General features: G+C 31.2%; 10 protein-coding genes across 14 annotated transcripts; 7 read left to right on the plus strand and 3 right to left on the minus strand.

Annotated features, from left to right (window-relative positions):
- Positions 1-4,962: 4,962 nt before the first annotated feature.
- Positions 4,963-5,914, minus strand: LOC108335068 (chlorophyll a-b binding protein of LHCII type 1). The gene has a single exon (XM_017571001.2). It carries the CDS (start codon positions 5,839-5,841, stop codon positions 5,047-5,049), a length of 795 nt encoding a protein of 264 aa, XP_017426490.1. The 5' UTR covers positions 5,842-5,914; the 3' UTR covers positions 4,963-5,046.
- A 2,842-nt stretch (positions 5,915-8,756) lies between these two features.
- Positions 8,757-18,488, plus strand: LOC108334727 (protein HAPLESS 2). Of its 4 annotated transcripts, none has more exons than XM_052869233.1 (19): positions 8,757-9,134; positions 9,205-9,348; positions 9,633-9,721; positions 9,816-9,855; positions 10,260-10,317; positions 10,399-10,459; positions 11,078-11,156; positions 11,471-11,605; positions 12,627-12,821; positions 13,286-13,366; positions 13,449-13,549; positions 14,121-14,238; positions 15,521-15,553; positions 15,639-15,732; positions 15,834-15,922; positions 16,730-16,789; positions 16,878-16,993; positions 17,619-17,719; positions 17,810-18,488. In XM_052869233.1, the coding sequence occupies exons 1-19, from the start codon at positions 8,946-8,948 to the stop codon at positions 18,346-18,348; spliced, it is 2,322 nt and encodes a 773-aa protein (XP_052725193.1). In that variant the 5' UTR covers positions 8,757-8,945; the 3' UTR covers positions 18,349-18,488. The 4 variants fall into 4 exon arrangements, with proteins under 4 accessions (XP_052725193.1, XP_052725194.1, XP_017426143.1 ...); XM_052869234.1 differs by having other exon boundaries at positions 16,878-16,989; positions 17,810-17,944; XM_017570654.2 differs by lacking the exon at positions 16,730-16,789 and having other exon boundaries at positions 17,810-18,487.
- A 247-nt stretch (positions 18,489-18,735) lies between these two features.
- LOC108335585 (cytochrome P450 87A3) lies at positions 18,736-21,992 on the minus strand. The gene is made up of 9 exons (XM_017571616.2): positions 21,660-21,992; positions 21,240-21,561; positions 20,993-21,142; positions 20,450-20,701; positions 20,242-20,331; positions 20,082-20,160; positions 19,723-19,829; positions 19,294-19,421; positions 18,736-19,206 (listed from the first exon to the last, which is right to left on the minus strand). Exons 1-9 carry the CDS (start codon positions 21,851-21,853, stop codon positions 19,080-19,082), a joined length of 1,449 nt encoding a protein of 482 aa, XP_017427105.1. The 5' UTR covers positions 21,854-21,992; the 3' UTR covers positions 18,736-19,079.
- A 16,339-nt stretch (positions 21,993-38,331) lies between these two features.
- LOC108335422 (protein DETOXIFICATION 49) lies at positions 38,332-40,734 on the minus strand. Its single transcript, XM_017571439.2, has one exon. It carries the CDS (start codon positions 40,654-40,656, stop codon positions 39,070-39,072), a length of 1,587 nt encoding a protein of 528 aa, XP_017426928.1. The 5' UTR covers positions 40,657-40,734; the 3' UTR covers positions 38,332-39,069.
- A 4,275-nt stretch (positions 40,735-45,009) lies between these two features.
- Positions 45,010-52,094, plus strand: LOC108336111 (anaphase-promoting complex subunit 8). The gene is made up of 4 exons (XM_017572449.2): positions 45,010-45,224; positions 45,355-45,661; positions 50,560-51,810; positions 51,895-52,094. The coding sequence occupies exons 1-4, from the start codon at positions 45,139-45,141 to the stop codon at positions 51,991-51,993; spliced, it is 1,743 nt and encodes a 580-aa protein (XP_017427938.1). The 5' UTR covers positions 45,010-45,138; the 3' UTR covers positions 51,994-52,094.
- Positions 52,095-53,404: 1,310 nt separating this feature from the next.
- On the plus strand, positions 53,405-55,721 carry LOC108335221 (uncharacterized). Its single transcript, XM_017571187.2, has 2 exons — positions 53,405-53,660; positions 55,303-55,721. The coding sequence occupies exons 1-2, from the start codon at positions 53,484-53,486 to the stop codon at positions 55,486-55,488; spliced, it is 363 nt and encodes a 120-aa protein (XP_017426676.1). The 5' UTR covers positions 53,405-53,483; the 3' UTR covers positions 55,489-55,721.
- Positions 55,722-57,669: 1,948 nt separating this feature from the next.
- LOC108335575 (ethylene-responsive transcription factor ERF027) lies at positions 57,670-58,723 on the plus strand. The gene has a single exon (XM_017571608.2). It carries the CDS (start codon positions 58,000-58,002, stop codon positions 58,522-58,524), a length of 525 nt encoding a protein of 174 aa, XP_017427097.1. The 5' UTR covers positions 57,670-57,999; the 3' UTR covers positions 58,525-58,723.
- Positions 58,724-69,839: 11,116 nt separating this feature from the next.
- On the plus strand, positions 69,840-70,779 carry LOC108335507 (dehydration-responsive element-binding protein 1E). The gene has a single exon (XM_017571531.2). The coding sequence runs from the start codon at positions 69,885-69,887 to the stop codon at positions 70,509-70,511; it is 627 nt and encodes a 208-aa protein (XP_017427020.1). The 5' UTR covers positions 69,840-69,884; the 3' UTR covers positions 70,512-70,779.
- Positions 70,780-74,429: 3,650 nt separating this feature from the next.
- On the plus strand, positions 74,430-85,412 carry LOC108336063 (uncharacterized). The gene is made up of 9 exons (XM_017572370.2): positions 74,430-74,612; positions 75,314-75,471; positions 75,721-75,808; positions 76,389-76,623; positions 77,552-77,605; positions 84,122-84,219; positions 84,364-84,489; positions 84,614-84,703; positions 85,065-85,412. Exons 1-9 carry the CDS (start codon positions 74,547-74,549, stop codon positions 85,188-85,190), a joined length of 1,041 nt encoding a protein of 346 aa, XP_017427859.1. The 5' UTR covers positions 74,430-74,546; the 3' UTR covers positions 85,191-85,412.
- Positions 85,413-95,294: 9,882 nt separating this feature from the next.
- LOC108335880 (DNA-directed RNA polymerase IV subunit 1) lies at positions 95,295-108,929 on the plus strand. 2 transcript variants are annotated; one of them, XM_017572070.2, is made up of 16 exons: positions 95,295-95,518; positions 97,586-97,714; positions 97,950-98,070; positions 98,172-98,290; positions 98,590-98,643; positions 98,742-98,951; positions 99,450-99,605; positions 99,709-99,804; positions 99,898-102,176; positions 103,113-103,288; positions 103,741-104,000; positions 104,094-104,267; positions 104,373-104,510; positions 105,667-105,908; positions 106,583-106,694; positions 108,050-108,929. In XM_017572070.2, exons 2-16 carry the CDS (start codon positions 97,628-97,630, stop codon positions 108,239-108,241), a joined length of 4,416 nt encoding a protein of 1,471 aa, XP_017427559.1. In that variant the 5' UTR covers positions 95,295-95,518; positions 97,586-97,627; the 3' UTR covers positions 108,242-108,929. The 2 variants fall into 2 exon arrangements, with proteins under 2 accessions (XP_017427559.1, XP_017427560.1); XM_017572071.2 differs by having other exon boundaries at positions 103,116-103,288.
- Positions 108,930-122,781: the final 13,852 nt, after the last annotated feature.

Below are 122,781 nucleotides of genomic sequence, written 5' to 3' on the forward strand. Positions count from 1 at the left end.
ATAATAAAAAATTATAGAAATTATTTATTTTTATAATTAAAAGTCATTTTATAGTTTAATAACTTTTTTGTATAACAAATCTTTTCAATGAAAAAGTGTGTTAGTCTTAGTAATAACTTTTAAAGATGGTAAAAATATGTAAATATTCAGGAATGAAATTTGTAATAAATAATTAATATTATAAATATTTATTATTCTAGAAATAATTAATATTTTAATACTTATTTATGAAGGAGCCAAGTATAAATTAAATGAATACTTATTAAATAAAAAATTAATTTATATTTTATTAAATTAAAATTAAAATTAATTTATACTGTTATTAAATTTAGTTAAAATTAAATTTTAATTTATATTTAATTTTATTTATACTATATTTTATATTTTTAATAATTTTGTTTAAATTTTATTTTAAAAATTTATAAAATATTTTCTTAAAATATATATATAAATATCTATACATATATAATTTTAAAATATTCACAATTATTTTTTAAAAGAATGTTTAACGTGTAATAAAATGAAAAACTGGTGGATTTTTTCCCATATATAACCTCAACACATACTTTTTTCATTTCTAACTATGGTGTACATCCTATATTTTCCCATACCCGTGACAAATGGTGTCCATCCTCAACCAGAAACATTAGCGCATTTCCCTTCTCTTTTTATTTTTGCATTGATTATTATGTTAAATGCAATTTTTGGGCAACCTCAGTTTTCAATGAAGTGTCCTAAGATACTTTAATCTGCCTTTTACTTTTGTGTGGGTAATAAAAGTTAATTTTGTAATTTGATTAAATCTATTTTTCTGTAGTTTCAAATGCAATTTCATAATACCAATATGAATAAGACTTCCAAAACTTTTAAGTCCACATTTATAAAGTAGGATGGTGGGCGGATCTAAACAGCTCAACCTCAACTCTATTTAAAATATAATACTATTTATATATGTGTAGCATCAATTAAATCTATCAATATTATGAAGCGGTTAGCTAATTAAGATAGTAATATCTCATTTTATTATATACATGGATTCACATTTCAAAGTGAAAAAAAATATATATAAAGTGATTAGAGAATTGAACAATTTTGATTAAAGACACCATAATTATTATTTTAGAAAACACTGCCCAAAAAAAACATATAATTACTACTAATCTTGACAAAATAGAGGAAATATCAAATAATTTTAAGTTTGACTTGTAAATATTTTAGTATATGAGGTTATTTTTATCATATATTTACCTAATTAATAAATACTTTATTCAATCTTACCATGATTAATGTATTTCATCACGAAATATATCAAATATATCAAATTTTGACTTCTCAAACCAGATCCATAAAAAAGATTTTTTTTTCTCAACTAACATACATTTTAACATTTTAAAAGATTATGTCATAAAATGACTATTAAAATATGTCATATTGGTTTTGACTAACATTTTATACAAATAATCCAAATAATTACAAAAAATACAATAATGATAATAAAGCATATAAGTAACTTTCTTTTATTCAACTTTATTGCAAAAATATATTTTATTTTATTTTTATTATTATTTTATACATATTTATTAAAATTCTGAAAGAAACATGTTCAAAATAATATAAATAAAAGTATAAATTTAAATAACTTATTATATGCGAGTTTGTATATCACATACAAATGAATAAAAAATATAAAGAACGAATGTAACCACTAAAAAATATAACTAATAATCAATAGTAATGCTTAACTAAAAATAAACTAACTGATATAATTAAAATTTTCCTTTTATATATATATATATATATATATATATATATATATATATATATATATATATATATATATATATATATATATAAAGTTTAGCTTCTATTTCTGTTTTAGATATATACATATGTTATAAATTTTTTAATAAATTCGTAATTAAAAATTAAAAACTATAAAATTATAGATATTATTTATCTTAAAAAATAAATTTAAAGAATTTATTATTTCTACTCGTTTAATTAAATAAATTGTTACTAAAACTCAATCAATTGATCAGTATATGACATTTGGATATTTGTGTATCATTAAAAAAAATCTGCAATTTTATCAATAATGTAAAAAATTTGCTTTTGAATAAAACAATTACATACAATGGTTTGCAGCTTTGTTCACGAAAACACATGGATATTTCCTTTTATCTCCTGAAATAAATATTAATTGATGAGACAAGATTTACATTATAAAAGCCAAAGAAAATATAAACGAAAATCACGCACCACTGGTATTGTGCAATTTTTTTTAGCTTCTTTCCTTACTTAAAAATAATTGTAAGATTTACTAAGGTTAATTAACTACAAGGTTATAAAAAAAAGTAATATAATAAAGTATATTATTTTAAATTGAATAAAAATGTAACTTAAGAAAATAATCTAAATTTGTATAAAGAATATTAGATTATAAGTAGAATTATAACAAAACAGTTTTTTTTAATAAGAAAACATTTAATTAAATAGTAGTGGTTCTCTAACAAGTTACGTATACTGTTACTTTTCTCTCACTTAGTTCGACTAGGTTGTTGTTATGTTGCTTTCTCCTTTATTTATGGTTCATGTCATTAGTTTGTGTCCATGGATTGAAGTAAATTCAATTTGACAGGGAGAAAAAATAAATGTGGTGGTGCAACAAATAAATGTTAAAGCATATGTTAGGATGTGAGGTTTTTGTCCTTTTCAATGAAACTTTCATATGTTTCTCGATTCACAAATATTAAAATTAAATTCTCTTAAGGTTTTATATTTAAATTATATTAAAGTACCATGGAATATTTTTTTATTATAAAAAATTATTCAACATGGTATCGAAATATAATAAAAGAAAATTTTATTTATGACAACTTTCATTTCCTCCACGTAATAAATTACTCTTGTTATTCTTTTTTTTAATGTATTTTCTCACTTGCCACAAAATTATTGGTTCTCCCATCTTTCTTCATTTCGTTTTTTCTTGTTTTTTCTTGATATTATTGCGATGATATGTTTGGTATCTTGAGCGATCTTGTTTTGGTAAATAGGTTATGATATACTCTCATATTCACAAATAATTAACACTAGTTTTTCTTTCACTCTATGTTTTCTTTTGAGTAATTTGATATTTTAATTAGATGTTGGAGATTTATTAAATGGAACAGTTACACAATAAATAACTTCAGCTTAATGTATTTTTAGATTTTAACATGTAGTTATGTTGAGAATGTTTTTATTTATTTTTTCTTAATTACTTCATTTTATTAATAAAAGTTAAATTTTTGTTTGACAAAGTATATTCACGTTTTTTCTACTAAAATCATAAATAAAAAGAAATATTTTTTTTGTTGAATAATGTAGATTAATTGGATCACATGCATCGATGTATACACCTTGAAGAGACTCGGTTATTATTGAGACAATTAGTTTTGTAAAACTTTTTCTCGCTTTATTTCTAAGAAGTCATACTTCATACTATTGATTAAGACTGTTGATTGAAGACATCTCTTTCACTTCTATTTTTCTTTCAACACCATGTTTTATCTTGCACATTTATCTTTTAATATCTTTTGACTCTTCAGTCACACATACCACATAATCAAACTTTGGATTCAAAAGAACATTCTTTATCGCATAAACATTTTCTATTTCATCTTCATATTTTTTTCAATTGATTAACAATCACATTTTTCCTGAGTAATAATTAAAAATTGATCTGGACTCTTTCATCTTTAAATTTTCAAATTCATTCCTTAATGATTGAAATCTCTTTTACTTCCCTTTGCTAAAAAATCTCTGAGTAATTTTCCCACTATCTCCTAAGCTTCCTTTGAAGTAGTAACATAGACAATATTCTTGAACATGTTATTCAAACATCGATGGATAAAAGTAAGAACTTGTTGATAATTTTTTCTTATTTTGTACAAAGTTTCCATCTCATGTGAAGATAATTTATCTTCATCTTAAGACTTCTTATAGTCTTTTTTGTACAATCTCTCAAACATCTTGAAAGTTAACCAACAATTTTATATGAAGACATTATTTTCTTATAAATTTTTTTTGTAAGACCAAAATATAGGAAGATAATAGCCATCTCTCAATTTTATTTTATTTTTCTCTCAACTTTCTAAATCACATCTAACTCTTAATATAACTTTGTTAGACGAAGAGATGAAAAATAAAAAAGAAAACTCGATCTTTTTTACTTGAAACAACCAACTACAATAAGGTATTTAAAGTGTTAATGGAGAGATATAAACTCTTTTTTAGGAGTTTCTTCTTTACTAATAAAAACTTTCTAGATATTGTTAATAAAATCATAAGTATTTTAGATATTTCTTTATTTTAAATGATTAGTAGTTTTGATTTTAAATTATTAGCAGTTTTGATTTGTGTGCATTGCATTGTATTCTTCTCTCCTTATGTTCTTAGCTATATAAAAAATATATTCTTTTTGTTAATTTTAATTGTTCTTCTTTGCCGATGGGGGCGTTTTTCAATTTTGACTTTTAATTATAGAAAATTTAATAAATACATAATATGTTTTTTAGTTTTGTAAAACTTGAAATTAAGAAGCACTTAAATGAGAAGTGGATGAAATTCAAACGAGGATTTTTATAATTTTGCAATTGAAAATAAAATTAAGAAACAATTAAAGATAGCTTGTCTTGGTAGTCCTAAAGCTGGAAGCACAAAACAAGAAGTTTGGAGTCGTTCGCAAGGTTTTTTCTCAATTGAAGTTAAACTTTGTACTATTTCCCTTTTGCTACCAAATTATATAAATAACAAGATGCTAGGCCTGCGAAGTACTTGAATGCTTTTTAATATATTGGTGTCCTATGTTGTTAATTTGGTAAATGCATTTTGGTGATTATTAATTAGCTTGGTGAATAATGTGCAAAATGGATACAATACAAAATTCAGAAAAGATGGAAAGATAGGAAAAAGACATGATGATTATCGGATATATATTTCATTGCATTAAAAAAGTTGAAAGTCACACTCCAGTGGTAGTTTCCCACTGTTTTAATTTAATTTTTCTCACTTTCCGGGGACAAAGTTTGTGGCATATGCCCAAGCATTGTTGTTGACTGGGTCAGCAAGGTGGTCTGCAAGGTTTTCCAGGGGTCCCTTTCCGGTCACAATCGCCTGAACAAAGAAACCGAACATGGAGAACATGGCTAATCTACCGTTCTTCAGCTCTTTCACCTTCAATTCAGCAAAAGCATCTGGGTCATCAGCAAGGCCCAATGGGTCGAAGCTTCCACCTGGGTAAATTGGGTCGGTCACCTCACCAAGAGGCCCACCGGCAATACGGTAACCCTCAACGGCACCCATCAAAATAACCTGAGAGGCCCAAATAGCAAGGATGCTCTGTGCATGAATCAGGCTCGGGTTGCCCAAGTAGTCAAGTCCACCCTCACTGAATATCTGAGACCCAGCCTTAAACCACACGGCCTCGCCGAACTTCACACCGTTACGGGACAAGAGTTCGGGGAAAACACAGCCCAAGGCTCCCAACATGGCCCATCTGGAGTGGATGACTTCAAGTTCACGGTTTCTAGCAAAGGTCTCCGGGTCAGCAGAAAGCCCAGCAGTGTCCCAACCATAGTCACCTGGGAATTCACCAGTGAGGTAAGATGGGGCCTCACCGGAGAATGGGCCCAAATACTTGACACGGTCTGGGCCGTACCATGGGCTTCCAGAGGAAACAGACTTAGAGGCTGTTTTCCTCATGGAAATCCTTCCACCGGAAAGGTCAGGGGTGGAGGGGGAGAGCTTGATTGCTTGGCCAGCCAATGACGGTGAAGAGAGAGCCATTGTTGAAGCAGCCATTGTTAAACAGTGAAAAGCTTTGTAAGTGAAAGTGGAGAGAATGGTTAAGAATGGTGCTTACTGTGGTGGTAGACTAGAGGAGCATTATATATATAGGTTAATTGAGAAAAGGATTCTTATCTAAATATCATATGATATCTATATTTCAATTTCTATTGGTTTGAATTTGGAATATGATTTGTGTCCACTATTCGGTTCCTAATTGTTTGTCTTGCTACCCTCACCAGCACAGATCAGATATCTACAAACATATCATGGAATACCTCTCCTACCAAATCAGAATTTGCCACGTAAGATTTATTTGGATAGCCTGTGTAGATTGATCATAAGTAAATAGATGAACAATGTGTGGTAAAATTTTATACTTTTACAGAAGAGGGACCATAGTGCATTCATTCCGTTGCTAGTTTATTTCAACCCATAAAGCTTAAATTTTTTTTAACACTTTCATATCCATATTATATGTGTACATACTAACTTACATATATAAAATTCAAGAAAAAAAAGAACAGTAAACATAGAAATTACTTGTTCACTAAAAATAAATGTGTACCCTTATACTAATTTCACAATAGAATTACAACTTTTTTATATCTAACATTTGAAATCAGTAAAAGAGTTGAACTTCCAACTCATTTAAGGGTATGTTATTTTGGTGGACATATTTGAGAGAGAGGAAGTAGATGAATTTGAAAAGATTAGGAAGTGATTTAGAAATAAAATTTGTGAAAGTTTATGTATGATTTGATGAATGTGATAGATAAAAAATTATTTTAATTGATAGAAAATAAAGATTAGTAAAATGTTTTTAGTGATAAAAGTAATATAAAATAATATTTATTAATAATCTAAACATTTGTTAGAAAATTTAGGGTTAAATATGTTTTTAGTCCCTCAACTATCAAACGATTTTGTTTTTCGTCTCTCTTTCAAACTTTGTACACTTTGATTCCTCTCCTTAAGGAAACCATAATTTTTGGTCATCCAAAACAAACGGTGTTAAAAATCAGGTGAGGTGGCTAACGGTGAAGTGTCACGTCATTTTTTTTTTCTGATACTGAGTTAATCTCTCTCGTGCCGTTCGGTCACCATCATCATTCAGTCACCATCACCGTTCGGTCACCATCACCATTCAGTCGTTATAATCGTTCGGCCATTACCAATACCGTTCGGTCACCATCACCATTCAGTCATCATAATCGTTCGACCATTAACAATACCGTTTAGTCATTACCATATGGTGAGGGACAGATTGACTTAGTGTCAGAAAAAAATAATGATGTGGCAATCCGTTAGCCAACTCAGCCTAATTCTACCGGCGTTAGTTTTGGAGGACGAAAAATTATAGTTTTCTTAAGGACAAAGATCAAAGTGTACCAAAATTTAAAAGAGAGACGAAAAATAAAATCGTTTGATAGTTGAGGGACTAAAAACATATTTAACCCAAAATTTTATAAGAGTAAAAAGAAAATCAATCAAATATAGTTAAGAAAATAAAATAAATTTTTGTATTTAAATAAAGTGAAATAATTATGGATAAAATTTTAATTTTTAAAAATATAATATTTATAAAAATTATTATAAGAGGAAATAAAATAAAAATTAATTATAAAAATAAAATAAATTTGTATTTAAATAAGTTGGAGGAAGATCCGATACGCTATCCTTGATTCGGATACGTGCTCCTAGATTCGAATAGAGATTATAGCCTTTGTCTTGAAACTTTGATTACCCAAAATCAATTATCCCACTAGTAATTATCAAAAGGAAATATCAATTAATCAGAAATCACCCCACAACGATGATTAGAAAAGAATACATCTCACAAATTCGCACTTTTTCCTTTTTGTAAATCTTTACAAGTAAAAGTAACTTTGTTTCATAATCCGTATGCACAAATCATGCTTAATAGTATATTCTTCGCAAAGCAACATAACCTAATTCTTTCTTCAAACATTAGATTAGATGAATGTTACAGTTCCTTTCATACAAATATAAAACATATACTATTTTTTTATTTTATTCTCATTTAAATTAAAGTTATAAATTAAATATTAAAAATAGTATATATATATATATTATTTAAATAAATGTATAAAATTAAAGTTTGTATAAATATTAAATTTAATTTATTGACACGAGATGACGTAATAAAAAATGTTGAAATATATATGTAGTAGAATAATCAAAATAACTTCATTAATATATATTTTTTCTTTTAGAATTGTTTTCATCTTTGCTTATTTTTTGATTTTATGTTAAATTTAATAGAAAAACTTACAAGGACATAATAGAAAATATCCATAATGGTATGTCATACAAATTAAGAGATCAAAACTAAAATAAAAAGAAACGTTTATAATATACAGCTACACAAAGAATATTTGGGGGTAAATTTTGCTCTATTATTTATTAAATAGTCACTGCAACTAAACATACAAATTAGATATGATTTATTTTTAAATTCAAAATCTAAAGTAAATGGTTAAGTTAAGAAGAAGAAAAAAATCTGAAGGGTTCAATGTGAACTTTGTTTTTTTTTTTTTTAATTATTCATTTAGTTTTGTTTGTGCATAAATTGAAAATAATATAATCGAAATTTATAAAAATGAAACCTTCAAACATTATAAATCCAAACAGCAACAAAATGTTTTGCAAGCAATATTTGTATTTTTAAAGGTAAAATTGTCACTTTATTTTCCATTTTCAAAGATTTGTACATTACACGATAAAATAATTTCTCTTTTTGTTTACACGTTTTCTTATTCAACGTATTTAAAAAATAAGAAATAAATCAAAAGCAACGCGACACTTTGTGATTAAAAGTAAAAAAAAAAGAAGTAAATAAATTCTTAGCTTTTTATAAGTTTATATAAAAAAGAAGTGAATCCTATTGGCAGTTGTGGATCAAAAGTTTGAGTTTCTCTCCATGGTATTCTTAGAATGCAAGAAAAGTTGGGAGAATGTGATCAATTAAACTTTCTTTCAAAAAAGAAAATCAAAAGAAAAAGAAAAACCGCCAAACTTCCTTCATTCTGTTTTCACCATCCCTCCCTCGGCAATTAGAAAAGTAGTCCATAGTTGAAATCCGTAACCGCCCAAAAATGGCATTGCATTCCCGTATCAGTGTCATCCTAATCATCTTCATACTGTTTTGCTTCCTCGTGTTCCTGGTCAGCGGAATTCAAATAATCTCCAAATCGAAACTCGAGAAGTGCGAGAAGAACTCAGACTCCAAAAATCTCAATTGTACCACCAAAATCGTAGTGAACATGGCTGTTCCCAGTGGCTCGGTAAACTATAAAGTACGCCACGCAGTGTTTATGCATTTCCGTTTGTTGATGTTGTTTTGTGATTGCGCAGAGTGGAGGAGAGGCGTCGATTGTTGCGGAATTGGTGGAAGTGGAGGAAAATTCAACCAGGAAAATGCAGACATTGCGGATTCCACCCGTGATAACGATCAATAAAACTTCTGCGTATGCGTTGTATGAGTTAACATATATACGAGTATGGTACACTTCTGTAGTTATTGGACTACACATGTGATAATTAGTGTTACAGAAATGTTATTTGGTTGATGTAATAGGGAGAGAGGAAGAGACAAAGAAAATGTTGTTGCAAGTTAAAATATAAATAACACAACTATTTCATATTGTTGAGAACTAATCTATCATCATTTCATTATAGTTTTGGATAATTAGTATTATTTTAATAATTTTTATTTATATAGCTAATGACTTTGGATGTCGTTTGATCTTTTGTATGATTAAGTGAGACTTGCTTGTTAACAGGATGTTCCTTATAAACCTGAAGAGTATTATGTTCAGACACGAAAATGTGAGCCAGATGCTGGGGCAAATGTAGTGAAGATATGCGAGAGGCAAGCCATGTTTTATTTATTTTATTATGACCAGAGACTGACAAGTTTAGACTATGTTGATTTCACTGCATGGTTTCTGGTACTTATGTTGCAGACTGCGAGATGAAGAGGGTCATATTATTGAGAACACTCAGGTGGCCTTCTAACACCAATATCATAGTCATTGATAATCATCATAGTTCCACTATTTTCTTCTTAAGTTATTTATTTTAATTTTATTTAAGCATTTGGCTGGTTATCATCCCTGCCCTCCATGCTTATATACATACATCAAAATTATACTGTTTTCTTTTTTCCTTCCATCGTGAAGTTTTCTAATATTGAACTTCTTGAAATATACTTTGAAGTCAATCTTAGTTGATTTACGATTACAATATTTGTGCTTAAGGTCATGATGATAATTTTAAAGGAAATTATTCAAAACGAAGAATTAGAATAAGAATCCTGTGTTTGATCCATCCTCCCCCAAATACTCTTTGGCATTTCATCTCACTTCTGACTCAGGATTAACATTTCTCTCCTTCCGTATTTAATGTAGCCAATTTGTTGTCCATGTGGGCCTCAAAGGCGGATGCCTTCATCATGTGGAAACTTCTGTAAGTGATTTGGTGTTGCAGAAATTTGTAGATTGTTAGCAAACACCAAACTAACAATTTTGGGTTAAATTGTTTAACTAGTTGACAAATTAACAAAAGGAAAGGCCAATACTGCACATTGCGTGCGTTTCCCTGGTGATTGGTAAGCCTCCACCCTCGCCGTCATTTTTGTTTCCAATTGTGATTGGTTTGGGTGGGCTATTCTGGCTATTGTCTTGGTGAGTTCTTTGCTCGATTTAGGGGAGCATATGACCATGTTTAAATTGAACCGTTTGTATATGCAGATCAATATTTTATATAATCTTTCGGTTTTCACCTTGAACGAAAAATTTCAGATGTTTTCTTCATGTTAGTTCTAGATTTTTTTTCGAAACAGTGAGTTAATCAAATAACTTTATTAAGTTCGTTGAAATTTTAGAGACTACACAGGACAGGGGAGTGATCACAATTGAGTATAATACAGACATATTGTACCCCCAGCTATATTCTACTAATCATCTAGTTTATTTATGAAATAAATTAGTTCAAGTTCAACTCTTAATGTACAAATATTCAACTCCAAACACTAAAAATGTACAAATATAATGGTAATTTAACTCAGCTATATGATATTCTAACAGTTCACCTTTGTTATTTAAGATTACAGTGTAGTTTTGTCTTGTTTTAATTGTAATCCTCTCTGAAATTCGACGAAGTGAAAGCCGCCTCGTTGTTTTAGTCATGAGTTACAACTCAGATTTCCTTTTCTCAATCATTTCAGGTTTCATGTTTTTGGCATTGGGCGGAGAACTTTGGGGTTTAGTGTTCGAATACAGGTGAAGAGTGGAACTAAAATTTCGGTATGTAATTTTTTCTTTCCGTATGCATCTTTTATTGTTTGTTTGAATTATTCTGAATCTCTGGTGTCCTTATTCTTGTTACTTCGTTCACCTTGTACACTTAAGTACCATTTTTCGTCCCAAATTTTTTGAAAAGGAATAATTTTACATTTTATTTTCATTTTCTTTTACTTTTTTAAGTTTGTTTGATAACATGTTACAAGTGAGCAAATTGAGTAAAACAATCGTGCTTTCTTTAGAACAGAGTCGTGTTTTTAATCATCCTTTATGTGTATCTAACTTGTAATTTTGTCCATCCATAATTTGGCTGGCAGGAAGTGGTTGTGGCGCCTGAAAACAGAACAGTGATCTCTGATGATAAATTTTTGAGGGTTAATCTTATTGGAGATTTTGTTGGGTACACAAATATACCATCTTTTGAGGATTTCTATCTAGTTGTACCAAGGCAGGTATGCTTGTTTCACTGGTTTCACTGTAATTAGCCTCTATTGACTTTAGCTTTAACAAAATTGAGGTTAAATTAAGATCACATAAAGAATTGTCTGTAAGGCTGATTTCTTGACTACTCTGTTGTTTCTAACTCTCGTTTAGACATTTTGCGGATATTTCTCTTTCGCCAAGAGATTGTCTAACATGATTTTATTAATTGGTAATAATAAAATTTTACCATGAAAAATAAATTGCACTATCTATCTATCACAGAAATAAATAAAAAAAACTGTAAAATGCATTGATAGAATAAATTATTATCATGTTTGTTAACCATACAGTTCTTAATCTATTTTGACAGGTCACAAAAATAAGGATAGACTTGAAACCTGTCATTGTGGTTTGTTTTTTAAGTTTGAAGGCATACAGGCTTCCCCATGCACAGCGTATTTGTGGCACAAAAACATCATTGGGTACATATTCCCATTGATGGTGCAAGCATGATGTAGTATTAATTGACTGATATTTAATCTAGGACACCTCCTTACCGTTGTAGATTCCTTATCATTGTAGATTATGCCAAAAAGATTTTTCCCCTTCAATCTTCAGTTTTTATGTTGGCAAGCTTAGAGGTATCATTATGTGTTCTAGCTAAGAATGTTAACACTGTAGGATTAAGAACACTTTTTTTTCCTTTCTAGAGGTTTCTCAATGAAGAATGCTTGCAACACCAAAAATATACCTGACAAATATAATTGGAAATTGTCAAAATAATATAATTATAGGGAGGCTAAGGTATTTGCAACTGCAAGTCCGTAGTTCCATGTTCTCTGATGTTTTGTTGTCTCCTCGCTGCCCTAGTTTGGGCACTTCTTTTAGTGACAGACCTTATTCCAATTTTGAATACCAATCATTCATTTATCTTGGCATTACTGGTGTAGTTTAAGGAAGATAGCCGCGTTGAACTACATTATATACTTTTGGCATGGTTCACAGCTTCCACAAGCATACATAAAAATTGCTTTTCTTTTCTTGTGACAGGGCAGCCCTGGTCAACCGCAGGATTTGGGTAGAAACATTTCTATGTGGATGCTGCTCGAGAGAGTGAGATTTACCTTAGATTCTGTTGAATGCAACAAAATTGGTGTGAGCTATGAAGCTTTCAATCGACAACCAAACTTTTGCTCTTCGCCCTTTTGGACCTGCTTGCATAATCAATTGTGGAATTTTCGGGAGGTTGGTAATGTTACTAGGATTTTTTTTTTCTTCAACTTTTATTCTTATCTTGCTTTTTGGTTTCGTTTTTGTCATTTTCTTGTCACTTCTATTTTGTAACTGTATTAATTCCATTTATTGGTGAAGCTTGCCTTTCCTTCCTCTATGGGGACCATTTACCCAAATTCTTAATTTGTTAAAGACTCATGGATGACTTTTAATAACTCTAACACCAAACCTGATCATATATTCACAAACACGTGTCTACAAGTTTAAGACGAGATTGCTTAAATCAATAAAGACAAGAGTTGTTTTTATTTGGGATTTCCGGTTCGCTTGAGTTAGCTTCTTGAATTGAGATAGTTTCAGTTCATTTCTAATAATTTCAAATCACATTGTTTATCATCCAATATTTTTATTGAAACTTTGTATGTATTTTTCTTATAATTGTTGAAAATTTGAAGAATCTTTTTTCTTCGTAACAGGCTGACCTGAATCGAATAAGTAGGAATCAAGTGCCACTCTATGGTTTGGAAGGAAGGTTTGAAAGGATAAACCAACATCCAGTTACGTTGCAATAATTTTGTTTTTATTTAGTATGGTGTCATCTGTTAGAAAATTATTTTTTTATATTTTATTTATCTGCAGAGTGCTGGGAGTTATTCATTCTCCATAGGAATTACAGAGGTTCTTAATACAAACCTTGTGCTAGAATTAAGTGCGAATGATGTAGAGTATGTTTATCAAAGGTATTATAATTTACTTGGTCTATATATGATTTCGAAACAGTAACGTTCTTCATAATTATAAGTCATGGATATGGATCTGTCTTTTTTTCACAATTGTCACCGAATCACAGATTCAGATGTGACTGAACTTACGTTCCCTTTTTAATTTGATTATTTGTTAGCTTGAATGAGTCTGTAAAATGACAAAAATAGTTCAGAAGTTGGACATTATAGTCATTCAGTGACAAAATTGTTTTACGATGTGATATTGAACTCTATTTTTCCTTTTGGGTGGGGGGGGGGGGGGGGGGGGGGGGACTTTGGATGCTGTTTCCTTTCACTTTTTCGTATGTTCAATCCGTATAGCCAATAAGCAGACAAAATGGAGATCATAAATTAATATATAAAGCCGTGGTATGAGACGTGCAGAAAATATTTGAAAAACGATGGTGGGAAGTTTCTATAGTCAGCCATTTTTTTATGCACACTACTGAATGACTTTTGGTCGTTAAATACTTCGAATGTCAACCAGAATTATTGTTTTATGGTAAAAAGCGTTTCAAAAGTTGCTTGACATGGTTTTTTTCCCCAGGAGCCCAGGAAAGATTATAAGTGTTAGCGTCCCTACATTTGAAGCCCTAACCCAATTTGGAGTTGCTATAATCACAACTAAGAACACGGGTGAGGTGGAAGCGTCATATAGTTTGACGGTAGTATGCTTCTCTATATTGTGCTTCAGCTGGTATTTTTTATTAATGACAGACATGCATTATTTAAATTTCTATACTCGTGGCACAGTTCTTTAAGTCTTGAAAGCGTTAGTGGAGTTCTGTTCTATTTCTTTGTTTATAATAATATGTAATCGGAAACTGGGTTGTGATAATTTTTTTACAAACTCTTCTGACCTGTGCTCATTGTTTATGACATATCATTATATGAGGACACAATATTTTAAATAAGTACCTAGAAATCTCACACTTCGCATTAATCATTCCTTGTTTACTCATAAGAGTCGTGGGGCAAAATTATTGTTTGTCTAAATGTGTTGTAAAATCAGAAAAACCATAAAGGTTGTAGAACTAGACAAAAATAGAGCTTTTCTTGTGAAGATACACTATGGAAAAAGGGCTAGACAAAGAGTTTACTGCAATATATGAGTGCAATGGCTTGTTATTCTACAAAGGATTTCTCTCTTATTTATAAGAGAGATATTAAGTCCTCGTTATCTTTTGCTTGAGGCTTGTACTTTGCAGTTCTCCCAATTCCATCCAGAGAACTCATCAAATTTCACATTTCTAGAAATAAGAAATTTTTCTGTCAAAGGATTGTATATCCTGTAACATCTGGAGATGACAATCTCCAAGATCAATATCAAAACTTCAAGAAAAAGATTTAGATGATGATGATAATGATTTTCCGCTGAAATTTGAGATTTTTCTTGAGATACTTCTTGAGATTTTTCTAACACTTCTTGAGATTTTTCTTGGATACTCCAAGTTTTGATAGCATGTTGTAAGATCAGAAAATACATAAAGGTTGTAGAACTAGAGAAAAAACAAAGACGAGAGATTTTCTTGTGAAGATACACTATGAAAGAATAGATAGACAAAGACTCTACTGCAATGCATGAGTGCAGTGACTTATTATTCTACAAAGGATTTCTCTCTTATTTATAAGAGACATATGTCTACTTTTCCACAAAACCAAAACTTAATAAACAAGTTTTACAAAAAACAACTAAGTTTTCCAAATTTTCCACAAAGTTTGACTTTAGAAAAATCTCATTTCTTAACAAAATAATCTCTAATTAGTTGAATGGACTGCATGACATAAATATGAATTTAAGAGGTGCATGCTGCTCCGGATGCTTTTGTTCTATTAGGGTTACAAAAATTTTGGTTAAAATATTTGAGTCTTGCATTGCAGTAATTTTTTGGAGGGTCCAACAAGCTGTAGTTTTAGCCTTTCTACATTGATTGTTTTGTCTTGCAGTTTAATTGCTCCAAGGATATCACCCTGATGGAGGTATTATGCTAAAACATATGTCAGCAATCTGTTTTTTGCCCCTTCCGTAGGTTCTCTGTTATACGTTTTTTTAAACATGCTTCAGGAGCAATTTTTAATAATGAAGCCAAATGAGATTACAACCAGATCGTTCAAACTCTACCCCAGCAATGATCAAGCTTCAAAATATTTTTGTGCGGGTAAAGTTGAAACTTAGGATGGATACCTTGCTATTTGTTCTGAGGATAAAAAACTCATTGATATTCACTTTGTTTCTTTTTCTGGGACGTTTTTAACAAAGCCATATTAAAGGACTCTGATTATAATGAAGTTGATAGAGCCGAATGTCAATTTGCTACGACGGCAACTGTTCTTGACAATGGCACACAGGTTTGTTCTTTCCTGGTACCTCAATTTAGCACGCATTATTCTCAATGACTATGAACACAATGAATTTGTTTAACCCATATAGCTGATTCTGTCTAGCTAAGAAAAGACCTATATTCTCAAGTAATATGAAACTTGTTCAAATCTGGATACTACGTTGCCATTATGTCCTTGAAAGCTGCAACTGATCATATTATGAGAAAAAGATCCCCCCACCTTCCAGCCCCCGTAAAACATGAAAGGGACCCTGCTGTATAGCTTAATTAATGGTTAATGCCTTGTTTAATCTTGGAGATGGAGATGATGGATGAAGAGCGAAGTAAAATAGGATGTTTGATGGATGAAAGATGTGAAAAATAAGTTTAAAAAATGGGACAAAAAATTGTGGGAAGTCTCCTTATCTTCTATCAAGTTAATTAAATTATACAACTTTTAGAAAACATTTTATTATTTCTCACTTATATTTACTTTATCAAAAAACTAAATACCTTCTGACTTTATTTATTTGATGTTATCCGTCAACTTCAATTTATTTTCATGGTGAATGTAATAGAAGTGTTGCCGAGTGGCGTGGAAATTCTAAAAATGCTACCAGTGCTAAGTGGTTGTTTAGACAGCATTTTTTAATTCTAAATACTTTTATGGAAAATATGTTGGGGATGAGGATGGTGCAATTAATTGCACATGCTCTAATGGATCGTGAATTTGAGCATGAAAAACTATCGCAACTACCGTATTTTGAAAATGTGTTGCGTAAATGACAATTAATTGTCTGTTGTTCTTATTTGAACTTCGCGTGAAATCCTATAGCAGGCAATTAATGGACAATGCAATACCGTTTCCCGTAGATATATTAACTTAATCAGAAAGGTAGTCTTCTGGTTGCTTCACAGTATATGCTAGTTATTGGGGTGTTATCGCAACAAATTTTGAATCTCTAAATCTCCTATTTCTGCAGGGGATGCCTTTTCAACCACCGGAGACAAGTTTAAATGGTTTCTTTGATTCTATTGAAAACTTATGGAATAAACTTTGGACCAGCTTAACAGAATTTATGACTGGAAGAACTTGTAGGTATTATTATTTCTACTATGCTTTGTATTTGCGAACTATACAATTTAAATTCTAACATAAAATACAAAATATGAATTTCCTAAATTTTGTATCATTTTTATTCTTTGGCAATATCTAGAGTTGCTTTGATAGTTATATATATTTCTTCATTGACACCACCCACTTTGATTAGAAATTCTACACACCAAACACGGATTAGTAGCACTGACTGTCGTGAACACGTGAAAGCCTTGAAGACAGTCTTTGGAATATTCCGTCATTAAAGCATAAAGGATTAAAACTGGGATTATTTTATGAAAAAACTGTTCTGAAATTTAGTCAGTATCAAAATTACACAAAAAGTTGGTGCACGTATTCAACTTTACTCTAGTTCCATTTGCATAAAATCCTTCCTATTTCCTTCATGACGTTTGTAATAGACTGATAATGAGTTTTGCCATCTATCTGTTCTTAGTAATTTAATTTTCGTTATAAACTATTACCTGAACATTGAAGCAGGGTATTGGAATATCAATAACTACATTTTGCTTTCATAACCATAAACCTTTTGTTTAATATTTGATTCATATGTCTTGACTACTTGATAAAATTTCTTCCACGCGTCTCGGTCTGGGTGGGAGAAAAGACAAAAATGCTCTGGGTTTTTTGACTTCAAGTGCCACATACAATATGTATGCTTGAGTTGGGTAATGATGTTTGGTCTGTTTTTGGCAATTTTTCCGACAGGTATGATTTCTATTCAATGTCTATTAGTTACTATATAATTTGTACATTCAGCAGAGCAACTTAAAATAAATACTATTCTTTGAATTGCAGTGCTTGTACTATTATGGCTTTTACACCAAAAGGGTCTATTTGATCCTCTTTATGACTGGTGGGACGATCTCTTAGACGCTGATGAACAAATCGTCATGGATAAACGCAAAACCACAACTGACAAGGGACATCACCATATTCATGACAGCAACCATCACAAGCAAGAGTTTAGGCGCCCTAACTATAATGCTCGATATAGGCGAAGGACCGCTTATGAGCATAAACTCAAGCATTCGGGAAGGAGCTCTGATTATTTTGATGATTTACATGTTCATAAAGAAATGCACAAGCATTCTGAAAGGAATTCCGATTATTTTGATCATTCACACCATGTTCATAAAGAAATGCACAAGCATGGTCATAAGAAAAAGAACATGGATAATCGGCAGCATACTGCTGACCATCCTGCACACCACAAACACAGAAAGAAATGGGATAGTTCAGAGGGACAAGAGAAGAAGATAAAGCATGATAAAGTGAGGCAAGAAAATTATGGCAAACGCAGACAAGTTCAGCTAGATGAGCCAGAGGATGAGTAGATTGAAGCCCGAACTTACAACTTAATGCGGACATCTTTTTTTTTTTTACTTTCAGACACCAAAGTTTAACAGCAACTTGCTAGTTGATATACCTACTTCATTGAATCATGGTTACGCTTTATCCTTTTACCTTCTCCTATTTCCACTCCTAATCTTTCTAACTTTCTATTATTATCTAATAAGGTGGGTTGGACTACAATTGGGGAAGGAGAGTTATTGAAAGATATTATTAGGATTTAGTGTGGAAGACATTTTAATAGAAAAGAAATAGCCAATCAACAATTTGGTCCTTAAAAGTATGCACTTCCTAACAAGTACCATACCTCAGCGTCAACTTCCTCAATTGACTACTTACATTGGTGAAAACCATTACGAATGCAACTTGCAAGCAGTAAAAGTTATGAATTTCAAAAGCAGATTGTATATTAGCTCGGGATATAATCTGAAACATTTACACCACTTGTTACAAGTACAACTTTCCTTCCCTTCCCTCACTGCCTTTTTGTAAGGTAGGGAAGGTCATATTTTTGAATATATTGAGAAGAAAATCTAATAAAAACACAATTTGAAGAGACCTAATCAAAACTGAGTGAGAAACCGTCATTATGGTTACATTTGTGGCTTCCGTAACAATTGCGTTGCCTCGCTTTTCCTTAAAAATGCCAAGGACCGGGGAGATTTCAAGCCTAAATTTGTACCATACACTAGTCTCTCTGGCGGAGTTTTGGTTTCTACTTTGTTTCGTCAAACTCTGGTTCCTGTTTCGTTTGATCTTTCTCCATGATCTGGACGTGAAAGCCATTTGGAAATTGTAAACCAGGAGTTCGAACGATATTTCCACCTTTCACGGGTCGCCACCTGAAATATTATTCATTTGTTAAAAGAGAGACTTTGCATCTCAATTTAAGTTCACAGGAGGACACGCTGTTGTGTCATTTATATTACCGGTATTTCGTTACCAAACAATGAAGAAATATAGCCATCTGAACTTTAGTGAAGTCTGTTCCAACGCAAAATCTCATGCCTCCACCGAAAGCCATGAAATGTTTTGTGGCACCATTTAGTTCAATTCCCTGAAAGCCCAATTTTTCGGGGTCACTAGTGCGTACAAAAGAGATATAAATGACTAAATTATAAGTTGCTTGCATCTAATAATAGCCAGCTGGTACCTAGCAGCTAAAGCAGCTTTAATTAAATAAGCGTCTCTAATTATTAGAACACAATTTTTCTTTTCATTTTTCTTTATTTCACTAATAATTATTGAAATATACATTTAAAACAGCATTTTACTGTATTTTAAAAATATAACCGGACCAGAAAAAAGTTACACTTTATAATTATTTTATTTAAAAAATAAACATGCCTTAGACGCACCTCCCATCTCCGTGGGTTGAAGGAAAGAGGATCCTGATATTTGGCCGCATTCAAGTGCACAGCAGGCGGACACACCATAACTGCCCAACCTTTTGGTATGGTATATCCTGCATTTATGTATGAATGCATTCATTGATTGACCAAATGACGTAATATTGTGAACGCTTTTTTAAATACAACATATAGCTATGTATGCACTGGACTTGTATACATTCCACCTCATTCAATTTTATTTCTAACTACTCCAATAATTGGCTATGTTGCATATCAGACTAAGCCATCAAAAACTGTCTTTTGGTAATGTGAAATGAATGAATGAAGGAACGATATCTGTGAAAATAAACACACGACATACGTACCCTTAAAGTTAATTTCCCTCAGTGCCTTCCGGAAGATTCCAGGAACTATATTTGCGAGTCTCACGGTTTCATTTATGAACTGCAAATCGTCATCGACTTTTAAATGAGATACGTTCACGCACGTAGAAATTTACATCAAACTTTCACTCAAGAAAAAAACCTGAAATGTATATGTCATTGATTTGTATTCTTTCCACGTGATTCCGGAGTTAGGATCTTCACGTCGCTTCAGGATGGCTTCATGTTCCTCCTGAAAGTCACAGCCTTTTCGTTTAGTATATATATATATATGTGGAGTCAAAACGAGGAACGTAAAAAAGAAAAAGTCGTGAAAGTAGTTCAAAGATTTTAATATATTTTTGACGCACTTGTAATTGCTTGAGTACTAAGGGATGGTCCGAGAGTACTTTGGTGGCGTAAGTGAGAGCGAGAGAAGTGGTTTCAAAGCTTGCAAATAGGAGCACAAACATGAGGTCCAGAGCGATCGCTTCAGTCAGGACTGTTCCCTCTTTCTTAAGTTCTTCAATCACATAGTCAAAGAAATCTTCTTGCTCTTTCTTTTGCATTTCCCGTCTTTCCTGCAGCATCTTCTTCAGCATCTTCATTGCCCTTTTCCTACCCTGAGAAAGATCGCAGACAAATGATGTTTTTCAATCTTTTACACATTAAAAGAAACTACTTTTTGTATGCCCATCTTCTGGGATGACATCTTTTCTTTTGCTTCTGGGTTGGCCTACTAAGCATACAACACTATTTAAGTTCTCTTAGCTTCTCCAATGCTTACAGCCTTCTTAAACTTAAGAATCAGTTATGCAGTTACACCATTTAATAAGTAATTCACATCACTTCTTACTAAATCCATGTAATATTGTAGAAGCTACCAGAAGTTTGGGTGGATGATATGGACTTACCTGCAGACATTTGTGATAAGCTGTTCCTGGAACGTCCAGAGGGAAGGAGATGAGTCCTTGTATAAATGCAACAAAGTTGTCCCTTAAGTTCTCCGAGGATTTGGTTGAATCATAACTGATGAGTTTTTTTGCGGTCAAATCAAATATCATCTGCATGGGAGCATACATAGCAAACCACGGTTTAGACACGAAATGGAAGGAGGGAGATGAAGAAAACAAGAAAATAGTTAAGCAGTAATGATTTCACCCTTGCTGTTGCTTCCTTGAGATCAACAATGTCCTCGCACGACCACTTCTCTAATGTTCTGCAGGCTGTTTGTTCGACTTCTGGGAGCATCTTTTTAAGGCTTTCAGGACCAAACAGATTGAGCACCAAGTTCTTGAGGTACTTGTACATGAACCCATGTAAGGAACCAACATTTTGTCGCCCAAAGATCTTAGTGAATGTGTCTGGGTACCAGCTTTGAAACACCTGACCCTCTTGTTGGAAGATAAAGTAATTAAGCTCAGGGTCCGTTGAAACTACAACTGGGCGTCCAACCAAGTTGGTCTTGAAGATTGGTCCATACCTGAAAGACTCAAAAAGGATGAGCATATGAGTTTAGTTCATTAGCAGAATGCTTCCCAATGAGTTGGGATTAAAATAGTTGTATATATATATATATACCTTTTCATTCTCTTCTTGATGAAAGGAGGAATATCAGAAGAGGTGTTGGGGGAGAAAAACTGAAGGGTCTCACCGAGAAGGGGGAAACCCATTGAACCTGGGGGGAGTTTCCCATAGCAACTGGGATTTCTCCATCTATAAACCCAATGTGTTATGGCTATAATAAGCATTGCTCCAAGACAAAGAGGCCACATTTTAATTTTTGAAAGGGAGGAGATGATAATATATAAGATTAAAAGAGTGAAGTGGTGAAAAGGGTGGTGAGAGAGAGAATTAAAAAGAGGTAAGGAAAGGCTTAAAATGGGTAAGGAGGGAAGAATGGGCAGAAAGGAGTAGACAGTGCTGGCATGCATATCAGCATCTCAGAAGATGTTCTTAAATAGAGAGGCCAATTCTTAGAACCAGTTGAAGAAAATAATATATTATGTTTGGCTTGGTATAGTTTTTCGTGAAGTTGGTTGTTCAAAAAAGCTGTACTAGTAGTTGGAGATAGATTAGAATAATTGGAGTTATATCTGTCTATAGACCACTTATTGTTTTGTCAACGGCATATGTGATGTGTCCAAGGCCCTTGCATGATATGAATCTCACTGGATGCTTCCTCTCCCCACGTCTTCCCTCTTCAACCAAGCTTTTCTTTTTTTCTTTTTTCATTATCCTCATTGCGGTAAACTGAAGTAGCACGAGGCAGAATTATGGCACTTTTTTAGGAGATTTTGCCTAGATTTGATGATGAGTTATAGGTTTCAAAGAATCTCTCTGACCAAACTAAGCATCTCAAGTAAATCTTCCATCCATCATTAAATGCTTCCAGTACTAAACTTCTGAGCCTTTTGTCCAACTTGAGAAATCTTTTCAATATCTATGCTAAATTCTCAATCTCACTGATGTTGATGCTCACAACAAAACTTTAATTTTCTCCTCTCTTTGTTCCTATTCTGAGCAAGATCTTTCAGTAGATCTCTTCTCCTCTGCACCCAAATGGATAATCTCATCCTAACTAAAATGCCTTGCCTTAAATCTCAAGATATACGTCATTGGTGATTCCCCTTGCCCATCGGATGGTTCTAGAACATGCATCCAACCACTGTTGTAAAGGGTCCAACAAGGTCTTGGTTTTATTTCTGGCGACAAAATTCACATATGCTAATCTAGCTAGGTCAAAAGACTCTTAAGAAAAGTTTCTGATACAGTGTTTCATCTGGTTGAAGAGTTTTACTCATTGAGCCCTCCCCATCTTCCCATTGAGCCACGGACTTGACCAAATAGCAGCAATCACCACTACATAGGTAGGTCACTGTGAATAATGGCCGAGCATATTGGCTTTTTAATTGTCTTAACTTGAATTAGGTAAGTGGACAAAGTGTACAAATTATGCAGTCCATCCCAAATATCTGGCAAAAGCTTTTTCTAATCCTTTACATGTGTACAATCACTCAGCAACTATCATCTGTAGTGCATGCTTCAACAATAACACTTCTTTTTACCACGCTCAATAATATAAATATATGTATATCTTATGATTGGATGATACTGTACGTATGGTATATTCTTTATAAAGTATATATGAATCTGCTAAAAGACAAAACACCATTTAATATGATATCAGGGATAACTCAACTACACACAAACTCTGAAAAATTCCAATGTAGTTGTGATTGCTACATTGTCCTGTTCCCCCTTTTTTATATATTGTGGGAACTGAAAGAGGGTGGCAATTATCCATTTCTAAAACTTGAGCTATTCAACGCTTAAAAATTAAAATGATTGAAGGGGTGGTCTTGGTACAGGATGACATAGATTGCTTAACTGTTTGCCGTGAAGTTGAAACGAAGCAGTTGAGGTTAAGAGGAACAAAATCATGGCAGATCAATGAACACTATTCAATTGTATGTAGTTCACAAGTTGTTTTATGATTAATATTATGAAGTCATCTGAAAGGTTTCTTATGTTTTAAAGAACAAAGTAGAGATTGTACTATTTTTCTACTAAGTTGGAAATTTATAATGTTTTTTTGTGTAAAGGGTCCTACTTGTCCGAATGCAAATGGCATAAAATCTTGAGGTGGGTCCTCAAATGCAGCTGGTCCACTTCAGAAAGATCTTCTGCAACCATCTTCAACCCATTCATGCCATTCGTTCAACTATATATCTCATATATATATATATATATATATATATATATATATATATATATATAGTTGACTCAACATTTCATATATACCCAACTGTAACTGCACACAGTTATTGGAAAATCCCCTTATCACTGAGTAGATATTATCAATTTCTCATGTTCGGTCCTCATTCATATCAGCTGGTTCAGAAAAAATCACATGACTAAAATGTTTTTTATTAAAAAAATTTATCAAGTCAAAATATCTACAAAAATTTTCTCATCAGAAACAAGTTTATGAGTCTTTTTTTTTTTTAAATAAAAAATATATAATTAATTTTTAATTTGTAATAAATTTAACTGTTTTTAATTTTAAAAAAAATTAAATACAAACATTTTAATTAAATTAATTAACATAAATTTTGTAAGAGATTTTAATAAAATTTTATTATTTGCTTTATAGAAAAATAATACATCAACATAAGACATTCAAATATTTGACTAGTTAAACATATTTTTAAAATATATAAAATAGTTATTTGTTGTAAAAAATTAATCTAAATTTAAATCAAAACGAGATAAAATATTCCAATTTGAAAGTTCAAAATAATAAATTTAATTTAAAAATTTAAAATAATAAATTTATGATTTTTTTTATTATACGTTGTTTATTTATAAAAAAACGTGAATTTTTTTTTATATTTATGACTTTATTATATTATTAGGTAATTTTATTAAATGATATAAGTTTTTTTCTTTAAAAAATTGATAAAATTAATAGATAGATGATAATAATTATATTAAACTATGTATTATATATTTTATTTAATAAAATAATAATAAATATGATATAAAAATATTAATTTAAATATAATAAAATTAATATATATTAAATTATTTAATAAAAATATAATTTTATATGAATAAATAAATGATATTATTTTTGAAAGTTAATTAAAATATTATAATATGATCAACCAAACTTAAAGAAAAAGACGTGGAAGTTGAGAATTTTTTTTTAATGTAAGAAAGGATAATGATATTTTGATAATATTTTAACGTGTCAATTTGTTTGGTCTAAAAAAATTTTTAAAATAAATTTTTTCAAAAATAAATTATAACTAGTCTGTGAATAGTTAGTTAAATTAATAAGTATAACTGTGAGATTCTTTTTCTGAAGCTTTTGGAAGAGACCAAAAGCCAACTTAGAAGTTATAATTATGTTTATACAATATCAACCATGAAAATTGTTTTGATTAAAGTTATATGTGGTAATAATAATGGTGCCCTTCCTAAAGCCATTTTTTGGTGAATTGATTGATAAAGCCATTAGAAAGTATAAGTTAAAAAGCGGTTCAAAGCTATTATGCCTCCCTTTTGTTAAGCGCATATTCTGCTCGGGAAATAGGGAGATTCATCATTACCAATTACTCATTTAATATTACTAAAAATAATTTAAACGTCTTGATAATAATATTAAAATTCACTCATTAAATTGGAAGATGCTAATTTACTCTTTTATTTTTAGAGACTAAAATAAATTTAACCTAAATTTCTGTTATTAGAAAACAATAATTTAACAAAAAGTTTAAGCAATGTGTTCTTACATAAATATTTTAGTTACATGTATCATTGTTTGCATAGATGTTGTCAATTATATGAGCAATGAATGTAACGTAACATCGTGACCGCTTACAATTTTTTAAAATTTAAAGACTAAAAAACTAATTTTTAATTCAGAAGACTAAAATAAAAATATAAATTTAAAGATTAAAAATGTAAAAATTATTTAATGATTGATATAATTCTTACATAGTAAAACTTAACACGCCGATACAGAATATTATTCTTTTTAAAAATAAATACAATATTTTATGTTATGGTGTATACAAATCAGAGACACAGAAATTCGAGTTTCATTTAAATATATCGACACATGGCTTGGCTTCCCTCTGATACAGATACCTCTGAAACAGTTACCGAATTAATCGCACGTGCATATGTGATAATCGCACGTGCATTGCATACATCATAAAGTGAATAATTAAAATTCAGAGAAAGAAAAAAAAATGAATTTTAGAGCTTAAAATGAAGTTAATAATATGCTTACGAATCTCTAGTTTGATATTAATATATATTTTTTAATAAATTGGACAGAAATTGAATTAATTTTAAATATGCAATGCAAAGTGTAAATAGGGTGTAAAAAAATATATTTATGTAAAGATTACGAAAGGCATTAAGTAGTTGTTATTATATTATTAAATGATGAAATAACCACAGCAAATTATATCTTTCTAATTTATAGGTAATTGGGTATGTTTAATTCCATTTGCCCAAAGGGTGTATATTGATAATTCATGAATCAAATAATTGGTAGAATTTGATTTCGTGGCGAACATGTTGGACACGTTAGCATAAAGTGCTTAATAATGGTTAAGCTCACAATTGGGAAATTTAATATGGCAGTTTACCCACAGAAAGAGCTCTAACTTAGATTTAGGTCTGATATATAATTGGATTAAGAGTAATTAATGTAATGTTATTCACAGTTAACCGTTTCAATCAATGTTGAAGACAGTGCATTATTGCAAATGGTTTGAATTAATTATTTTGGTAAATAAATGAATGGTTTTTGTATTAAGCAAAAGGTACATTCTTAAATTAAATAATAAAATAAATGTGTAGGTTTAGGAAGGAACGTGATAATTAATTTGCGGTGTGAATTAACTCTTCCGCACTCCATGATAATTTTGATGATCCTCTGTGTTTTGAGAAGAAGAAGAAAAAAACCAAAAATGAGGTCATGCATGAGTTAAGAGTCGTAAATTATGGAGAATGAACAGAAGACCCAAATACGTAAAGTTAATGAAACCCTTCATTTCTTGCGAATTAATCAAAATATTACTTCACCTACTAATTTTTTTTATAAGAATACAAATTTTTATTTACATAAAAGTATAATATGCACATCAGAAATTCATTTTAATAAGTGAATAAAACAATCCATGTAATTCGCACTACCATACTTAATGTGTCAAAGTTATATAAACCAATTCATATATCTAATTAAAAATAAGTCAACTCAATTAAGTTTATTTTCTTTCTTTAAATTATAAATCTTAACCCGAATTTGAATAAAATAGTGAATATATTGACTTACTTGAAGATGTTTTTTCTAACTTGTTTAATGTATTTATTATAATATAGCCAAAATTGGATTAGTTAAATCTACTTATTTATAATCATCGAAAGATCAAGATATTTACTTAATTAACAAAATCTTAACCATGATTAGAAACAAGTATTATAAAAGCAGTAAAAAAATCAAAATATAAACCTACATAATTAACCATTTAAACTGTTCAAAAACCATTACACCCAAATTATAATCACTAAAATGGTTAAAATGTCAACTTATAATTTAAAATAATAAATATATATAAAACAAATAATAAAATCATTGTTGATAGATTATCAATGAATTAACCACACAGATAAATTCAAATCCATTTTACAAGTCAAATTCAATTCAAGGCACATTAACGAAACTATATTTGCTAATTCAATCCTTGTCAAATCCGTCTAAGCCGAATCGCCCAATAGGTTTGAACCAATTGCACAATTTACGATTCAGCAACCAACGTAATAATCTATTAGGCTATTGTCCATCAGTTAAAAGAATATTAATTTTTAAATTTATGAGTAATTAATTAATTAATTAATTAACATTAGGCTTGATTAGAAAGTCCAGAAGCTGAACCGACCAAAATAAATGAGACATGTTGGATCTAGCTAGGGGTAGGTCCGAACAGTAGAAAGTCCAAAGCTATATTGCATGGCTAATAAGACTGGATGTGTTAAAGAATACTCCAAAATCATGAAAATTAATAGCTTAGGATTTGCAATAATGCGTTTTGTTTTGGTGTCATTCATATATTATAAGCCATGTTCCACATATTCCGACATGTCGTCCCCCTCATGCTCCTTCTAAGATTGTCACTTATCAACATCTCTTTTCTACCCAATCCAACCGGCCAATTCAAATATTAATAACTTATTACTTGAAAGGGATGCCTTTTTATGTATTGAAACCTAAATACTGTCAGATTTTTTAGAGAATATATTGAAAAAATCAATACTAATAAGTAATAAACAACTTAATATAAAAGGCTAAAACATATTTTCAAATTAAAAATTTTACTACCGGATAGGTTAGACCGACCGGACATACTTGAGTTACTACTGAGTAGGTTAAACCGACCGAACACACGGGCGAGAGAAGCCAAGTATTCCCGGTCAGACATTAGAATAATACTCTCCAGCCGTTTGCGGGAGACAACTTTTGAATGTCAATGAATGCATAATTAATGAGGTAACGGTCACTGTGAAGCAATTAAGGTTGACATTGATCGTCATTAAGAGGTAAATTAATGGATAATATTCCTTGAAACCATATAAATAACAATTGATTAACAAGGTAAACTCTCTGATTTCTGAATTTTACTAGACTTGCGGAGATAAATTCTGACTTGAGCGTCAGAGTGTTTCCTGCAGGTCAGCCTCACTTTGGCATTGAGAGAGGAAGATTCGGGAGGTAAGACAGAAGTGAGAAGGACCGATCGGCAAAGGAGGAACGTTCCCGAACGAAAGCAACAGGTGTTTTTCTCATCCCATTCGAGCAGAAACAAAAAATATTAAGCAACTTATCCATACTTTAATCTGCATACTAAAGCTTTCATAAATGGATGGGATCTTTACACTCACATTATTTTCTGTAATATTTGTCTAAATTTATATTCTTTATTTATTGGTTAATCTTTCCATTTAAAATGCTTTATTACTTTGATCATCTATCTTAAGATACGCCTACTTTGTTTCTCATGTAATTGTTTATCATTTTTAAAAAACTTAGTAAATTGAACTTTTAAAAGATTTATACCAAACCAAATTATTCTTAATTACTTAAAATGTATATTTAATCCCTATCAAATAAACTTAAGTTTTTAGAATTTATTTAATTCGTATTAAATCTTTATGGATGTTTATAAATCACTGGTAAAACGAATATATGTTATCTCTTGGGCCAAAAGTGTTGACTACCCAGTGGACTCAATGTGGGAGAGTCCATCCTTATTTAAGATTCGAAGTACATTTTTTAATCAAGTTAAAATATAGTTTTGTATTTATTAGTTCGTGTGCTTAGATGTTGAGTTTAGTGCAATGTAAATTAAAATGGTCTTTATTGTATGTCTAAAATAACATGTTTTTGAAGACAAACACTAAAGACGATGAGAAGAATTATAAGATATCTTAAAATTATACAGTACAAGCATCTCCTTAACACTTTTTCAATATCTTTTTCTCACATTGTATCACTCCTCTATTAAACCATTTTGTACACTGTCTTTATATGATTTGTACATTTTTTATTTATAGTTAATTTCCCCCGAAGATAATAATATTAAGTTTTCTGAATTTAAGATAATACTTAACCACATAGAGTCTATCCGAGATTCCCAGTTAATTATTAATTAACATATATTAAGTAAATCAACGACCATATATTAACTTTCAAAATATTGGCAAAAACTGACTCTTATCAAACAAGTTCATTTTTTTTATTTTAATATTAAAAACATCAAAAACAGAAATATAGCTTTCCTATGCTTTGCTTCTCTCCCCCGACAAAATTATTTCCTTCCCATTGTTTTTTTTATCAAGGCAATTTAACTCTAATGTTTTCAAAGTTCTACAGAACAAGCTTTATATTTTTGGGCCTCGATTTTTGTTTTGTTGGGCTTCAATAATAAATCCAAGGGTGTTGCTCCCTCCACAACCATCCCTTCTCGCTCCACCTCCCCAACCTTCTACAAAAAAATTTTAATTACAAAAATAACTTTTTTACTTTTAACTCTATTTATTTACTTTAAACTCAAACCCTATATTTCTTCTCATTTTCACTTTTCACTCAGTTCCATCTCCCAACTCTCCTCTCTTTTCAGATTCTCACCCCCCAACTCCTTCTCATCTCTCATCTCTTACTTCTCTCATCCATATCCGTTTACGCAGCTCCATCCCCAACTCTCCAAGTTTCACTTTCTCCATATCTGTTTACACAGCCCCATCCCAAACTCTCCAAGTCTCATTTTCTCTCTTTCCGAAAGGTGGTGCGGGAAGTTTGCGGTGGTCATTCGGGGTGCAACAGTCATAGATTACCTCAACCACCTGGCCCTTCGATTGGCCTACACAACTAAAACTATTTTTTCATTTATACAACTAAAACTATTTTTTCATTTATACATCTGTTTTAAAATTAAATCAAACAGAAGAAAGGTTACCAAAGTGTGGACAGATATTAAATTAAAAAGAAAAGGCAAAGAAAATGATCCTCAAAAGTCCTTTTTATTTTCTTAATTTAAGTTTTCGTTTTGGTTTACATCACTGCCTGTGCGTGGCTGCTTCTCCCTGTTGTCGTTGCAGTTCCTCACCAAAACAAATCATGCTTCTCGATACACCTTTTCTCCTTTCCGTTACTCGCCCGAATCCTAAACTCGATTGTTACTAATATTAATTTAATCTTCTTATTATTTTATTTCATGTAAGATTAAATTATTATAAAAATCGGATAATCTTCGTCTTCATCGATAACTGTACCACTATGCTCACCACCGAACGTAAGTCTGCCGATTTCAAATTTTTTTCTTCGTCAAAGTAATTCCAATCTCCTCAGTTTTTCTAAAATAAAAACAAACCTGCTTACCGTTAATCATAATCATGAATATAAAACCCACGCTCCACTGAATCGTTCGTAACAGTATAATAATATCGTGATGTTTTGTTGTTTGCTTTGCAATTTGTTCTTCTAGAACACTGCCTCTGCGACACTACGAAGACGCCACGGAAAGGCACATAAGCTAAACCATGCACAGTCATGGAAGACGAAATGTACAGCATGCCATCAACAACGAAGTACTCGGAGAAAGCCTTGATGACGCCAGAGAGCATATTTCCTACTGAGTACCATGGGTTCCTAATGTCCTCTAGTAGTCGGATTCCGATGTTCGGATCCGACGAGTTGCTCCCGCCGCCGTGGCCATCACCGTCGCTAGCGGAGCTGAACCCTCTGAGGATCATTTTCTTTGCTTTTTCTTTTTAATTTAATATCTCTCCACACTTTGGTCACCTTTCTTCTGTTTGATTTAATTTTAAAACAGTTGTATAAATGAAAAAATAGTTTTAGTTGTGTAGGCCAATCGAAGGGCCAGTTGGTAGTGGTAATCTATGACCTTCTCTAATATTATTATTTGCTCCAACGCTATGCTGACATCTGTTTAAAGATTATATGTTTATTCCTTTTAGGGTTTATTACGTATCACCACTACACCGATTTTGGTACGGCTGGATTAATTGTTTCCACCATCACTTGTAATCTCCCATTAAGCACACCACCTAATAAAACTCCACCACAATTTTCACAATTAAAGAATGAGAGGAAGAAGTGGAACCTCAAAGAGGAAGAAGAGTACAATGAAACAATGAGGAGACGACGATAAAGAGGAAGAAGAGTTGTCGCTGCATACATGTAGAGGATTAGAGTGGGTAGAGGTTAAAAAATATTAACCCTAAAATTTTACTAAGAGTAAAATAGAATTGAAAAAATAGAGAGAGATAAAACAGGAATGGGATGGTGGAGGGAGCAATGGGTGGTGGTGGAGGGAGTAACACCCTAAATCCAACAAAGTGCTTTTATAAGACTATCATTTCGTTGGGCATTACTCCCTCCACCACCATAAGTTTCAGCCTGCACATCCCCAATATTTTTTTATTCCAAAACTAACCTTAAATAACTCTTTTTTTTTTTTACTTTTATCTTATTTAATATAAAACCATAATCCTATTATCTCCCTTTTTATCATTGCAGCGGCCATCATACCCTACACCTCCCACACAAAACCTCTCTTTTCACTATCTTCTTCTTAGTCTTCTTTTCCTCTCTTATTTCTCATCTCTTCTCATTTCTATTTCCTCTCTTCATTATTTCGTTGCTTCCATCATGTCGTTGCATCGTTGCTTCCATTTTATTTACTGTTGATATGTTATATGTGTTGTGCAATGGTATGTTGTTATTCTATGTTATGTGCGTATGAAATGGAAATCAGAAAGGCTAAAACAGATATGGGAAATTTGTTTGGCCTTCACGGATATTGACATCCGTTGAAGGCCAAACAGAAATCTCATTTCCGTTTTGCCCTTCACGATTTTTTGTTTTTAATTTAGATTTTTGGTTTATTAATTATTTATTTTTCTATGTTTATTTATTTGTAGTTGATTTAATATTTAATTTATATTTATTTACACAGAATAAAAATTGTTTGTTTTAAAAAAAATGATTAAAAGCCTTCACAGAGATGAGAGATCCGTTGGATCTTGAACGGATGTCTATATCTGTCTATGGATATGAATTTCCTTTGAAGGCCCAATGGATCCCCAATTTCTGTTATGGTCTTTAATCATTTTTTAACCATAATAAATAAACTTTTACTTAAGGGAAAATTTGGTGATGAGGAAGAAAGCGGGATGATGTGAGAGAAACTCTCTATTTCCTTTCATCTGATGGTGTTTTTGTGTACTTGGAAAGTCTAAATTATTCTTGCTTTAAATTTTTTAATAGTCTAATTAAAAGTTTAATTTTTATAAACTATAATATATTTGGAATTATTTAATGGAGAATAAGATTTAAGTTTGTACAGTTTAAAATATGTTTTTCAAAATCTAAATTCAATCAAAAACAAATTTTAAAATTATACCATCATAATTTTGTTATGATCGGATGATTTGAATTGTCTTCACGACTATATATGCAATCATAATTTTTTATTTTCATTAAAGCTAACTGGGAATGATATATAATGATAATTTAATATATATTTTCTTTAAATTTATAATGAGATTCTTTTAAAGAATTATGTTTAAAACGTAAATTAATTAACAATGTAAAAAGTTCAACGCCGTTATTACGTTAAGATATTTTAATTAGCTATATGGTATTCGAGTTCTTAAGATTACGATTATGCTTTTGTTGGAAAGTTTCTAATGGCCATTTTTGTTAACTATTTGGATTATTAAAATATTATTTTAAAAAATATAATTATATGTGTTTCGGTATAGATATTTGGGACCGGATTCTGACCTTACCGATGTGATTTAGTTACTTCTAAATGTCCGGGATGCTGGTTTCTCCATAATTAAGGTCACTTATCCATCTTTACAGAAGTCGTCCACGCTCCTTCACCTTATATTATTTGTTTACTTCAACGGAGGGGGAAGTACCTGCAAAGATACTCCGACGCTCAAGTCAGACGTGAGTTATGGAGTCTCGACTCTCGAGAAAAATGATTTTATCCTCACAGTAGGTTATTTCTCATTATCCATAGAACGTACCTAGTCCTCCCGCTCTTTCCTCTATTTATCCTTAGTAAAATCTATAATAGACTTACCTTAGACAGTTTACCTTAAAATCCGGTTAGTTGCCCGTAATCCGCGTCATTCATAACTTGGGTGTTGCTCCCTTCACCACCCAAGTGCTCCTGCACCTCCTTACTATTTTCTTTTATTCCAAAAATACTCTACATCTCCCCATTATTTTCTTTTATTAATACCCTACACCTCCCTACTATATTCAACAATCTTTCTCTTTCTCTTTCCACATTAATGGAGCATTCACATGGCTCAGATTTAAACTTTTATTTACACTTTCCCTTAAATAAGTTTATTCAATCTTATTTTCACTGTTTAATATATTTTTTTTTCTTCAAATTACTTAATAAATAGTAAAATTTTGTTCTAAATTTCTAGAAAAATGTTTATATATATGTGCGTTTTTTTTACATTTAATATCTATAATTTTTAACATTATATTATGTTTTAACTTACCGACATGTTTGACTCAAATAACTTGAATAAAATATTTAATTTATTAGATAAGTAATATAAAAATATTATTAAATACTTAAAATATAAAAGAAAAGTTATTCGTTAAAGATTTGAAATTTATTTAGTTCTTTCGTCATTATAAAGTTAGTATATAATAATAATAATAATATATAATTTACTATTAATATTATTATGTTTATTATTTTGTATTTGCATCTAACTTTTAATTTTATAAAATGAAAGTGGTAGAAGCACTAATATTGAAGTTTCCTCTGAATTTTATATTTTGCAATATATCACAAGTTTAAATCTAAGCCATATAAATGCTCCATTAATGCAGAGAGAAAGAGAAAGATTGTTGAGGATAATTAGGATATTTTTGGAATAAAAGAAAATAGTGGGGAGGTGTAGAGTATTTTTGGAATAAAAGAAAATAGTGGGGAGGTGCAGAAACACTTGGGGTGGTGGAGGGAGCAACACCCTCATAACTTCAATCGGATCTTTTTTTACTATTTCAACTTCTAGTGGACTATTGGTCCACTTAAATGTTGGGTCACGGCCCAACATCGTTTATCTTGACTGAGCTCTAAACCTGGATTGACTTGATTGAGTAAATCTGGTTTGACTTTTGACGTGCGCGGGACGTGTTTGATTTGGGTTGACGAGCGCTTTTAAATTAGCGGATAGAGCGATCGTAACGTGCGCGTGGCATGTTTGATATGGGTTGACGAGCGCTTCTAAACCAGCGGATAGAGGATTGTAACGTGTGCGGGGCATGTTTGATCTGGGTTGACGAGCTTTTCTAAATCAGTGGATAGAGCGATCGCTACTTGATGGCGGATGTTAGCGCTTATGACTCAGTGAATAGAACGATCTGTCTTGTTATACAATATGATATTTAAATAAATGGAACCTCAATGTATATTTATTAGCTATCTGGTATTCGAGTTCCTTAAGATTACGATGATCCTTTTGTTGCAAAGTTTCTAATGGTCATTTTTGTTAACTATTTGGATTATCAAAATATTATTTAAAAAAATATAATTATATGATATTTAAATAAACGAAACATCAATATATATTTATCTATATTGGATTAGGATATTTTCAACTATGAACCAATTTAAAGATATATTAGTAATAAATAGTTACTCTGAATTAATTTTTTTAACTATGATTTTTCAGATTAGTTCACGGCTATTTGGTTGTTAAAATTTATATATGTATATATATAATTTCATATCTCATGTTAAACTTTATTAAAAAAAAGACATAGTTCATACTTTATTATATTTTACAAAATTATACATTTCCTTAATTTGAATGAGATATTAAATTAGTATAAAATAATATAACGTGTTGTATGTATGATTTTTATAGAAGAAACATTCAATTTAACTATAAGGTTTTTTAAAACACAATTTGATTCAGGGATGAACAACATAATATATATATATATATATATATATATATATATATATATATATATATATATATATATATATATATAATTGTTTTAAAATGTAAAATGAAAATTATTGAAATGGTTTAGAAAGATGGTGCAAAGATAAGAAATATTGAGTTTGTCATGTTTCACATGAATCGTGCACAGAGCTAATAATACTTTATTAAAAAATGAATCAAATCAACAAAAAGAAACTATTAAAAAATGAATCAAATCAACGGAAAGAAACTATATCTTCCAGTTATAGAAAAAAGAGAGTGAAAAATAGTCTATTGTTTTTATATTATCTTTTTTGTTAGTTAAATTTAACTTACTGACTTAATTGTTTAGTTAAATTGCATGTTTTTTTTATGTTAATTTTAACAACAATGAACAAAAAACAAAGTTGATCAACGTAAGATATTTATCTGAATTAACTAAGTTAGTTTAGTTTTTTTAAAATCTATATTTTAATAATGTAATGTGTGGATGGAATGGTTCATTGAATTAGACCAATTTTAATATGATCACCGAACAGAATTAATTGGAAGTCATAGAAAAAACGATTTTGATAGAATTATGTCGATAATGGAGTTAAAATTGATTGATTGAAAGTTGAATGTTTATATATGGAAGGTGGGGGCAACTTTGGCTCAGTCTGTTCTGGGCTCCATGGTCATCTTCCCCGTGCAGCATACAAAATTTCAGAGAAATTTCTTTCGTATAAGGGTCCACCTTATTAATTGGAAACTCATCAATGTTAATTGCTACAACGTTTTCACTGGTTAGAATAAACCGTGTGCAAAACAACATCAAACATTGAATGTATATTTCTCACTAAAAATACAATTTTAGAAATGCTTTGAACGGTGTTAATCTTAAATTTTTTTTTTTTACAATAAAGTTATAAAATCTTGGCAAAACATTATTTTTGTAATTTTTTTAAGAATTGTTTATTTTGATAATTAAAAAAATTTGTAATATTTCAATTTATGTGATCGAAATTAAATCTTATTTCACAAATAGTTTTTAAAACAAGGTTAAGTCAAGATTTTATCTTAAGTCTTCTCTCTTTTTACTATTCAGTCAAATTGGATGTTATTTGTAAAAGATATTCCGATGCTAAAATCAGTGTTTGTAGTAATAAATGCGTAAAAAAAACTAACTAACTGAATATCAAACTTATATTTATATTTTGGAATAAACTTTTGATTAGTACTATTCTAATTACAGTCCAAATAATAATAATCTGACTCGAAATTAATGTGATTATTCTCGTTGCTAATTTTATTTGTAGCTCGATCAATTGGTCAACTATGCTATATATAAATTGTCTCTCATGAAATCGAAAAAGTTGTTAACCACTGTGACCGGACGACCATAATACATGTGATGTGTTTTGCCTTGCTTTGGTGGCTTATGGTTTGGTTGATGGAAGCAATGAAGAGAAGCATTGGTAGGGTGCATTTGAGAGGTGTCAAAATCTATAGAAAATCCAAGCTAAAACGTCTTTGTCCATGGAGTTAATACAACATACTAATAGTTAATGCTACGTATACAACAGAAACATGAAACATGCGCATGGATCTTGACTTTGGACTTGCAAGCATATTAAGTTTTATAAAACAAAAACAATATCCGATGTATCGGTCTGCATTTGGACATTGCATGGAGTATTAGATAAGAAAGATATAATATAAGAATCTGAATTAATTAATGGAGCACATTAGAAACACGAGGGGATCAACATCAAAACCAGCAAGTGTGAATATTTAATGCCATGTCGTTGAGATTGTTGAATTCAATTAAACGTCGAAGAGGGTCTTCTTCGCCTTTTATGTTAGACCAATTCTAGTTTCTACTTCCACGCTATAGTCGGGCGGCTAAAAAATACATCTTTGCTTTTTTACTTATTAAATACCCACTTATCTTCTCAAAATGGCGGCATGCAATGAGAATAACCCAAATATTCATTTTCTTTTACGTTTTCTAAAATTCAATTTAAACAACTCGTGGGTTCAGTCCAATTCCAAATTCATTACATTATTTTAAAAAAGTGTTAAATATGTTTTTGTTATTTAACTTTTAATAAAAATTATAATTAGTATCTTTTCTAAATTTGAATTAATTTATTTTTTCATTTTTATATTTGTATAAATTTTAATCATTGATAAGTTTATTTAAGATTTCAAATATATTTTTTAATTAATATTAAAAAAATTGTGTTAAATAGTATAAATAACTCAAATAGAATTGTTTGAAAGATTAAATAAAATTAAGAAAATTTAATTAAAAAGACTAAATCCACGTATTTTTAAAATTGAAGAATTAAATTGGATCAAAATTTTAAAAAAACATTAATTTTAATTTTAATTGAAAGTTAAAGGGGGAAAAACACATTTAATCCATCAAAATATGTTAATTACATTTTTAGTTATAAATTTAAACATAAAATTAAAATTTGTCATTGTTTGAAATTTTAATATATCTTTTATCTTTAAAATTTTAAAAATAAATTAATAAAATCATTTTAATTCAATAATATTTTTTTATGTGTTAGATGATATTTGATATTTGTTATTTACATCTTTAGCACAATACAGCTCAAATATCAATCTAAAATATTTTTTTATATGTAAAAGAAAATCTAATACCATCAAATTAAAAAAATATAATAATTTATTTTTAAAATTTAAATATCAAATTTTGAAATTAATTTTATGTCCAGGATTAAAACTATATTTAATCCAATCTATATAAATGACACCGCCATCCTAAATTTTTTTAATAAAACTATGTTAGAAATGACAATCTATTTATTAGTAACATGATTAAGATAAAGTAAATACGTGGTAATGGGACACGGAGAAAACTAGATAAAGCATGCCGCAATAGCCGTCCCAGAGTGTTTGTTTGGCGGTGGAGATCGATTCTTCTTCTTTGGGTCTCACTTCAACGTTCCAACTGTATTCATTAGTTTGGACTTGGCTGCATATCTGTCACTTATTCATTGGATGACTCTCACCTTTCTCGCAAAAAACACGTTGTAATTATCCTGTCCTCTACTACTTTAATTAAGGTTTTCTTTACTATTTCGTGAAATTAGCGTCAATTGCATATTATATTCTAATAACTTTGTAAGAAGGAAAGTTGTATGAAATATTGCACAAGAACAACGAATTTGAACAAAGATGGTGTCAGTTGAAATACCTGCCAAACCTAAAGGTGTTGGGAATATTTTACAATTATACCACATAAACTTCTTGCTTCCCCTCTATAGGAAACACCCTAGAGACTGCTTCAGTTGGTATAAAACGTGGAACATTCTAATTTGTAAATTTCCTTTCTTGAATTAAAACATGTCAGAATTGAGGGGTGGAATGGAATCCTTTCGTGCATATGTTGAGTCACTTGAAGGAGTCAGCAGAGTGATCAAAGTGCGGATGACTCGTTTTCGTCGTCAACCAACCGACACAAGTCCATGTCTAATTAAAACGCGCAATATACAAACAATCCTATTCGCAGACGACATTTCTAGAAAGTAACAATTGCTTCATTACCATTCCAAACACTGTCTCACGGGTTTCACTTTCCCTTTGTTTTTTTCGCCATATTCTCAACTAGCACAGAATCAATGTTTTAAGACTATGTTCCAAGATTTTCATGTTCAGAAGTGATATAGTGTCTTTTGTAACAACTCTGCCAAGGTCGACAACCCGGTGATTAATATTAATGAGAAAAAGCAAAAACAAAACACATTCCTATGTTTTTGTCCGTTCTACGAGTGCATGCGTTTATGCTCTGCCTCTACTCCGAAATGTACATGAAAATTAGCAGAATCTAAAAAGAATCCGTCCGTGTAATAAATATTGAATGCAAAATATTAAAGAATCCTCGTCGTGTCATTGTGATGATTGATCAAACATTTGAATCATAGCATTCCTCTGTTGAGGATTGCTCTTGCTGTTCGTGTTCCTCCTCAGTAGCATCAGACGATGTGAGTTGTTTGGCTCTTTCGACCTGACCCTCCCAGTTGGTGCGAGCCAACACGAACAACATGGTGATCATGCACGAAGCTTGGGCGGCCAACAAACCCAGCCACAAGCCTTTGAAATCAAAGCCCGCGAAGAAACCCAACCACACCGCAACGGGCATTCCCACAATATAAAAGCAACCCAAATTTATATTCGCTCCCAATTTCGGTCTCGCGGTTCCTCTCAGGACGCCGCAAATCGTTGTTTGCGGACAGTTCCCAAGCTCGCAGAGACCAATGATGGGCAACACCATCGACGTCAAAGCAATGATCTCCTTGTCACGTGTGAACATGGATGCCCACACGTGCCTCACCGAAACAGCAAAAAACAAGGCCGACAATCCCAAAACATAACTGAAAGAAAGCCCCACGAGTGCTGCGAGTTTGGCCCTTTTAGGATTCTCCGCACCCACTTCGTTCCCAACACGTGTTGAAACAGCAAAGCTCAGAGAAGAAGGGAAAATGTATATCAATGCGGTGGTTTGAATCAGAACCCCCATCGATGCAACGGTTGCTTGGGGATTGATCAATAACCCGCACAGTAAAATCATGATTTCGTACCACCACCATTCCAGGCAAACCGAAATGCAACTCGGGATTGCCAAATCCAAAAGCGCCTTCCAACCGCAGAAGATGCCCTTCAAGGAAATAGGGGTCCATGTTTTCTTGTATATTTGGGATACCCAGATGTAGAGAATCAGCGAAAAGACAAGGTTGAAATTGGTCCAAACGGCACCTAAAGCGATGCCTTTGATTCCAAGTTTGAACACGGAGACGAGGAGGTAGTTGATGGGAACGTGAAGGAGAATAGAGAGAAAGGCAGTGTATGTGAGAGGGAGGGTTATGGATTGACTTCGCAAGTAGATTCGCAGAGGGTGTAGCAATGATTGTGCGACGAGATCGGGAAGAGAATAGAGTATGAAGGATTGAGCTTGGGTGGCGATGTCTTCTTGTTGGCCACAGAGGAGCAGTATCTTCTTCATGTTGAGCCAGAAGAATGATATAAAAATGGAAGTTAAAAGAAGAAGAACAATGGTCCTCTGCATGGCAAAGCCCAAAAGTTTGAAACGTTTGGCCCCAAAAGCCTGGCCGCAGATGGGTTCCATCCCCATGGCGAGGCCGGAGAGAATAGAGTAACCAGTGATGTTGGCGAATCCAATGGCGAGAGAACCACCAGCTAAGGCAAGCTCACCGGCACGACCGAGGAACAACATAGAGATGACGGAGCGAGAGTAGAGTAATAAACCTGTGAGCACCATGGGTAATGCTGTGTTTGCTATGCATTTGGCTTCGTTGAAAGCCAGGGAAAAATGGGTGTTTTGATGGTTTTTTTGGGCTTGTTGGAATGTTGTTGGGGGTTTGGGGATCAAAAGGGCTAACATGTCTGGCTCCTGAATTTTGGTCGTGTGCGTGTGTGGATGACCCTCATTGCTTTCACCCAAAGTGGAGGTAGATGATGATAACTCACACATGGTTTGGTTTGTATAGGGAAGTTGGCGTTGTGTGTAAATCAGAAAATCTTGGTTGGAGATTTAGTGTGTATGGAGAGGTATTTAAAGGGAGTGGCTCACTTGAAGATTTTTTGTTGTATATGGAATATGGAATATCAGTAGTATTCATTTCTCTCTCTCTCTCTCACAGTACAATTTTGATTGTGATTCTTCAACTTTTGTGGACCGTGTTTCCAGTTTTAGCTAATATTTTTCTCCCCTTAAATTTTCTAACTAGAGAGCTGTTTATCTGTTGAGTGAAATACAACTAATCATTAACAATAGTTACAGTACTCTTGACTTCGGATTAGCAAACACATTAATTTTTATAAAACATTATCCAATCATGTAATGCGTATGGGTGGTGTACATTTGGACATTGCATGAAGCATTAGGTAAATAAAAAGACTCCGAATTAATTAATTGATTATAATAGAAGTAACAGCGATCGACATCAAAAGCAGCACCGAGTGAATGAGGGGGTTGACTTGAATTAAGCGTTGAATTATATTAGACCGAGTCTAATTTCTGCTGGTCCTAAAGTTGGGCGGCCACAAAATATATGTTTCATTTTCACTAATTAGTAACCACTCGTCTTCTCAAAACAGCTGCATGCAAATACAACTGTTTTTTTTATTAACGTATGCTAAATTATTCATTCTTAAAAAAAATTATGTCAAAACATGCAATTTAATATAATTCATGTATGTATAATGAGTTTTTTATTTGGTATATATACGTCTAAAAACAAATAGAAATTGTGTTATACATGTATAAACTAAATTCAAGGTGGGTAAGCGGATTTAAGTGGTAACATTTTAATGTGATAGGTGTTTGTGTGCGGATATTGAATTTAAAAATCATTTCACGAACATAAATTTATATATATTTAATCATTTGTTCCACATATAAATCATACACTATTTATTTAACTAGTTATAGTTGAGTTAAATAAGTTTAGTGTTAGATATGCAATAATGCAACTCCTACATTTTTAATAAAACTATATAAAAAAATACAAGATTAAAACAAGCAATTGTTATTTTTTTTTATGTAGAATAACAACAATAAAAAATGGAATTCAAAATTTCATGCAAATATGTAATTTTTTAATACTATATCGACTCTAGTGTACTAGTTAAACTAAAGTAGTCTCTTGTCAGTTAGTTTATACTTTGCTAATAAAATTTATATTTTTTATTTTAATATTGATTGAATATATTTACCATATGACGATAAAGGATCTGTTTATTAATGTTCAAAACGTATTGGAAAAACAAATTTTAGAGAAACAGCTCTGCAAGTTGTTTCTAAAAGAAAAAAAAAAACAGTTTTCTTTTTCCTGATTCCCTTTTTTTTTTTAAGTTTACATAAGTACATAAATTTTGTAAATAAATGATTATTTTATTAAAAAAGTTAAAACAAACACACCTTAAAGTCTTGTTCACTTGAGTGGATTTGAGAGAGAGTAATTGAGGGGATTTGAAAATAAATTTTTTTGTTGATTATTTGAGTGAATTTGGAAGTAAATGAGATTGAATTTGGAAGTAAATTTTTTTAAACTGTCACGTCAATCAAATTCTACACTAATTTTCACAAACTTTACTTCCAAATTCATTCTCACTTACCTCCAAATTGACTCAAATAAACAACAAAAAAATTTATTTTGAAATCTTCTCAAATTTCCTCAATTACTTTTCCTCAAATCCACTCAAGTGAACAAAACCTAAATGTCCTAATATTGTCATGATTATCTTAAGCAAACAATAGTAAAATTTGATATCATGGAATTTATTCTTCTAAACCGAAGAACAAAATTCATATTTGAATGAAAAATAGTATAATGTTTTTTAGGCATGGAAGAGACAAAAAAAAATGGATAAAAACGAGGAAAAATAATAATAATATAATTAAATAATGTAAAAAATGATATGCAAAACACACTACATAGAGGAGTTAGGACACAAAAGTCAACGCATGTGTCAGTGGGACAGACAGGAAACACTAGTTAAACATGGTAGCAATAGCCGTCTGAGAGAGTTGTTTTTGCGGTGGAGATTATTCTTCTTTCTATCTCAGACAACATTCCAACTGTGTTCATTGCTTTGAACTTGGATGCAATCTCTGACGTATTTATTGGATGATTCTCACCTGCCACAAAAATCACGTTGTAATTATCTTATCCTTGTCCTCTACTGCCACTGCTACTTTAATTAAGTTTTTTTTGGTCAAATCTCAGTGTATATTATTATAAATTAATAAATGGAATTAATATATAATTTACTCAGTTTGGCGAAGCCGGCAAGGATCGCTATCTTGAAAGCATTTCAGTTCAAATGAATTTTCCGGCGGCTTTTCTCTCAACCACTGTACACTTTGATAAATCAATTCATTGTTTCCTTTTCAAAACTCCATAATTATCCAATGAGGCAATATTAATATAAGATAAATGTTTTTTAAGAACAAAATACACCACTTTTAAAAATATTATTATTATTAAAAAAATTATATTTGTAAAGGAAGAGAAATTAAAAGATAAAATATCGGATGCAAAATATAAATAAAAATTTATTGAGTGTGAAGTTATAATATCCGTGATATAATCAACCCGATCGACTTTTAAAAAATGAAAGTAATTCCTGCAAATAATTTTGGCAGCAATAAAATATATAACTCGCACGAATCTTCCACGTGTCTCACAGTTAGAGTTGTGATAATTAAATTTTTACTTAATTTTTTGTTATATATTAATAGTTGATTTTACAGGATTAAATTTAAATTTTATTTTTTTATATCTAATATATATGAAAATTGTTTTAGTGATTATTATTATTACTATTTTTATTTATTTTTTGTCAAAAGCAGTTGGGCAAAAGCTCGAAAATTTATTACACATATTTAAAATAAAATAAGGATTCAAGTCCTGAGTTATTTTATCAGTAACACAAATGAGTAAAGACTACTAGTTATAGTAATTAATGTTGACATATCAATCTGAACTTGATTATTGTACATAAGATAAAAGTAAGTAATGAGTATGATACCAGGGAGGAGAGATAAAAGAAATTAAATTGATAAATTCACAAATTAAGTATGAATAATATAGTCAATGTAGTTTTTAAAAGTATAAGTTAGAAAAAAATATAAAATCAGGTACGAGTGACTTGTTATATTGAATTATATTAGCTTTAAAGTTAATTGTGAAACAGATGGAATAAATATATAACAATTGTAATACGTAATGCATGTATAAGGTGGCGTAGAAAGATAAAAAGGTGTGAAATAGTTTAGTTTGGTGAAAGAAGGTGTTTGGGTTTTTTACGCCATGTGTTGTGAAATATTGATGGGAAAGGAAATAAATAAGGAAAATGACAACCTATTTTTAAGAGTATTTTAATAATTAAAAATAAGTTTGTATTAGAGAGAAGGAAAATAATTAAAAGATAATAATATGAAAGAAATAAATGTAACATCGTGATCCATATAGGTGTGAAGCACTATATCTGCTTTATCTTTTGCGTAAAGCAGTGTCACTCAAATATTAGTGTTGGCTAAATACCAACAAGCCTTTGTCGGCAAAATGGAACCGCGTGTTAACCAATAACCCTAGTTTATCATAATTCACTTTCTTAATTTCAAATGCCCATTTTCCTCCTTTCCATGCACATGGTATTTTCCCTTTGCACCGCCTTTTTATCTGCATCGCACGCAGTTTTTAATAAGGAGTAGTTTGGGAAATTCAACTTTTATAGGTGTAAGAAGAAAAACAGGGAGGTGCAGGAAAAAATGTCAGACTTATGCTTCTAGGGTTTGAGTTTAAAAAGAAAGTTTCAACCAATTGCGCAAAGGGCTATAAAAGGAGGAATCCTCAAGGTTTGAGATTTCTGAAAAATGGAACTCCTTTAGGAATTACTGTGTTTATCTCTCAGTTTCTAATCCTCACATTCACTTTCTATATTAGCTAAAATTTTAATCAACATAATATGTAATTTTGATATCAATTAAAATCTGAATGAATATAAAAAGATATTTATTTGAGACAATTGAATGTTAAATTTTTTTTTTCATATTTAAGAGTAAAGATGATATACAAATAAGTAAATTTATTATTACATGCTTTAATTGAATTAACATAGTTTAATTTTGGTAAATTATCAATGTAATTTATTATAAATATAGTTTCTAAATATTCATTATAAAAGGAGCTATGGGTTTCAAATATATAAAAAAAATATAATTAACAAAAAACAATGTAATACTTTATTCACTTTAATTTGAAGGAAGTCACAAATTTTTATTTATTTTTTATACAAATTGAATAAAAGAGGGAGGGTGACAGAAATGAGAGAAATATTAGAAGCATAGTAGGAAGGAAGGAAGTAAAGAGAGGAAAGACACAGAAGACAACAATTTGAAAAAAAGGCAGTGGGCGCGATTTCATTATTTTCAGTGCAGTCGAAGAAGATGAGTTCCAAAGAGAGTTGCAGAAGCGAACTTCGCATCGCGATTCGCCAACTAAGCGATAGATGTCTCTACTCTGCTTCTAAATGGTATCTGAACAAAAACCCTAATCCAAACAAAATTTGGGGTTTCCAACCAGACATTTGAGTTTGAATTTTGAAGTTTCCCTTTGCTTTTCCGCGAATGGGTGGTTTGTTTCTGATGAAGATGTGGTTTCAGGGCAGCAGAACAGTTGGTGGGTATTGAGCACGACCCTGTAAAGTTCACTCCTTCGAACACCAGATTTCAGCGTGGGAGTTCAAGCATTCGCAGGAAGTACAAGACTCATGATGTCACTGTGACTCCAATAGCGGGTGTTTCGTATGTCGCCACACCTGTGATGGAGGAAGATGAACTTGTTGATGATGATTTTTACCTTCAGGCAAAGGCTTATTTTGATTGCCGTGAGTATAAGCGAGCTGCTCATGTTCTTCGTGATCAAAATGGAAGAAAGGCGGTATTCTTGCGCTGTTATGCTCTCTATCTGGTCAGTTTTGTGTTCTTTCTTCTATCTTTTATTGAATCAGTTTTGTGTTCTTTCTTTTATCTTTTATTGAGTGTGCATAGTAACTAGTAGGATTTTATGTGCTAGTAGACAGTGAAACTTCTGATGCATTATGGATTTGAATGTTCTTTTCCCAATAATTTGTTTGTAGTATTGAAGATAATTTGATAGTTCATTCATTTCATATGTTTTCTGCGAACAAATCATCTTTGACTAATGTAATTCTGTAAGTGCAAACTAGTGCAGACAAAATGTTTATGAAAAGTTAGGGGAAGTATACTAGTATGGCATAGTACATGCATTTCAGTTGAATTTCATGACAAAATCCATTTCGATTGGATATGTGCTTATCCTCTAAATAGATTGCAATTAGTAGGTGGGAAGACACTCTTCTGTTATATGTAATTGATTAGTTTGTTTTTTGAAGAGGGTCTTGATATATTTTTACTATTTTACATTTTTTTTTCATCCTTTTACAACATTGGTGTCATACGACCAAGATACAGAGGTATACAAAACTCTTAAAATTTCTTATGATATGTTATTATAAATTTTAAAATAATTAATTTAGAAAAATGCAAAATATTTAGAGACACTGATCAGTGGATGGTGATCACAATTTTCAAGGAAACGATAGTTGTGATCATAATGAAAACCCTTGTTATATATCATTCCATTGCCCATCTCAGAATCATGGTTGTAAGTATTGTCCGATACCATAGGATTCTCTACTCCCACTATTTGAATAGTTGCAACACTTGTTTTTTCTCTGAATTGGTCCTGAATTGTTCAAATCACTTTCAAAATCATAAATCAAGTTTATTGTTTGATTCATTGCATTGAATCTTGGGTGGAATTGCATAGGTCACACTCAAAATTGGGTTGCAGCGTGTCCTGTGGTTTGTTAACACTCTAAATCTGCTTTATTTTTTGTGCAAATATGAGCAAGAAGATAAGCAAAAACGATCTTTCTTTTCCATCAGGCCATGACCACTCATTATTTCATCTTTTCCTTACTTCTAGACTCTTGGCCATAATTTCTCTTCTCTACCTACGCATGTCACCCACTTATCTCTGTCTTTTCTTCATGTCTACTGTTGAACCATATAGTTGCATTCAAGTTCAAGCAAAAAAAAAAAAAAAAAACCCTCATAATGTGGTATGGGGTAGATCATGAATGTCAATCCAAGAAAATAACAATCTTTAAGGATAGTAATCTGTAATCTGACCAAGATATGTACTGTTTGGGGCAATGTGGAATGTAAAAATGTTATTTAAACTAGTATCCTAAGAATGTGGTTCATGAAACTAAAGCTGAAACAGAACCTATATCTAAAACAGTACGCATGCTTTTTAGAATGAACGGAATGCAAATTATCTATAAAATGAGTTATGATGAATGAAAATCAGATCTTAACGCATAGAATACAGTGCAAAGTGTAAAGAAATATGTGCTGATATTAAGATATAAGTAAAACAGTGTAAACTATTCTAAAACAATGTTAATTGAATGTTAAAACTGAAAATTATCAAAAAGAACAAGTGCAGAATTTAATTCCTAAAATTCAGAAAGCCTAACTTCTAAACTTGTAAGAACTGGAAAATAAGAATTTATCCTAGAATTGAATGCAGAGACATGACTCTAATATACCAACTAAAATGGAACAATGATCAAAACTAAACAAAGAATGCAGAAACTGAAATTCAATATGCAGAACTAATGCTAGAATCTGAAAATGAGAAAATGACCATATATCAAAACTGTATTAACTAACATGATGATCAAATTGAATTCTGAATTAAAAATTGAATTAGAGAAAGAAGCACAATATACAAAACGAAATCAGATTAAGAATTAATATTTTAATGCAAAACAGAATTGGAAAAATTAGAATCAGTAAATGGATTTGAAAACAGTGAATAGAATGAAATGGGTAATTTCTGAAATTAGAGAAACAAGTTCAACTATGATCATTCAACCTTCAATCTTGACTGCCAAGTACTCAATGATGAATTCTTGGAGTATGAAAGTCATACCAGACCATCTAGAAAACAGCTTTCAATCAGAAATTGCAACTAGTATAATGCAAGGATGAAATCTGAATGCTCATGGTTAGGAACTTGCTTTCTGAATCAGAATTAACAAAAGGCATTATGATGGAAACAAAAATATTTAGAGATTAGCAAACTAAAACTATAAAAGATTAAAGCAATTCAAGAAACGAAGCAAGAAAAAAGAATTGACAGAAAAATCTAACTGGTATTGATTGATCACTGGTTCAGCATCACAAAGCAATTGAAGTATGGTACCTAGTCCATGAGAGAATTTGAAACAACCCAAAGACTCAGAAAACTAAAACTAAGAAACTGAAAGTTGTTGGAATGAATGAACTGTATCTAATGGAATGTGTTTCTGCCTTGTATACCCGTGAATGGAAATCAGAAATGGGTCAACTGTCTATGACAGGTTACAAATGTGAGATTGCTAATCTGACTTAAAACCTACACTAGCTATATTTATAAGTAACTCAAGTGACCAGTTTATAAGTCCAACTCTTTTCCAACTCTTCATCTTCAGCAGATGTAATGACTTGCTATCTCAAGTTACATAAGAATAATCTGAACTGTCCATTAGAGTTTTTGACTGGCAGCAACAAGTTGACTGGTCCAACAGTTCACACATCCCTATCTCAGATCAATCCATGTTCAAATTAGACTTCTCTCTTGTAACTTCAGATTACTGTCAGGTGGAGGTTTCCCACTGCACTACTCTTCACAGCACCTAGACCAGCTTACCAATCAATATCTCTCCAGTTTACTGCACTATAAAATGAAGTTTTTTCACTGCAAAAAAAAAAATCACAAGCTGAATTTCTATAACAAAACTGAAGTCAGAAGTGGTTTTATTATTCTCAAAGACTAACATTATACAAAATTACAAACTAAACTAAAAATCTATCTAAAAACACTTTATTAACACATTTTCACAAAACACTAATTTTTACAAAGAAAACTGAATCTAAACTAAAATCAAAGAATTAAAACAATACAATACCCAAAAGAGATGCAATTAGCTATGAAAACATTACAAAATTGGGACTTAACACACCCCACACTTAAGCCTTTGCACTAAAAAAAAAACATAACAGAACTAAAAGAAAACAATTTACAAAGCTGGACAGAATAAAAAACCTTTCTGCAAAGCTGAAAACCCGTGAGCAACAGAAAATCTGCCAAAATTCAAGTTCTAAAGCTCCAAACAAGTCAGAAATAGTTTAGACAAGTTAAATGCATTAGAAATCAATCAAACCAAGCTCAAAAATCAGAATTGACCTCCTCACTGGATGGTGTTTACTCTTATTCTCTCATGGTGTTTCTATTTAAGTGTTTAACCCTCAACATAATATGAACACTAACACTACCATAGGCTTGAAAAGCCTCTAAAATCCACCATCATGTTAGAAAAATGCACTCATGATCAAAAAGGACTTTCTCAAGCTTATAATGTGGCCAAGGTTATACGGGTAGGATAAAGAAAAGGGTGCAGAGCTAAAACCAGAGAAAAGTTCGGGAGTATTAGAATCATAAGTGAAATCACACAAGAAGAAAAATAAGGCTCAAAATCTCACTTGGTTAGAATTTTTCTCAAAACTGTTCTAAACTGGTTTTTCATGATAACTTATGCACTTTTTGTTAAATGAACTACTCAAAACAAGTTAGAACTTATCAACTACAAATGACAAATCAACAAGTAACTAGCTGGAAATTTAAAAACAGAAAGCAACAAAAAGAGACTCCAACATATCTAAAATATCAAAAGAGACTATATAGACAATCAGACTTACAAGGTAAAGCTAAAACAAAATTTTACTACTCAAAGTAAAATGAAAAACAGAAACTGGAACAGGCTAGCTAGACAAGGGTTTTATCAAACTACTCTAGACAATTTCTACTAGATTAGATGAAAAACAGCAAATCCTAAGCTTCTAAAAACAGCAAACACACAATCAGAAACTACAGCAACTAAAAATAGCTAGAAGAAACAGCAAAAATGCAAAAATTGTCCTCAATGTGCAAAGGGTGAAACTGAACCAGCATAGCCTAACTTGGATTGGCCACAAATCAAAATTTATTTTTATATAGAACAGCTCACTTTCTATCATACTATTTATTATACTATAGTTACTAATTATACTAACTAAACAAAAATACTAAATTTATGCTACTGTATTTACAAACAAGAAATAGGAAAGAACACTTTAAGATGGCTTCCTCATGCTCAAACACCTTGGCCAATCTGCCCATGCTCTGTTGAATCTGCATATTCGTAGCAAGTTTTAAATCCTCCAGTTGGTGATGCTCCTATTCATAGCAAGGTACTATATGATATCTCACTATAGTATCTTTGGCCACTTTTGGGGATTTAAAACATTTTGGTGAACTGCGTTGCGATTTCACCTTTATGAATTATTTCTTTGCAAAAGGTGTGTTTTCTTCAATAAGGATAATCTTAATAACATTAAATATGTTTTTGGAACCTGCAAGCCATAAACACTGCATACAGAACCATTCGGTTATGCTTAATGTAACATTGATCCCACATTTTACAGCTGTTATTCCACTCAATTACTTTTGGAGGATTTTCTTAAAATGAAACACTTTATATTTTTTTTTCTGATCTTATATTTTTTGTTCCAAAAACAAAATCTTATGTTTTTCTGCCCAATCAATCCTTACAAACACACACACACACATATATATATAGAGAGAGAAGAAATAGATATATGATCTGCATTATTTGTTCTTTTGTGTTTAGAGAAACTCAATTAAAATAACTAAGTGCAATTGTTCCATATTCATATTTTTTTTACTTTATTCAGGCTGGAGAAAAGCGAAAAGAGGAAGAAATGATAGAACTTGAGGGGCCTCTGGGTAAGAGCGATGCTATTAATCGTGAATTAGTATCTTTGGAGAGAGAATTGTCAACACTACGCAATAATGGTAAAATTGATCCTTTTGGTTTGTACTTATATGGTCTTGTGCTCAAACAGAAAGGCAGTGAGAACCTTTCACGTACAGTTCTCGTGGAATCTGTTAATAGCTACCCTTGGAACTGGAATGTCTGGACTGAGCTGCAATCCTTATGCAAAACAGTTGATATATTGAATAGTCTTAATCTCAATAGCCATTGGATGAAGGATTTTTTCCTTGCCAGTGTTTACCAAGAATTAAGGATGCACAATGACTCTCTGTCAAAATATGAATACCTACTGGGAACCTTTGGTAATAGTAATTATATACAGGCACAAATTGCAAAAGCCCAGTACAGTTTGAGAGAATTTGATCAAGTTGAAGCAATATTCGAAGAACTGCTTAGTAATGATCCATACAGAGTAGAAGATATGGACATGTACTCCAACGTGCTGTATGCTAAGGAATGTTTTTCTGCTTTGAGTTATCTTGCGCATAGAGTATTCTTGACTGATAAATACAGACCTGAATCTTGTTGTATTATTGGAAATTATTACAGTTTAAAAGGGCAGCATGAAAAGGCAGTTGTGTATTTTAGGAGAGCTCTTAAATTGAACAAAAATTTCTTATCTGCTTGGACACTTATGGGACATGAGTTTGTTGAGATGAAAAACACTCCTGCTGCTGTGGATGCCTATCGTCGGGCAGTAGACATTGACCCACGTGATTATCGTGCTTGGTATGGACTAGGACAGGCTTATGAGATGATGGGAATGCCTCTCTATGCGCTTCATTACTTCAAAAAATCCGTATTCTTGCAGCCAAATGATTCTCGACTGTGGATTGCTATGGCACAGTGCTATGAAACTGATCAACTTCGCATGCTTGATGAAGCAGTAAAGTGTTACAGAAGAGCAGCAAATTGTAATGACAGGGAAGCAATTGCACTGCACAACTTGGCAAGACTTCTTTCGGAGCTGGGGCGCCCTGAAGAGGCTGCATTTTACTACAAAAAGGACTTAGAGAGGATGGAATCTGAAGAGAGGGAAGGGCCTAAAATGGTTGAGGCTTTGCTCTATCTTGCAAAATATTACAGAGCACAGAAAAAGTTTGAAGAAGCTGAGGTATACTGTACACGTCTTCTGGATTATACTGGCCCGGTGAGTCTAAATATTCTACTCAACTTTCAATTTGAAGCAGGTTAGTCTTCTAAAATCATTAAATGGTTTAATTATTTTTTACAGGAGAGAGAAACAGCAAAGAGTATACTTAGAGGAATGCGAACAGTACAGTCTGGTTTCCCTTCCATGGATGTTGAGCATTTTCCTCCTAATCCCTTTTGACCAGCCACTGATGTTTCTCTGCTGTTATGAGTTTTTGTATAGACGAAATCAAACCCAACGGAAAACAAGGAAATTAGAATTCAATGTTAATTCCCGTCTTCTATTTTGTTTTCACTTGTTTCATTTTTTGGCATTCACATTACGCAATGCTTTCCCCATGTTTTTTTTTCTAGAAATAATATTTTTTTAAAAAAATTACCAAAATGGACCCCCTGTCATTTTTATTTCTCACACACTAGCACTGATAGAATTTGGTCTCTGGTTAGCAATCTTGTTTGGTATCTTCAATGACGAAAACCCATCCGGAATTCGGTTCTCGCCGAATTCTGGGAACTTTTGTAGTTTTTTGTTGTTGTGCTCTGCTGCTGGAAGGGAAGAAAAATTTATTGTTGCAGGTTGGAATTCAGTTCTATGGGGAGTCGAATTTCGACCTCTGCGTGGCATTTTCAATGATTGAATTCTCAGTTGAATTTGGTCTTAGGGGGTTGAATTCTGGGAGGAGATTTTCGTTTTCATCATCACTTATCAGAAATGCATGTGAGAATTCTGTGGAATCTGGTTGCATAGTTCCTATTATATCTTTGTAATACACGAGGAAGACACAGACATTATTTGTTTCATCTTTAACTGTGACTTATGATCCTTGCTCAAATGCTGAACAAAACTGCCAGACTGCGAGCCAAAATCCAAACATTTCTATTTCAACCTTATACACAAATGTTATAGATTTCAATATCATTAATATTCATTAGAAAATAATATCATCCATATTAATCTACAGAACATTTACAAAATTTGAGTAGTAATTTTAGTTTATATTGTTACATTCTGAAAATATTAATTAAAAAATAATCTATATCAATATTATCTAAAAACATTCCAATGATATCAAAAGAAAAAATGTATTTAGTCTAGTTAATATTTGTAAAAAAGTAATCATATATTTTGACCAACGAAAACACTTGCATAGTGACATCATAAAAAATAATATTTATTAATGTTAATTAAAAATCGTGTTTGATAATACCGAAAAAATGATACCCTATCTTAATCAAACTGATAACATTTGGTTAAATTAAACCAACAATATCTTGATTAAAGTCAAGTTGAAGAAGAAAATATAAAAACAAAATACGTTATTTATTTTTGAGAGAAAGTAAAATATAGGAAAATTTAAATGATTTAATTTTAAGTAATGAAGTTATTCTTGTAAATTTTTATAATCTAAATTTTTTAAATTCCAAATGAAATAAAATATTTAAACAAATAGGTTGCTACAAAATCCAATAGTTTATTTGATACTCTTTCCACATAAGTATACTGTAAACACATCATTTTCTTTACATTTATATATTTGATATTTGACTTTTGATACACAAATATACTGTTTTTTTTTTACCAAAAATAAATTCAAATAAAAGTACAACAATTTTGTGTTTTGCATAGAAAGGTCTGGAGAAGGGGGAAGGGCGGCGAGAGGAAAGGGCGAGATGGCGTGGAAATGGATTGTGAGGAGGACCCCCGAATCCAAATCCTTCTTCCTTGCATTCGCCACCATATGCGGCGTCGTTCCGGGCGTCATAGGCTATGGCGTCATGCAACTCACTAACACGCGCAACGAGCAGCTCGAGACCCATCTTCGCAGAAGTGCTCGTCCCGAATCATTGGTAACTCTCTTCTTCGCCCTTCCAATCCTTTTCTTTTTATTTCTTTATGCACAAAGTTTAAACCTTTTTAGGATTAGGATTAGGATTGTTATCTTTGTTTATTCACTACTTCAAATTTAGTATATACTTTTGCGGCTGCTGGCTGGTAATTTGTCCGTTATATATTTGTAACTCATTGAGTGTGGAAAGAAGTAGCGGGAGAGGAAGCAAGGGGAAAAATAAAATCACCTGGGTGGGTTATGGCAAATGAACTGGAAGTTAATCAGTAGTAGGAGTGGAGAGAATGAAGAAGGGCATTTTCCCAAGGAAGTGGAATGAAGGAATTCTATAGGGAAATAGAGAAGAGGAGAAGCCACAAATAGTCATTTGGATCTGTTTTACATTTTTCTTTATTTCTTCTATTCCTTAGCTGATGGGTTTACCGTGAAGAGAAGCCTAGATATTTTGTATGACATTAGTATGATTGATACATCACACATATAGGGATACAAGAAACTCTTAAAAATTGGAAATATGATACGGCATATATGCACAATATTTATGGAGACACTGATCATTTCTCTTTATTCTGTAACTGTAATGCACAATTATAATTTATATCAGTGGATGACAGGGATCTCTTACAAAAACAATACTTGTGATGACAACAAAGGCCGTTGTTACATATTTGAATTTGTTGTTTTCATATTTGTTCAAAATTACATTCCTTTCCCCGATACCTTTCAGAGTGTCAAAGAAGCATCATTGGTCCTACTCAGCTAGCTATTTCCTACTATTAGCTATAGCATAACGATAGAGGGGAAACATAGATCCATGTGTAATTTTAATCCTACTCAAAATTTTGGAGCCTCATCTCAAACATCAGTCAATAAAATTGGACTATTCTCCTTGGATACATTTCTAAAACTATTATAGGTCTATCAGTATCAGATACAGGTGCAACTCCAATACTTTAGCCGCCCGGGCTTAATTAATGGGCTACCTCAATCTCTGTTTTTTATTTCTAGTGCTGTCAGGTGGTGCTTTCCATCATTCTGCCTTCTTCGATTTTTAATCCGGGCCTGTACCCTTCATGTGACCATTATGATAAATAATTGGGAAACTTCCTTGTGAACTGTTTGGCTCGGAAACAAGTCTTCAGATCTCATGGACCATGTCTGCCAAAGTCCGATATATACTTTCTTGACTTCGTGTTGACTACTTTTCCTCTCCATAACAAATTAACTATACATTAATCATATATGGAGCCTGCAGGTGTGAGGCTGTGAACTGTTCAGAACCATAGGGTGAATTGTCAATGTATCTTGGATCCCACATTTTGCATAATCTGGGATTCAACTTTCTATCCATTTAATTGTGTAGGTTTTTCTTAAAATGATACATTCTTGTGTGTATTTTCTTCACACATTTTTAATTTCGCCAATTCCTATATTTCATTTTGATAATTTTGTCATGATCATTTTAAACTTACATATGTAACCAACAAGATTTATCTTGGATTGGAATAGAAGTTCCGTTTATCTTAGAAGTTAAATAACTTGTTAAGTTGAATTAAATAATCAAGTTCGCACTTGTTTCATCGAGGTGATTTCCTTTCTTTGGTGAAAATCCTAACGAAGTAGTTTCTTTAATTACGTATCAGATGATGGGGCAAGTGAATAAAGAGAGACTGGCAGAGTACCTCGGAGAACTACAGCGGAAGGAGGATACTAATGACCGATATACTGCTGCTCTAAGAGGAGAGACTTTAACGAGGAAACCTTATGTCAGAATACAACCAATTCCAGAGCAAACAGACACCAAGGTTGACAAGGAACAGAAGAAATGAATAAGTTGCAGGTCTACACTATTGTGAATATAGATTTTTATAATTCACTACGAACTTGATACTGCTTTGTCTGCGTTTAATCGTGTTTTGTTACTGAATGTGTTTGCATAAGCACTGAACTCCTTTTCAAGTGGGTTTGGTTAGGCGGACAAGAGTGACTAGCCATACTTTATATTATTCGATTTAGACAAATTTTTCAGAGGAGATCAAATATTCTCTTTGGTGATATAAAACATTTTCCACACTTCAGGATGCTTTCGCCCTAAACTATTTTGTATTTGAGGATCAGGCTCTCCATAAACACTGTAATTCTTCCACTTGCATTCACCTGAGATAAAACAGTCCATTCATCACACCACCCTTTCTGCATAAAATATAATTCGACCGAGGCCATAGATGGATTAGTTACACACTGTTGTTATAGCCTCAGTAGCGTTGCCATTTTGACTGGCAAATTATCAATCAACTTGGACTTTGGTTATATTGGGTCTGTTTGGACTAAGCAGCCTGTTTATTCCCCTTAGAATTTAAATTTTGCATTATTATGAAATATCTATTTCGAAATGAAAACTCAAGAATATTTTAGGGTCCACAAATGAATACTATAAACCTCTATGCTCATAACATTTTAAGAAAATCGTATATTTGTAAATGATAATTACAGATAGGTTTATTGAATGAACTTGTATACACGAATTGGTTTCTGTATGTGTCCAGGCCAACCCTTTTGGATCCCACCTCTCAAGTTTTGTCAAAGGAAAAGTTAATCAGGGCTTGTGATTTAGATTATTATATATATAATTTTTTTCTCTTTATTTTTATTATATGTTTTTTTTTCAAGTTTTTTAAATATATAAGACACATGTGTGTGATCTGAAACTGATTCAAATAGTAAATTGTTTTATACTATTAAATAATGATAAACATGAATATTATTTTATAGGATAGGCTTACTAGAACAATTTCAGTCATGCTGAATCCATCATTACAAGGTTGAGGGATCAAATACAAACATTTCACATTAATAATTAATTAAATTATATTTTAGAAAATGTGACTGTTAACACATATATATATAGTAAAATAAAATATTTGTAATGATTTGATAATTATATTGGTTCATTATGTAAACTCTTTTTTTTTCTGATATCTAATGCTGTCATATGATTTTCCATGTCACTAGACAACAACGGAAAACATATTCAAGTATCACATTTAGTTGTAAATGAAGGGAATGACAATTGGACCCAGAATACCAAAAATATTATAATAGTAGTGAAACATGTGGAAACAGAATCAGACAACACTTCAGGTAGCTTGTGACTGCAACAGTAAGGACAAATATTTCATGAAGTTCTACATTAGCTAAAAGTTGTGAAATTGTATTCATATGAGAAAATCTGGATTTATACAAACTTTTTTTAAAATATATGATAAGATATTTGGATTGGTAAATAAGAGTTATATATATATATATATATATATATATATATATATATATATATATATATATATATATATATATATATATATATATATATATATAAGCAATTTAATATGTGTAAGAAATAAATAGAAAAAATGTTCAATAGTTTCACCTAATTTAGGAACGGAGGTTAATAAGAGTTTAAATATTTCTTTTACTATATGAATGTCTTTCAAGATAAAATCATTACGAAACACAGAATCCAAAACGAACAATATATGGAATGAAGAATGATTAATCTTAAATATATTACTTGACAAATTTAGGATTAAAACATTGTCTCCCACCATAAAATTGAGGTTCTAAGATGAACCATAAGTTCTCTACTGAAAATAAATAATCAATTTCAAAAAGAATATTTCTTCATTTCTAATAAATGACTTAAGATAATTTGTTGTAAAACCTCGTTATCAGTTTCATTATAAAATAAAATCTTCTTATCACCTGTGTGTATAAATCCTCTCAATCTCGGAGGAGTTTGATTATTGTGTAAAATGTGTGACCGATTTTTAAGGTTTTACCGGTGGATCGACCGTTAATTGCATAGTATCAGGAAAAGATTTCTTCCCAAACATTGTAATCGCATTAAATACATCTAGTAATCTGACTACCGTGGTCACATCTAAGTAGTTAGAGTATCTTTATATACTTTAACCTTTTTAATGTAAAAAATAATTAGAAAGAATCATCCCCTGGTCAATTTTTTAATTCATCTGACATTTATTTTCTCATCTTTTTTTTTTAATAACTATATTAATCTAAAAGTAAATTATAAAGTGTTCGATGGACTTCTCAAAATATGATGATCCTTAATAATTTGGTTTCGCCAATCTTTTTTTCATATCAAAATTATCTCATTTTTTCTTCATTTTCCCTTCTTTCCTGATCTAACCCCACTTCTGAATTAGCCCTTTTTAATTTAAGTGTGATGCATGATTTTCCTGGTGTTATATATGCAAGTTATAGTGTCCCTCCAAATATCACCTCTTACCAACAAACACCGTTAACCTTAGAACAGCACCACCATGGCTCCCTCACTCTCTTCCAAGAAGCACCCACTCTACCGAGGAATCCGTTCCCGGGGAAGAAAATGGGTCTCCGAAATCCGCGAGCCGCGCAAGGCCTCCCGCATATGGCTCGGCACCTTCCCCAAGCCGGAGATGGCCGCCGCCGCCTACGACGTCGCAGCATTGGCCTTGAAAGGCGACGGCGCTGTTCTCAACCTCCCTCACTCCGTTTCCAAGTATCAAATCCCTGCAACCAACTCTGCGGCGGATATCCGCACTGCTGCCTCCGCTGCGGCCGCAATGATGAAGGCTGAAATTGAAGCTTCCCACAACATTGCATCACAAACTGAAACTACCCACATCGATGCGACAACCTGGAGGTTTGAAAATGATTTCCTTGACGAGGAAGCCATTTTCGGCATGCCAAGTCTTCTGGTTGACATGGCCGGAGGAATGCTTCTGTCGCCGCCCAGAATGAGCCCGCCACCGTCCGATAACTCGCCGGAGAAACAAGCTGCAGAGACTTTGTGGAGTTATTTTTGACTTACGAACTTCAGAAAACCTGTGTAAATTGAGAACAAGGGCATGCTACTCTTTTTGCATGTCTACTGTTCTACTAAAGATGTTTCATAAATGTTTTGATTAAGGTTTTTTAAAATCAATGTATGCTAATATTTTTAAGGACAATGAGATTTTAATAATTTTTTTACGTGTGATTATTTCATTGGTTTGTATATTTGAACAGTCCAATTGTTAAAAAGTTATAAAAAAAAAAAGTGGTTAAAGATTTATTTTCCTATTTTTAAATATGAATTTTAACTAAATATTTGTAGTGGATGTTTTATTTTATAAGAAAAAAAAAGTTCATGTACACCATTCAAAATAATTTTTTTTCCTAGTTGATTCAGTCTAAATTTTTTTATATTTTAAAATAAAAGTATTATTTGATTAATGTTGGATAGGCTGAATAGAAAATTAGACGTTTATGTGTATCATCACTCGTTTTTCAATTGAATTTTCTTTATCTGTATTTAAGAGATTAAGTCTAAGAAGTATGACTTGAGAAATTTTTTATACTTTTTCGTACTTTTCTTTTTTATAAATTTTTATTGTAAAAATTGTTACCTCAAAAGACAAACCTAAAAATAGTTAATGATAAAAACATTAAAAAAATTACTATTTCTAAAGTGGTTTTTCTGGGAGGCTAATGATCCGTACACCTTTCTAATTTTATACTGCATCCTACGATCTCTTTCAATGTTTTTTTTATTTAGTAGTTTAATTAAATAAATTAATTTAATATTTTGTTTTAGTATTTAAAGTTGTTAAATGATTATAATAAAATTAGGGGTTGTAAAAACAGTTTTTTCCATTCCGTTATGGTAAAACAAGACAGAACGAATCTAATATCACAAAAAGATGTCCATGCTACTTCGGATTTCAGTTACTCAACCGAAAGGAAATTGATTCAAAAGTGTATTAATAGATTTCTTCTTATATTACAAATGATTTGAGAAATAAAAGGTCATCTATTAAGTTGCAAATAGATCATGCTATAAATATTTAAAATAACACGTAAGGATATTAAATATTGACTAAAAAATTCTTCTTTATGGTCTTAGTATTTTCTTCCTTTTTTTAATCTGTTTTGACCTTTATTCTTTTTGATAGTGAAGGATTCAAATAAAATATATTTGAATACCAAAAGCATAAAACAACAGAAGTGAAAGAAGACAAACGTATCTGTCACAAACGCAATGCACCCGTGAATACCAACTTTGAAACATTGTTAATCAATAAAAGAATGGAATTTAAATTTTATATTGAATAAAAAAAATTATAAATTTATTATTTTAAAAATTTGGATTGAAAATGATGTAATTTTTTATATGATTAAAAAAAATATCAAACTGGTGTTTTCTTTTTTACCTTTTCCAGTTTGGATTCCGTTAAAATGTTTTTTTCTATAATAATTTTATATTGTGTGACATTTGTTGAAAGTGAGTACATCATGAAATTCCTCAGATTACAGTATTGTGAAAATTACGAATTTATTTATGTTACCCTACATGTGTATAATACGGCGGTAGGTTATCAACGGATTTTAGTGATATTTCCGGTAATTCACCTCTGCATGACAATTGATATGGCACCTGAAAACATTACATGTTTGGTCTCGAACTTTATAACTTTTTGTATTGTACTACATATATGTTAACACAACTTTTAAGATCATAATCCTTCATGGACCCATTCCCATCACTATTATTGTAGATTTTGCCCATTATCTGATTTTGACGAGCGTAATATGTAACTATAATTAAGATGAAAAAGTTAAAAAAATATGGTGATAAAGTTAAGTATTTTCTTCAGCAAATTGGTTTAACAATTATATATATAATTGTTTTGGTTTAGGGTTGATGAACGATTGTTTTGGTTCTAATTCATTTCTAATCTCATGCGTTCACACCTCTTTACAATTTTTTTCCAAACTGATCAGTATTTGACCTGAAAAAAATATTATGATGCTTAAGTCAAATATGCTTCACAAGTCTTAATGAATTGAATTATGTTAAAAAAGTGTACCAGTATTTGACTTGGAAAAAACATTCTGATGCTTAAGTCATATATGTTTCACAAGTCTTAACGAATTGAATTATGTTAAAAAAGTGACTTTACCATGTCAAGTCTATATTTATAGAGTTTATAATAAGAAACATATTAATTGATCATTATTAGTCATTAAAATACTTGTTAATTGTCCATTAATAATCGTTATCACATTAATTGACTTTTAACTACTTTTAACGACCGTCTATATATCCCAAGCAGACATGTTCCATTGGTAGTCATTTCACCTAAGCATTTACTTTATTCATCAACTTTTTATAATCCAATTAAGATATCTTAGTGTAATATTCTTATATAATTATGAAAAAAAGCCTATCCATTTCTTTAGGTGATTTTGAAAAATTAATCAATATCGTAACACTCCTCCTTATGTGTTACACGTCTGTATTTTATTTGTTTTTTTTTTCAAAACTATATAATAATAAAAACATGAAAAAATAGAAAAAAGAATCTTAACCCGCAGAAGAAAAAGGAGATTTTGCAAGAATGATGTAGTTGTTGAAAGAGGAAGTTGATGGAGAAGCTTACATATGTTGTGAGTGTTCCTTTATGTGGGTGGATTAAGTGTATTTTGGTTATGGGTGTAATGAAATAATGGAAAGATTGAGTCGGTGACGACATGAAGTCAAAAAGAGAGATAGTGTGTGTTGTCTAGTAATCAGAATGAGCCACATATAATAACATGCCAAAATCAACCTCAGAACAAATCGCCGACATCTACTTACATAAGCTCTTTCTCGCTTTACAAAAGCTGCGGAACGTGCCCATTATTATACTTCCTTTCACTATGCGCCAACATAACCACTTTTCTAAACTACAAAATGTCCAAACTTTATCTCCAAACACCATCACCATTAATATCTCCTAGCCGACGACCCGCATTTCATTTCTGTGTCTTTACTGTCTCAAAGTTTAGACAAAAATCTTTCTTCTGCTGTTATTGCATATATGTATTTTGAACTCGTGCATGAATATAATATTTTTAATTTAATGATATTATTTTTTTGTTAAATCATATTTTATAATGCTATTTGAGTGAGAACATTTTAAAACAATTTAAATATAAACATGAAAATGTTTAACACATCCAATAGATTTAACACAGTTAAATTAAAAAAATTATATTTAATTATTTTTAAAGTTTGTAAATGAAAGTGTTTCGATTGAGAGGTCAAGGTGCTCCGATGCCAAAGTCAGTAGGTTGTCCATTAGTTATTTCAATGTAACAGTTTTGACCTGTATATATAATAAATGCACCGTAAATGTAATCTCTTACCTCTTACTTTAATCTCTATTTATAGTTTTTTTCATGGGTTTAGGATTAATAGAATCTTAATTACGGCTCAATCCCAGCTCAATACCTCTACTCATTATTTACCTTAATATTTGGAGGAATACTTGATTATGGACTTTCGCCGACCGTTCATTATGAACTGTTCGACTAGGTTGATCACATGATGGCTTTATGGTCGTCCGGCTCATACGGTATACAAAGTATATCAAAATTTGAAATATAAATAAATTATAATTATGTGTCAAAGTTTGGAGATTAAAATCATATTTAACTTTTTATTAAATACGTAAAGTTAAAGAGTATTTAAATTTCAAGGACGAAAATTACATTAATTATTTCTTTGTGGAAGTGCAGGCATAACTTACTTCATACAGTAACAAAACCTAAAAGCAAGGCATCTTTGTCATGACCTACTTGGAAAAACACCTTCCTAAATTGTCGTTGCACCAAACCACTATGGCCATGATACCAATTTCAATTTGATTTGGATTTTCGTATTTCCTATCACTATTTATCAATTTTAGGATGTATCTTTTAATCGGGATATCTATTATTTCACGATATAAAAATATTCATTCGTTCCCATGATATACTCTTACTAAAAAAGAACTTCAACGTATATCATAAATTAATCTGTTCTGTGGTGTGAAAATTAATATAACAAATTATTTCACTAATGTGAAGAAATTGAATTCAGTGAAATATAGGATGTTATTTCCAAGTTGGAGCTGCCACTATACATGGAAATGCATAAATAATTGTTTTTAAGAATTATTTGCCCAAACAAAACCCCTTTTCTGACTATGAGAACGATCAATTTCCTTACCTTCCAATATGTCTAGAAATCTCAAATCCATAAAAACACCAAGGACTCTTTTACCCTATAACTATTATTTGATAATCTATTATAAGAGGGAAATAATAAAAAATACTTTTTGTATTTATAAACGAAAAAAAACATCAAATAAGTGTAAACAAAATTTTGATATCAAAGTATCATTAGTCAACTTGATCCGATAGGGATCATTTTTATTTGATATAAGTAAAATAATCGTAATAAAGTAAACTTTTATATTTTAACAAAAAAAGATAAAAGATAAAAGATAAATCAAATAAATATAAATTTTGTTGTGTGTGTCAAAATAACAACCATTCTAATTTACAAAAAGGTATTGTGTAACATTTTTTTTCTCTCCTACGTTTCCTTGGATTTGAAGAATCAATTTTTTTTCCTGATTGCACTATAGTTAAGTGGGACTTGTTGTCGGGTTTTTTTTTGGGCCTTGCGAACAGATTTTTGGGAGTTGCTCCCTCCACCCCCACATATCTCTTCCTCCACCTCCCCTTTACTTTTTTGCCCCTTCCTCCACCTTTCCTTTACTATTTTGCCCCTCAGTAAAATTTTATTTTTAAAATTATTGTTTTTTAATTTTATTCATTTATAACATATTTAACTGATAACCTACGTAGTTCCTTGTATGAGTAAAATATTTTTCTGCAAAGCTTGGTGATCGTGAAAAGAATTATCAAGCAATCTTCCTCTTGTTCTCGGTACAGTAGGTGGTGCAGTGCGTTTATGGTGTAGTGTCCTTGTCGTGGTTCCTCTTCAGGTACGTAGTCATAATCCTTCCTATAATCCTAAACCCTAAAGTCTTCCCATACTTCCAATAATCCTTTTAATATCCAAGCCTATAATCCTTGCATGAGCCATGAAATAAAAACGAAACGAAAAAGCAACGCTACGGATGACATCCTTCAACGGATGTCAACATCCGTTTAAGGCGAAACGGATGTCGACATCCGTTTTGCCTTAAACGGATGTTGACATCCGTTGAAGGATGTCATCCGTACAGAGGCAGCGTTGCTTTTTCGTTTCGTTTTTATTTTATTTGTTTATTTTATTTACAGTAATTTATATTTAAATTTATAATTTTAAATGTTATACTTTTGGTTTGAAAATTATGATATTATACTTTTTGAAACATGATTTTTTTAACCGATGAAATGGTATTTCCCAGTGGTAGCTAGTAGTTTTGTTGGCAAAGTCGTGTTACGTGGATCCTACTTTTTGTACTGTTAATTGCTTCTAAAACAAGGTGTGGCAATATAAAATGAGCCACTTGATAATGGTGGACTGTAAATTAATAGAGAAAAGTGAATAGTGACACCAGAAAATGGACCACAGGCATGCATCAAGCATATACAATTCCTGTATACAGTCTTTTGATACAGATTCTATCACTAATATCAAGTCACTTTGTCCTCGACTGTTTCCTTAACGAAGTTTCAACTCCCTTCAATCCCGTGCTGTTTCAGAATGTTGGCCAGGGATTATTTTACACTATTATTATACTGTTATGTCCTACATAACTATTTTAATCTTTTCCTCGGAATTCATTTGTTTGAATATTCTTCCACTTTCACAATATTAAGAGACTAATTGGTATTATTGAAAGGGTGAAAATAATACTAAGAAAATCGAAAGGCTAATGATCGCATGAAACCTGTCAACAGGTCTTATTTGCAATATAAAATTTCTGTATCAGCATTATTATATGATTAATGACTATTTAAATGATCACCCCTTTGTAATTATGTGTTTACTCAAATTCCCTTCTTTTGTATTGTTCTTCTTGTCTGTTATACACAGTTACTGTGAGGCATGATATATGGAGAGAAAGTAATTCAGTGTGTGATAAATTTAGTGTCAATGGGTCCTGACTATGATTTTCATAGAAATTCTATTCAAGTTAGGTCACAAACCTTACACTACAACGTTTCCTACAAAACTCCAATGCAAGCTGTAATGTAATCCTTTCTAAACCAGTAGTTAATATATATATATATATATATATATATATATATATATATATATATATATATATATTATTTTATTTTGTGATTATCATTGACCTGATTTTAGTATCTGTACTTAGTAGTTTGGACTTTAGCTATTATACTTTCATTCCGTTTAAGTTCTGGTTCTTCTGCCACCTGCAATAAGCCACATATGACATCCTTCAACGGATGTCAACATCCGTTTAAGGCGAAACGGATGTCGACATCCGTTTTGCCTTAAACGGATGTTGACATCCATTGAAGGATGTCATCAGTCCAGAGGCAGCGTTGTTTTTTCGTTTCGTTTTTATTTTATTTGTTTATTTTATTTACAGTAATTTATATTTAAATTTATAATTTTAAATGTTATATATGATAAACGGAAATGGAGAAATGGAGAAATGGAGAAGAAGCTTTACGGAAGAGAAAATGATAAACGGAAATGGAGAAATGGAGAAGAAGCTTTACGGAAGACAGAAAGGTAAACGGAAATGGAAGAGAGGAAGAGGTGCAGAGAAGTAAATCAGAAGTTTTAAATAAATTAAAATAATAAAATAATAAAAATAAAAAATTTTAACTTTTGAGGACATAATTGTCATTTTAGAAGGATATAATTGGCATTTTAGAAAATTGGGGAGGTGGAGGAAGAGATGTGTGGGGGTGGAGGGAGCAACTCCCCAGATTTTTTATTTTGTTGTTTAACGTTAATAAAAAAAAGGTTACTCCCTACACCACCCCACTTTATTCCTACACCACCACGTTATTTTTAAATTCAAAAACTATCCTTTATATTTTAAAATATCCTATACCTCTACCTCTTTTCTTCAATGGTCAACATCCGTTGAAAAAAAAATTCAACGGATTGTTTTTTTTCTTTCTTTTTTTTTAATTTTTAGTTTTTTAATTTATTGTATTTTAAATTAATATATAAATATTATTTAATTTTTTTAAATTATTACTTAATATTTTATAAATTAATTTTATTTTATTTAATAAAATAATTATTATTAATTTAATTTATGTATTATTATTTAAATAATAATTAAAATATTTTTTATAAATATATTAAAATGGGCGTGCCACATCCGTTACTTTTTAGTTTTTTAATTTTTTGTATTTTAAATTAATATATAAATATTATTTAATTATTTTAAAATTATTACTTAATTATTTATAAATTAATTTTATTTTATTTAATAAAATAATTATTATTAATTTTAATTTATGTATTATTATTTAAATAATAATTAAATCTTTTGTTATAAATCTACCAAACGGATGTGCCACGTCCTTGGCGACATCCGTTGAATTAGTTTTTTTTCTTTTAGTTTTTAGTTTTTTAATTTTTTATATTTTAAATTAATATATAAATATTATTTAATTTTTTTAAATTATAATTTAATTATTTATAATTTATTTTATTTTATTTAATAAAATAATTATTATTAATTTAATTTATATATTATTATTTAAATAATAAATAAAATATTTTTTGAAAATCTATTAAACGAATGTGACACATTTGTTGAAGTTTTTTTTTTTAAATAAAAACGATAAACTAAAATATAAAATATGTAAACGGATATCAACATCCGTTCACGGATAACAATATCCATTAAAGATGAAACGAATGTTGCATTTTATAGCAAGGACAAATTACATATGGGGTGGTGCAGGGAGCAGTTAGTGGTGGTGGAGGGAGCAACTCTTTAAAAAAAATTCTCATCAAATATTTATGGGCTTTAATTAGTATTAAACCCCATTTTTATGGGCCTGGTGTTTCACTGACTCCCATTTCCTTCCTTTTTTTTTTCGTTGTTTAGCTTTAATTTTACTTTTCTCATAATGAATTAAATTACCCAAACAAAAAATAGTTATTTACATTTATCCCTATTTACTTGTTCTCGTTGAGAATTTATGTACATTTTGGTCGTTTCTCGTATTATGACGCCAACAATAGAAAATGTGGACAAAAAATTGATCGAAATTGCATAAAACTGAATAATGCAGTTTGTTTAATGATGTCAAAAGTCATACGTAATAAAACATAGAATATGAAAAATAAAAATTCATGAATACTCATGTAATATGAACACAATTTTTCATGGAGGAATTTCCTTGACTTGAAAAGGTAGTGCGAAGTCAATTTAACTCTCTACCCTACCGCCGAAATAGTTCTATCACGTTTTTTCCTCCTTTTATTAGTTAGAAATATATTCATTAAGATGTAAATTAAATACGAGTATATACAAAAATTTCAATTATAATATTAATGAAATTTTTTTAAATCATATATATAACCAAAACATTATTTAATTAAAGCATGATTAATAATGTAGTAATTTTTTACTTAAAAAAGTAAACCTTCTTTTAATATTCATATGCCGATTTTCTTGAATTAATAAACTCTGACGATAGTGAAGTAGTTTAAAAAAAACTGTATTTCATCCTTCAACCTCCGTTAGAAATCATCAATCCTTTTGTGAAAATGAAACAAAAAAAGAGAGTTAGATATCTTTTTTTTCATTTTAATTTTCTTAAATTTTTAATTAAATATTTTTTTTCTAAAATACTTCTAAATATCAATAAACACACGTGAGCAATGAGTATACGTGAGAAAATTGTTTTTACCTTGCATGAATCCACACTAAATGATGCACACATTCTCTTTAATACTAAAGTAGATATTCACGTATTTTATTTTTTAAATAAACGTATATTCACTCACATTTAGGACTGGACAAATCAAACTAAACTGTACTAAACTATAAACTAACTATATTATACTAAACTAAAAGAAACTGAACTTATATAGTTAACTAATAACTATACTAAATCAATACATTGTTATTTATATACACTGAGAACGTGTTGAAACACAAAACTATGTATTCATTGCAATTATTTCATGAATTGTATTATTTTGACATCTAACAAATTTGTACGTACATATACCGATCTTGCTTATATATTAATAATATTGAATATTTGTAATATAGAGAAAATACTAGTCATTGCTTGCACCTGACACAAAAAATAGAAAAATATATATATAATTGTATTATATTTTATAATTATTTTCTCATACACACATTTTTATCTTTTTATTTTACAAATATATTTAGTTTTATTAATTTACAAAATAATTACCAATTCATAATTACAATCTAATAAAATTTAGTTCTTTTAAAATATATAATGAATTTTAGTATGAATTTAATAATATTATTTTATTTTAATAATTATTATATTAACTTTTTAAAAAACAGTTATTTATTTATTTATCCATATCATATCATATATATATATATATATATATATATATATAGTTTTATTAATTTACAAAATAATTATCGATTCATAATTTATATTTAATAAAATTTAGTTCTTTTAAAATATTTAATGAATTTTAGTATAAATTTAATAATATTATTTTATTATAATAATTATTATAGTTAACTTTATAAAGAACTCTAAAAACAGTTATTTATTTATTTGTCCATATTATTTTTATATATATATATATATATATATATATATATATATATATATATATATATATAATCTAAAAGATAATTCGAATATGTTTCTTTTATTCTTGTTTTTTTTATGTTGCTGAAAAAAAAAGCAAAGTAAGTAAAAGTTTCAAATGAAGCCTAAAATACAGTTCAGAGTTTAAAACAGTTAACTATACTCTTAATAGAAAAAGTTTAGTTTTTTTAAAGTGTACTAAAAAGCAGTATAATTTAGTTTTTATAAAAACAGTTCAGTTTTTATAATACAAAATAGTATAGATTATCTATAGTTTACTGTAACTAAGTTAATTATGCCGAGCTTTACTCACATTCTCTTAATTTTTTAATACATATTAATTTCTCTAATATTTTTAGTAAATGATCACCCTTTTTACATTTTTAACAGTATGAAACTCATTTTCTCACTTTATTCATAAAATTATATTTTATTTTATTTTACTTACATTGAATTGTTTACTTTTTTATATTTTAAATCTTATATAAATATTAGTCATATTTTTAAATAAAATAAGGAAAGTTAATATCACTTTATTAAAGTTTCATGTATTAAAAATATAAGCATATAAATCTGTATTTTAAATTCAGCAAGAATACGACTGTGATTTAATCGGAGTTAAACAAAATGTCCTTATATCAAAATTGTTAGGAATGAAAATAGAAACGAATTCCTAAATTCCAACTTCAAATATATAAAACTAAAACTAGTTAATACTTTTTTTAAGAGGATTAAAAATAAAACGCAATATACGTTGAGTATATTTAAAAATACCTGCATGTGTGAACTCTTGTAGTGTATAAATTTATATACTTAACAGTGAAGTTTATTGAACAGTGTGGATCCATTATCAGGATGGCTGTTATTGGTATAGTATATAGTTAGAAAGTTTAGTTAACTAAATAACTGTAAAGTAAACGTGAAGAAATAGTTCGAATAAAGAATGACACTAAACTATTGTAGAGTAGAGCTGTCCCTCAAATTGTGATAGTGACCCTTGAATTTCCAATACATTGCAGGCAGAAGCAGTATAAATAGTAACCAAATGGATAAAAAACATGCAAAAACACGTTTTAAACCTTTTCTCACGGCCACTAATAGCTGGAAACTGAACCCACAGTGGGAAACACCCAGCTCCTGCTTTCTACAACACCAGCACCTCCATCCAACTTACTATCCAAATCACCTTTTGCTTTCTCGTCACATTCATAAAAAAGTTACCAACTACTGCTGTAAGATACCAATATATATCTAAATAATTTTATATAAATATAATAATTTTACAAATCTATTTAATTTATTTCCATGTAGAAATAAACAGATTCTTATTCTACAATTTTTTTTCGGGGTGTTATTATTTAAATGACAGTTTTAGAATTTTTTTTGACAAGTGAATGACGTGGGATTATAGTTGGATGGACCCACCCGTGTCGTGTGGTGTGCATGAGCGTGTGCGCATTGTAGCCTCGGACGTGGTCCAAGCGCCTCATTCTCGTTTTTCGACGAAAGCTATATATATATGTGTGTCTGCCCCCTATTTTCCCTTCAACGACTAACTGAACAACACAGACACAAACTCAAAATCCAGACACTTGAACAGAACAACCTCATGGACCACGACTCAGAAGCATCATGCGAAACAGGTTATCCGACAACAGTTCAGAGTAATGGGTATTCGGACGAGGAAGTGATACTCGCATCGTCGCGGCCCAAGAAGCGAGCTGGGAGAAGAGTGTTCAAGGAGACTAGGCACCCCGTGTACCGGGGAGTGCGACGGAGGAATAACAACAAGTGGGTCTGCGAGATGCGAGTTCCCAACAACAACTCACGGATTTGGCTCGGCACCTACCCCACGCCGGAAATGGCTGCGCGGGCGCACGACGTTGCGGCCCTCGCGCTCAGGGGAAAGTCCGCCTGCGTCAATTTCGCGGACTCCGTGTGGCGCCTGGCGGTGCCTGACAGCACAGACGCGGAGGAGATACGGCGAGCGGCGGTGGAGGCTGCCGAGGCATTTATGGGTGAGGATGTTAGCCAACAGCAGAGGAGTGAAGAAGTTGAAGAGCCCCCGCGACTGCAACAAGAAGAGATGTCGGAAGTTGAAGAGTTGCATGATTTGCTTCTGCGAATTGCGAATGAGCCTTTGATGTCTCCTCCTCCTTGTGTGAGAGATGGTAGGGAGTGGAATGACGTGGAGATATTTGATGCTGAGATTTCACTGTGGAGCTTTTCAATTTGACGCGTACCTACTACACTACACTTGGATCAACTCCATTAATGAAGGATAGTACCTTTTTGGTGTGGCTCACTCTTGAGTATGATTGGAATAGCGAGAGCACCTTTTTCTCTCTGCATCTCATTTTCTGTAGTTTTGAGGAACAAAGAATTTGTGCATATCAAGTTTCTAGTTGGCACTCCATTGTGTTTAGGGAACATATGTAGTTGTATTGTATACACTTGTCTGTGTTGTGATTTTAATCACAAGTATAAGCTGCAGTAATAAAGCTATATAAACAAAACAAATATATATATATTAATTCTCTAGTGTCGTCGTTTTTTTGTTTTTGTAGTTTTTGGCTATGTCAACGTTGCCATTAACTTCTGCTAAATTTAATTATAACAACGTGTGTATAAATTATAATTGACAAAAATTCCAATTAATTGTTGAAGTAAACTATTAAAGCTTTACAGCATTTTAAAGGTTCATGTTCGTTAATACGAAGAAAAAATAATAATAAATTATTATAAAAAAAATTTGAATTTTGTGATTACAATTTGATAAATCTTTTATATATAGATGATTTCAGTAATTGTCTGTCATTAAATGATTTACAGTTTTATTAAAAACAATTATATGATTTTTTTTAATTTGTGTCAAAAACAAATATACGCGTTTTGCAGTTTTTGTAATATACTCTTTAGTTCATGTACGTATGTTACCAATTATTTATAAAAACCTGATCATTACATATATAATTTTTAATACAAAAAGATTGAAATTTTTTACAAATAAATAATAAGAGTTTAATTCTTTATATCATAACATTCTTTAAAAACTTTTTTTTTCTATAATTCCTCTAAAAGTGAAAGGTTATAAATTATTCGTTTCTAACTTATTATATTATTGAAGTGTTGATGAAAGATAGAGTATATGAAGAATTAATGTGAATTTATGATTTTTTTATAAGAAATAAAATTTAAATATAATTTAATTAGATTTATTTTTATTTATATACAAATTTATCTTATACATAGTTGATATGGTATTTCTAATATAATTATCTCATGACAGATTATATACATAACGGAACCAGATATTAATTGATAGTTTAATAATAAATTATATGATAAACTCGACAAACTACTAATTTTCATTCAAATTGATCTATTAGATAAACATAATTTTGGACATAATTAAGTAAAATTTGTTCGATTTCATCCAATGACGATATGATTGAAGTTTGTTAGCTTGTCAATTTTTTTTTCAACGTATTAATATATAGTAATACAATTAATATATGGTATACATACATTTTTCTAATCTGATACATAATTTCATTTAAAAATAACAATCTAGGTGGATTATGTTGATCGGCTCACTAAACTACAGGTCTGTAAAAAAAAAAAAGTATAAGATAGACTAAGTTTTTGAGATCATGAACCTATCCATATAACCTGCAATAGGCCATGTAAATTTAAATTTTTTAAAAGATATATATGTTTTTAATATTAAATAAAAACAAATACTCTATAATGTAACAATAATAATTATTAAGCATTTAAATATAAATATACAAATTATTAATTAAACATTTAGATAATTGAGTCAACATAACAAATTTTGATTAATAATATTCATAATTTCAATAAAAAAATCATAATAGCCACAATTGAAAAAATAATATTAAAAAAGTATAACTGTTATTTTGTTTTGAGTAAAAATAGCCAATAACTAATCATATTATAGTAAATATAACAAATTATATATATATATATATATATTGATGTAGTTATTACTATTATTGGAAATACAGTTACTAATGATAATAATATATATATATATTCACATTAATATATTAAAAAAATCAATTAGCATATCAATCATAATAATTAAAAGGTAATTAATACGTACTAGTAACAATGATAAAAGTATTAAGAATAAAATAATAATGAAATGTGCACACGTAACAGTTAATGACCTTATTAACTATTATATTATATATACATAAAGACATGTGGTTGTCGGAGGTTACAATAATTTCTCCCCCACAGCTTACAAACGGTCTTCGTTGAGGGTCAACATGTGTTGAAGTACAATTGAGGGTAAAATTGACATTTCGTATATCTAATTCAGTTTACTTTATTTGTTGTTAACATATTTCTGTCATGATCGCTCAAAACTGATCTTGTTAAACCTGAAAGTAAATAAAATTTGTTTTCACTGAAAATTAAACTCCTATATATAACATTTGAACAATTAGATTTTTGAGTTTAATACATTAATTTAGTTATATCAAATCTTTCGTACCGATATAATTCTTTTTAAACTAACGTTAAAAGAACAACACTTGTAATATTTCTTACAAAGTAAGTGAAACAATTATTTTTTTAATAAACTAATTCAAGAGAGCAAAAACTGAAAAAAAAAACTATAATAGGCAAAATCAAAACAGCCAAATAACTTAAAGCGGGGCTTGTCGATGTCCAAATTCCTTAACACTTGCTTTCATTGATTTGTATTTACATCTATATGTATATTAAATAATATATATATATATATATATATATATATATATATAAATAATATTTTCCTTATACTACTTTTTCTTCCTTTTAATGATTTTATTTAAAATTAAATTTATTGCTTAATCTGTATTCTTACTATTTTGATATGAAAATTCTACTTTTTGTTTTTTTTAATGTGAAATTAACATCACATTCTTTGTCTTGATAATTTTTTTATGTTGTAAAATTTCATTAGACAAAAACATCATTATACTTTTCAAATCTAACATAATATTTTGGACATAATGTGTTAAAACTTTGGAATGTATTAATATAATGATAAAGTTGAATCTTCCATCTTGATTTTTTAGAAAAAAAAAGTAACAATGTCAAATATGAAAAAAAAACACTTAAGTTAGCCTGTTTCGAGGTAAAATAAATAAATAAATAAATTCTTGCGCTTTTAAAATTTGAAAACCTTCAGTAATTAAAAGTGGGTGTTTGATCTTTGACATAAACACTCAATTAAGTTTATCTTTAATCATAGATACACATACTAAAACAATAATTATATATATTTTTTAATAACTTATAATCTTGACGTCATCCATGTCACATGTTATTATACTAGTTTATCATAATTAAAAAATATAATTTTTGTTATACTAATACGAATTAGTTATGAATGAAAAGTTTCATGATATACCAAGAATATGTCATTTGATGCAAATCAAGTTGTTACATAACACAAGATCATAATAAAAAAGAATAATGTAAGTCAAATACGAAAAATATTTCGTAATCATGAAAGAATATTGTACTTGCTATTTTTTTTCATTTATAAAACTCTTATTTTTAGAGTTCAATTATAATAATCAAGACACAATGAATGATAGTTGTATTTAAAATCTTATTTATATTTGTATTTTATCACGTTGATGATGAGAATAAATATCATATTTATATTTATTTAAGCATTTAAATTATAGTTTACTATTATTGAGTATTTTACAACAATTAGTTAAAGTGACAATAAAAGGTAATTTATTTAAATTAAACATATTTTTAAAGCTTCAAAATATATTCCTTCAAATTCCGGCCATTTAAACTAAAATTAAAATTAAAAAGTTGTAGCAGTGGGTGAAGTTGAGTTTTTATTTTTATTTTTTTCCTTTTTGAAATTGGATGACGGAAAGGGCGCTTCATTTTTCCTATTGGGCTTAAAACAAGGCCTACATGTGGCCCTCACTCGTGTCGACATGCCACTAGGACAGCATGTGCACCATGTGAATGAAAACCCTAATCAAGGCATCCAACGGTCTGTATTTAAAGTGAGCTTCTCATTCGATCCAACGGACCCAATTCACGCATTTAATTTTGAGAAATAGTTTGATTTTTTTTTTGTATTTTATTTATTAGTCTCTGAAAGTGCCCCCTTTTAGAGAAAGGAGCCTTTCCATGTGTACTGTCCTTCATACTGTCGATTTTTTTTCTGTTCCAGCCTCTGCATAACCGTTAATTATCTGAAAAACCCTATTTCCCCAAATCGATGATGAAAGGTTCAAAGCGTTTGGCTGTGTCAGAGCCCAACCAGGTCGAGAGTAACGAAGCACCGGTAAGTATGTGACCGTTATCGCAGTTTAATTAATTTTATTTATGCGCTGTGCTTTAGCTTCAACTATTTCCCCAATTTTGAATAGAACAAAAATTTGTGAGCTCGTTCTCAACTATGAGAAGTGTATTTATTCATTTTCTTTTGTTTTTTGTAAATTTATCTAGCTTTGTATGTCCGCATAATGGGTTATGAAGATGCTTGCTATTAGCATTCTAAGAGTGTCTCCCTATTTTATAATTCAGTAATCGTTGGCAACATAGATTAGAGAGCAATAAAGATTGGAAGTGGGAGAATGGTTGATAGCTGGTTAGAAAACTGGTTATTTCAAACGTACTTCTGATTATTGAGCATCTTTGTCTGTCAGCCTCTGAAGTCATTAGGTCTTCAGTCGCAGTTTCGAGGGAGATGGGTAGGAATTAGAGCTGGATCGTTTATGTTTTATGTTTTGCTCTTTCCTTACTGGTCTAGTTTTTAAGCCTTATGCATAATTAAAAATTAAGTATATCTTTTTTTGTGAGTGCGACTTTTGATCAGTGATGACTGTGATTGATGTTCCCAATTCAATTTCTAAACGTTGGGTTCAAGGGCAAGCTGGAAATATCATTGTTAGGCAATGAGATTTGACACCCCTTGTTTGCTGAAAACTTTTCAAGATTTTATATGAGAAATAATAAGTGTCCTTATTTTACCTTCATTCACAGATGCAGTTCCGGAATAAAAGAATAATGGAAGGATCCCTCTTTGATGTTCATAGGGCTGAACCATCTCAACAACCAACGGTGACAGCACCACCATTGGATATGAAACGGGCAGAGTCATCACAGCAGCATGTGAGAGCTTTAAATACCCAATTTGCAAGGTTCATCTTTTATATTATGTCAAAGTTTATTTTTTGCCTGATTCCCACATTTCAATTTTTCTTTCAATGAGATTTATACCTTGTTCTGGACTTTTGGTTTGGCTTACTTGGTGGTGGTTGTTATAAAGCATGTTGTCTTTATAGTGGTAACGTAGTAGTCCAGGTTTAAGGATTTTGCATTTCCATTATTGTGAATGTCATGTTGGCTCTCTCATAACCAGTCCTTGTTATGATGTGTCTTCCTCACAGTTGGGTTCAAACGCAACTAAAGAATCATCCGGATGAGCTTTGGGAAGACGGTGTGAGAGATTACTTAAATCATGCTTCAAGCATTATGGTAATTCCTTAAGTGACTTAGTTCACTCAAGTCATATGTCACTTGTATTTAAATTTACTTGGTTTTACTATCTGTTCTCTATTAATGTGTTGTTGAAGATACCATTTTATAGGAAGCTGATCCCATATCTAATAGTATTATTACATCAGTGGTTGTGCATGTTGCACTGAAATAGATGCATGCACTCTAACAGACATGCATACATTTATGAGAATACTGGAGTTCTACATGAGAAGTAACCTTTAGTGGTGATAAAAATATCATTTTTGTTTGTTCTAGTAGTTGTTGACGTTTGTTTTGTGAGCAATGACAAGTGTAAAATGCTTTCTTGTTTTGGACCTTCTATCTATATTATAAAACTTTCACCTCTTACCTGCCTCTGAATTTACTGGTGGGATAGCGGCTATGGCTGTACAGGAGCATCTGTACTTGCCACTTCTTTCTCTTGGCTTCTTGCTCCTCTAATTCTTCGAGCTAGTATTAACCTACATGTCCATTTTTAATTTTTAATTATGATGCTGCTTTAGCCCTCTGAGTTTGGCCGTAAATAAATTGACCTTGTAATTTTGTATTATTTCAGGAAAAGTTCAGTGATGTTGTCAACTGGCTCAAAGCAAATGCATCCAAGCCAGAAAATTCAGTTGCTGATGCTGGTGCTGCTTTTTCTGCGAAAAAACTCTTGCCTGAAGTAGTAAACAAAGAAAATAAATCTTTTGGAGAAAAAACTGGGTTTACTCCTGTTACAACTCCTACAAGTTTTTCTAGTTCATGGAGTCCTGGATTATTTTCAAGCAGTCAAAGCATTTTTGGATTTGGTAGGTCTATTCTTATTTTAAAAAAAAATACCCAATAATTGTCTTCTCATAATTTAATGTAGAAAATAATTACATTGGTTGCATTTTGTGCTTGAATGTAAGGGGGATCTAAGCCCATTTCTCATAATTTAATGTAGAAAATAATTACATTGGTTGCATTTTGTGCTTGAATGTAAGGGGGATCTAAGCCCATATCCGGTAACAGTTTTTCCCTGAAAGTAATTGATTTTTTGTTCAAAAGCTCTCACAGAAAGCTAGCAAAAAGAAAGTGATTATTTTTCAAAAATAAGCTGAACTAAACGCCCACCAAGTCCATTAATATTACTGTTATAAAATAAAAGCTGAATATTTTGATCATATGAATACATGGAAGATATCAGATGAGAACTCTTGTGATGAATAAACATAATAAATATGTGCTATTAGACAATATTTGAATATAATTAAAACATTAATGCAAATGATTTTTCTATGTGGTGGTCATGTGACCATTAACTAACTTTCAATCTTGACTATCCATGTGTCATTCTATTATTATTTAAATTTATAGTTCTGACATTGTAAAAGTGACAATTGCTTTCATTAAACATGTCCCATATAGGTGTATGTATGTGTTCGTGTGTGTAAAATATGTTTTAGTTCTTCAAAATATCATGAAATCTGATTGTGGTCCCTATTAAGATTTGATAGGTGTTTTGCTCTATCATTTTTTAAGCAAAGCCAATTGTCTATCCCCTTTACAAGCGCTCACATAATTAATGGAAAATCATATTGAATTTGCTTGTGATTTGTAAAATAAAAAACTTTTGTATAAATAAAAATAAAGGTTAAACAAAGTCAGGGTTTCATGCTCACTAACCTTTGTACTTGTTTTTATCCACTTCAATGTTACACTTTGAACTCAGGCACAATATCTTTCCATTTTTAGGTAACCAAAGTTCAGCTCCCTCTAACCACAAGGCTTCAGTTGACGTAGATGAAGGTGATGATTCAATTCTACTCTCTTATTTCTTATCTTTATTTCTTTTAGCAATTATATCTGTACTCTTTTTTTTGCTGTTTTGACCTTTTCTGGTGCCATCTTTTATTGTCGAAGTTGTTCTTGTTTATTGATGAAGGTTGTTTCCTTTTCTTGATAATAGGTAGGTGGTGTTGATAAGTATATGTCTCGCTATAGATACAATTTGTATGATTGTATGTTCACCTTTTCTTCAGTATGCTATGCTTTAAATGAAAGATACACTATGCTGAAGGAGCAAAACTAAATCTACAGCTTTTATGGAACAAAAATGGATTTTTTTTTTCCGCAATTGAATTGTGTAAGAAACTCTTTTTAAACAAGAAAAGAAGTGACACAGCGTTTGTGTTATCTTTTCATTGAGCTGGGTGCTTCAGATAGTAGTCTTTTCATTGTTATCTAACTTGAAAGAGATTTAGGGAAGAAAACAAAAACTTTGGTTCTCAATTCATGGTCTGAAACAAGTACAAGCAGTTACTTGATATACTACTCTATCACCCTATAAATAATTACAGGAATAAAATAACTACTCTTCATATCCCTACAATATCTTAATATCAATCATTCATACCTTGAATGCAAGATCATGAAGCGATTTTGTGAGAAGTTCTTTTGTAAACAAATATTCTAGCTGAAGTCTTGATGGGATGTAAGAAGCATTTATAACATCATTATCCATTTTTTCTTTGATGTGTTGGTCTATAACCATGTGTTTGGTCCTATCATGTTGGACATCTGAACCAAACATAAAAACTATGCGGTTTGATTTGGTTCCATTTGAACATAAAAGAAATCCAACTCATTTTTCGTGGTTAGGTTTGGATCAATTGCGATTCTGTTGTATAATATTTTATTAGTACTTTCGGTCTTTATCTTTGACATGGCAGCCTAATGTTGTATCATGATCGATTATTTTATTCCTTACTCCACCTTAAGTAAAAATGTGTTATTTCCATCATTATATATAATATTAAATAATTTGTTTACACATATAAGCAATTTTTTATCAGCTAAAGAACTAAAATAAAATATAAAGGCTCAAAGGTGTCCACCCTTTTACAACAAAGAAAAACTAAAGAACAAAGGTGGTTATTTTGTATTTATACATTGTGGCATAAATAGTTTATAACCTCCAGGAGCTATCTCTCATAAGCTTAACAAACTCGTGTTGCATATGTATGTACAATATTATATTTTAAATTCAAAACACAAACATCAAAACTAGTCCTTTGTATTATTTCTTTCCGATAATATTTTATTTTGTTTTAGCACTTTTCTTCCCCTAGGCCAATAACGTAATGTTCACAGCAACAAGACAACTCATTTACCTCCCCCTTCATATGTTAAACATAGTGCGCTACTGTACCACATATTTATAGGCATGAACTCAGTAGGCACATTGAGTTCTCCTCTTGTACGCACAACTTTCGTATATGAGTGAAATAATAGATAATATAAGATTTATATAATTGATTTCAGTTTGGTTCAGTTTGGGTTGGTTTCGGAGTGTCAAACCACAAACCGAACCAAATCGCTTGTTTATGAAAAAAAAGATCCAAATTGATCCAAAAAGTTTCAAAAATCAGTTATCAATTATTTTTCTTGGTTCAGTTTGGTTATTGTTGAAATGTAATATGTTTTTAGTTATAGGCTCTGTAGGAGCCTACTATTTTCTTGCTTTATCTTTGCTGATTTACTGTTGATTACTGTTCCTCTTTGTTGTATAAGTATGTTTAGTGATGTATTAGAAGTTAATGAATATAAGAACAAGAGTTTTTCTCTCTAAATTCTCTAAGATGGTATCAAGAGCCAACCACCGGGGCTCTCATCTTCTGTAGACGCTGTCAACAGCCGCATCCGACATTCGTCGCCGGCCACCGTCACCGGTACCTCATTTTCTCAGGCGAAGTTAGGGGTTTTGTGCGCCTCCGTGAGCGCGACCCAACCCTAGTGGTTGCCGTCCCTGCCTCGTCCGCACACACAGTCACGCGCCTCCTTCGTCCGCCAGATCGCGCGCGTGCTGTTCACGCGCCGCCCTTCCCTGGTCGGAAGATCACCGTGCCACTAGCGTTCCGTTCGCCTCACTCTCCTGAGCTTCTTTTGGCCCTTACTTCACTGTTTTAGGGGGTGTAGTTGATACCTAGGGTTTTCTCCCACAAGTTGTTTATCTCTCCAAGTCTTGTTCTTCTTACAGATCTGTAATGGCATCTACTACTGGAATTAATTCCTCTCTATCTGCGACTCCTATCATCACATCTGCAAAACTCAATTGGAGAAATTATTTATCACGGTCTTCTGCAGTGGAATTATGGTTTCTTGGTCAAGGACACCATGATCATCTTGAACAAGATATTTCTACGGTTTCAGATGAAGAAAAATCTCAATGGCAAAAATTGGATTTTCAGTTATGTGCAATTTTGTGGCAGTCAGTGGAGAAAGAGGTTCTAGATATCTTGAGACCCTATAAGACATGTTCATCTTTTTGGAAAAGGGTACGAGATATTTTTGCTAATGATGTACAACGTCTTTTCGATGCAACCCAAAGAGTGGCTTCTCTAAAACAAGTCAATCATGACATGGTTTCCCATATAGCAAAGGCTCGGGCTGCTGTAGAAGAGTTAAAGAACTTCTTTGTAGCTGATTCATTAGAAGGGATCAATAAAAAGCTTGACAAGTTTTACATGGTCCTAATTCTGAGAAGTTTACACTCCGATTATGATCAAGTTTTAGCTGGTGATCAAATCCCTTCAATGGATGGTTTGGTTACTCGACTTCTTCGAGTACCTACATTGGTGAAAGATGAGAATTCAATCGATGTTATTGGAACATCGGCTATGATAATGCGACAAGGAAGAGGAGGAGGCAGAAGCAACCGAGGACGTGGTGGTCGTAGCATACGTCCTCAATGCACATATTGTAAGAAAATAGGCCATACTCGAGACAAATGTTATGTTCTACATGGATATCCAGACAAAGTTGCTCATGTGTCTAAATCTGGTGATCTAGAATCCAAAATTTCAAATGAAGAGTATGAAGAATTTCTAAGATACAAGTCTGGAAAACCGTCTAATCCTGGCCAATCATCTGTCATGACCAGTGTGCCTACAGCCAGCCTATCTCAATCTGTGGAAGGTCATAGTCCATGGATTCTTGACTCAGGTGCCTTCATTTTCTTCATTGTCTTCTCCAAAAATTCCTCATCTCATTACCGTTGCCAATGGATCAAAAGTGACATCTCAGGGAATTGGCACTTTTTCCTTATCTCCTTCACTAAGTTTAAATTCTGTGTTATATGTTCCCCATTGTCTATACAATTTAATCTCTTTGAGCCAGTTGACTCGTTCTTTAAATTGTTCCATAACCTTTACGGCCAATTCTTTTGTTATACAGGAACATGGGACAGGTTGTCTGATTGGAGAAGGACATGAGTCTCAAGGACTTTATTTCTTAAAACCTCATTCCTCAATTTCCTGCTTTACCACTTCATCCCAAAACCTTTGCATGATCGTCTAGGCCATCCAACTTTGTTCAAGTTGAAGATGATGGTTCCAAGTCTCAAACATCCAGGTCTTAGATTGCGAATCTTGTCAATTAGGAAAACATGTTAGATCTTCCTATCCTAAAAGATCTGAGACACAGTGTGATTTTCCTTTTTCAATAATTCACTCAGATATTTGGGGACCAAGTCGTGTTACTTCATTTGGTTTTAATTATTTTGTAACTTTTATTGATGAATTCTCTTGGGTTTATTTAATGAAAGAGAGATCTGAACTTTTGTCCATATTTAAGTCCTTTTTTAATGAAATTAAGAACCAATTTGGGAAGACAATTAAAATTCTTCGAAGTGATAATGCTAAGGAATATTTCTCTCTAGCATTTTCTTCCTTCTTATCTTCCCAAGGAATTTTACACCAGTCAACCTGTCCTCACACTCCACAACAAAATGGCATTGCAGAGAGAAAGAATAGACATCTCATTGAAACTGCACGTTCCTTGATGTTGAATACTAATGTCCCTGTACATCATTGGGGCGATGCTTGTTTTCTTATCAATTAGATGCCTTCTTCCTCTCTTAATAATAAGATTCCTCACTCTGTCATTTTTCCCAACGACACTTTATACCATGTTTCCCCACGTGTATTTGGGTGTATGTGTTTTGTTCATAATGTTTCTCCAGGTCTTGATAAACTCTTAGCAAAAGCTATCAAGTGTGTTTTCTTAGGATACTCTCGTCTTCAGAAAGGGTATAAATGTTATTCTCCCTCCACCAAGAGATATTATATGTCAGCTGATGTCACATTCTTTGAGGATACACCCTTTTTCCCTTCCTCCATGGAGGATCGTTCCTCTGTTCAACAAATGTTTCCTTTACCAACATGTGATCCCCTAGTTATTCTTGATTCTGTACCTCAAACTCAAAATCCAAATGACATTGTTCCCCCACCTCTTATCACATATCAGCGTCAAACACAATCTCAAACTCCAAACACTGAAGATCCTCGAGACTTAGATCCTTCTCCATCAGATCCTCAGACCATGGATCCTTCATCCTCTTCACCTTCTACTGATTCAGATGATAACTGGCCCATTGCCCTTCGGAAAGGTATTCGGTCTACTCGCAATCCATATCCTATTTATAATTTTATGAGTTATCATCATTTGTCTCCTACATATTTCTCTTTTGTTTCCTCATTATCATCCACTAAGGTTCCTAATAATATTCATGAGGCACTTGATCATTCTGGATGGCGACAAGCCATGGTTGATGAAATGGCACTTGGGATCTTGTCCCTCTTCCTCCTGGTAAGAAGCCTGTTGGTTGTAGATTGATTTATACTATTAAAGTTGGTCCTATTGGTAAAATTGATCGTCTTAAAGCTCGACTGGTAGCCAAGGGCTATACTCAAGTTTACGGCCAAGACTATTGTGATACTTTTTCTCCTGTGGCCAAAACCAGTACAGTTCGCATTTTTGCTTGCTATGGCTGCCATTCGTCATTGGCCTCTTTATCAGTTAGACATTAAAAATGCCTTCCTTCATGGTGATCTGGAAGAGGAGATATACATGGAGCAACCTCCTGGATTTGTTGCTCAGGGGGAGTCTGGGTTAGTTTGTAAGTTATGTCATTCCCTTTATGGCTTGAAGCAATCACCTCGAGCTTGGTTTGGTAAATTTAGTCAGGTGGTGCAAAATTTTGGATTGAAACGATGTGAGGCGGATCATTCAGTGTTTTATGGTCACTCTTCTCCTGACAAATATGTTTATCTCATGGTGTATGTTGATGATATTGTTATTACAGGGAATGACATCCCTAGAATTAATCAGTCAAAGAATCATCTGTTCAACCACTTTCAAACTAAAGATCTGGGTCGTCTAAAATATTTTCTTGGTATTGAAGTGGCACAGTCAAAACAAAGTGTCATCATTTCAATAGTTATGAACAACCCAATTGGATGAGATTTTGAGTAATACTGATAACTATTTGTTGTCACAAAACAAAGCCATACGTTCTTTGTACTTATCTTTAAATCATTAAAAGTAATTTTCAGCCATACCAGTTAACGCACACCATATGTCATATAGCTCAAAATTCAGCCTTCACATCTAAGAACATGTAATATCTTAACGTAGACCTTCTATTAGTAGTAGACCCAACTTAGTTTGTGTCAATATACATCTCTAAATCTGATCTTCTTGATCTTGTCTTTAAATATTGAAGAATTCCATTTACACTTTGTAAATGTAGTTGTGGATCATGCATGAATTGACTGACCAACCTTGAAGCATAAGCTATTTTTTGTTGAGCCTGGACTAAATGACCTTTCCTACATGTCTTTGATATTGGCTCTTATTTACTTTAGAACCATCTTCATCACTCTGGTTCTGTTCTATACGAACTTTGTTGGCCTTGCAATCAATTCTACACATCTCTTTGAGAAGGTTTAGAAACATATTTCCTTTGGGAATAAAGATTCCCTTCATCTCAAATCGAGCAACAATATTTTCATTCAAGATCAACATATGTTCTCAATTGAATTCTTTGTAGAGGTGGACAAAATAAATTGCACTGAATTGGACTGTTAAAAATTGTTGTGAACCAAAAAAATGTTTGCCTGAATTGAACTAAAATTTAGTTCGTATGAATTAGAGGTTTGGTTTTTTAAAATTGAACTATAAAATGGTTTTGTTCAGTTTTTATTGTAAATAGTTATGTTTTTTTAGTATATATGGTATAATTATTTGACAGTTCAGTTTGGTTAATTTTTCACATCCCTAATTTGTGACAGCATGTATTCACATAGTATCACTAAATCAGAAATTGTAAGCTTAAACAAACTTTCCCATAATAGCAAAAACAAAATTGCCCATATTTGCACCAGCTTAGTTACATTTAGTAATATTCATGACATTTATAAAGTATAACTTCTCTTAGAATGAAGTTATGGGATGATGAATAAAATATTCTTGCTGTGGTCTCAGAAAATGAATTGGAGCAGCCTAGCAGCCCATCAGTTAAGAAGACAGAAGAGAAAGGTGTAGCTGTTGTACATGAAGTAAAGTGCAAGCTTTATGTGAAGGTGCTCTTTCATTAGTTTTATTTTACAGTGATACATAATATTGTTTTAGGAAAGCATTTTTAATTTTTCTGCCTTTGCTTCGATTCTGCTTGATCTTGTGTTCATTCCAATAATGTCTTTTACTGTAACCCTTGGTATGTTCAGTCGAGTGATCCAGCAGATAAAGATGTATGGAAAGATAAAGGAATGGGTCAACTGTCTATTAAATGCCAAGAAGGTGTCAGCAAGGCTACCAAAGAATCAAAACCTACAATTATTGTTCGAAATGAGGTTTGTTCATGTTACCTTGTTATTGTAATGCTTATTCATTCAGGGAGTTGATGTAAGTAATCTATAGTTTTAGTTATTCAAATGAGAACTTCACTTGCTGTTTCCGTTTGTTACTTTCATGCAGGTAGGAAAAATTCTTCTCAATGCCTTGTTGTATCCAGGAATCAAGACGAACCCGCAGAAGAACTCTCTTGTTGCAATATTCCATACTACGGTAAGCACTGAAATATTGCAATTGAACTAAATACCTGTAGAGATGGTTTGCATGCAGATACTGAAAAGTATTTTAAAATTGCTATAATAGAAAAACCATCGTGTTGGATAAAAGCGCTTGAAAGTTTGGGAATGAAAAGGAAACTTGAAATGTTTAGACTACCTTACAGTGGATATCTACAACTCTTAAGTTCAATATGCCTCCTCCTATGTCAGTGTATTTTCCTATCTAGTTGCATTGTGATGGTTGTTATTTGAATATTGATCTCTTATTGATTTTGATTCTTCGGACTTCATCTTCTCATTTATTTATTTAAGCATTTTTAAATGGAAATTTTAAGTGAAACTTGGGTCTTTTGTAGGGTAATGCTGACGGAAGTGGGGATAACGATAGTGTAGTTGCACGCACATTCTTGATCCGAATGAAAACAGAAGATGATCGAAATAAGCTGGCTTCAACAATCCAAGAATATGCTCCAGTATCTTGAGAGTATTGGAGTCATGCTTATTGCCATTTGAGGTAAAGGGATACTGAGTCCATCGTCAATTTTCCTTTCACAAATATTTATTTTTGTAAGGTGTTATTTCTTAGATTCTGATTCCAAACCTTGTGTTTGGAGGCTGTTGCTTATGTACCATATGAGAACACTGTAGTTGCCTTTTGTCGGAAAAACTACCTTAGATAAATGCAATCGATCTTTTTCGTTAAAGATGATGCGCACATTATACCTTGGCGTTCTATTTTTCAAAGCATTATTGTGTTTGTTTCATATTAGATAAATGACATTTTTGTATATAAAGTTATAATTGAAATTAATTTAATTAAACATATTGTTTTGTTGAATATAGTACTTCCCCTTTCTTTTTCTATACCTCGTTAGTGAATATAGTAAAAGTTGTATGGAGCGGATCCCCAAAAAAGCCCAATATTTTGTATTTCATAGTCAAGATGAAAAAATCATGTTACTTTTTAAGCTATGTATGACATTGTCACTGCTATTCAATACTTGTTTTTTAAGCAAGACACTTTTTTTGTGAATTTATGAATCAAAACTGTAATACAATAATGCCCAACACAAGGTACCATTGGAAATTAATATATTTTTTCAATCAAAATTTGTGTTCGTCTTCATGTTTGTGGTCAAATTTAACTTAAGTTAGTTAATGAGTTGACACATTAATTTTAATTAAATTACAATAGTAATAATATTTACAATATTATAGAAGATAACCTGCAGTTGAAAATAAAAAGAAACGTTGGTGCAGTTACAATGTAATGGTTTTAAAATATATTTTTAACTTATACTTTTTTTTATCACTGATTATTTATATATGTTACCTGACAATATCCTCGCCTCTTAAAAATCTATATTCAATAAAATCAATTTTTGCTGTAGGTAGAACTAATTATATTATAGATAAAGTAATTTTTTTTAATCTTCTGATTAGTAGACTTTTTTTTACCAGTATTCTAACGAGTATAATTGATTTTAGAAATTGATTTTTTCTATTTTTTGTCCAGGTAAATTATTTATGATATGTGCATTATAAATTATAAGAAAGTTTACTTTAGACTCTAACTATATTCAAATTCTTTTTCAAATATTAAATATAAATTAAATTTAAAATAAAATTACATAAAAAAATATGCACCTCCATGACCAGAACAAAGCTACATTGCATCGTGATAAAATTTTCTTGGTTTTGTGTGAACTTTGACATACCATTGAATTTATTTTAGATTCAAAATTAACTTTCAGAACTAAATAGCACATTTAATACATTCATGTTATGTGCAGATTCCGTGTATCTGCATTTGCCAAATCATACAACTAAAGGAAAATGATCATTATTTATTTTTTCAAATTATTTGTCATTTAATATCATATATTTAAAATATCATTTATTTTTCTCAATGTTATACAAATTAATATTTTTTAATTGAGACACTTTTATTAGAAAAAAAAGTTAGAATAACGGAAAAGAAAAAACAAAAATATAAATACTACATAGATACACTTACATCATTCCATGTGCACTTTAAAACAAAGAGCTTACGACAAAAATTTCAGTGCCATATTGTGATTCCTGTCATTTCGCTCTCACCCCAACGGCCTCAAGTCAGGAAGCATTATACTTTCTTATGTACTTTTCTGTACTCTGTTTTCTCTACATTAATTTATACGTTTATTCACTTAAACATATATACCCTTCTAAACTACTTTTACACTGTACTTGGTAAATTTAATCTGTTTTTTTTTGTCTTCATTTATTCACTCCAGAGAATAGTCAAAATATATTACTCTTAAAATGCATTAAAAACAATTTTAAAACAGTAGAAAGTTTGTTAATTATTATAATAAACTGAAAAGATAAATAAAACTGCGGGTTAATGACATAATCCCTTTAACAGTAAAGTTAAATGAGTCATGTTTCAGTTTCTTAAAAAAAAAAGTCTATAGATTGTCGAAATTACTTTTTGATTTGATTGCATTGTAAATACTAAATAGAAAAATAATGTTTTGAAGCTTTGAAATAAAATACACCCATTTTACAATTCTCCTCCATTTCTACAATAATATAATAATGTATATTAAAAAATAAAAAATATGATTAAAAATATTATGATTTGAAATGATTAAGTAGAAATATTTTATTCAGTGGGTATGAAGATATCATCACCTAACTTATCTGGTAAAACAGATATTTTTATCTCTCATTGTGTTTTTTGAATCAAAGTTTTAGTAGGAAACGGTGAAAAATATATTAGAATTTGGGTGATGTTGAGAGAGAAGGGGACAGAAAACAATGAAGGTGCAGATGAATTTATACAGTCTAGTACACGCTAGACAGTATTATTGGTAGTTTCAAAGTGAGTCTATTGATAAAGGAATACACTAAAATCTATATGGCATTAATTGTTTCTTTATATAGGCCTTTGATTTAGTAACAAAAATGATAGAGTGCATTATGTACTTTTCCTTGCCACCAAATTTGGATTCAAATTACATTAAATTTATGTCAAAATTTTCCTTGTTGCGTGATGATTACTAGAAGTAGGTTATATGAAAATTTTTCAAAGATTTGGTATCAGAATGTGATAAGGAAAGCGTGTAGATATAGGAAGCATTGCAGTTAATGTTTTTTTTTTCAAGATTCACCAACTTAATTGTAAATTTCCACCTGATAAAATATTTTCCCTTCGAGATCAAGTTTTCACATATTTCAAAAAATCTCTTATTAATAAAAATATTTAATGTATATAAATCTCTTATTAATAAAAATATTTAATGTATATAAATCTCTTATTAATAAAAATATTTAATGTATATATACACTATGTTCATGTTTTATTTAATGTGAGATTTTGTTTATATATATATATAAATTACATATATAAAGTAAAATGACTTATTTTCAAATATTATTGACAATGTAGGTTAATTAACTATTATCTTATCTGTGTTAATGATGAGTTCCAAGAAACTTTTGTTGTTGTCATGTATTGAACTTTTTTTAAAAGTATAATAAGGTGTACATTAAATTTATTTTTAATATATTTTAAAATATTAAAATCAGTGTTTATTAATATATTTTAAAAATAAGAAAAAAAACAGTATAGAAAAACTCAACAACAATCTACATTCATTAAAAGTGATGTTATTGGTATTTGTGGGTTGAAAGCACCATGGGAAAGACAAGTATTTTATTTTGTGGGGATTGAGATAGATTACTTAAAACTAAAACACAACATTTTCATCTTACGAGGTAAACAATGTTGGCAGTCAAAGATGGGTGTGTGACCCCTCCTATTGATCAAACCCATAAAATTATTACATTATGCCTGAAATTCTATTTTTTAGTAAAATAAACTTTTATACTTTTGGTTGGTAATATAATATCATTAAAACTATATATTTATTTATATATCTAATTATTAAATACGATGACCCATGTAAAATGTAAAACCAATAAGATTATCGAAAGATAGATTTATCACTTTGTTTAAGGATCTTAATCAAAAAATGGTTTTTAAACAAGTAATTTATTATCTTATACATGGTTATATGGATAGTGGTGCATTCTCTATTTTCGATTCCTTTTTCTTTTCTTGTTATTAATTAAATAATGAGAAATGTTATTGGTGTAGGGTTTGATATTTTGATAGTAAAAAATCTTGGTTGGATTCTGAAACATTATATAGAATAGGTTTTTTAGGTAAGGATGTTATTGGTAGGTGTGTGGAAGATGATTGTAGATTTGTAGTTAGTAGTGTAATAGATGCATTGCAGTGTATGCAGCTTTAAAATGGTCAACAAGTATAATTATTATTATGCAACGCTATCTCATAAATTAGATTCCAATAATGAATGTGTGTTGGAGTTCTCATCTTTTATTTTTCAGATTACGCCTTTTTTTCTAAAAAAAAATATAAAGATTATTTTAGAGATGAAGAAGAAGGACATTGTTGAAATGATGAAGGGATTTAGCTGAGATCAGATTCTCTGTTGTCTCTGCTGTGGGATTTTTTTCTTCACGACAAATTAGTTTTAATCATTCTTCATACTTTCTGTCCTTTCCACTCAGATTACCAACTTAAATCAATTATTATAATCAATATTATAATAATCAATTTACCAACTTCTTTTATATTATTTTAAAAAATGCTTCTTGCTGAACAAAAAAATCAGATTACACTGAGAGAGAAAGATTAACTATTGGATTTATCACAATTAATCAAATTATATAATCTGAGTTAAAATGTCTAAGTGTGTTTGTTTCACCATACTGAAAGATAAGAGGCGCTAAAATGTTATGAAAGGAAAAATTTCAATGTTGGAAACACACACTAATGTTATGAAAGAAAATGTCCATCATTCATCCATCCTATCTATGATATAATAATTCTAATTAATGAAAATAATTAAATAATTAATACTAAAATATTATATAAAATAAAATTAGTTTAGTTAAAAATTCATAATTTAATTTTATGTATTTTAACTTGAGTGTAAGTTTACGTTTAGTTTAATTTTAAAAATTATTGTTTATTTTAATATATCATTAAAATATAAAATAATTTAAATTTTAATGCATTTTTATTTTAAAGTATAATTTTAATAATAAGTTTATATTAAAAGTTTATCAATTGAAACAATTTTGTATCATTCACACCAATCAAAATCATTCATAAATTTTTACAAATTTTGTTTTCATATTTTATTATCTTTCATTCAACCCAAACAATTTTACTTTTATTTTTATTTTTCTTCAAATTCGTTCATTTCCATTCTTTTAAATCCATCTTCCAATCAAAACAACTTTATTTTTATCTTCATTTCTCTTCAAAATCATTCATTTTAATCATCTCAAATTTATCTTTCAATCTAAAAATATCTATCTATCTATTTATCTACCTCTATATTATATTATATTATATTATATTATATTATATTATATTATGTTGTTTCAAAAATTGTAATTCTAATGTTTAATGATTATAAAATTTATAGATTTAGATTTTGAGATTCTCTCCAATATACAAATACTTAGTATTATAATTTAATGTTATTTCTATTAGGTACAACAATTTTATATTACCTATAAAATAGTTTTAAATCAATTAAAAAAACTTCGTAGAAAATTTTATTAACATATATTGCAATCATGTTATAAATACTAAAATGTATTCCTTGTGTAGGAAATAATTATCTATTGAAATTTGTGAAATCCGTAAAATAACTAAATTCCTTAATAAAATCATTGCAGGTGATAAAAATATTAATGTTCTAACCTGACACAGACATCTTGATGGAAACTGGAACCATACTTTCAAGTATTAATAATAATATTATTATTAAACTTCTCTTTCTACACCTCTTTCAGTCCACTCAATTGCTATACTCACATGTTCTTTTTTTTTTTCTTTTTTTTTCTTAGAAAAGACAAATCAAGCAGATGGACATGCACGTTCATAATACTGTTTTACTTTAGTATCAAACTCCAATGTTTTGTTTTGTTTGGAAAATGTTGGATCCACGTGCACCATTTATTTTATCTGAAAATAAATAAAAATATGATGAAAACTTTTTCTAATTATTCCTATTTATTTTTGGTATATACAAAAATCTTATAAAGTTGTTTGTTTTCTCGAGCTTCCTCATCAAATAAAATATACCCTTTTTATTATACTACCGGTGTTATTAAATCTTTTGTTCCCTAATTTTGCATTCTTAGAGAAAAATAGGAAAGTAGATATCCTAATATAATAAAAAAATAAGAAAAAAAAATGGCTAAAAAGTTATTATAATAAAATAAAATAGAGATATTATGTATTATGGGAATAAGAAGAAAATCAAAGTCCCAGTACTGCCATCTGATGCACTAACTGATAACAGAGAATCAGTGTAAAAAGATTAAATCTGCATCTGTGAACTCGAGAGTTGTGTAGATAATTACCTTCAATTATGGTCAAAGAGTAATGATATTTATACGGATGCCTTCTTTTTTTATATAAAATTTTCAATGAAATAAAATAAATTTCAAATGTTAATAATTTTATTTGTTGGAAAATAAGTTAAAAAAGTTTTTTTCTCTTCTTTTAATTTGATCTTTTGTGTTTCTTTTACTTTGTTTTGTTAGTATTTTATGTTAAAAAAACTGCATCCGCAATCTTAAAGAAAGGAAACACACGGAAAGAGATGACCAGATACCTGAGTATGTTTTAAAGAGAAGAGAGGATGTGTATATAAAATAAAAAGTAAATTAACAAAATTATATATTACCTTTTTAGAAGAGAGATTAATTCAAAATAAAATAAACCAATCAATTATTATCATTTTTAAAATATAATTTAAACAGTGACAAATCGTAAATATAAATAAATGATCATGAAAATTTCGGCAAATTTATGAAACAAATCCCTAGAATAAGATGTTTTTGTTCTTGAAAATCTTTAATATGAGTTGTAATTTTTTGAAGTTTTATTATTCAAATATTAATCTGTCCAAGGGAAAATGAGAGTGTTGAAACACAAATTGTATTTATATTGAAAGAAAAAAACTGCAAAATAGTAGCAAGATTCTCAAGCTTTATCTTACACTGGATAAAACAAATACCATCATAATGTGCATTTATTAAGGTGAATTTATAATGAGCATCTACATCATTTCAATTGCTTATTATTTATTTATTTTATATTTTTTTTATAAGTAGGAGTTTATCCAAATAACACTAATAAGATAATACTTTAAGAACAATTAGTTAATATTTGAGTGATTGTATTAATAAATATTGTCATTTTTATTACATCAAATAATTTTATATTGTTTAACATAAATGTTTAAGATAATTTAAATATTTATTGTCTTTCTATCACCATCTCACGTGTCTTTTAAACATAATAAAATTTTATATATTTTTGGAGTAATTGACTTATCTTTTTATCTTTTAAAGATAAAATTATGACAAAAGATTGACTGACAATTGTCTTTTTTTGAGTAATGTGAGCTATTGTTTTGCACAAAAGAATATATTGTTTTGAAAGAGTAATTTTTGTAGTTAATTATAAAAGAATAGATAAAATTTATTTTATATTGTTTATAAGTAGGAGTTTATCCAATTTGGTAACACTAATAAGATGATTACTCAAATAACAATTAAGTTAACATTTAAGTGATTATATTCTTAATAAATACTGTCATTCTTACTACATCAAATAATTTATATTGCTTAACAATGTCTAAGATAATTTAAATATTTATTGTCTTTCTATCATCTGACATGCCTTTTAAACCTAAAGTTAGAACGAAATTTTATGTCTTTTTGGAGTAACTGACCTGTCTTTTAAGGATAAGAAAATATTGACTGACAATTGTCTTTTTTTTCGAGTAACGTGAAACCATTGTTTTTCACAAAAGAATACATTGTTTATAAAAGAGTCATTTTTGTAGTTAATTATAAAATAATAGATACAATTTATTGTCTTTCCTTCATCTGACATGCCTTTTAAACACAAAGTTATAACGAAATTTTATGTCTTTTTGGAGTAATTGATTTGTCTTTTAAAGATAAAATTATGTCAAAAGATTGACTGACAATTGTCTTTTTTCGAGTAATGTGGAGCCATTGTTTTTCACATAAGAATAGATTCTTCATAAAAAAGTAATTTTTGTAGTTAATTATAAAAGAATAGATAAAATTTATTGTATGTTTTTTTATAAGTAGTTTATCCAATTTGATAACACTAATAAGATGGTTACTCAAATAATAATTAAGTTAACATTTGAGTGATTATATTCTTAATAAATACTATCCTTCTTACTACACTAGATAATTTTATATTACTTAACAATAAATGTATAAGATGATTTAAATATTTTTTGTCTTTCTATCATCTGACATGCCTTTTAAACCTAAAGTTTGAACGAAATTTTATGTCTTTTTGGAGTAACTGACCTGTCTTTTAAAGATAAAATTATGAGAAAATATTGACTGACAATTGTCTTTTTTTCGAGTACGTGCAGCCATTGTTTTTCACAAAAGATTACATTGTTTATAAAAAAGTAATTTTTGTAGTTGATCATAAAATAATAGATACAATTTATTGTCTTCCCATCATCTGACATGCCTTTTTAACACAAAGTTATAACGGAATTTTATGTCTTCTTGGAGTATTTGATTTGTCTTTTAAAGATAAAATTATTTCAAAAGATTGACTGACAATTGTCTTTTTTGAGTAATGTGGAGCCATTGTTTTTCACAAAAGAGTAGATTCTTCATAAAAAAGTAATTTTTGTATTTAATTATAATAGAATAGATAAAATTTATTGTATGTTTTTTTATAAGTAGGAGATTATCTAATTTGATAACACTAATAAGATGGTTACTCTAAAAACAATTAAGTTAACATTTGAGTGATTATATTCTTGATAAATACTGTCATTCTTACTACATCAAATAATTTTATATTGCTTAACAATAAATATGTCTAAGATAATTTAAATATTTATTGTCTTTCTATCATCTTCTGACATGTCTTTTAAAGATAAAGAAATTTTATATATTTTTAGAGTAATTGACTTGTCTTTTAAAGATAAAATTCAGAAGAAATTTTATATTCTTTGGAGTGATTGATGGACAATTTTTTTTTTTAAAGTAATGTGAAGCTATTGGTTTGCACAAAAGAATAGATGGTTTATAAAAGTGTAATTTTTGTAGTTAATTATAAAAGAATAGATAAATTTTATTTTATATTTTTTTTAAGTAGGAGTTTATCCAATTTGATAACACTAATAAGATGGTTACTCCAAGAACAATTAAGTTAACATTTTGAATGATTATACTTTTAATAAATCTATCATTATTGCTACATCAAATAATTTTATATTGCTTAATAATAAATTTCTAAGATAATTTAAATATTTATTGTCTTTCCATCACATGTCTTTTAAACATAAAATTATTACGAAATTTTATATTTTTTTAAAGTAATTGATCTGTCTTTCAAAGATAAAATTATACAGAATTTTATATGTTTCAAAGTGATTGACTGACAAATATTTTTTTCCGAATAATGTGGAGTCAGCACGTCTATAAAAGAATAATTTTTATAATTTATAAAAAAGGGCATAATATAAAAAATTTTATAGTGTCAAGATATAAAAAATATGTGTGTCAAAACTATATATTTTTTGTTTATATTTAATTTGAAAGGTACAAAAAACTATTTCTAAAGTTTGAATTAAAGCTTTTAATGTATTAAAATTTATGTGTTTAGTTTAACGATGAATTAAAATAATTATTTATGGAAAAAAGCTTCTGAATGTAAACCTGTACCACATCAATGATAAAATCAGTTATAATTGATTAATGAATTTGACGTTTTTATGTATTATCTCGGATAATTTTATATTTTTCTATTATGTAATTTAATATTCAACACATTTTATATTTGACTTTAAATTTTTTACCTGAATTTAATTAACCTAAAGTGTATTTGAAGTATATTAAAATTACTCTTAGGTATACTTTGATGGGTGCGAGAAAGTCCATTTAACCCACACAATCGTGCAGGTATGACGATTTACTGACATACATTTTTTTTATTACTTTTATATGATGTAAGCTATACAAACATTCTTTTTAAACTTAATTATGTATTAACAAAATTAAGTTTCGAGTTACGTATAACTTTTCATAAATATATGATATTTATTATACTATTTCATAACTATGTTATTGTACTATTTAACATGGATACAATCTACGGGTCTAAGTAAAGAAATTTAATATTTAACTAATTTGTTAGAAAATTTATTTCCAAATCATATTTTTTCTATGATATCTTAGTTATATAAAAATTTGATGTTTTAAGAAGTCATTAAATAGTTTTGAATTAAAAAAAAATGTTACATAAAGAGATTTATTGCAGAAAAAAGAAAAAAAAAAGTTAATATTAATGGGTGGCAGTATATTAATAATGTTGGAGTGAAATAAAATGGTGATTGAAGAGGGCAAAGGCGTAAAAGGGAAGCAGAGAGAAGGGTTATATATAACCTAGAGACAAGAGCCAAAAAGCAGAGTGAGAAAGCTTTTATCGGCCTGGCTCTACACTCGGCGTTTGTCTCGTGGTCACTTCGAAAGTGACCGCCGGCGCTTGTTCTATCTTTTTTTACTGCGGTCTTTCAGTCTCTCACTCACTACACTTAAATTCATTTTTTCTTTTCGATTCTGGTCCTCGGAGAGCATTGCCAAGCAGCTTGCATATATACTCACTGCGCTGCGGTTCTACTCGATCATTCATCCTTCCACTCGGGTGAGTAATAACCTCTTTTTCTCTTTCTCGCGTAACGCTATTCAATGCTCTCGTTTTTTTTTTCTTTTTTCTGAAACTCCGTTAATCGGTTCATTGGCGAGTACGGTGGTGGTTGTACTTCGTGGCAAAATGTGCATGATCTTTTCTGCTGCATGGTAAATAATCATGCTTTGAGAACTCTAGGCCTCTTGATCGATTCATTCAGGTTATTCCAATGATGATTTTATGTTTCTAAGCTCATGCGTTTCGTGGGTCTGGTTTGCATTTTTGGAGTAGGGAGGTTTTCGTTTCATCACAATTTCGATTTTTATCCTTTGAAATGCACGATATTTTGTTTCCTTCTCATCATGTTTCATCCCCGATTTCACATTTTGCCGTAATTGCACTTGTGGATTCAGAGAAGCAGATAAAAGTAAGCGTCTTGCATATGGTTTTCATCAATATCTCACATCCGCGTGCATGCCATTTATCTTTTTTCATCTTATTCTTTCTGTGCTTATCTAACCAGGCCTGGTCCATTTTCACGGTCTAACGAGAACAGATAATTATTTTTGCAGTGACAGATATTTATTTCGCATTTTTTTATTTATTTAGAGCTGTATCTTTTAGCCACCCTGTTTCTGATGTGTCAAAACAGGTCTGTTGTGTGCTTGTGTTTGGTTTTGAATGCTTGAGTTTCGGGGAATTGGTTTTAGCTACCCGTGTAAAAATGTGATTTGCTTGGTGACTTGGCGTGCATTCACCATTTGAGGGTTTGGCATACGAAATATATCGGAGCTTGTTGTATGTTGTCTACGTTCTCAGTAGGTTTCTACAATGTGGAGATCTAAAGGAATAAGCTTACAGAATTTTTTGGGATTTTATTTTGGCTAGGAGACGCTTGTTTTTGAGATAGGGTTCTAGTTAAGAACTTGGTGTGGCTGTGTCCACATCTGTAAACATTATAATGTGAACAGGAGGGAGCAACTGGAGAATGCAATTGGTTTGGTTTGGGAAGTAGAATAATCATAAACAGCAGGTGAAAGATGATCTAGCTGCTCATGGAGTTGAAAATATATATGATTTATAAATTAGACTATTATGAGGCTAGTCAACTTCTAAGATCCCAGATAACCAGGGGACCTATATACCTTATTATTATTAGGTGGTTCTCTGCTCCTATGGCCTGGCGTTAGTTTTGAAGGATATCGGTTCTAACTTGTCAGTAAACTTTCATGATTCCGATAAGAGGTACAATTAGATAATTTGTTTGTAAGAGGTACATTGGAAACGGGCAGTTCACTGTTTTGATGGCCTTCCACTGGTCTTAGAGGTTATTGATTATACTTTGTCAGAAAAAATGAAGGTGCTGTTATCTAGGCATCATTTTTAAATTGATGCGTTATGGTGTAATTGCTTGCCAACTGCCAGAGGCAATTTGTGATGGGAGACCCACCATTCATAGGCCCCAAAGTCGCGTTTATATGGTGAAATTTTGGTGTTCCACAATCTGCCATTGACAACGCTATTCCTGCCATCAATATTGGGTTTTTCCTTGTCTTTAAGTGCTCACAAACATCTTAATATGGTGGAATTTTTTCCATGTTAAGGAATTCCTCTTGAGAAAATTTGGTGGATTTTTGCCATCTGCCATCAATACTACTATTTTTGACCAACAATTTGGATTTTTTTTCTTGTCTTTAATTGCTTAGGAACATTTTAACACACTACAGATAATTCCTCTCTTTAAGGAAATACTGGTGTGCCTGACGGTGCTGATTTCTAAACATCTTTGTTAAATGGCGTTGCCATGATAGAATGGCTTGCCAATTGCCATGCGCAATTTGTGAATGGATGCCTGCTATGGCAGCACCATAGGACACAGTGGCGTGTTTATATGGCAAAATTTTGGCCTTCTGCCATCTGCAATTGATAACACTTTCTTGATGTGAATATTTTATAGAACATTTGTGTCTATAAATATTTTTCTTCATAAATTTTGATGACATTTTCCTGTACCGTCTCTTTTTTAGAATTTTTTGTTGTATCAGTGTACTCAACCATATTTTCATGCTTTGCAATGAACAGGTTACTTCAAATATTTTTCTGAGTAAAAGGTTATCAAGTTCCATGGATGATGAGTTTTTCTACGGAAACAAAGCGCCATCTGGTGTCATAAAAGCGATAAAGTTTGATGTTTTAACTGAAAATGATATAGTAAGTATACTCTTCATCTTATATCCATTTGAGTTTTTAATTAGTCTCTATTTGTTAGTTCATTGCGACTTTCTTTGTGGGATCGAATGGTATGCACTTACTGTGTAACACATTAACACTAAGTGGAGGGTGGGCCATTAATTTTGTTTACCTTTTAAAAGATGAATCTATTGGGTGGAACTGCCTTGTAATTTGTTAAACACATAATATATGTTAATTAGTTTTACATCTACAGGAGAAAGTCTCTGTTTTGGAGATAAATGCAGCCGGGCAAGTCACTGGGTCTATGTTGGGATTTCCAAATATATCTGACGAGTGTGCCACTTGTGGTTCTAAAGACAAAAAGTTTTGTGAAGGTGTAAATGGACACAGTATATGAAAATTGTGTTTACAGATTTTGTTATGATAATTGTAATTTATTAGTGAAGGCGCTGAAAACATGAATATTTAATTTCAGGTCATTTTGGAGTAATCAAATTTCCATTTCCCGTACTCCATCCATATTTTATGTCAGAGATTGCACAAATCTTGAATAAGATTTGCCCGGTTTGCAAAACTATTCGTCATAAATCTAAGGTCAGATACATACTGATATACTAAGTCTGATTTTTGTTATAATAAAGAGTTGGCTTTAGTTCACTGCTATTGTATAAGATAAGTTAAACCAAATATTCATTTAGATCATATGGCAAATTTTAGGATTTTAAAATCTTCTCCAAATATTTTCCGCCTTTCAAATTGCATAGGATTCTAAGGTACAATCGGACATCATTTGAGAAGTTTCACGACCTGTAGTACAATGTTACATACCTATATGGATTTTGTCATTACTTGTTATCCTACTTTCTCTTGATAGTTTCATTTTCTTCTTATAGGGTGCTCAATTAATATTTGGAATCAAGCAGTCTATTAATTGCAAATATTGTTCTGTAAGTTAGTGTCTTCACCTCTGTTAATTTGCTTCAAAGGAAATTTCTCTTTTATTAATATGTTGTTTGCTTGGCATGACAACTTGTTCACCAAACAGGGAAATGGGATGGGCCGTTATCCATCCATGAAGTTTAAATTTTCGTCCAATGATCTCTACAAAAGAACAGCAATTATTGTTGAAGTAAATGATAAAGTTTCAAAGAAAACTTTGGGACGAAGCTTGCCAGCTGATTACTGGGATTTTATTCCTTATGATGCTCAACAAGAAGAAAATTATCTAAATAGAAGGGTTTTATCACCAGGACAGGTAGTGCTACCCACATTTACATGATGTATGCAGTTTTGTAAATTTTTCCTTGGATACGATAATTTTGCATTATATCAAAATTAAAGACATCTCGATAGATAGATATAGATATATGCCAGCTTGAGAGTGAGTGTTCTGAATGTAAATTAGCCCTAACATTTGTTAGGGATTGATTGCCTTAGAATGGGAAATTGACATTATTGTAATGATTATTACATTGATTATAAAAACATCATCTCGAGGTTTCATTGACACAATTCCTAGAAACTATTAGTGTAACAATAACTTCAGTGTGACCTTCCATTTCCTGAAATACCTTTTATTTTTTAAGTGAATGAAAAGCAAAGCCTGAAAACTATGGTTTTCCCATTGCTTGCAATTAAAAATCAAACTTACCTTTTCTGAATTTTTATGGTACTTTTCAGTCATTCCTATTATGTGGTCATGCTTTTTAGCTGGAGCTATAACAGGGTAAATTTCATATATTTTTATTTTCAGGTTATTTCTTTGTTGAATGATGTTGATCCAAACTTCATTGAAAAATATATTCCAAGAAAAAATTTGGTCAGTCTTAATTGCTTCCAAGTGACTCCAAATTGTCATCGAGTAACAGAAGTCCCTTATGCAATTTCTAATGGAAACCAATTGAGTTTTGTAAGTATATATGTTTTCTCATTTGTTTTAGTTTTATTTATAAGCTGTCACAACTAGTCTTTTCCTTTTTTTTTAATATAACAAATATGGTTAATTTTTTTAGGATGACAGGACTCGATTTTGTAAGAAATTGGTTGATTTCAGGGGCACAGCTAATGAGTTAAGTTCTCGTGTTTTGGATTGCATGAGGATTTCGAAGGCAAGATGCTGAACCGTTATTTTGTTTGTTATTTTTATGTCACTTTGTCATGATTCTTGCCTTTTCTTATGTTTTTGTTTTTTGGAAATGCAGCTAAATCCTGATAAAACACCTAATACTATTTTTGCTGATATCCAAAAGAAAAAAGTTGCAGAAAATGCTTGCAATTCTTCTGGTTTAAGATGGATAAAAGATGTGGTTCTTGGAAAACGCAATGATAGTACGTTCCGTGCCGTTGTTGTTGGTGATCCATACCTTGAGCTCAGTGAAATTGGTATACCTTGCCATATTGCTGAAAGTTTGCACGTTTCTGAGTATGTTAACAGGCAGAATTTGGAAAAGCTGCTTTATTGTTGTGAGCTACGCCTGTTAGAGAAGGGAGCGATAAAGGTTTGCAGAAAGGGTAGTTCTATTAATCTGTTTAAAAAGGAAGATCTACGGATAGGAGACCAATTTTACAGGCCTCTTTGTGATGGGGATAAGGTTCTGATAAATAGGCCCCCTTCCATACATCAACATTCTATGATTGCTCTCACTGTTAGGGTCCTTCCAATATCTTCTGTAGTGTGCATTAACCCACTTTGTTGTTCCCCGTTTCGTGGGGATTTTGATGGTGATTGCCTTCACGGGTATATTCCACAATCAGTTAGTGCAAGAGTTGAGCTTAATGAGCTTGTTGCTTTAGATAGGCAATTGTTTAATGGGCAAAGTGGTAGAAATCTGCTTTCACTTTCTGAGGATAGTTTGACTGCTGCGTATTTGCTAATGGAAGATGGGGTCCTTTTAGATGTTTACCAGATGCAGCAGCTTCAAATGCTTTGTAACAAAGGTTTAGCTCCTCCTGGAATTGTAAAAGCTCCTTCAAGCAAAAGCTCATTTTGGAGTGGCAAGCAATTGTTTAGCATGCTCTTGCCTTCTGATTTTGGATATTCCTTTTCTTCGGATGGTGTTGTTGTTAGTGATGGGGAGCTTTTATCTTCTTTTGAGGCTTCTGGATGGTTACGTGATTCTGACTGCAATGTTTTCCAGAGTCTTGTGGAACATTTTCAAGGGAAATCTCTAAACTTTTTGTTTGCTGCGCAGAATGTTTTATGTGAATGGTTATCTATGATTGGTTTTAGTGTTTCACTCTCAGATTTGTACCTCTCTTCTGATTCCTATGCACGAAAAAACATGATTGAGGAAATACTTTATGGTTTACAAGATGCAGAGAAGGCATGTGATTTCAAGCAGTTATTGTTGGATTGCTATTGTGATTTTTTGTCTGGAAATCATGAAGAGAGTGAAAATTCTATGATTGTTGATGCAGACAATCTGAATAATGAAAGACAAATATCTGCTGCTCTCAGTCAAGCATCAGTTGATGCTTTTAGGCATGTTTTTCGCAATATTCAAAGTTTAGCTGACAAATATGCATGTACAGACAATACTTTTCTTGCCATGAATAAGGCTGGAAGCAAGAGTAGTTTAGTGAGATTAGCGCAACATTCCATGTGCCTTGGCATGCAAAATTCTCTGGTCCGCTTATCTTACAGACTACCCCGTCATCTTTCATGTTCTGCTTGGAATAGTGAAAAGGGGCTTGATTCAATCCAGAAATACTCTGGTACCCTTAAATCTGTTCAGTCTTACATTCCATGTGCTGTGGTCAAAAGCTCATTTCTGACTGGGTTGAATCCACTTGAATGTTTTGTTCATTCTGTGGCAACCCGTGCTAGTGGTTTCAGTGAAAATGCAGACGTTCCTGGAACATTAACACGGAGATTGATGTTCTTCATGCGTGATCTGTTTGCTGCATATGATGGAACAGTGAGAAATTTATATGGTAATCAACTTATTCAGTTTTCTTATGATATTGAAGAGAACTCTTCATGTGATCAAAATTTAAAAGAGTATGCTATTGGTGGTGAACCAGTTGGGGCACTTTCTGCTTCTGCAGTTTCAGAAGCTGGATACAGTGCTTTGGATCAACCAGTTAGTCTACTTGAAACGTCACCTTTGCTGAATTTGAAAAATGTTCTTGAATGCGGTTCAAGGAAAAAAAAGGGCGACCAGTCTGTGACTTTATTTTTGTCTGAAAAAGTTGGTAAACAGAGACATGGGTTTGAATATGCAGCTTTAGAAGTTAAGAATTATTTGGAAAGATTGTTCTTCTCAAAAATTGTTTCTACTGTGATGATAATATTCACCCCACATGATAGCCGCAGCCTAGAGAAAGGCTGTCCTTGGGTCTGCCACTTTCATTTAGACAAGGAAATTCTAACGAGAAGAAATTTGAAAGTGGATTCTATCATTGACTCTCTTTACCAGAGATATTACTCCCAGAGAAAAGAACTAAAAGTCTCTTTTACCAACTTGAAAATATCAAGCAAGTAAGTTTCTATTGTTATGGTGCTTCTAACAATATTTGTTGTTACTTGAGGAAGTATTTACTGTCCTTGAGTGCTATACTGGGAGCTAGTGAAGGTTACAACAGTATATGTAACTACCTCTATTCAGAGTTCTATGCTTTTCTGTGAGCGTGAAGGATATTTAATTATTAGTGCAGATAGGCAATAAATGACATCTAGTCATGTTGTTCTCGTATATTCAGAATGTGTTTGTTGCTTCAATTATTGCCAAGTGGATCGTTGAATATGCTTTTTACTAGTTTATTTACTGTTGACAACAGCTCTGAGCGACCCAGCTAATTTTGGTGAAACCCCTGATACTTGCAATAATTTTGCCACAACCCTTAGATAGAACTGAAATCCTCTGGCTTTGATAAAATTAGAATTTGTTACTGAACTACAAAGAACTTTTCATATAGCAGCAGATTTCAAAGAAATTGATATCGAGAGACTGAAATTTATAACTGAAGTAGATAAGTGACATTGTTTAAAACCATGATTCAGTACAAAGCGAGTATGTACCCTAAATTTCAATTACAACAAGACTAATGATATTTTTTTTTTTTCATTACTGTCAATTTTGATCAAGAACAAAAAATGTAATGATCATTGAATACATCTATTGACATGAATAGGGCAAGGCTATTTGAAATTATTGGACCTTTGCCTATTCATAACAACTATTCCATTTGGGAAAAACCAGTTGTGACTATAATTTTTTTGAGGCTTATAGTACTGAAAAATCTGTTTTCCACATTCCAAAAGAATTATGTTTTCTTTGTCTTTATGGGTGGGTTTCTTGTGTAAAATTATAGTGATTATAATAATAATACACCACTTGCGTGATCTCTTACTTCTCTTCATTACTTATCATTCTTACTGCTTTACTGATCCCTTCTTTCTTGGACAATGAAATAGCAGAAAGTGTTCTGGTTATTCCGCGGTTAAGGAAGGTGATGACACTTTTGTAGATAATAAAGAAGACAGTGATGATTGCATTACGGTCACAGTTGTTGAAAATTCTGAGAATCCTATCCAACTGGTTTCCGTTCGGGACTTGATGATACCTTTTTTTCTAGGAACAACAATAAAAGGTTAGTAGTACTCTAATATGAATATCCTGTCGTTTCAAGTTGTGATTATATATGTGAACCTTTTAAAAGTTATCTTCACGAGCAAATACATGGGTGGAACATTTCGTGTTTTGTTGAAGTTCAAATTATGTTTGTGCGACATATATGTCAGTTGAAGTTTCTTTGTTGTCATGTAAAACTTTTATGATTCCATGATGGCTAGAAAAAAGTACACTGTATTTGGCTATTATAAATGTGAAGTTAAAAGTGTTATTGCTAATCCTTTTCTTTTAGGAGGACTCACGTTAAAAGCACACAATTGTAAATAAAATAGGTGAATTATTTCTAATTATAAATTTGGTTTCCTATGACCAACTTTACTGCATCTGACTCATGCACAAATATGTATTACTCGGCGTTGTAAAATATTCTTATATTTTTTCATTATTATGAATTCGTGAAATGTTCTTTAGGATTTATGGACATCAAGAAGGTTGATATTCTCTGGAATAATCAATCAAAAGTAACAAATTCTTACAGTGGTTCTTCTGGTGAACTGTACTTGAGGGTTACTGTGGCCAGCGACGGTAACACTGGAAGGTTCTGGGGTGTACTTGTAAATCATTGTCACAAGATAATGCAGATAATTGACTGGCCACGGAGTCATCCAGACAGCATAAGTTATATCTCATCAGCCTTTGGAATTGATGTAGCCTGGCAATACTATTACAAGGTGGGTATGATTACAAACATTCCTTTCTTTGTTTTAGGTTCGAAATGAAATTCATGGTAGTATATGTATTACTTGCATATGATTTACTTGTAGAGTTTGGCATCTGCAATATGTGACACTGGAAAGTCCATCCTTCCTAAGCATCTGCGTCTTCTTGCCAATAGTCTGTCAGCTAGTGGAGAATTTGTAGGATTAAATGCTAAAGGCATGGCACTACAACGAGAACATGCGTCCGTTTCATCACCATTTGTGCAAGCATGCTTTTCTGTCAGTTTTCACATTTGTTATTCAGTCAATGCTCTATGATTTCTGATGTCAAGATTTTGATAACCCATGCATAATTCATGTCGAAATTATCAAATGTTATTGTAGAATCCAGGTAGGAGCTTTATAAAAGCTGCCAAGTCTGGAATCACGGATAATCTTCGGGGCAGCCTGGATGCATTGGCTTGGGGAAACTGTCCCTCTTTGGGGACAAGTGGACTGTTTGATATCATATATTCAGAGAAGGTATTGGTTTTCTTATCTATTAATTAATTTTCTTGCTTTCATTCAGATTTAATGTATCACGTATCGTTAAGATTGTTCTACAAGCATTTTTGTCTTTTTAATGTATAAGATAAAGGCTTTATTTAACAGGGGCCGCACGAACGCAGGCCCCCTCTTCACAAATTATGATGAAGTCTCTACCACTTGTGAGACTTCAGAGCAAGACCCCACCCAAGGTGCAAGGGAGGTCATAAATTGTTATTTTCTAATAATAAATATTTTTTACTACATAAATTATATTGTAGTTAATGTTTGTAATAAACAACTATTTTGAATATATAAACTATATTTTGGATTTATGATTTAGAATTTATATTGATACAACTTATAACAATGTCGAAAAGTGGTTGAAAAAAATTTAAACTTACAAATAAAGACAAGAAACGTTTGAGATAGTCAAGAAAAAAACTTTTGAACTAGTTGTTAGATTAAATGAAATTTGAAAAAAAAAATTAAGTATATTAGAAAGAAATAAGGAGTTGAAAATAAAATTGAATGCTTAATATATATATATATATAGATATATATATATATATATATAATATAATATAATATAAGGTTAGTGAGAGTGATAACAACTCCAAAAAGTGTTTTGAGAAATCAATTGTAAAATCCGCTCTTCAAGATAAAAGTTAATATTTATAATATAGAGTTGATTTTTAAAGAACCCAGGAATTACCTTGTGCTTTTATTGCCCTAAAAGTGATATGGCTGGTATGTGCAAGTTAGAAGAATTTCACTTCAGTACCAAAATGTTTGACCAACTTCTCTCAAGAATGCAGCATCCTATTTGTTGACTTTGTGACTTTTTTACTGTGAACCTTTCAAGTATAAATGCGAATTATGCATTCTATAAACACTTTTAGCTGCTTTCTATATCATGAGATTGTTAAAACGTTTGACCTTTGTTTCTCCAATTGCCATTTTCAATTCAAACATGCTCGTTTTTTATTAGTGAATATCTTAACCATTTCTCTGACAAAAAAATAAGGTTTATACCGAGTAAAGATAGACGTGGAAGAGTTTCTAGGTTGTTATGGAGAAAAGTTATCTTGTACCATGCAAGTTGTACGTGTAATACTGTCATTTACAGTGGTCCAACATTTTATTTTATCAGGGATATGAGGTAGCCAAGTCTGTAGATGTGTATAAGCTGCTAGAAGCCAGTTTTGACAAGCCGAACAATAAGATTGGTATATATTCTCACAACAATTCATCTGACAAATGTGGTTCTGAGTTTAGGCATAAGAATGGCTATGCCTTTAAAGAGGGAAAGCAGTGGAAAAACATTGTAAGAAATTTTGTGACGGTAAATGATATTCAGAAGCTGACTATTGCTTCAAGGTGCATATTGAACAAGTAAGAACTGTAGCCTTTTCCTAACTCTGGTGTGTTTTTAATGATACATAGTTCTGTATATTCTATGTATGACATTCACATTATCATATATAGCACGGACTAATATTATAGGTCACAACTGGTTGTACGTATTGTTATGCCATGGTTGTTTCTTTCAGTTGGCACTTCCACTAAGCTATTTTCTACTTCGTACTAATTTTTATGCTTCTGGAAGCTTGTGTATCATTATGCTTTGGTATTTTCTTGCAATTGGTGGTTAAATTTTATTCTGTCCCTTTTTATTATTTTAGAATAGTTTTTCCTTGAGTAATAAGTTCATTAGACTTATGAGAGACACGACCACTATCCTTTAGACTCAACCTAGCTTAAATGAGTAGAAAATTGGTTTTTAACTACATTTTCTATGTAGCTATTTCACTTTGTTTGGTATAAAGTATTATAAGACCAACTACAAATATCTTTGACTTATTGCTACCTATATATCTCAGTTATTTTCAGAAGGAAATAACTAATATAACAAATTGGTTCTGATAGTCTCTACTTTATATATACTGTTGCCAAACTCAAGGTATATCTTCTTGACACAGTTTTGTATGGTTGTCTAAGATCGCTTGGTGTGATTGTGGATATATGATATGCAGAATAATTGTACATTTGGGCTGTTGTCTATGTAGGTATGCGATTGATGAGCTGATAAGTGAGTTTGACAGATCTACAATGCTAAGAGTTCTGAATTTCCATCCTCGTAGAAGTGAGAAATTGGGTATTGGACCACAGGACATTAAGGTATGTGTTCTCTTGTGAAGAAGGTTTTGGATTTGAGGTAAAAAATAATTTTGTTTCTTCTTGGTTTTGTCTTAATGCGCTTAAAGGCAATGCACATTAAATTGAAGCGCACTTCAAATTTCAGATTTGGAAATTTTTTTCTGTATTTTCTCTTTATTCCTCTTAAAAGTTCCCTTGAAAAGTTTTTATTATTATTATTATTATTATTATTTGCGTTACTTCATTATGAACATTTATGAATTCTTGAACTTGATGAAGTCAGTGGAGCCATGAAAACAAGCACCACCCCATCCCGTATTCTTTTCTTACAATCTCCCATATTTCCTCTTTAATAATGATTTTTCTGGCAATTAGCAATGATGCAATGGGTAGAACCCATGTCTGTATGATTTTAGACTAGGTTAACACTGCCTAAATACCCCTAAAGAAAAATAAAATGAAAAGAAGTCATTGGACTGAGATTGTTTTAGGTGTTAATGAACTTGCGTGATCAGAATAGAACCTTTCTCTGCAATTGTGGTGTAAATGAAAAGGCTAGAGCTAATTATTTCACATTCCTATATGGTAAATTTCATTCCATATATAGTATCATATATTAGTTAAGAGCGTGCTATAGTGACCCTTTTCTGCCACGGGATTCAATGTGTAGCAGTTACACTATCATCATGGCTACAATAGTGTGGTTAAAAGAATGGATATTTGCATGTTATTGGAAGCTATCATGATATAGGCTTTAAACATTCATTTTTACCCTTGAAAGAATTTTGTTTAGGATTTTTAAAATTCTGATTTCTCCTCAATTTTTCTAATGTGATTTTTGCTTGAGAAACATAATACAGGATTTGAAACTCTTCCTTCAACATTTACACAAAAAAGTTGTCTTGTTTCCTTTACTCTTCAAAGTTTACTGGACTATTTTTTCCTGCATATTCAGTTTTTTTTCCCCTTTAAATTTGCCAGTTCATATTTTGTTAATTTTTTTATCTAACGTGTTTTGTTTGTTTTTATTAATTTTCACCATCGTCTTTCACACTTGGACTTCATTACTTTGTTCTTGTTGCCCATAGATTTACGGTGATAGTGTGTAACGTCTTATTTATCATGGATTTCTTTAATGCTGGCCATTTAATGTTTTGGCTTTTGAGTATTTATAGATGTAGTATAAATGTAGTGTGTATTATAATATTTAAAATAGAAGTAATCCACGTCTCATTAAACCTTTATGCCGCCATTAGGAATTGATAATTACGACTACGTAGTAGCTTTCAAGTAGTAATAATGAGGAGATACTGCATCAATCATGCTTCTTGTGCTAGTTGAAGTGTATAATGAAGTTTGTTCTTGCTCGGTCACAGGTTGGATGGCATCCTAAATTTACGGATAGCCGCTGCTTCCATATAGTACGAACTGATGGAACTGTTGAAGATTTTTCATACCGCAAATGCATACTTGGTGCTCTTGAAATCGTTGATCCAAAAATGTCGAAGATCCAGAAGAAAAAATGGTCAGGACGTGATGACACAAATTCAATGCGTGTCCAAGCATAGTAAGTGATTTCATTTGATCTGGTGGCAGTCTCCATAAAGACTACCAGAAAAAAAGAAGTCGTGTTTTCTCTGAAGAAATCGTGGTAAATGTAGTGGGAAGTGTTAGTAGTGCCTCAACTCTACAGTCACAAACAGCAACGTTGTTTTTCTACCTTTGATTTGAAAGATGTCCAGAATCAGTGGTAGAGAAACACTGCTCACATTTGCGAGTTTAGAGTTATGTTATTGGCATTACTCCAGCTAAAAGGTGGAAAGAACTAGAAAGCTTGTTTTGTTGTGCTATTTGGGTGGTATGGTAACTCCATGGGTTTTTCTCGACGGATAGAGGCAGGCAGAAGCACGCTTTGAAAGAACTGAGATAATGCATAGAAGGGGAGTATACAAGGTGAAAACAATGGTAGCACATTCTTTTATGTTAACAATTTAAGTTTTCTTTTGTATGGCCTGGGTTCTTACCCATAGCTTCTTTTTGCTTTTTCCACTAATACTTTGTTCGCCAACGATTACGTAAGGCAAATAAAGATCTAGTGGAAGCAGCAACGAGAAGCTTGTAAAAGATTTACACCCGAGAGACCATATGTATTAGTCAATATGTAGCTCATCATATTCCAGCTTCTCTCTTCTTTCTTATCTCTGTCGTAATCTACTTGTTCCATCACACTACTTTCTTCAACCACTTTTTCACTCAGTCTCTTGACTCTTTCCCTTTTCTGATTATTCCTCCTGAAACCAGTGGTGTAGCAGATCTGCTTCCTACCTTCGGATTTACTTTCCAAAGTTTAAAGCTTTGCTTGCCTCACTTAACATAGCTTCTTTTTTTCTCCTATCATACCAAAAATAATCCAGGTTACTAAAAGTATAATTCAGTCTTCTGTTTGATGCAATTCATTTATAGGAGTTGTTGGGTAGGACTATCATGGGGCAAATTCATTTCTTTTTCTTTATTTGTTATTTAATATAACTTGTTTAGAAAGTTGAAAGGTAGATATGTATTGTTAGTGTAAAACTGGACATCTTAAAAGTCCCACGAAAGCTTGTTTTCAACTTTTTAAACCGTGCAAAATCTTTTCCAGAGATTGAAGTTCTTCTAGTGACAGATTAAAGTTCAAATTGAATTATTAAAACACTCTGTTTCTTGAATCCAATGTTGAATAAGCTTGATCCTTGACCGAGGTAACTGTTTGATCCTTTTTAAGGCGAATTAATGTTTATTATAATTGCAATTTATCATAATTCGCCACGTTGCAAGCAAAACCTACATCGAATAAATTTGAAAACTCCAATAAGGTTTACCTTAAAATAAAATAACTTGATAAAAAAATTAAACAAGTGGTATCCATAAAGTAAATATTAAACATCTTTGCAAAAAAATAATTCCGGAAGCTTTGATGTGGTGCAGGAAAAAAATTGATAGGGTGCAGGAAGTAAGACCCAAGATGTTTTTGGTTGAGAAGGAAGGACTATAAGCAAATCAGTTGCAGGGCTTATTCCATTTGAATCAAGTCACATCTTTCTTTCATACTCAATGCTTCACTACTCTATTTAATTCTTGCATCTAATCATATGATCAATGTTTATATTAGAAAAAAATTCAATTTTGTATTTAAAATAATAATACGGATATACTTGTTAATTGTTTAGATTCCAATATTAAATAAATACATGTATTTACTCAACATTAATAGTCAATTCTAAGATCCAATCAATTAAATTAATAATTCATTTATTTTTAATTTTGTATTAATTTTATATATCGACCATTAGTATAATACTACGTCAATAGTTAATGAAATTATTGAATAATAAAATATAACAGATAATTAATCAATTTACTGACAATTTAAAGGTTTTAAAAATCATTACTTAATTACAAAAAAATGTATCTGCTAAACTTATTGACTTTTATATTAGTAACTTAAAAATTTACTTTTATATATTAAATAAAAAAAAGTGAAATTTGAGTATGTTATAAAAGCCAGGATTTACAAGAATATTTGAAAAAGAGAATCTCTCACTTGCAAATATGTTCTTATATAGACTTTTACAGCCTTTCTGAATAATAATATATTTCAAAGTTGTTATCATTGAATAATATTATATTACATAAAAAATATTTGAATTCTTGGACTTTATTAAGTAGTTATTAATTTAGCTGATAGTATTAATATTTATACAATATCTAAGTATATACGGTAGATATACTAGTTCCAAAATTTGGAATTTGAGTAAAAAATAGTTTGTGAAGGTGGATAATTTGTTTTGAATTGATATTTTAATGAGGGTGAATTTTTTTTTGTATAACTTTTTTGAGTGATTGAAATATAATTTGGTATAGTTTTCAAAATTGATGTGTTTTTTTTATTTCAAAATGTTTGGTAGTAACCTTATTTTATCAAGTTCATGTAATAATGACTCTACATGAAGGATTTTTGTGGATTTTGGAATGGGAAGACTATTGAGTTTTCATTATAGTCTTTCTTAAATACTGTTTTTAAATGTATTTGTTTCATTCAAAATGTTATCACCATTTTTGTTATTTTTTTACTTTACTATTATCCATTAACTCCTTTAAATATATTTAAATGTCTTGTTTTTTTTTTCAATTTTGAATGCTAAATGTTAATTATCATGAATATTATTCTAAATTATCTTTACAACTAACCAGTTCATGTATTTTTATTTTAAATAAGTATTTGAGATTAGATGTAATGATTCATAGTAAGAATGTTAATAATGTTGTCTATAAGAAGAAAAAAAAGGTTTTATACTTTTCTTATATCTTTTATATCATGATTAAGAGATAAAATTGTGACAAAAACATCACATTCTAAAGAGAAAAACATTTTTAAAATCCATTATATATATGCTAGGAGTCTCAGTTAAAAATTAAGATGTTTGAGTACATATAGTCCTTTTTTTTTTTTCTGCAACTTTAATATTTTAATTCAAGTTTTATTATATAGTGTCAACCCCATTAAAAACACACCAAAAAACACTAAGTAGTGAGATCCATGTGCTAAAAGGAGAGTGAGCGTCTCAGTTAGTGGAAAACAAGTGGCTATAGGAGAGTGATCGTTCGTTTTGGGTGGCGGCAGTATTTAAGACCAAATTTCAAACAATGTGTCACTTCTCTGCATGCCTTTCTTCTTCTCCAAACTGCTAAAACTCTTTTCTCCTCATTCTCTCTAAAATCTCCTTCTTCTCTCTAAGAAAAACTCACCATTTCTTCTTCCGATCACCTCTCAGTATCGCTGGAACACTCCCAGCGTCAAGAGTTTCCATTTAAACTGATCGGTTTATGATTCTTAGTCGGTGAGTCTCTTTCTCTCTAGTACGTTCGTTTAAGTCTTGCACGCAACCCTCTATTTCTGGTCGCCTGAGTAGATAGTATAATTCTGAGCGTAGACATTAATGTTCTTTTCCCTTAAGAATAAGTGGTGGCTCAATTGTATAGATTTATATTCATTCGTTTTATGTGAGTTTATTAGTGATCGGTCTTGAATCAAGCGTTCAATCTCAGTAGCGCTCGTTTCTGATAAGCATTTGGTGTTGGACCAGCGCTCGTCCAATAGTGTTCGGTTTCTACAGGGCTCGGTCTTAAACCAAGCGCTGAGTCTTGTTTCCTTTAATATATTATTATTGTGCTTAGAATCAGAGTCTTCATTCAAACTAGATAGCGTTCGTTACTCCATAGTTTCTCATCAGTATTAGTATTTAGTGTAAATTAGTGTTGGTCTTTAAAAGGTGTTCGACCTAGAGTTTTAGTACTCGGCCTAGGCTTCGTGGCGTCCGGTTGAACTCTTAGGAGTCTGTTTATTGAAGTAGATGAGTAGCGCTCAGTCTCGTTAGTTTCTAAGAAGCGTTATTCCAGTCGTACTTGGGTTAAGATAAGAGCGTATGATCTTATTTCATTTGAATGTATGGATGATTAAGTATGAGGAAAATTGAGATGTGATGTGTATGAAATAGTGGATTATGAACGACTATTCCAGGGAGGAATATCTCAGAAAGTGGTTATTGATTGGTAAAGTATGAATGTGGGCAAAGCTTAGCGGGCGTTCATCCTGATATTCCATGATTACTCGTTCTCATGTAGAGAGGAGTAAGTCACGTGTGGGAATGACAGGAGGTCCTAGTCCATAAGGTTAACTTGGACGAAACAGATCAACCTCGGATGACAGCTGTTGAGGGTATCCCAGTTATTACATCACCCGGGTGCACGAACGTCGTAGCTACACAGGATTCATACAGTCCAGACAGTCAGAGTCATGTGGTCGTTATTTGTATGCATGGATGTATGAATTATGATGTGGTCGTTGTTAGTTGTGTTATGAATGGTGTATGTTGTGATTGAATAAATTAAATTACATAAGCTTACTATTGAGAATCATTTTTGATTCTCTTAACTGTCTTTCAACAGCTATTCTGTTTTATGGTGTTTTTTAGTTTTTCCTTTCTCCCATGGAACTCTATATATAGAGTTCCTTCCTCGTTTTCCCATCAAGTCATGTATACAAAAATTTGTTACTTTTCATGTTAATCAGAATAAAGAAAGAGTTAGTTTTTCTTACTCACCGTGTTACGATCTACGTTTTCTTCTTCTGCATCACCGGCAGCCACCGTGTCGGAGCGTCGTCGAAGGAATCGCCGACCACTTCTCTCTCCATCGCCTCTCGCACTCTGTCGCACCATTTTCTCTCTTCCATTCTTTCATTTACATGATAATGCCACACATGCACTCAACCCTCAGAATAAAACGTTCCATGGGCCAACAGAGATATTGGGCCGTCAAGATTTCAAGTGCACAGTGCTGGGCTCGTTGCAATATGGTATCAGAGCAGGTCTAAGTGCCTGCTTTGCTTCCGTTATTCCTCTAATTGTTTTTGATTGTTTCTTGGGCCTTCCTGGTGGTTTCTTTCTTCCACCATGGATCAATTCGAACCAGCAACCAACCCAGCTAGTCCCTACTATCTGCACCCAGGAGAAAATCCTGGGCTCACTCTAATCACTCAAGTGCTAAACGAAAACAACTACTCATCCTGGAGCAGAAGCTTAAGGAGAGCCTTGCTATCCAAGAATAAAGTGAAGTTCATCGATGGTTCCATAAAGAGACCTCAAGAAAGTGATGCTGCCTACGACGCTTGGGGGAGATACAACGTTATGATTTTATCTTGGATAATGAAAACTTTGTCACCCCACATTGCCGAAAGCGTGATTTACATTGAGGAGGCTAAAGAGCTATGGGATGAGCTCAAAGAAAGGTTTTCTAAGGGAGATTACTTCAAAATCTCTGACTTACTACAAGAAATACACTCCATCCGACAAGGTGAAAGGGGGGTGAGTCAATTCTTTACAGATTTAAAAATACTATGGGAGGAACTAGAGTCTTTAAGGCCTATACCCACTTGCATTTGTGCCACTCCCTGCAGCTGCGATTTATCCAGAGTTTCTTTGAAATACAGAGAGGTCGAGCATGTAATATGCTTTCTGAAAGGTTTAAACGATTCTTACAACACTGTCAAGACACAGATACTCTTAATGGACCCTCTTCCCAATGTCAATCGTGTCTTTTCCCTCATTATCCAGCAAGAAAGACAGGATAAACAAATCTCTACAGAGGCTAAAACTCTAGCTAATGTTGCAGGAAGAAATGGTCAGTGGAAACCAGACCAGAATTGGAAGAATCAAGGAAGAAATGCTGAGAACCAAGGAAGGGGAACTGAGTTTCGTGGTCAAGGCAGAGGAAGGGGAAGAAATCCCAATTATGGGAAACAATGCTCTTACTGTAACAAGATGAACCATACTATAGATGAGTGTTATTCCAAACACGGGTATCCTCCTTGGTACAAAAAGGAAGACAAAAGAAATGATTGGACGACTGCCAATGCCTGCCAGAACAACACTGACTCTGAGGAAGCCCAGAAAATTCAAAAAATCAGCAACGGAAATAGTTTCAATTCTCTCACGCCAGAACAGATGCACAAACTCCTCAAAATGATAGACAGAATAGATGAAACCCCCACACACAAGATCAATCAGGTTCAAAGAAACGAAACTGAGAATGAACAAGGTATTTTTTCTTGGATTGTCGATACTGGTGCTACAGATCATGTCACTCACAGTAAAAACAATTTTATTACCTTCTACAAGATCATACCAATTTCTATAAAACTACCAAACAACACTATACTAATTGCAGAACATGCTGGAACTGTACAGTTTACCAAGGATTTTACTATTTTTAATGTCCTTTATATACCAGATTTCTGTTTTAATTTGATATCTGTGCAACGACTTATCAAGGATATGAATTGCAGCCTAACTTTTTTCTCTAAGCATCAGATCAAGGAAAATCATACTTTGAAGACGATTGGATATGCTAAATCTTGGAATGTGCTTTATTATCTTCAAGTCTTACCTAAACCAGTTCAAAGCAATACTTCAAAAGGTGTTTTCTCTTGTAAGAGTGTTGATGTTAACCTGTGGCCTCTTAGACTAGGACACCCAGGACATAGAACAATGAAACACATATGTGAAAATTTTTCTTATATCAAAGTTGATGCTAATTCTGTTTGTGACACTTGCCATTTTGCCAAACAACACAAGTTACCTTTTCCTAAGAGTATTTCTACTACTAATGAAAGCTTTGAAATTATACACTGTGACATATGGGGACCTCTAAATACTATCTCTGTTCATGGTCATAGATATTTCCTCACGATTGTAGATGACTATACTAGGCACACGTGGATTTTCCTAATGAACAATAAAGGACAAACAAGGGACTTATTACAGAATTTTGTCATTAAAATCAAGAACCAATTTAATAAGATGGTTAAGAACATCAGATCTGACAATGGACCTGAGTTTAGATGTGAAAATTTCTATAATATACATGGTATTAATCATCAAAACAGCTGTGTTGAGACACCTCAACAAAATTCTGTTGTTGAAAGAAAATATCAACACATACTTAATGTCACACACAATCTCCTCTTTCAATCAAATATACCTAAAGCTTATTGGTCCTATGTTGTTGGGCACGCTGTTTTTTTAATAAATAGAATGCCTTCACCTATTCTCAACAACAAAACTCCCTATGACATGCTCTATGATAAATCACCTGCTTATATAGATCTTAAAGTTTTTGGATGTCTATGCTTTGCTTCCACTCTTGAAAATAACATAAACAAACTTGATTCCAGAGCAAGGAAAGGTGTTTTTCTAGGGTATAAGAGTGGTGTCAAAGGTTATACTGTTTTAGATCTAAATACTAAAGAGCTTTTCATAAGCAGAAATGTTATTTTTTTATGAAAATGTTTTTCCTTACAACAATTTGCAAGAAGACAGACAGGATACTGCCAGTGATGAAGAGAAAACTGAATCTCTCAATGATCTTTTAAAGGATTCGTATCCTTTGGCTGAAGATAGAAATGATGAGTCAGATGATCAAGAAAGACAGGAACAAGCCTCTGTTAACAGAGACAACAACAATGATACTGATGATCAAGAGAATCATAGAAGCAGAAGATCCAACAGGCTCAGAAAGACCCCAGACTACCTAAAAGACTATGTTCATCAGATTCATCAATCTTTATCCATTAAAAATACTCTTAAGACTGCCTACCCAATAAATAATGTGTTGAATTGCAACAATCTGTCAGAGAAATACTCGAAATATATCATGACTATTACTAATAACAAAGAACCACAATCTTATATTGAAGCTAAAACCAAGGCTGAATGGAAAGAAGCTATGGATAGGGAAATCAAAGCCTTAGAAGACAATAATACTTGGATCCTAACCCAGTTACCCCCTGGAAAATTCCCCATAGGGTGCAAATGGGTGTACAAAATTAAATACAAAGCGGATGGTAGTATTGAGAGACATAAAGCCCGATTAGTTGCCAAGGGTTATACCCAACAGGAAGGAATAGACTATCTTGACACATTTGCCCCTGTAGCTAAACTTACCACTGTTAGGCTTCTTATTGCTCTTGCTGCTTCCAACAATTGGTTTTTACAACAACTTGATGTTGACAATGCTTTTCTACATGGAGATTTGAATGAAGAGGTCTATATGCAATTACCTCTAGGTATGGACACTAGCAAAGAAGGACTGGTATGTAAGCTAACTAAATCTCTATATGGTTTAAAACAAGCCAGTAGGCAATGGTTTGAAAAGTTATCTGCCTTTCTTATATCTGTTAATTACAGTCAATCCAAATCTGATCACTCATTGTTTACCAAAAGAACTGCTACTGGTTTTACTGCTTTACTTGTATATGTGGATGATATTGTGTTAGTAGGAAACTCTATGGAAGAAATTAACTACATTAAAGAACTTTTGCACAAAAGGTTTCGTATTAAGAACCTTGGAGAGCTTAAATATTTTCTTGGACTTGAAGTGGCAAGATCCAAAAAGGGAATTCATTTGTGTCAGAGAAAGTATGCCCTGGACATACTTGAGGAAACAGGGATGCAAGGTTGCAAGTCTTCTTCTACTCCCTTTTTAAAGGACACCAGCACACTATACAAAGAGGATAACTATCTGACCAATCCTGAATCATATAGAAGATTGATAGGGAAGTTACTCTGTCTTACCAATACTAGGCCTGATTTATGTTTTACTGTCAATCTTCTCAGTCAATTTATGCAAAACCCCACCTATTATCATTATCAGGCTGTTCAACATATTCTAAGATATATAAAGTCCTCACCTTCTGAAGGTTTATTCTTTGCAGCTGACTCTCCTAAACAACTAAAGGCTTTTAGCGACTCCGACTGGGCCACTTGTCCTAACACAAGGAGATCCACTACGGGTTTTTGCATTTTCCTTGGATCATCACTCATTTCCTGGAAATCTAAGAAGCATAAGACTGTTTCCAGATCTTCCACTGAAGCAGAGTACAGGGGTCTTGCTGCCACTGTATGCGAAATACAGTGGCTCCATTATCTTCTACAAGACCTTCAAATTGAAGAGTCTGGGGTACTTGTTTTGTATTGCGACAACAAGTCGGCTCGTCACATAGCCCACAATCAAAGCTTCCACGAACGAACCAAGCACATAGAGCTTGATTGTCACGTGGTCCGTGAAAAACTCCAGGAGCACCTCTTACATCTTCTCCCCGTCCAATCCGACGAACAGCTTGCTGATATCTTCACGAAATTTTCGCATCGTGTCAAGTTTGGAACAATTATCCCTAAGCTTGGACTGGTAAACATACACTGTCCAGCTTGAGGGGAGGCTATTGAGAATCATTTTTGATTCTCTTAACTGTCTTTCAACAGTTATTTTGTTTTATGGTGTTTTTCAGTTTTTCCTTTCTCCCATGGAACTCTATATATAGAGTTCCTTCCCCGTTTTCCCATCAAGTCATGTATACAAAAATTTGTTACTTTTCATGTTAATCAGAATAAAGAAAGAGTTAGTTTTTCTTACTCACCGTGTTACGATCTACGTTTTCTTCTTCTGCATCACCGGCAGCCACCGTGTCGGAGCGCCGTCGAAGGAATCGCCGGCCACTTCTCTCTCCATCGCCTCTCGCACTCTGTCGCACCATTCTCTCTCTTCCATTCTTTCATTTACATGATAATGCCACGCATGCACTCAACCCTAAGAATAAAACGTTCCATGGGCCAACAGAGATATTGGGCCGTCAAGATTTCAAGTGCACAGTGCTGGGCTCGTTGCAATACTTACCCTGTTTATCATTTTGTTGTCTGTGTGGTACGTCCTGTCGTTGTCCTGTTGCAATGATCATCCGTGTGGATGTGAGCAGAAGGAAAAGAGCTGCTGGAAGAAGTATTGGAAGACGCAGCGGAAGAAGTAAAGGTCGAACCTTAGGGACGTTCGGTCTGATATTAGCTTTATATTTTGTAAGACCGCTCGGTATGAGTTCCTTTTGTATAACGTTCGGTCTAATGACAATTATAGTAGTGATAACTAGCGTTAGTTTTTAATTCCCTACTATGATGTAAGGCCGTTCGGCCGTAATTGTATATAGCCGAGCGTTGAACTGATCTGTAGTATTGTTAACATGTGATTATTCTCTGTATGATTTTACACTGTATTTTTTGGATGTTACATAGCATCACCAAAGTTAATAAAAAAAAATTGTAATTTGGTACTTCTCGGAACTTGATGGACCTTAAAAGGATTTGGTGCAAAAACAAAAAAACGTTTGGGCGAGAAAAATGTTATGTCGATTTCTTCTACGTTGAAATTACAATTACCAACTGATAATAATATCTCTTAAACAACGAATATATAACACAAGTGACCTTACCTTGCTCAATCGATATGTCTCTTCAATTATATACATATGGCGATTTGTTTAAATGTGTCTTAAAAGATAAATTCTTATAATCATTTTTTTTTTCGTATTTACATAAATTCCTTAAGATAAAAGTAGTAAATTGTTGCTTATGCATAAATGTTAAATTCTTGTGATATTTTTATTTATATTTTCATAAATTCCTTAAGATAAAAGCAATAAATTATTACTTGCATTTGTTTCACTGTGGTATGATATGAGGAGATAATTTGTTGGTTGTGATTGCGAACAAGCTTCTAAAACGAACAGTTTTTATTCCAAGATATAAAGTATGTTGAGTGTAAGACCCATTATAGAAATTAAATATTCAACTTTCATTGATTTTAAACCCATTATATGTAACGAGTTATTGTAATTACTTGTAAATTACTTTGTGATTGAATAAACTTTAGTCTTGAGTTAAGTATTACTCTCTCACAAATACAATTAATATTTATCTTTCAAAGGTTGTGAAGCTAAGTCAAATTATTATTTAATAAGATTAAGAAACTATGGAAAAATTTAATAAGATGGTGTATGATTTTATTAGAAAGTATCAATATAGTTATTTAGTAGGTTGACTCTTCGTACCTTAAATTTATAATCACATTTTTTTATCAGTATAACTCATCCTTTTTTATGTTGTAGGTATATGTAATTATAACATGTATTAATACGAAAGCAAGTTTATCTCATGGATCCACGTACATTGATAATTTAATTTTATATATATATACACACACAAATATCATACATAAAAGGTTTGTTGATAATTTTGTTTTATCTAACCGATAGTTTGTGGTATGTAAAATTCATCGGTTTATAATATTATATATTCTCTAACAAAATAATAATAATAATAATAATAACTCTAATTTGAATTTATTAAAAATTTAAAACGAAGGCAAGTTTTGGATTTTAGATGATTTTAATATTATTACCCAAACAGAGTTCAAGTTTCCTTTAATACTTTACGTCAAAATTCAATGCTAAATTTATCGTGTAAGTGGTTGAGTGAAACTCTAATTTTATTTTTTGTTTAAAAATAGAATAAAAAATTTACTGAACGCTCTTAAGTTTTATTCATGCAATTATTGTTGAATTAAGAACTGATAGCATGTAAAATATATTATAAATTGATAAAATATTATTTAATCGTTTATAAGTTTAATCTTCCTCTGTTGAATGGAAATAGTATTGGGTACAAACAAAGTCTCATATCGAATAAATATATGAAATAAACATAAGTTTATATACACATAAGATACCTCCCTTAATAATAGAGTCTTTCTCATAACTAAAAATTAATAATTTTTTTTATAATATTCATTCATTTCTTTTTTCATGAATCAATATTCTCAATTTTTCTATTGAGAACTCTTAATTTATTTAGATTACAAATAGATAATATATATAATATTCTTTTTTTATGCTTTAATATACTATATTTTATGAGATGATCATAAACTTTTGACTTAGCTCAAAACGAACAATATCTTATTAGTTTGGATATCTATGGATATTATTTATATTAAACCTACACAATAAATAGTGCCCAAAAAAATCCCTCCAAATCCTAAGACACGAAAATGGAAAAGAAGAAGAAAAAACAGTTTTATAATTGCACATTCGTGTGAGGAAAAAATAAAAGCATACCGTGTGGCCTCGTGTGGGGCGTGGAAAGTGAGGTGGATAAATAATCATTTATTACAACTTATTATTCAATACCCAAATTTATCAGCTTTTGTTATTGCCAACGTGCAGCGCGAGGCAATCAAACACTGCATCGAACTTGCTTTCGACTTTCTTAATTTTCCTCCAAATTGTTCCACTTGCTAAAAATTCAATTCAAGTGAAAAAAAAGTAATACCCTAAAAATTTACAATATTCAACTTTTGCATTTAATAATTTTTAAAATATTTAATAAGTAATATAATATGAGTTAAACCATTTTTAAAGTATTCAACTTATTTTTGTTTAACCCGTATTTAGAGTTTAAATTCTTGAATTGATGCGATTGTTAATGTAAGGCTAAATTAAACCCGTTTAAGCTCGCCATCAACCCTTGAATTTATAAAATATTAGCTCATTTATCTCGTGTTAGAGAAAGTATACTTAAATGTTCCCTTTACCAACCGTAACTGTTATAACAAGATTTAGTGTGCTAAGGAAAGCAATATGGTTAGACGTGTAAGGAACTAAAACGAAGCTGGAATAAGTTGAAATACATACCAATAAAAAAAAAAGGTTTAATAGATTCGGAGGTCCCTATATTTGTGGGTTCGTTTCAATTGGGTCCTCCAATTTTGAAAGTGATCAATTTGGTTCCTAATTTAACAAAATTGAATCAATAATACCATTTCCGTTAAATGCAATGGACGTCATTAACTTTTTAAACATGTGGTATGTTGAAGCATCCTTCAAATAAAACTGTGCCACCTGCAAATAAAAGGATGCCTCAACATGCCACATGTTTAAAAAGTTAACGCCGTCCATTATATTTAACGGAAAGGGTATTATTGACTCAATTTTGTTAAATTAGGGACCAAATTGATCACTTTCAAAATTGGAGGACCCAATTGAAACGAACCCACAAATATAAGGACCTCCGAACCTATTAAACCAAAAAAAAAACCATATATGTACATAGTTGTCTCACATGCATACAATTATAATAAATCCTTCGTTATTACTTACGTTTAAGATTGCAAGTGCATATGAAGAATATATATAAATGTAAATAAGAGTTTAGTAAAATTTTAAATTTTAAATTTATTTCTTAACATAATATCATAACAATATATTAGAGTTTACTTTAATAAATTTTGTATTTTTTAAACATTTTATTTTACTCGTTATCAAAAAAATTGACTTATTTATTTGAAAAATCGAAAATAAAGACAAGTGAATTTTGCTTAATTTTGTGTCCATCAATATTGCGTAATCACTCATCCAATACTCTAATGGAGTGTCGAAGACGACATTTTTTCGACCAAATGCTACCAATATGAATGCAAAATGCCAAAACAGATTTGATTTTACTTTGGTTTTACCTACTATTTCTTAATCCTGTTTGGAAAGGAAAAAAATAGTTTGTTAAGTGATTAACTAAAAAAAAAGCATAAGTAATTTATATACAAGTTAAAAATAAATCTTTTTTAAATTAACTTATTTATGATTTCATTACCTTTTAAATAAAAAATAATTTTATTTCTTTATTTTGAAAACAAAGTCTAAGAAACAAATATTAGCAACCATTGACCGTGAGAGCCAGAAGATCCACCCATGACCGGCGTAGTAACGGCACGTGATTTTTAAACTTTAAGGTTGTTAAGTTTTCATTTTTCTCTCCAATTTGACTTTTTAAATAAATACCATATAATTATTTTTCGAAGATAAAAATGATTTTAAATATTATTAGAGCATTTTTAAATCATCTATTTCTGGCAGTGGAGCTGGATTGATTTAAGGTAAAGTCTTCAAGACCGATGAATCATATTTATAGAAAAAATATAAACATTGAAGCCAAAACTCACTTATATTAATTTTGGTTGTATTACCTTAAATACAAAATAAAGAATTTTGAGAGAGAAATACACATGTATCTAAAAAGGACGAGTCAAACCGAAAAACTAGCTATTTATGTAATTAAATAAACGAATAAAATCAGTCCAAACGAAAATTAGTTTAAAAATAAGAAGTTTTGCAAAAAGAAAACTACTTCGTTAATCTTGAAAAAAAAAATCTTTTAACTTTTTTCTAACAAAAATTAAAGTAAAATAAAATATTTATCTCTTTCTTTTATATTTCAAATATAATTTTATTATTATAAGTCAATATTGGTGTATACATAGTTGAAACTTTGGTTTACAATTCTATATTTGATTTAAAGTATGAAAAGACAAAGTGTTGTCTGTTTTTAATTTTCATTATTAAATTTTTTATTTTAATATCATTTAAGTATTATTTTATTAATATCAATATCAATATCAATTTAACCACGATTCAATCTTCAATATATTCACTAGTTAAATTTTAAAAAGAACGATAATAAATGACCAGCTAAGTTAAATAGTTCATTAACATCTTAAATTCATATATTTGTATCCGACCATAAAGTATATAATTTATGTTCCACAATAATGACGTGTTATTCCACTCCAGCTCATAAGTACACTACTAATATAATTATTTTCCCAAATCTAAATCTGATTTGTCATTCCG

Source organism: Vigna angularis, chromosome 10 (genome assembly GCF_016808095.1).
Source record: "Vigna angularis cultivar LongXiaoDou No.4 chromosome 10, ASM1680809v1, whole genome shotgun sequence".
Lineage (NCBI taxonomy): Eukaryota > Viridiplantae > Streptophyta > Magnoliopsida > Fabales > Fabaceae > Vigna > Vigna angularis.

What these genes read in the sequence shown, in the direction of transcription:
- LOC108335068 (XM_017571001.2), bottom strand. Translation starts at nt 5,841, where the DNA reads ATGGCTGCTTCAACAATGGCTCTCTCTTCACCGTCATTGGCTGGCCAA.
- LOC108334727 (XM_052869233.1), top strand. Translation starts at nt 8,946, where the DNA reads ATGGCATTGCATTCCCGTATCAGTGTCATCCTAATCATCTTCATACTG. An exon ending in GTAGTGAAGATATGCGAGAG is followed by an intron (nt 9,722 to 9,815) that starts GCAAGCCATGTT and finishes CTTATGTTGCAG; the next exon opens with ACTGCGAGATGAAGAGGGTC. An exon ending in AAAGGATAAACCAACATCCA is followed by an intron (nt 13,367 to 13,448) that starts GTTACGTTGCAA and finishes ATTTATCTGCAG; the next exon opens with AGTGCTGGGAGTTATTCATT.
- LOC108335585 (XM_017571616.2), bottom strand. Translation starts at nt 21,853, where the DNA reads ATGTGGCCTCTTTGTCTTGGAGCAATGCTTATTATAGCCATAACACAT. An exon ending in CTTATCACAAATGTCTGCAG is followed by an intron (nt 20,702 to 20,992) that starts GTAAGTCCATAT and finishes GATCTTTCTCAG; the next exon opens with GGTAGGAAAAGGGCAATGAA. An exon ending in GAGGGAAATTAACTTTAAGG is followed by an intron (nt 19,830 to 20,081) that starts GTACGTATGTCG and finishes ACATAAATGCAG; the next exon opens with GATATACCATACCAAAAGGT.
- LOC108335422 (XM_017571439.2), bottom strand. Translation starts at nt 40,656, where the DNA reads ATGTGTGAGTTATCATCATCTACCTCCACTTTGGGTGAAAGCAATGAG.
- LOC108336111 (XM_017572449.2), top strand. Translation starts at nt 45,139, where the DNA reads ATGAGTTCCAAAGAGAGTTGCAGAAGCGAACTTCGCATCGCGATTCGC. An exon ending in CTCTACTCTGCTTCTAAATG is followed by an intron (nt 45,225 to 45,354) that starts GTATCTGAACAA and finishes ATGTGGTTTCAG; the next exon opens with GGCAGCAGAACAGTTGGTGG. An exon ending in TTCTGGATTATACTGGCCCG is followed by an intron (nt 51,811 to 51,894) that starts GTGAGTCTAAAT and finishes TATTTTTTACAG; the next exon opens with GAGAGAGAAACAGCAAAGAG.
- LOC108335221 (XM_017571187.2), top strand. Translation starts at nt 53,484, where the DNA reads ATGGCGTGGAAATGGATTGTGAGGAGGACCCCCGAATCCAAATCCTTC. An exon ending in GTGCTCGTCCCGAATCATTG is followed by an intron (nt 53,661 to 55,302) that starts GTAACTCTCTTC and finishes ATTACGTATCAG; the next exon opens with ATGATGGGGCAAGTGAATAA.
- LOC108335575 (XM_017571608.2), top strand. Translation starts at nt 58,000, where the DNA reads ATGGCTCCCTCACTCTCTTCCAAGAAGCACCCACTCTACCGAGGAATC.
- LOC108335507 (XM_017571531.2), top strand. Translation starts at nt 69,885, where the DNA reads ATGGACCACGACTCAGAAGCATCATGCGAAACAGGTTATCCGACAACA.
- LOC108336063 (XM_017572370.2), top strand. Translation starts at nt 74,547, where the DNA reads ATGATGAAAGGTTCAAAGCGTTTGGCTGTGTCAGAGCCCAACCAGGTC. An exon ending in TCAAAGCATTTTTGGATTTG is followed by an intron (nt 76,624 to 77,551) that starts GTAGGTCTATTC and finishes TTCCATTTTTAG; the next exon opens with GTAACCAAAGTTCAGCTCCC. An exon ending in AGTGCAAGCTTTATGTGAAG is followed by an intron (nt 84,220 to 84,363) that starts GTGCTCTTTCAT and finishes TGGTATGTTCAG; the next exon opens with TCGAGTGATCCAGCAGATAA.
- LOC108335880 (XM_017572070.2), top strand. Translation starts at nt 97,628, where the DNA reads ATGGATGATGAGTTTTTCTACGGAAACAAAGCGCCATCTGGTGTCATA. An exon ending in GGGTTTTATCACCAGGACAG is followed by an intron (nt 98,952 to 99,449) that starts GTAGTGCTACCC and finishes TTTTATTTTCAG; the next exon opens with GTTATTTCTTTGTTGAATGA. An exon ending in TCAAGGTGCATATTGAACAA is followed by an intron (nt 105,909 to 106,582) that starts GTAAGAACTGTA and finishes TTGTCTATGTAG; the next exon opens with GTATGCGATTGATGAGCTGA.